We start from the raw sequence: 144,179 nt of genomic DNA on the forward strand, positions 1-144,179 counted from the left end.
TTATGTCAAGATAAAACCTGGTGTGTTATATGTTATTATTGTTGGTTTTATGTCAAGATAAAACCTAGTTTCACTTCAAGTTATAGCTGTTATGCTGCGTAAATGTTATGAAATTAGGAGTAAAGTTTAAAAGCATAGTCTAGTAACTTAGGGTTTTAGACACGAAAATGCTTTTGTTGTTAGAACTATAGAACATCGTCAAAGTCTACCGGAGCTACTGTATTCAACATCTTAGATTGGGGATATTAGTGCAAGTCCTCTGAACTGTAACCGTTAATCCATTGTGAGCGAGGAAGTCGTGTATAATTAGTATACGGGTTGACCACCCCACTTATGGCTGTTAGCTACACTAAACCAAAAGCGAGTGATGAACTATCCATTTATTTATTATTGTAACGGCGTCGATGAAATGTGCAGAAACTACCGTAAGGCGTGATCCTTGTACTACCGCAAGGTCTGATCCTTGTACTACCGCAAGGTGTGATCCTTGTACTACCGCCAGGTGTAATCCTTGTACTACCTCAAGGTGTAATCCTTGTACTACCGCAAGGTGTGATCCTTTTACTACCACGAGGTGTGATCCTTGTAATAATAACCAGAGGTATAAAAGTAATTCATAGAATCGTAGCCACAGACTCATGGTAGCTTAACCTTAGAAGCATTATACTTTTTCGATATACAAGTATGAATATTAATTATAAAGTTTCCCATAGACTTACACTCTAAGTATAAGAATCAAGTAGGTATGTTACTTGTATATTAAATAAACCACTATACCTATGCTACTTACTCGTATAGAATTGAAATAAGATTTATATGTAGCAACTTAGTTTGTATGGAATTATAAACATTTAAAATTATACTCTAGGTTCAAGGATTGTTTAGGTATAACACTTATTCAGTAAGTAAACCATTATACCTAGGATATATATACTAAATGTTTGAGAGTCAAAATGATACTTTCAAAACTATACTTTTTGAACTTGGAAAATGTATTATTTTTATATCGAGTCAAAACCTGTGAACTCACCAACTTTATGTTGATGTATTTTAAAATGAATGTATTTTCAGAAAGTTGATAACTATGATACGAAAAATGACGTTACACTGCCCGGTGTTTCCGCCGACGGCCGGGATGTGATAGATTTGTATCAGAGCTATTAAGTATAGTGAATTAGTACTTTCTTAGGAAATTACAAATATAGTTTAGGGCTTACTCTGTTAGGTTTAGGTGTATCCCTTAATCTAGAAATAAAAAGTATTATTAAATTATACTACTAAAGGACTACTTACGGGAGCGGTGACAGGATAGACACGTTGCTTGGGTTGCTGGATTTCAGAACGGCTATATACTAAAATGATCCTGCCCTCCGACTGTTCTGACTAGTCGGTGCCTTATCGGCTGAACCTGAATTAACAAACAATAATTAATAATACCCGTTAATACAACAAACACAAAGATATAGAGTTATGTATGAACTCAGTCATGCGATGAGAAAACATGTATATAACCCAAAAATATAGAAAACCCAAACCCTCGATAAGAATTCAACGCAAGGTTTTAGGTTAAACTACTTAGTCGAGTTTTGTTGTACATGGAACGAACAACAACTAAACGTAGACTGATCACCTATGTTTAATTACGGTTAGACCGATGCACAAGTAAAATTGGATATGGTGTTTGATAGACTAAAACACATGAAGATTCTAGAAGATTAACGATAGATCTCAGATCAGGATACCATTAACTTGAAGTACAAGAAGACGACGTTCCGAAGACAACATTTAGGACTCGGTATGGTCAATCTAAGTTCCTAGTTAAGCCTTTGGACTGACTAGCGTTCCAACAATGTTCATGGACCTCATGAATAGTGTTTGCAAACCGTACTTGGATAAATTTGTGATAGTAGTTATCGATGATATATTGATATATTCATAAACCAAGGAAGATTACGGTCAACACTTGCAAATAATCTTAGAACTACTAAGAAAGGAAAAGTTGTATGCCAAATTCTCCGAATGTCAATTTTGGATTAGAGAAGTACAAATTTTTAAGCCATGTAGTTACCAACAAAGAGATTCATGTCCAACCCTCTAAGATGAAGCAATTAAGAATTGGAAGCACCAAAGACGCCAATAGAAGTGCGTGAATTCTTAGGACTTTCTGGCTATTACTGTAAATTCCTAGAGAATTTCTCTAAAATAGCCAAGCCACTTACATCACTAACCCAGAAGGATATGAAGTTCAACTGGGAAGATAAACAAGAAGCAGCTTTTCAAAAACTGAAGCAAGTGTTGTGTAGTGCACCAATCCTATCCCTTCTAGAGGGGACAAAAGATATCATCGTATATTGCGACACATCAAATCAAGGATTGAAATGTGCGTTGATGCAAAGAGGAATGGTTATCGCCTACGCATCACGACAACTTAAGGTGCATGAGAATAAGTACACTACCCATGACCTTGAATTGGGAGCTATAGTTTTTGCACTAAGAAGTTGGAGATACACAATTGGGCAGAGAACATATAGGTGATACCTTATGTTCCGAGCTAAAAGAATCCACAAGACAAACCCAAAAGATCATGCAAATTAAGGATCGATTAAAGGCTGCATGTGATCGTCAAAAGAGCTATGTTGACATAATATGTAAGCTTTTAGAATTCCAAGTTGGAGATAAAGTAACGTTGAAAGTATCTCCTTGGAAAGCTGTAAATCGATTCAGGAAATGAAGCAAACTAAACCCATGGTATATAGGACCTTTTTCTAGCAAGAATTGGTTCTGTCGCATACCAACTCAAGTTACCTCAAGAGCTAAGCAATGTACACAATGTTTTTCACGTGTCAAATCTCAAAATATGTCTATCGGATGACACTCTTATTGTACTTCTCGATGAGATACAAGTCAATACCAAACTCAACTTTGTAGAAGAACCTGTCGAAATCATGGATCGATAAACCAAACGATTAAAACAAAGTCATGTTCCCATAGTGAAAGTTCGATGGAACTCTTTACGAGGACCTGAATATACTTAGGAATGTGAATATCAGATGAAAAAAAAATACCCCCAACTATTTAACAAAACCCCATCCACAAGATAAATTTCGGGATGAAATTATTCTAACGGGGGGAGAATGTAACACTCGTCAAAATTAGGTCAATAACAATCACATGTGATTATGCCAATCATGTAATGTGATTTTTGTTAAACTAGTAATGTGATAAACTTCCTATGTAATTCATGTTAAAGTATGAGCTTTCATGATACAACTCAAAGTATACGTTTATACGATTATAAAAATATAGAGAACATCTAAATCTGACTTCGCGTGAAGAAGTTATGATAAATTATAACGCTATAATGCCTTATAACAATAGGGATTAAAAATAGACTTAGAATTAGCTATTTGAGTCTAAAATAAAGTCTTAGTACTCGGAATTACATACGTGTGCATATAAAGAACGCTGAAAAAGGAGTTAGTATGCAAAAGTTATGGCCTTCCGAAGATGCACTTGTCAGAAAACTTAATTTGACTGAACTCACGACGTGAGCATCAAAAATTCACGATGTGAGGAGTCAACAGAAAATAATCAGAGCTCGAACACACGCGTTAAGGCTATGGTATGACTCATGGAAGTTCACGACGTGAACCTATCATGTTCACGACGTGAATGGCCCCAAAACACTCTATAAATAGCGATCACAACTAATTCAATCCTTACACCTTCTTCTTTCATTCTCTCTCGTTTCCGGAGGCTGTTTTCCTTTCCCGGGCTTGACTATGGCGAGCCTCTGACCTTTTAGATTCGATAGATCATGCTACTAAGTTGAGTTCTATGGCCCCACATTCTAATATTTTCGGGGGAAACACATGCTAAATATTGAATTAAAGTTAATATTATGTTTATATGATAGTATTTTCGTATCAACATATATAGTTATACTAACCGGGATATAGTCGTTTTTCCTCATATATACCTAAAGTATATATGATATTTTTGAAACATACAACAATCATAAACTTGTTAGCATGTTATTATACTAATGTAGAGCTTGAGTTATACTCGAGAGTTCTATATATACTATGTGTGATATAGCCTCGATGCTATACTAGAGAGTTATATATATATATATATATATATATATATATATATATATATATATATATATATATATATATATTGATTTCTAAGTATGTTATTATTGTTGGTTTTATGTCAAGATAAAACCTAGTTTCACTTCAAGTTATAGCTGTTATACTGCCTAAATGTTATGAAATTTGGAGTAAAGTTTAAATGCATAGTCTAGTAACTTAGGGTTTTAGCCAAGAAAATGATTTTGTTGTTAGAACTATAGAACGTCGTCAAAGTCTACCTGAGCTATTTTATTCATCATCTAAGATTGGGGATCTTAGTGAAAGTCCTCCGACTTGTATTCATTAATCCCGTGTGAGTGAGGAAATCGTGTATAATTAGTATACGGGTTGACCACCCCACTTATGACTGTTATCTATAGTAAACCAAAAGCGAGTGATGAACTATCATTTTATTTGATATTGTTCTGGCGTCGATGAAACGTGCGGAAACTACCGTAAGGCATGATCCTTGTACTACCGCAAGGTGTGATCCTTGTACTACAACAAGGTGTGATCCTTGTACTACTGCAAGGTGTGATCCTTGTACTACCGCATGGTGTAATCCTTGTACTATCTCAAGGTGTAATCCTTGTACTACTGCAAGGTATGATCCTTTTACTACCAGAAGGTGTGATCCTTGTAATAATAACTAGAGGTATAAAACTAATTCATACAGTCGTAGCCACAGACTCATGGTAGCTTAACCTTAGAAGCATTATACTTTGTCGATATACAAGTATGAGTGTTAAGTATAAAGTTTCCCATAGACTTATACTCTAAGTATAAGAATCTAGTAGGTATATTACTTGTATATTAAATACACCACTATACCTATCCTACTTACTCGTATAGAATTGAAATAAGATTTATACGTAGCAACTTAGTTTGTATGGAATTACAAACATATATACTTATACTCTATTACTCTAGGTTCAAGGATTGTTTAGGTGTAACACTTATTCAGTAAGTAAACCATTATACCTATGATATATATACTAAACATTTTAGAGTCAAAATGATACTTTCAAAACTATACATTTTGAACTAGGAAAATGTATTATTTTTATATGGAGTCAAAACCTGTGAACTTACTAACTTTATGTTGACATATTTTAAAATGCATGTGTTTTCAGGAAGTTGATAACTATGATACGAGAAATGACATTACACTGCCCGGTGTTTCCGCCGGCATTCGGGGTGTGACACAATGACACATATCCCGAGACATATCTAGTTAAAAACAACTAGTATCCAAGTTTGCAAAAATTTTGTGTTTATGATCTCTTGATCATTCTTTCCATGATCTTCATGAAACCCAACAACCATTTCCAAAAATGAATTGACAGTGAACATTTATGTTCTAGCATGAAACAAACGAATTGGCGGTTAAAATTCTTATATTTGGTAATGCCTTATTCTTTAATGTTCAAAGTCTCTGAATTTTCGTTTGCAAGGCCTTAATGAGACTAACTGATTCTAGTTTAATTTTTTCTCAAATAGGTCCAATATTTTTTTCCAAATTGTGAGATTTTCGTTTGAGAATTTTTCTTATCTCGATGATACCTACCATTAACTATAACATTTTTGCGAACTTGAACTTGAATACACTGGTCCGTCAAGTTTTTTCTTTCGTATCTCTACACTTATGTTAAGGTGCAATAGTGATCGGAAATGAGCCTTCCCCTGAAACCTATGAAAAGATGCTTTTTATAACTTCTTTACAATTCAACGCTCGTAATTCAATGGGAACATGCACAAGAACTTCGTAATCTCACTTAAATAATGAAGGAGGAGAATATGTGCTCGGGATCTAACTGCTTTCATATCAAAGATTCTTTAATATCATTGTTTATAAAAAAATTTCTTTAATTTGCTTCTATCTTTTCATTTGGCACTTATTAGCACTAAAATGTTTGATCTCAAAAATTTGGGTTCTAATTGCTTTTAAAATTTCAAACCACTTGCGAAAAATAATATTGGTCATAATTCCAAAGGATACTGTTTCAATTTGCAAAAATTGAAGAGTAGATAAGAGATTGTGAAACTGCTGCAATCCAAAATGGCATGTTGTATTTGAATTTAAAATTTGTGGCACGTATTCAAAGAAGCTGACATCATAATGATTGACAAATGGCACTTGAGGTTAATACAGAAAAATGGTGCACTTGCAATATTTTTTTGGATCATTATTTTTGGAATGATAGGCGTGATTTTGATTTCTTCATATATGAGTTGCAATGCATTTAATGCATGGTGGTGGTTTTTGTCACACCCCAAAACCTGAACAGCAGAAACGTTCGGGGTCGGAGGACGTCATGTATAGTATCATAAAAATGCATAATAGTAAACAAGCAACAACATCATCCATTGCATTAATAATATAATTTTAATACAAGTGTGGTCTGCATAGTTTATATGTGACAACCCGAAAAACTTCTCGCGTGCACTCTTCAATTCTTTCCAATATTAGACTTATTTTACTATATGGTAATACCCTTTAGAGTCTAATGAAGCGTTCTAAATGTAATATAATCAAGGTAGGAGTGTTAAGAAGGGTTAACTCGAAGTGTAGAAATCAAAACCGGGCCAAACACTCCAACACATGGAGTGTGCGGCCATACACTTGAGTGTGCGGCCACACACTCTTGTTTGCGGCCTCACACCTTCCCAACCGCACACTCCACCTATATATGCCACCCTTAGATCATTCTTGAACACTTCCTTCACTTCTTCAAGCATAGAACACAAAAATCCTCTCAAGTATCATCCATTCTCCTTGAAGATCTTCATAAAAGGTACCAAGAACACCAAGAACACCAAGATCTTCATCTGGCCGCACACATGGCAGCACACACCACCTGGCAGCACACATGGCCGCACACAGGGCCACACACATGTGCTAGCACACACTAGGCTGCACACCTGGCCGCACACACACATATAGTGTGTATTTTGGCCATACACCCTCTTGTATAGCCTTATAAACCCTCATACAATCATATATGATTATAACACTTCATTATAAGTGTTTACTAGTCCCTAATGTGGTCCCAAAATCATCAATTAGTTGTTCATAACACTAATTAAATCCATATATGTGCCAATATATGCTAAATAGGATTCGCGCGTGTACTCAAGTCACCACTTGGCACCTAGCGTCTAATCCAACATTGTCATCAGAACCACTCACTACAGGTGAGTTCATACCCCTTTAATTAACCTTGGAAATACTTTTAAAATGTTTTAAATACTTTTATAGGGGGGAATACAAGCTAAATACTTATAGTTATTACATCAATCACATGTGATTAATAACTAGAAAACCAATGATTTTATCACTGTTCAAACTGTTTATCAAACTGCTTTACTTCAAAATGTTTTACAAACTCTTTTACTTATCAAATACTTTTATTTAAACTTTATTATACTTCTTATAAATTGCATCTCCATATATGCATAGATATATAAGAAATGTTTAAAAGACTTAGGAAGGCCATCCGCCCTATTTCCTTTTCCTCGATTTGGATGTGGTCTGGTGGGATGTCGGGTAGCCTTCCGAGGGTCGTTTCAATATTAATTATATATCATATGTGCATATATAGACATAAAAGTACTTCCATATTCATGCGTATCAGTTACATCTTTAGTAAGTTACCATCGGGGTAACACAGGATCATACTACTACAAATTCTAGATCAGTGAGTCAGTTCATTCATGAGTTAATACTTATTAACTATGAGAGCATATACATAACATTACTATGAGAACATTTACAACTATACTAGAAAGGGAACATACATAACTATACTAGAGAAGAACATATACAACTATACTAGGAAGAGAACATATACAACGATACTAGAACAAGTAACATTACATTACCTATACATGAACACGTTTACAATTGTGATCCACTGTATCGGGCATGCCTTAAATGTCATGGCCCGAGTTGTAACCAGAATCTCTTGGAGGGAGAGCGTGAGTTTGCGTATAGATCTATCCTCGATTGACTATCCTACACCTTGCTGCTAGCTACAGCCGGACCTGCAGGTCTGCGGGTGCCAAACGTCATACCTTTTTACGACCTACATTTGTCGTTGTTACTCAGTCGATAGTATGGTACAATTAATCACATAATACCTTAATATAAATCCGGTTTAAGGTAGTTAGTACAACAGTAGTTCCTATAATACAACACTACAGTACTACATTAATTAACCCATTACATACATTTAGTGATTATTTCACTTAAACATTAATGTACAAACTATATTTTGTTAATGATAGTTACACTTGGGAAATTACACACGTTTACAACAAACGAACATACAAAACAGTTAAGCCTTGGAAGGAGGCTACTTTAATAGAAAATATAGGTTATTTCTAAGAGATTCAAACTTTTACAAACACTTACTAACATTTACATACATTTTACAAACTTACACTTGAGACATGTTCAAATGTTTTGATAACAAACACCGATACTAAAATACTTATGAGTTCACCAGCTTAATGCTGATACTCGCTTTCAAAATAACTTGTATCCTCAGGTCATCAGTAGACAGGTACCGAGACCAGCTTTTGAGAAGATGGAGCGCATTCAGGACTCATATCTTTATTTTGATTACATTATTTTTGGTGTCTATAACTGTACAGAACACACTTGTATTAAAATTTATATATTTAATGCAATGGATGATGTTGTTTCTTTTTTACTATTACTGTGTTGCGATACATTACATGATGTCCTCCGCCCCAGAACGTTTCTGTCGTTCTCGGTTTTGGGGTGTGACATTATAAGACACCAAAAATACGAATCAAAATAAAAGATGAGTCTTGAACGTGCTCCATCTTCTCAAAACCTGGCATCAGTACTTGTCTACTTATAACCTGAGAATAAAAGTTATTTAAAAAGCGTAAATGAACATTAAAGATGGTGAGTTCATAAGTATTTTAGTGTCGCTGCTTGTATGAAAGTGTTTATAAATGTTTGATGTAAATGTTTGTAAGAGTTTGTAGTAAATGTTTGTATCTCCTAGAGAATCCTATATTTTCTACTAAAAGTAACCTTCTACCAAGGCTCAAATGTTCTTTGTGTTGTGTTGTTTGTAAAAGCGTATCTTTCCCAACTATGACTATCATTACCAAAATATAGTTTACATTACCGTTTATGTGAGAAGATCGCAATGTGAACGCAATGGGAAAATAATAGTATACAGTAGTGTTGTATGTAAGTAACTACCAAATTACTAACTACGTTAAATCAATTTATTAATTAAGGTAAAATGTGATATGATTGTAACCATACTTGATAGACTTAGTATAACACGACGCTCTAAGGCATCGAAATGGTATGAAATTAGTCACCCGTAGACCTGTAGGTCCCATTGTAGGTAGTAGCAAGGCGTAGGATAGTCAATCCCATACAGATCTATACACCAACTCACGCTTTCCCCCCAAGAGTCTCTGGTTGAAAAATGTGACACATCAGTAGATTGCCTTGCCATGAAGTAGTGGATCACATTAATGTTATAAAGTTCTAGTGTTTGTATAGTATGTTCTAGTGTATTGTATGTTCTCTTTGTACTAGTGTAGTGTATGTTTTCTTTGTACTAGTGTAGTTTATGTTCTCTATGTTGCTCATCATAGTACGTTCTCTTGTATAATGTAATGTATTGTATGTTCTCTTATTTTCTCATCATAGTATGTTCGTTATGTTTCTTATAATAGTAAGTTTGTATTGCCTCATGAATGAATTGACTCTTGTATGCTTCATTGTAGTAGAAATAGTGAGTAGTGACTTCCTAAACTATACCTATTATAGTCTACTAGTAGATTTGTTTGTATAAATGAACATGTTTGTACACCTTTGCTACTCTAAGGTATTGAACTGAGTGTATAACTTTAATATACATATACATACACATAATATATAACTAAGATTCAAACGACCGTCGGACAAACAAATGAATACCCTAAGTCCACAACCAAACAAGGAACAAGAAGTAAGGCGATTTATCAGTCCAAAGTCCTTTCAATCCTACTTATATAACTATATCTATATATACATGATTTTGACAGTATATAAGTTTGAAAGATTTGAATTAGGAGTTTTGCAAGTAAAAAGTTTGTAAAACAATTTGAAGTAGTATGTATCCCCCCATAAAATCATTTAATATCATTTAAAAGATAAGTTAAGGGGTATGAAGTCCCTGTAGTGAGTGGTTTGGATGAACGAGTGATATAGGATGCTAAGTGTCAAGTGAAGACTTCAACACACACACACACATATCCTATTTAGCATATACTGAAACATATATGCATATAATTAGTGTTTAAACAAATAGTCATGTAATGAAATACACCCTAGGACTTAGGAAACATTTATATTGAATTGTTAGAAGTACAAAGGGTTGCATCTAAGCGGTGTATGGCCACACATTTGTGTTTACGGCTAAGGAGTCCATGGTCTAAGGAGTTCACAACCCTAGAGTTTAAGGCCTGATGAGTTTACGGTCGTAAACTTGTGAGGATTTGTGCTAAATGGTGTTTTAAGGTCTTACCAACAACAAGGAAGTGTTCTACCCTCATGTCCAAGCCTTACGAACAACAAGGAATTGTTCATCCCCCCGTTAGAGAGAATTTTGTCTCGAAATTAGTGTTTATGCCACTAAGCTATTACAAATAACTAAGCGAAAAGATGAGTATATTTCAATTTCATTTGATCGTCACACTCCCAAGTGAATTTAGGTTCTCTCTTGGCATTCCAGTGAACCTTCACTATCAGGATACGACTTTGCTTCGTTTGCGTGACCTCTCGGTCCATGATCTCTACATGTTCTTTCACGAAGTTGAAGCTCTCGTTAATCTCGATCTCGTCGAGTGGGATTACAAGAGTCTATCCGGACAGACACTTTTTCAAGTTCGAGACGTGGAAAGTAGAATGTAAGTTACTGAGTTCGTGAGGTAGTTATAGTTTGTAAGCTATAGGGCCGATTCTAGCGAGAATCTCAAAAGGCCCTACGTATCTTGGATTTAGCTTTCCACGCTTACCGAAGTGTGTCAAACCCTTCCATGTTGAGACTGTCAACACAAAACGGTCGCCAACCTGGAATTCCAAAGGTTTCCTTCTCTTATCTACAAAGCTTTTCTTTCGTTCTCTAGAGGCTTATAATCATTCACAAATTTGAATGATCTTCTCTATCGTTTCCCGAATAATTTCCTGACCTGTGAGAGTGTTGTCAGGAACTCCTCCTTTAGCTAACTGCATGTCGCCCACCTCATCCCATCGTAGAGGGGATCTGCACATACGGCCATATAGGGTTTCAAATGGAGAAACCTTTATGCTCGTGTGATAACTATTACTGTAGGAGAAATCAATAAAGGGTAGATGAATATGCCATGTCTTTCCAAAGTCTATCACACAGGCTCGCAACATATCTTCCGAAGTTTAAATAGTTCTCTCACTTTGTCCGTCGGTTTGCGGATGGTAGGCTGTACTCATGTCCAGCCTAGTTCTTAAGGAACTTTGTGGCGACTGCCAGAACCTTGAAGTGAATTTACTATCTCCGTCAGCAATAATGGATATGGGAACACCATGCAGTCGTACGATCTCCCTGATGTAGGTTCTAGTTAGCTTCTCCGTCTTGTTAGTTTCTTTGATAGGCAGGAAGTGTGCGGAATTGGTTAACCTAACTACGATTACCCAAATGGTATCACGACCACCCGTTGTCATGGGAAACTTGGTTATGAAGTCCATCGTGATCCGCTCCCACTTCCATTCAGGTATTTCCGGTTGCTGTAATAAACCTGAAGGTTTCTGATATTCGACCTTAACCTTGGCGCAAGTAAGGCATTTACTCACGAAGGTAGCAATCTCTGCTTTTATGTTAGGTCACCAGTATAACTTTTTAAGATCCATATACATATTATCTAAACCTGGGTAGACTGAATATCGAGTGTTGTGCGTTTCGGTCATGGCCAAGTCTCTAAAACCACCATGAAAGATAAGGCTCCACCACCCTTGACCTCTAAGTTCTTATCCATCTCTATCAGGGACTCACTCGCCACATTTTCAAGTTTCAAAGCTTCGAGCTGAGCCTCCTTAATTTGTGTGGACAAGTGTGAATGGATAGTCATAGTCAATGATTTGACCCTACGACCAAAGTATTTTTTCTAACTCAGGGCATCAGCTACTACATTGGCCTTGCTAGGATGATAACGAATTTCGCATTCGTAATCACTGAGTAGCTCGAACCACCGTCATTGTCTCATGCTGAGCTCCTTCTAGTCGAATATATGTTGTAGGGTCTTGTGGTCTATAAATATAGTGCTTTTTTAACCATTCAGGTAGTGTCTCTAGATCTTCAAAGCAAACACTACTGCTCCTAACTCAAGATCACGTGTGGTGTAGTTGACCTTACATGTCTTCACCTGTCTTAAGGCATAAGCGATGACCTTACCTCGTTTCATCAGAACACAGCCGAGCCCTTGATTTGATTCATCGCAATAGACCACAAAGTCTTCTATTCCTTATGGGAGGGATAGTATCAGTGCGGTGCATAAGGCTCGTTTATGTGTTTGGAATGCTTTCTCTTATTTCTCTTTCCAGTCAAAGGCCATGCCCTTCTGGGTCAATGTAGTAAGCGGTTTTGCGATCCTAGAGAGGTTCTGAATGAACCTACGATAATAGCGAGCGAGGCCTAGAAATTGGCGAATTTCGGTAAGCGTCTTTGGTGCTGACAAGTTCTCAATGGCTTTGATTTTGGAAGAGTCCACAGGAATTCCCTCTTGACTAACAACGTGACCCAGGAATTCGAATCTTCGCGTAGAGATTCTCTGTTCGTAATGTTTACAAGATCTGACGTAGATGCTTACTATGCTCTTCCTTAATATGAGAGTAGATAAGTATATCATCAATGAATACAATCACGAACTGATCCAAGTAAGGACGGCATACACTATTCATTAAATCGATGAATACTGCGGACGCATTAGTCAATCCGAATGGCATCACTACAAACTCGTAGTGTCCATAACGAGTTCGGAAGGCTGTCTTTGGGACATCCTCCTCTAACACTCGCAACTCGTGATAACCGGATCTCAATTCTATCTTCGAAAAGTAGTTCGCCCTTTGAAGTTGGTAGAACATATCGTCTATGCGAGGAAGAGGGTAACAATTCTTAACAGTAAGCTTGTTTAGTTCTGTGTAGTCGATGCACATACAAAATGATCCGTCTTTCTTTTTTACGAACAAGACCGGAGCTCCCCAGGGTGAGAAGCTGGATCTAACGAAGCCCTTGCTGAGCAGCTCGTTAAGTTGACCGGATAGTTCCTACATCTCGGCTGGTGCTAGACGATAGGACGATTTGGCTACTGGGGTAGCCCCTGGAACTAAGTCCATTCTGAACTCGACTTGACGTTGCAAAGGTAACCTTGGGAGTTCTTCTAGAAAGATGTCGGGAAAATCGCATACCAACCACTTGGATGTTCATTATGTTTTTCATCTCTTGGCTCACATCGAAAGCGTGAGCAAGGAATGCGCGAGATTCCTTTCACAAGTACTTTTGGGCTTGAATACTTGAGATGACATGAAGGTCCGTGTCGGGTTTGTCTCTATAGACTACTAGAGTTTCGCCAGATGGCAGATTATGAGCATGGTCCTTTTGGGTTGCCTTCACCATAGCAATATGTAGGATGAATTAAGGAGAGAGAGGTTTAAATATGATTTATTAATATATTATGAGAATAATATATTAAAGGAGAAATCATATTGTTTAATTAATATTAGTCAAGAATTAATTAAGAATTAATTAAGAATTAAACCCTAATTCAGTTTATAATATGTTAGATATATGTTTATTTGTCTTGGATTCAAAGCATGTACAATAGAGAAACCTAGATCCAAGCATTAGGGTTTGTATGAGCACATAGGATTGTTCTTATGCCTAAAACCCATCAGTGGTATCAGAGCCTTGATTGGTTTCAGTTGTATGTGATGCTTTGCTGTTTTGTTTGCTTAAAATTGAGTTTTTTGCCTCTGCCCCTTATTCAAAGTACATAACTATTTTCGTATGTACTTGACCCGATTATGATCATGGTCCTTTTGGGTTGCCTTCACCATAGCAATATGTAGGATGAATTAAGGAGAGAGAGGTTTAAATATGATTTATTAATATATTATGAGAATAATATATTAAAGGAGAAATCATATTGTTTAATTAATATTAGTCAAGAATTAATTAAGAATTAATTTTGTGGCTAAAAGAGATTAATTAAATTTAGGGGACTGGACTGCAATTATTGGATAATTGAGTTATTGGGCTAAGGAATGCTAAAGGAATAAGGGGTGAACGAAATTATGATGGGAGCCCATCATATTTTCGTCCATGGCCTTATCCAGAAGGTTCCATGGGCTGCTTAGAGTTTAAGCTGTCCATTAGGGTTTTGACTGAAACCCTAGCAACCCACACAAGTATATAAAGGACCCCTTAGGCCCCAAAAACGTGGACAACTGATTCTCTAGGGTTTCTAGTCGTTTTTGGCAGCCTCCTTTCTTCTCCTCTTCATCCAAGTTGCATAAGGTGTTTGTGACTCCATTAGAGGTGCAGCACTTGAGGCACTAAGCTTTCTAAGGTCAATCCAGGCAAGGATTTGATTGTTATTGCTATATAACAATCAAAGGTAATTCTCTAAACCCTAATTAAGTTTATAATATGTTAGATCTAAGTTTATTAGTCTTGGATTCAAAGCATGTACAATAGAGAAACCTAGATCCAAGCATTAGGGTTTGTATGAGCACATAGGATTGTTCTTACACCTAAAACCCATCAGTCGGCACGATGCAGGCTCAACAAATCCATGCTGATAATGACGTTGAAACTTTTAATTGAGACCGACATGAGGTCGATTGAAAATGAATGGCTATTTAGAGTTAGAGTACAACCTATGTATATACTTCTAATGCTCTCAGTCTTTCCGTTAGCCATTTCTACAGTGAACGGTTCTTTAGGCGCTCGTGATTTTTGCTTAAGTAAGTGAGCAAAATTTTGGTTCTCGAAACTCCACTCCACTCCAATATCAAACAGAATACATGCATAAGAGTTATCGAGGAGAAACGTACCAGTGACCACTGTGGGGTCAACAATAACTTCCTTGTGGCTTATAGCCAAAACTCTTCCTACTCCACCGGCATTCCCTACCTTCGGGCAGTTCATTTTGTATTGGGCCACCTCGCTAGAGATTTGAAGAAACGGGAAGTGTGCCTCTTCCTGTTGTAGTTAGAGCACTGCATTTCCCGGCAGGGTCCAATGTAGTGGAAGTTGCATATGTTGCACTTCGGCAAACTCCTCGTGTACTGCTTTACCAGCGCAGCAGCGGCAGGTACTATCGTAGCATGAACCACTACGACCTGCTGCTTTTTGGTAGCTTTATGCGCATTTTTCTTCTTCTTGTCATCCAAGAATTTTTTCTTGTTATCAGCATATTTGGAGGGTTCTAAGATGGCTAGGGTTGTTGTTGACGGGGTACGGACCGCATGGTTAATGAGCCGTTGTGCCAAGCGCATGGAACTAACTATCAAAGGTACCGCGGTTTGACACTAGTATAGTCCCCTAGAATGGAGGCACCAGCCACCAGATACACCTCTCTACCTTCTTTGCTTCAGAAGGGACAATTCCCAGGCATAGTGCTACCAGATCGCTGAATTTGGCAGTCTAGGAAACTATGTCGGAGCCCTTCATGGTTAGGCTCTAGAGCTCCTACACCAGTATTTGAACTTCACCTCTTTAGTAGTACTCTTCGATCATGAGCTCCTTCAGAGCTTCCCAGTCGATAGCATTTTCCGCTATAAGAGATAGTGACTTGACATGGCTATTCCACCATGTCAGTGCTCTGTCCGCGAAGGTGCATGAAGCAAATTTGACTTTGCTCCCTTCCAGGCAGGAGCAGATCTCAAAGATCGACTCTGTCTTCTCGAACCATTACGAGATGGTAATGATTCCGCCAGTTCCATTGAAGGCCCTGGGTTTATAGCCTGTGAAGTCCTTGTACGAGCACTCTCTAGAGTGCACTGGAGCTTCGACAACAGGGGGAGGCACTTAAGTCCCACTCCCACTAGTACCGGTAGTGGTGAATTATGCTAAAGCTGCCATAGCAGCTGCATTCACAGCAGCTTGGATAGCTGTAGGGTTATATTGAGGAGGAGGAGTTGGATTTTGATTCAGAGTTATTGGGGTAGTGCGTCTCGCTGATCAACGCGGAGGCATTTTGTAGCTATAGGATCACAATGATAAAGAGAGGGTTAAGAGTTTGATAGATAAAATGACGACAGTGACTCATGGACTAACACTCCATTTTCCAAAAACACAAACGAAAGTGTGATTGAATAGATATCTAGCACTAGAAAGATGAAAACATTTGGATATTAAAATTCCATGAGATTAGATATCTGTCACTAATACTACTGTTATAGATGTAACAAGCTTGGGAAAAATGACCTAGAAGTAGGTCTTACATCAAACCAAGATAGGAAAATTTGACAGAATTCAGATTACAAGCTTAAATTCTTATTATAGATAGGAAACTAAAAGTAGAGTTTTTACATACACCTAAGTTATATTCAAAAGAGAAAGTAGAGTAGGCTCTATCTACTAAGACAACCACTAGAATGAGTCCTTGATTCTGCCAAACGATGTTCCATATCCCTCATGCGTCTTTCATATGTTACTTGTCGAGGTCGAAGTTCCATGACTTCAGCTTGGGTTGTCATAAGATCTCTCTATAGGACTGCATTCTAGTTCTGAGTCCTTTCATAAGCAGACTCCAGATGGCGAATGTGAACGGTATTAACTCTCGCATCAGCATCAACTTCCACGACTCGGTCGATGGCCGCTCTACCCTGCTCATCATTACGAGCACTCATGCGGACCAGAATAGGCAGGACTATGTCCACTGAGCCTCCCTCGCTCAGATTATAGAAGCTTCGATCTCCATTGTAAGGTAAGGTTTGACCCTGTTTGTGGCTCCATCTATTCAATTTTGTTGTGCATAGGGGTGGGGGACCTTGAAATGCTGGACAAGGGTTGGGGTATGGGATTTGAGCAACTGGGGGTAGGTTCTTAACTTCGAGTTCTAAGTCAGAGTCCTCCGAGAAGTTCTCAGCGAAGTCGTCATCCAGAGGGATTGGATGATATTCTTTTGGCTCTGCATCGATCCATCCTCCATTACCTTAGTTAGGAAAGTACGGGTCGCTGTGGGGATGGAATCCAACCATGTTATATATGTGAGAATAGGGATAAAAGAGATAGTTAATAGACTTATTAATTATGATAATTATAAGATGATCTTTATCAGTTACTTCAATATTTTAATAGTGCATACCAGTTACTTGTAATTAAAATAGGATAGACTTTCGAATAAGTTACCCTAACTCCAAATCCATAACCAAACAAGGAACATGAAATAAAGCAAAGATCACATATTCTATGTCTATGACACCTTAGTTACATATAACCTTAGTGTATTCAACAACCAACTATCGACTTACTAATAAGGACCTTTAGTTCTCATATAAGAATTATAGTAACACAAAATACTCCTATAGTATTTTAAGCTTATGTTCTGTTCTAATGTTTTCGTTGTAGTAGTGTTGGTAAGATTTTAGACTTGCTGCAACTCCACAACCATTCCTAGGACCATGCTAATCACTCCTTGGAAAGATATAGTTTATCAGCCTATATCACTCCCAAATCTGATTATATGATCCAAAGCCTGATTGTGTTGTTCAACAGTCGTAATACTTTTGTTCTATCCTAGTGACACTGATTTAGTAAGAATGCAAGTATGTATGCTTAGTTAAATATATTATTATTTAAAAGTATAAACTCTTGGTCAGAGTATTTTAATCATGTTGTGTTTATAGTTTGTATATCTTTTATGGGTTGATAAACTTGATTCACTATAAACAAAGCTCTGATACCAATCTTTCACACCCCAAAAGCTGAACGGCGGAAACGTTCGAGGGCGGAGGACGTCATGTATAGTATCACAACAATGCATAATAGTAAACAAGCAACAACATCATCCATTGCATTAATAATATAATTTTGATACAAGTGTGTACTGCATAGTTTATAAGACACCAAAAATATGAATCAAAATAAGAGATTAGTCTTAAACGTGCTCAATCTTCTCAAAACCTAGCATCGGTACCTGTCTATTGATGACCTAAGAATACAAGTTATTTTGAAAGCGTTGATCAACATTAAAGTGGTGAGTTCATAAGTGTTTTAGTGTTGTTGCTTTTATGAAAGTGTTTATAAATGTTTGATGTAAATGTTTGTCAGAATTTTTAGTAAATGTTTGTATCTCCTAGAAAATCCTATATTTTCTACTAAAAATAACCTTCTACCAAGGCTCAAATGTTCTGTGTGTTCTGTTGTTCGTAAAAGCGTATCTTTCCCAAGTATGACTATCATTACCAAAATATAGTTTACATTACCGTTTATGTGAGAAGATCACAATGTGAATGCAATGGGAAGATAACAATGTATAGTAGTATTGTATGTAAGTAACTACCAATTTACTAACTACCTTAATTCAGTTTGTTAATTAAGGTAAAAAGTGATATGATTGTAACCATATTTGATAGACTTAGTATAACACGACGCTCTAAGGCATCGAAATGATATGAAATTAGTCACCCGTAGACCTGCAGGTCCCACTGTAGCTAGTAGCAAGGTGTTGGATAGTCAATCCCGTATAGATCTATACACCAACTCACGCTCTCCCTCCATGAGATTTTGGTTGTAAAACGTGACACAACAGTAGATTGCGTTGCCATGAAGTAGTAGCTCACATTAATGTTATAGTGTTATAGTGTTTGTATAGTATGTTCTAGTTTATTGTACGTTCTCTCTGTACTAGTGTAGTGTATGTTCTCTTTGTACTAGTCTAGTATATGTTCTCTTTGTTTCTCATCATAGTACGCTCTCTTGTATAATGTAGTGCATTGTATGTTCTTTTAGTTTGTCATCATAGTATGTTCGTTCTGTTTCTCATAATAGTAAGTTTGTATTGACTCATGAATGAACTGACTCTTGTATGTTTCATTGTACTAGAAATAGTGAGTAGTGACTTCCTAAAGTATACATATTATAGTTTACTAATAGAGTTTTTGTATAAATGAATATGTTTGTACACCTTTGCTACCCAAAGGTATTTAACTGAGTGTAGAACTTTAATATCCATATACATACACACAATATATAACTTTGATTCAAACGATCGTCATACAAACAACTGAATACCCTATGTCCACCACCAAACAAGGAACAAGAAGTAAGGCGAGTTATCGGTCCTAAGTCCTTTCAATCCTAATTATATAACTATATCTATATAGACATGATTTTGACAATATATAAGTTTGAAAGAGTTTAATAAGGAGTTTTTCATGTAAAAAGTTTGTAAAACGATTTGAAGTAGTTTGTTTGATAAAACAGTTAAAAGTATAGTAAATTCATTTGTTTGATAGTTATTAATCACATGTGATTGATATAATAACTATAATGTTTCAAATCGTATCCCCCCATAAAAGCATTTAAAATCATTTAAAGGATAATTTAAGGGGTATGAACTCACATGTAGTGAGTGGTTTTGATGAACGAGTGGTATAGGATGCTAAGTTTCAAGTGAAGGCTTGACTACACACACGGATCCTATTTAGCATATAATGACACATATATAAATATAATTAGTGTTTAAACAATGAATATAGTATGGAAAGACACCCTAGGACTTAGGAAACACTTATATTGAAGTGTTAGAACTACAAAGGGTTGCATCTAAGGGGTGTATGGCCACACATTGGTGTTTAAGGCCAAGGAGTCCATGGTCATAGGAGTTCACGGCGCTAGAGTTTACGGCCTTAAACTTGTGATGATTTGTGCCAAATGGTGTTTTAAGGTCTTACCAACTATAAGGAAGTGTTCTAGCCTCATGTCCAAGTCTTAGGAAGAAGTTATGGTCCATATGCACCTCTAACTAGGGTTTACGGCGAAGGGAGATGCTCTTGGCCGTAAACACCTCTTGTTCTTGGGAAATGGATGATTTCAACAGATTTAACATGGGTTACAACTAAATATCAAGTATAGGGAAGTAATACTGACGATATAGAAACTAAAAAGGTTTATTTTGGACCAAAACACTAGTGTGTGTGTTCTTGGTGAAATGAAGAGCACTTGAAGATCTAACCAAAAGAAGAGATTTCATGGATGAAATCATGTATCTTCACTAGATATAGAAGGATATGAACTTGAAAATGGAAATATTACTTACTAGATTGAAGATCAAGATGAAAGTTTGTAATGATACTTGAGAGAGAAGTCGGGTTCTTGAGGTATAAAGGTGAATAACGAAGAAAAGAGATGGAATATGATGTTTAAGGACATGAGTTTACGGCCACCTTGATTTTACGGTCGTAAACTCATATGGTGTAGCCGTAAACTCCACATAATGAAATTTACGGCTTGCTTGGTGAACAATGGACTCAAGCAGATACTTCATAACACCCGATCCTTGGTGGTACTAGGCTTAGGATGCTCAAACAGACTCTAAATAATGCTAAAAGTTAGCAGAAACAAGTCTGACTTAGACTGAATTTAATGGTTGTACATGATAGAAATTCCGGGTTGTCACAGTGTTTCTCTTTCCACTCGATTGAAAAACTTCTCTTCATACTTAAACCCCAAGATTTTCCCCTTTCACTCTTTACGCGCATAAACTCGATAAAGAACACATCGATCAACGATTTCTACTCTCATCAAATGGCTTCTTATGATCATATATGTTTCACAAAAAAATCATCTTCTTCTACAATGCCAAACATTAATATTAATCAAAATATGGTTGCAGTTCTAGATTCATCGAAGTATTATCAAATGGTTCAAACCTTGATCTTATGTTTCAATCATTTGGTGTTGAAGGAAGCTTTGATTTAGTTTGAGAATGTTCCTATTACTCAAATGTCGTTAGCATATTCCACTCCTATTTACAAAACAAATAAGAAGTTAATAAATTTTGAAATTCAAGGGCATAAGACTTCTATTTCGAAATCAAACTTCTGCAAGTATCTAGGGCTTCCGATTGTTGAGGATTCAATTGCCCCAAACTCAATTTTTGCAACAAATATCATTCAAGTCTATTAACAAATGGGCTACAATTCTTATTTTTCTATTCTATCAAACTTTAAGAGGTCTTCTTTCCTCCTATTTGGAATGCTCTTTTCACGATCATGCTGAAATCACATTTTTCACACTATATTATACAGACTATATTTTGTAGAAAATGTTGATTTTGGAACAGTTTTCTAGGAATTTTCTTTTTCAAAGTCCTACTTCAAAGACGAAGGATATTGAACTTTCATGTGGTCATTTTTGGTCCATTGTGGTAATAAATGCAATGCTCCATTATCATATTACAGAGATGAGAGATGTTGTTATTGCTAAAATTCCCAAGACGCAAACTACAATGTTTGTTACTTTTGATCCGAAGATTTTCTTAATGGTGGGATCTATTTCAAAAGTTATGCTATCTAGGTTCCTGCTGATAATCCCATTATTGTTGAATATATGAATTCTATTGTTCCTGGTAAGGGTGATGATTCTGGATCATTACAAGAAGAAGTTCTAAAGAAGAAACGAAAATGTTCCAAGTCCAAAGGGAAATCTGGTGGAGATGGTTCAAAGAAATTCAAAAAGCGTAAGAAGCAAAAGTTACCACAAGTTTTTGTTGAAGATGAATATAGTGAGCATACTCAAAGTCTTGTTCGCAATGAAAAAGTGTCTCCTATAAATAATGAAGAAGACACAAAAAAAGATTTGTAGAAAACACCAATCATTTCGGAGCTGATTCTGATATTTGTGTATAGTCTGTAACAGCCCGGAATTTCGGATATTGATATAATTATGTTTTTGGGGGTGATTTAAGAGGGGACTCGGCGAGTTGGAGCCTAGACTCGCCGAGTAGGATCGCAGACTTGGTCGCGGGTTCGCGACTGGACTCGACGAGTCCAGATATGGACTCGGCGAGTCGACGCTGTTCAGCAGAAACCCTAACCGTTGGGTTTTGGATCGTATATAACGCCCCTTAGGCCGTCATTGTCCGTCTTTTGGTCGATTGAGAAGAACCCTAATCGTTGTGGACGTCTAGAGCAAGGGAGAAAGCTATTGGAACTTGGAAGAACTTGTTAGGCAAGAAGAAGAAGAATTTGGCCAAAGGAATATCAAGGAGGATCGAGTACTGAGGTTTGGTGGACACAGAGAGTGCGTTTTCAGGTAACACTCGGACCATTTCTGTTATTTTGATGTGTATACGAATTTAGGGTTTATGAAACCCACTTAGTGATTAGATGGGTTATTATGTTATTACCCAGACGTTTATACCCCAGTAATAAGATGTTTAGAAGTCCAGAAAGTCCCATTATTGTATATCTCGGGACCATACGTAATTCAGGAAGCAGTTGCTCGTCTGCATGACATGGACTCGCCGAGTTGTTCTTCAGACTCAGCGAGTAGCTTGAAGATTAACTGGGACTCGTCGAGTCGTTCTTCAGACTCGGCGAGTTGAGTCGGGGTGGCCCCACGATTCTTCCAGGAGGAACTCGTCGAGTAAAAAGGGGATACTCGACGTGTAGAAAGGGAATCTTAAGGAATCGGTGAGTCAAGGGCGAGTGGACTCAGAGTCGTTGAACTCGGCGAGTCTTGGGGTGACTCGGCGAGTTAGGTCGCGGGTTAAGCGAAGTTCTGAGTATGGGGACTCGGCGAGTCATAGGGTTGACTCGGCGAGTAGGGTCAGTCAGGCGTTGACTTTGACCTTGTCTTTGACCAAGGATTTGACCAGTTGTCTTCCAGGGGTATTTTGGTAATCATGGGAGTTTATTGGGTTATTGTTGATGTTCAGTGGAGGAGTTGTGTCAGAGTTCGGAGCAGCGGGATCTTATCTTTTCAGCCGTCAGTTCGAGGTGAGTTATCCTCACTATATCAACAGGGTCTAAGGCACCAAGGCCGGCCCTTTATTGTATTGAGATTCAGTTACGTTTATCATGTTAGTGCTGGTTGTGTCTGCATCCTGGTAGTTAGGATGGTACATGCTAGGGGACCTTGTAAAGGTCAGTTCTCGATATGCTGAGTAATGCTATGCTAGTGATCGAATAGGGCGGTAGCCCGGTTAGGGTAATGATATGCTATGTGATCTGTTTACTCGGTTTGTTGATTATGACTGTTATATGACTGTATGTTTTGTGCACATGGTTGTTTGGACTAGAGATGGGTTGAGGCGGGTCCTGCTTTGTGCTGTAGGCCAAGATACCCAGGGCGGACCGGTTGTTCCGAAGGCCCAACGAGCGGTCCGGATAGGCTGTAGGCCCCACGAGGGCGGACCAGACGTGCCGAGGCTCGGAGAGTGGACCAGGATGACTGAAGGCCCGATGCGGGCGGACCAGTCACACTGTAGACTCGGAGAGTGGACCAGGCGGGTTGAAGGCCCAATGCGGGCGGACCAACCCCACTGTAGACTCGGAGGACATGACTAGACCCGGAGGATGGATCCGACGGACTGAAGGCCTGATAAGGCGGACCAGTCACGATAGACCCGATATGCATGACTGTTCTATGATCTGTTTTGTTATGTATGATTTACATGTTTTGGACCGGAAGGTCACGGCCTGGAAAGGCGTATGCGTGGTTGGTATTTTGGGGGTATCTCACTAAGCTTTCGGGCTTACAGTTGTGGTTTAATGTTTTTCAGGTTCTTCAGGAGACTGTGGCAAGGCGAAGGCGCGATCGTACCGTTCCTCATGATTTTGTAACAACGTGATTCTGGGAATACTTAAATGAATTATATTGAAAACCTTTTTGTGAACATTTTAATGAAAATCGGGTTGCTTTGAAAATTTTAAATTGGTTGTGTTTTTCGGATGTTACAAGTTGGTATCAGAGCCTTGGTTTGAGTGAATTGGAGGAACACTTGTGTGACTCCAGTCTCAAATCGAGGAGAGTTTTCAAAAAGAGAAATTAAAATGGTTTTCAAAACAAGTAAAGGAGGACGCGGAGGTACGATCAGCCGGAGCCAGTAAGTAACCCCAAAATATCATACATGGCAATTGTTTTATTGAGCTTTGATAGAACAGCATGCTAGAGTTAGGCTAGGGATCTTCAGGATTTATTGATGAGTTGCCTGATTTATGATGCCTGCTAGCCTAGGGTTCCTTGCGAGAGATTTCTAGTGTTCCTCTAGTGGTGAGGATAGAGCGTTGTTATATGTGTCGCTAGGGTGTTGTGGGAGTACTTCATACAAATATGGGTTGGTGCGGAAGGTAGTATGGGCCCGTACTACTGAAAGCACGGACTCATACGCATATCAGGGAAATCATGACCTCTAGGGTTGGGATGAGAGCTGGTTCCCGGTTAGTGGAATATGTCTAAGATTGGTGTTTTATTTTCAGTATGGAGATTCCAGGGCACGCTGGGGGTGGATCCGGGTCAGGATCAGGAGCAGGAGAGGGAGCTCCAAGTGGGTCTGCACAGCCAGAGGTTGTCAGTCAGATGAGTACGCACGAGTTGGATGCGAGGATTCGCGAGATTCTGCATGATGAGGTTGCCGCATTGATTCGGGCTGAGCTGCCAGAGTTGTTTGGGTCGATCAAGACCGCCATGGTGGAGTATTTTGATGAGCGTTATGCGGCTCTCACGGAGACGGCTGCCGCGGCGGCTACCGCAGCAGTAGCGGCGGCAGGAGGAGGAGCCAGTAGAGGTTTTCAGTATCGGGACTTCGATAATACGAAGCCTCCCACTTTTGATGGAGTTCAGGATCCGATCGTTGCTATGAGGTGGTTATCAGATGTGGAAGGATGTTTCTTCACTTGTTCATGCCCTGCTGATCAGAGGGTGAGGTGTGCTTTGAACCTGTTGAGGCTCGGAGCAAAGGATTGGTGGAGATTGACCACGGGATCGTATTCAGATGCGCAGAGGGCTGCGATTTCATGGGATCGGTTCAGGGAGATGTTCAGTACTCGCTATGTTCCACAGGTCGAGAGGGAGAGGTTGGCTCAGGAGTTCTTGGAGCTAAAGCAGGATTCGGAATCGGTGACGGAAATCACCAGGATGTTTACTGAGAGGGCGATGTTTTGTCCTGAGTTCGCTTCGGAGCAGGCTCAGATGTCCCGATATCTGAGTATGCTAAAGAGGGATATCAGACAGTTTGTGTCTGCGCAGAGGTGCGAGACTTTGCTGGAGTTGCAGGAGGCCGCCAGGCGGCGTGAGTTAGAGATTGAGTTACAAATGCGTGAGCTGAGGCAAGCTCCGGTTCAGTCGCAGCCGGCGACGAAACGGTCTAAGACCGTTGATTTCAGGATGGGAGATCAGGGTGGCCACGTCTGTGGTAAGTGTGGAAGGGGTCATGCCGGGGTTTGTCGGTCCGGTGGAGCATGCCGCAAGTGCGGGAAGGAGGGACACTATGCGAGGGATTGTCGGCAGTCGGTGCCGGTTCGGGATTTGAGGATATGCTATCATTGTCATCAGGTTGGACATTTGAAGGTCAACTGTCCACAGATTGCTGCAGGATCGGTGCAGGCTCCAGCACCGGCTACGTTGAGAATCACAGGTGGAGGTCAGGGTGAAGCGGAGCCCCCAAGGGCTTAGGGTCGTGTTTTTCAGCTTGCTGTTGCGGGTATGTTTCTTTCTGATGTTTTGATTATTTATGCTTGTTGTGGAGTATTGTTATCCGCTAGTTTCGTTGGTTGGCTATGGAAATTGCGTTTCGGGTTTCTTGTGGTATTCGTTGTTCCTTGAGGGATTGGCGAGTTGTGATCGGAATTTTGGTTTTAGTATCTTGTGTCCCTTGAGGGATCGTTATGGTTTTGGGATTGTACTTCGAGCCATCATTGATTATCTTTGAGAAGATTGGTGGCGGATGCGGTGTTAGTTTGGAGGCTAGTTGGATTCTGCAATCTGAGGAATGGAAAGATGAAGATTGAGTCGCTTTCGAGCGGGTTGTACGGCGTAGGAGCATGATTTGTATGAAAGTTGTCGGTACTGGTGAAACGCACTTGGAGTGCATGTGCTGATTCCTACGAGGTGCTTTGGGAGATCGGTGATGGCGACCGGTGATTATCTGTCAGCGTCTTAAGTGGGGGAGAATTGGAAATTCCCTGGATGGTCGTTGGGCATGGGAGGTTGTTTAGCCGCTTGGGAATTCAGCGGTATTTCTATCAGATGGGAGCAGGCTCGGATGGGTGAGCAGTAGGCGTACGGGGCGAAATACAGACCTAGAGCAGTTGATTGAGGAAGGCATGGGTGCAGGCCGGGATCGAGTATGTATGATGGAGGTAGAGTTCGGAACCCCTAGAGGGCTAGAACGGTATGCACGGGAGGATTTCCCGAAGAGATAGTTGGAATGATGAGTGATTGTGGAGCGGTCCGGATAGACTGAAGGCCGGTAGGCGTACCAGTCAGGCCGAAGGCTCGGAGGACGGTCCAGTCAGATTGGCTGAAGGTTCTGAGAGTGGTCCAGATTGGCTGAAGGCCCGGGGAGGCGGTCCAGTCATGCTGAAGACTCTGCGGGTAATATTGAATCGGTTAGAGGCTACGGGTTGCGTATGTCGCGATGGGATTACATTGGGAGGTCTGGCCCCGGCTAGCGATCTTGAGCAGTGAAGGTAGTGCATGGGCTTGAGAGTCCTTGTGCTAAGAGCCAGAGTAGCGGTAATGCATGGATATTAGGTACGCCCTAAAGTGGTAATGTGGCGTAGGATGAGCACCATGGTGCCTGTCATGGTGGCTGGGCAGACAAGTGGGGTTTCACGGAGGTGAAAGCGGCAGTGCAGAGTTGCGATCGCAGTGGTCCGTCGATGATCTTTGAGTAGTGTGTTGCGGCGGCGGAATATGAGTTTATTCGACTCGATATGTTGCTTTGGGCGTATAGGGAATATCGCGACGTGGAGTCAGGGAGAGGAGTTAGGAAGGGATGCAGAGCAAGAGTCTTGGACTCTCAGTGAGATCATGATCAGGGTTCTGGGTATGTATCAGTGGTTTATCCTGGAAGGATGTTGAGGATATCGTATATATATCAGGTTATCCGCACCTGAGGGTGCTAGAGCTAGATCGGCATGTAGGTGTGATTGCGATAGGAGAACTCGGGGGAGTTGCTCCGAAATGGAAGAATGAGTCTTTCGGTCGCTATGATAAGGGTAGAGTGGAATTTGGATCGGGAATCCGAGGGTGCGTGGCTTTATAGCCATGTGAGTCAAGTGGAAGATGAGAATAGGAGCAGTAAGGCATCATGGGTAATTCTCGGTTGTTGAGTGTGGTTATCGGAGGGTACAGTGGGTGCCGGTTTGAGTAGGTGGTGGGAACACCGTATGGGATGAGAAAGTGAGCTTCTGGTTCTATGGTTGTACTTTGAGGGGCTTGGTTCGGTCAAGGTCAAGTGGCGCAGAGTGGGAAGTAGATTGAAGATGAGATGCCGAAGGCTTCGAGGGCGAAGCCTAATTTAAGTGGGGGAGAGTTGTAACAGCCCGGAATTTCGGATATTGATATAATTATGTTTTTGGGGGTGATTTAAGAGGGGACTCGGCGAGTTGGAGCCTAGACTCGCCGAGTAGGATCGCAGACTTGGTCGCGGGTTCGCGACTGGACTCGACGAGTCCAGATATGGACTCGGCGAGTCGACGCTGTTCAGCAGAAACCCTAACCGTTGGGTTTTGGATCGTATATAACGCCCCTTAGGCCGTCATTGTCCGTCTTTTGGTCGATTGAGAAGAACCCTAATCGTTGTGGACGTCTAGAGCAAGGGAGAAAGCTATTGGAACTTGGAAGAACTTGTTAGGCAAGAAGAAGAAGAATTTGGCCAAAGGAATATCAAGGAGGATCGAGTACTGAGGTTTGGGGGACACAGAGAGTGCGTTTTCAGGTAACACTCGGACCATTTCTGTTATTTTGATGTGTATACGAATCTAGGGTTTATGAAACCCACTTAGTGATTAGATGGGTTATTATGTTATTACCCAGACGTTTATACCCCAGTAATAAGATGTTTAGAAGTCCAGAAAGTCCCATTATTGTATATCTCGGGACCATACGTAATTCAGGAAGCAGTTGCTCGTCTGCATGACATGGACTCGCCGAGTTGTTCTTCAGACTCGGCGAGTAGCTTGAAGATTAACTGGGACTCGTCGAGTCGTTCTTCAGACTCGGCGAGTTGAGTCGGGGTGGCCCCACGATTCTTCCAGGAGGAACTCGTCGAGTAAAAAGGGGATACTCGACGTGTAGAAAGGGAATCTTAAGGAATCGGTGAGTCAAGGGCGAGTGGACTCAGAGTCGTTGAACTCGGCGAGTCTTGGGGTGACTCGGCGAGTTAGGTCGCGGGTTAAGCGAAGTTCTGAGTATGGGGACTCGGCGAGTCATAGGGTTGATTCGGCGAGTAGGGTCAGTCAGGGGTTGACTTTGACCTTGTCTTTGACCAAGGATTTGACCAGTTGTCTTCCAGGGGTATTTTGGTAATCATGGGAGTTTATTGGGTTATTGTTGATGTTCAGTGGAGGAGTTGTGTCAGAGTTCGGAGCAGCGGGATCTTATCTTTTCAGCCGTCAGTTCGAGGTGAGTTATCCTCACTATATCAACAGGGTCTAAGGCACCAAGGCCGGCCCTTTATTGTATTGAGATTCAGTTACGTTTATCATGTTAGTGCTGGTTGTGTCTGCATCCTGGTAGTTAGGATGGTACATGCTAGGGGACCTTGTAAAGGTCAGTTCTCGATATGCTGAGTAATGCTATGCTAGTGATCGAATAGGGCGGTAGCCCGGTTAGGGTAATGATATGCTATGTGATCTGTTTACTCGGTTTGTTGATTATGACTGTTATATGACTGTATGTTTTGTGCACATGGTTGTTTGGACTAGAGATGGGTTGAGGCGGGTCCTGCTTTGTGCTGTAGGCCAAGATACCCAGGGCGGACCGGTTGTTCCGAAGGCCCAGCGAGCGGTCCGGATAGGCTGTAGGCCCCACGAGGGCGGACCAGACGTGCCGAGGCTCGGAGAGTGGACCAGGATGACTGAAGGCCCGATGCGGGCGGACCAGTCACACTGTAGACTCGGAGAGTGGACCAGGCGGGTTGAAGGCCCAATGCGGGCGGACCAACCCCACTGTAGACTCGGAGGACATGACTAGACCCGGAGGATGGATCCGACGGACTGAAGGCCTGATAAGGCGGACCAGTCACGATAGACCCGATATGCATGACTGTTCTATGATCTGTTTTGTTATGTATGATTTACATGTTTTGGACCGGAAGGTCACGGCCTGGAAAGGCGTATGCGTGGTTGGTATTTTGGGGGTATCTCACTAAGCTTTCGGGCTTACAGTTGTGGTTTAATGTTTTTCAGGTTCTTCAGGAGACTGTGGCAAGGCGAAGGCGCGATCGTACCGTTCCTCATGATTTTGTAACAACGTGATTCTGGGAATACTTAAATGAATTATATTGAAAACCTTTTTGTGAACATTTTAATGAAAATCGGGTTGCTTTGAAAATTTTAAATTGGTTGTGTTTTTCGGATGTTACATAGTCTAATTATCTCTTCGTTCATGGAGGATGAAGCTGTCATTTTTAAACATGTTATTGATGATTCTTTCTTAAATATTTCATAAACACCTCCTACACCACCTATTTATTCTAACATTTCTTATTCCACTCCAGTTCCAACAAGTACCATTTTTGATCCAACATCACATGTTTCAATGAAACATTTTGAGATTCATATTTTCAGTGAAGAAACAATCACTTATGTTTCAAAAACCACACCAACTATAGAATCTCCACCATAGGATTATACATTGAAATCGCATTAGGAGGAGATGAGAACCCCATACATGACTAGAAACACATCTGATGTGGGACCAAATGTCAATATTGAGGCGAACTTGTCTCAACCTAATGATTTTGCACCAAAATATACTCCTGTTCCACATGTTTGCAATGAGTTTTATGAAAAATCCTAATGAAAGAAGATTCAAAGTCAATTGATGATTTTGTTGCCTTATATTTTTCATTTCAAGTTGACAGTGATAATGATGATGATGCCTCAATGACTGAAGGAGATAATCGCAAATTGAATCAAAAGTTGGATGATATTCTTTATTAGACCTCTGCTTTCATGACTATGAAATGTGAAGAAGTGATCTCATCTCATCAAGAAACCATTCAAAAGCAAGTTTAAACCAATGTAGAAAATCTTGCTCAACACAAGCAACTACTTGATAACTATTCTCAAGTAATTGAGGCAACTAGTCTAAAAGTCTCCAAGATTGTTTCAGAGTTTAATGAAATGGTAACCCAACAAGTTACTTTCCTGAATTCCTTTAGAGTGTCTTTGAAAAAAAATGTTTCTGGAGTCAATAAAGTGATTCTCAGTTTTTGTACTTCATTGCGAAATGAAAGAGAATATTTGCCTGATCTTCATTACTACATGTAAGAGGATAATGTTTAACATCACACTTTAGTTTCCAACTCAATTCTCACTCTACATGCAAGTATTGCTAATGAAAATAGGATAATATATACCATAGTTGAATCAAATCAGAAAATCAAGGTTCGTAAGGAACAATTGAATCATGTTGTTCTGGATCTTGGTATAGTAAATGAAGAACTTTTGTTGGTGAAGGAGAAATTTTTTTCAATAAATCAAAGATTGATCCAAATTGTGGAAGCCAAAGATGCTCGTTATGCAGACTACATTTTGATACTTATTGATATGAAGTTGAAGCCAATTGTTGCTAAGCTGAATGTTATGTCAAATGTTACATGTAGCAGGGCTACACCGCAACAAGGGGACAAGGAAATCTATTTTTGTGATAAGGTTCGATCTATGATTTATCATTCATGGACGTTGATAAGATCCATCCATTTAGCAGCACCTTAGGATGGCATAGCCTTAAAATTAAGGGCGAGGTTCAAACGAGGAAAGGCTTACGGTGGATACCTAGGCACCCAGAGACGAGGAAGGGCGTAGTAAGCGACGAAATGCTTCGGGGAGTTGAAAATAAGCATAGATCTGGAGATTCCCGAATAGGTTAACCTTTCAAACTGCTGCTGAATCCATGGGCAGGCAAGAGACAACCTGGCGAACTGAATCATCTTAGTAGCCAGAGGAAAAGAAAGCAAAAGCGATTCCCGTAGTAGCGGCGAGCGAAATGGGAGCAGCCTAAACCGTGAAAACAGGGTTGTGGGAGAGCAATACAAGCGTCGTGCTGCTAGACGAAGCAATAGAATGTTGTAACCTAGATGGCGAAAGTCCAGTAGCTGAAATCATCATTAGCTTATGCTCTAACCCGAGTAGCATGGGGCACATGGAATCTCGTGTGAATCAGCAAGGACCACCTTGCAAGGCAAAATACTCCTGGGTGACCGATAGCAAAGTAGTACCGTGAGGGAAGGGTGAAAAGAACCCCCATCGGGGAGTGAAATAGGACATGAAACCGTAAGCTCCCAAGCAGTGGGAGTAGCCCGGGGCTCTGACCGCGTGCCTGTTGAAGAATGAGTTGGTGACTCATAGGCAGTGGTTTGGTTAAGGGAACCCATCGGAGCCGTTGCAAAAGCGAGTCGTCATAGGGAAATTGTCAATCCTTATGGACTCGAACCTGGGTCATCTATTCATGAGCAAGATGAAGCTTAGGTGAATCCAAGTGGAGTTCCGAACAGACTGATGTTGAAGAATCAGCGAATGAGTTGTGGTTAGGGGTGACCTTCAGTAAAAGCTTCTACAACCGGTTGACCAAAATGAGGATCCCAAATTGCATGAGCAATAGGTCTTACACGTAAAGGGTCCTGTACACATGACTTAATTTTTCCTAGCGAAGCTACATGAAAGAGATTTCCGGAAGTCCACAGAAAAATTATTGCTAATTGACCAAAGTGAGAAGCAAAATAATCTGATAAAGATGTTCCTCAGTAATATCATCATGACTCTCGAAGTCATGCACGGTAGCAATACCAAACGAAATACGAAGAGTAGTGGGGTCCTGAGCTAAGCCTTTGCTAAACCTTGGAAATCTTAATGCCATAACGCCTTTCAAATCCTCCTCGCCACTATCCTACTGCAATAGTTCATGCTAAGAAGAATGCCCATGTTGTTGCAATTCCACCCAGAAGGTAATGGGTTACTCCTACAGCACGTCCTTGTACAATGCTTAAAGCGATAGTTGGGTAGCAGGAGCAACTTTTAGTTTATTATGAGCCCAAATGATGGATTCAATCAGTTCTTCCCAATAACCACGTCCGCTGAATAAAAACATTGAACTAAAAGCCCATAGAAAATGAGCAGTAGAAAATTTTGAGTCAAACAAAGTCTAAAGGGTCTTGTGTATGGGTGTACCCACAAGGTATATATATATATATATATATATATATATATATATATATATATATATATATATTCATGTATACCTTGAGAATCATATTGTTAGTAAATTAGATTGGTACAAATAACGGATTTAAGAACACTACTTTGTAGTTGTGGCCTAGTACCCCACCAACCTTGGGATTTAGGTTGTGAGGAGGACGAAATCTCAACCTAGAACACCCCCAAAACTGAAATCACAATGCTTAGGAAACACTAAGACCGAAATCAACACAATACAAGCCCACTTAGGCCGAAAACTCCAAGAATGAGCCCACTAAGGTCAAAAACTCTTTAGAGGGTGGGGGGGGGGGTGTTAAGACCGAAGTCACCAAGGGAACAAGGGGATTTCGTTCATGTATGGCCGAAAACCCCAAATTGAATCTTCCTAAGTTGATTTCAGTTGGATACAAGGGATAAGGTTTGAATTTATGACATGATATCTCACCCATTTCCTTTAAGATTATAGTATCCCACACAATTACCCATCAAATATCCATGTATTAACCCCCAGTTAACCAATTAAACTTCACATCATTCCTTCCATATCTTAAGGCCGAAATCCCTTTTCCACAAACATCACCAATTTCACTTCACTTACTGTAAACCTCATTTGCTCTCAACAAATCATGTCTAAGCTTCAAAGGTGTTTAAATCTTCAAGCATTATTCTTTGATTCTTGGTAAGTATTCCTTCAAATCTAGTGTATTTATAAATTTTTATGCTAGTTTCATTATATTTACACAGATATTATTATGTGTTAAACCCTTAGGATAATAACAATTCCAAGAAGTTCATCAACTCAAATTCAAGGGTTTACGCTTGGAAACTTCTTAACATCTCTTCAAAACAACTCACATATCCACTCAAGGTGAGTTCATACCCCCACATTTTCAATAGTTTTCATGTTTTAGGGGGGGGGGGGGGGGGGATACAAGTAAAAAATTGTTCATCACATAAATACTTGCTTGTATTATCTTTATGTTAAAGTATAAGTTATTATTTGCATAAGATGTGATTAATACTAGTTTTGTACAAGTATTTGTGTATATTAGTTTTCAAGTGTAAAACTAACGAAAACAACACTAGATGTACGTTATAAAAATCTTGAGAAAAGTTATGATTTACACAACTTTTAGGTTTTTGGAGCCTTTTTACCAAACTATAATTTTCCAACAAAAAGGAGTGCATTCTATTTATTCCACTATTTTGTGGGTTTTAACACAAAAATATTATGTTTGATCTTACATATGAAAGTAAACAACATGATTACTATGTATTTATATAATCAATTATATAAATGTTCTAAGCAACCAAACATGATACATAATAATTGGTATAGTTTGGGTGTCACAAAACTTAACTATCATTTCAGAAGGGACAACTAACTATTTAAAGGTGTAATTATTTCATTTATAACAAAAAGGGAATTTCCAGTTCACGTAAATTGATTGATATTGGTTGTGAGGCCTTAGGCTTCACTGTACCCACTAGAGTACACATACTAAGACCTACATTATAACCCAAGTCTCTTGTATGGAGAGTGTGACACTTGTGTATAGATCTATATGGGACTGACAACCCCGCACATAAACTTTTAGCTACAGTTAGATCAGCATGTCTGGGGTGACAAATGTCGTAAACAGTTCCGACGTCTAAAGCGCGCTGTTCAGGCAACTAGTCGCATTAGTATGGTTGTAATAACTCACATAGAGTAGCGACAAAGATTTGATTTATGGGTCAACATATCTTTAAAAAGGTTTTATTTAGAAAAAACTACATATTACTATTTTAAGTATGGAAAATACTTCTCCATTTCAGTCTTGGAACGTTTAAGACTACAACTCATTTACAAAGAATATATTGGATTTTCTAGAAGTATACACTATCATTTTACCCGAAACAGTTACAAATCCTTTTCATATGAAAATGCTTATAAAATCACCAACTTAATTGTTGACATATTTTCAAAACCCTTTGTATTCTTAAAGAATCAGTAAACAGGTAACCACATGAGTTTGTGGTGGACGGGACGTCGTCGCATCTCGTTATTTACTTTTGTCATACATATTTGATAACATGTAAGTAGTGTTTTTTAGTACAATGAAAAATTGTTAACTATTCAATGCAATGGTTGTGATGCTTTGATCTCTATTATTCAATTGTTATGATATTGTACAAGAAGTCATCCGCCCCCAGACGTTTTCTGCCGTTCTGATTTGGGTGTGTGTCAAATTGGTACCAGAACATTGTTTATAGTCAACTAGGTATATCAAACCATGTATGATATACAAGTATAAATACAATAGGGCTAAATTCTCTAAATCAAAGTATATTTTCAAAATATAAGTATTTTTTTTATAAAAGTAAACATACATGCATACATACTAGGACAGTGTAGTACTAAGAAACATATAAAAGTATTTAGTTAAGTTGGACACTACGATTAAGCCTAAATTGTTATGTAATCATATTTGGGATAATTATAGCCTACTCAACTATATTTATACGAGATATTACCAACATGTGTTTAGGAATGGTCGCGGTAGGTAAAGAATCTAAGACTTACCAACCCTAAAAGCCTGGAATCAAACATAAAGAAATTAAAATACTGCAGGAGTATTTTAGAATACTATAACCCTTCAATATCTTTCTCACATCTCTATTCTTCCACATACATCATGGCAGGATTTCATGTGCCTGCAGACCCCTATTTCTCTTACCTGGGAAATGGTGGGTGGATCGAAGAGGATCCCGAAGAGAAGCCTAGGGAGCCAATGGAAGAAGAACTCGAAGAGGATCCAGAGGTGGAGGAAGAAAAAGACAAGGAAGAGGAAGGGGAAGAGAAAGAGGAGCACTCTGAAGTATAGTTCAAAGTCATAAAAACTCCTTAGGTCGCCTGAGTTCCCCCACACCGTTTTGGCTACAATGGACCCACACCCTGTTGAGCGGAAGATTTTGAGTGGTGGAGTCGGCAGCAACACCAGCGCCCACCCTATGACATGCATAGAGGTTTTTATAACCCCATCCATGGAGGATCGACAGACAAGGCCCTTCCTGTGATGGTTCAACAAATCTCACACCTCGGGGAACAGACTTAGGCATCGGCGAACGAAATCATGGAACTAGGAGCTTCTATGAGGCCACTGATGCCCGCACTCAATGGATGGAGAGGGTCTACCCTCAGACGTGTTACCTCACTAACATCCTCCATGAGGACCTTACCACCGCCCAAGCGGCAGTGCAAGAGTATCAAGAGAGGCATACGGCTCTCAAGGAGAGGGTGATCGTAGCCTAACATCGGATAGAAGAATTGTTGGGCACCTTGACTTCAACATCAGGCTCACGGGAGACTCCCCGCCATGAGTAGGGAATGAACTACTCCTATCTTGTTTTTTTTTGTTACAAGTAAACGTTAGTGCTACTATTTCATGTAGACCTTACCAATGGTCAAATTCTCAAAACTATGTTCAAGTGCTACAATATTAATGAAATGAGTATGCGTTTTTATTTCATTAAATGTTGTTATTTGTTATGCAATTGTTTACTTGTTGTAGTAAAATTCATTATGAATTGCTTGCAAATTTAAAAAAAAAAACAACAACAACTATACTTGATATACAATACAAGGCATTTCAATACGGAAATGTCTGATTCATAACTTTTCTTGGAAACTTATCGTCATTCCATGTTTAATCTTTAAGGCAGTATTATGCCACCAAGGAAGTGAAACAGGCGCCAGAAGAACACACAACCTCCCAACACATCAGCAGTACCACCACCACCACCACCTCCACAAATGGATTCTACAGTGTTTCAAGCAGTCGTAACTGCTACTGTGGCTGCTGCTGTAGGAAAAATCAGTAGTAAGACCAATGGAAACGGAAACGATAGCGGGAGCAGGACTGGTAGTACCAATCATAGTGACAACCATGGGCACCAATGGGCATGCTCCTACAAGGAGTTCATGAACTACAAGCCCCGAACCTACCATGGTGAGGGTGGATTCATCACTCTAACAAGATGGTTTGAATAGAGTGAAATCATCTTTGAAATTTGCGCTTGCCTGACGAATTTAAGTCAAATACGTTGCATGTACTTTTGCAGACTTAGCCTTGATGTGGTGGAACAACCACGTTAAAACTCTGACTTTAGCTGAGGCCAATGCCATGAGTTGGGATGACTTGAAAGTGATGATGCTCATTGAATACTGCCCAAGAAGCGAGATGCAGAAGCTAGAACAAGAGCTGTGGGAAGCCTCCATGAAGGGCTCCGACATTGCCACCTACACTTGTCGATTTAACGAACTAGCAACTTTGTGTCCAAGAATGTTCACCCCATAGGCCTAAAAGGTGGAACGGTACATTTGGGGGTTATCCCCTCAAATCCACAGAATGGTCATATCTGCCAACCCGAGCACCCTCGACAGTGCGAAGTCATTGGTGGAAACTCTTGTCGACCAGAGAGTTCGTCAAGGCATCATAACCCCCATGCCCGAGCAGCCAAAGGGAGGTGACAAAGAGAGGACGTTTTGGAATAAAAATAAATTCCAACCCGCTCAAGACCCAACCAAGATGCAACAAATTGTGGTTGTTCATGCTATCACTGCCCCTATCGCCGCTGCTGCCCCTGCACCAGCCAAGCAATACGTTGGAACTCTTCCGAAGTGCGACAAGTGAACCTACCACCACCATGGTGCCTTCCAAGATAGGAAATGTATCAACTGCAACTAGAAGGGACATACCACTCGTTACTGCATAGTACCGGAACAACAAACCACCCAAGTCGCAAATGTAAGGGGTGAAACTGGGCATTTCAAGAGGGACTGCCCAAAGGCACAAAACAAGAATGGTAGACGTGTGGAAAGGTTTCTAACAATGGGTCATAAGGAGGCAATGTGGGATCCCATTGTGGTTTCTAGTACGTTTCTCCTAAATAGCTCATACAAATACATACTATTTGATAGTGGTGCGGAGAAAAGCTTCGTGAGCCACTAGTTCAAACACATACTCAAACAAAAACCCCAGACACTAAATGAAACATTCACCGTAGAAATAGCCAATGGAAAGACAAAAAGCACTAAAGATGTATTCGTAGGATGCACAGTAAAGCTAAACAACCACTGTTTCCAAATCGACCCGATGTCGGTCATAATAAGTAGTTTTCATGTTATCATCGGCATGAATTGGTTGATCCCTCACCATGCCGATATTCTGTGTTACGAAAAGGTTGTTCGCCTTAACTTACCAAATAACGAAACTCTCGTCATTTATGCCAACAAATCCGATGCGAACCTACAAATCATCTCATGCATCAAGGATCAGATATATCTACGCAGAGACTACCACGCCTTCTTAGCCCACGTAGTGGATGAGAAACAAAAGTAAAGGACATCAAAGATATTCCCGAGGTGTGCAACTTCCCTGATATATTCCCAGAAGACCTTCCTGTAATTCCGCTTGTACGCTAAGTCGAGTTCAGGATAGTCTTAATCCGTGGAGCCACCTACATAGCCAAATCCCTATACCGCTTAACACCAACAGAAATGCAGGAACTATCTAGTCAATTGAACAAGCTACTGAGCAAAGGGTTTATCATACTGGGCTTCTCACCTTTGGGAGTACTGTTCTTATTCATGAAAAAGGACGGATCGTTCCGCATGTGCATAGGCTATCGAGAACTAAACAAGCTCACTATCAAGAATCGTTATCCCCTACCCTGAATCGACGACTTATTCGATCGACTGCAAGGCTCAAGCTAATTCTCAAAGATTGATCTGAGGTCGGGGTACCATCAACTGTAAATACAGGATGAAGACATTCAAAAGAAGGCATTCAAAAATCGCTATGGTGAATAAGAATTCGTAGTGATGCCCTTCGGTTTGATCAATGCATCGGCGATGTTCATGGACTTAATGAACCGTATGTGCCAACCTTATCTCGTTAAATTCGTAATCGTATTCAACGACGATATATAGATCTACTCACAAAGCAAGGTGGAACATTGTCAACACCTATCGCAGATTTTGGAGACACTAAGGGCAGAAAAGCTATATGCAAAGTTCTAAAAATGCGAGTTCTAGATCCGAAAAGTAGACTTCTTGGGGCACGTAGTCAGCAAGGAAGGAATACACGTGGACTCTTCTAAGGTCAATGGAATTGAAGACTGGGCAACACCATGAACACCGACTGAGATCAGCCAATTTCTAGGTCTTGCTGGCTACTACCAAAGACTTATCCAAAACTTCTCTAAAATCGTGAGGTCGCTCACTACCTTGACTCAGAAGGGAGTGAATTTCAGTGGGGAGAATAAACAAGAATCTGTCTTCTTAACGCTTAAGCAAGCTCTTTGCAGCGCTCTAATCTTGTCTCTCCGAGAAGGGATCAAAGACTTTATGGTCTATTGTGATGCATCCAAGCAGGGCCTGGGGTGTGTACTTATGCAAAGAGATAAGTGTTGGATAAGGTGTCTAAGTCGATAACTATTTCTAGTATGTACTTGACCCGGTTTGGCATAGACTATTTGGGTTGCATGGCATCATGCATTTGGATAGACTAAATGAGAGAAATAACACTTGTGGTTTATTAATATATTATAAGTTCTAATATATTAATAGAATTATTTAATTAGTATTGATCAAGAATTAATTTGGAATTAATTAAGGGATCGAAAGATGACTAATTAAATATATGGGTTGATTATGTAAATCATCCATAACTTGTATAGTAGGCTAAAGGCTTCATGGATTATCAAGATGGGCTAAGACCCATAGGATGCTCCATGGAGGTTTAAACCCACAGGTCAAGGAAATGAAGAGCCATGTTACATTAGCGTTTACATGGTGTAACCCTAAGTGTAACACACTATATAAAGAACATGACATTCACCAAAGTCGGCTAGATAATGTTTCAAGAGGGCTAGGCCGATTTTTTCAAGTGTTCTATGTAACGCCCGGGTTTCAGGGCTAAGCATTTTTAGACAATGTAATAGTCTAGGTCTACTATTGTAACTCTTTTTTAAGTAATAAAGAGGAAATATTTGAGTCTTATGTAAATTATGTGAATTTTTATGCTTATTATGTATTTATAAATATTTAAAAAATAAAAGATAAAAATACGCGTCAAAATTAAAGTGTGAAATAAGCCCGATATCTTTACATAAAGTTGTAGTGGTCGAAACAAGGATTCCGGGGATATAAAGAACGCCGAAATCCGAATTATAACGAAGAAGTTATGACCAGATGTAGTTTCGCGACAAAATCGGCACGATACCGGGAAGCGTAAATAGTGAATTTATGATAGAGCGGGAGTTAGCCTTAGCACTCTAAACGAAAGTCGTAGAATGTGCTAAACTAAGAACATCGATAAAAAGAACGCCCAAATCTGACTTCGTATGAAGAAGTTATGATTTTTCGAAGTTTCGGATTAGCAGTGTACAACCCGAAATTCGAATATTAGATCGAGCGGTTTTTAGCCGACACGACATGAACGAGAATCAAAGATCTCATTTAGAGTAGCGTAACGAGAAAAATATGGGTGAAAACGGACGTCGGATGAAGAAGTTATGAGGATTTAACGGACCAATCGTGTCCCGGCCTGTTAATAATATAAATTTTAAAATAGAGCCAAAAATAGCCGACGGAGCCTAACCGAATGTTGTAGAGTACGTTCCCACCTTCGCGTGGATATAAAGAACGTCAAAAACGGAGCTCATATGCGAGAGTTATAATTTTTAGAAGTCGGAGTTGAAAATCACGAATCTGGTGCGAAGTTGATGTCGTGGCAACATCTGGACCGTCGCTTGCTGATCACGCCTCGCTTCAGATGACTGACACATAGTCCTCACTTAAACCCAAAGTTCACATCGGACGCCCAGCGTACGAGGCTCAGAACGCGCAACGGTCTTGTTCCTCCCTCGGTCTACATTACGCCACGATGAACTAGCCCTTTTCACAACACGTGTTGTATGATGCGAGAGTACACCCAACGTAGGTCCGAGGTACGCCCAACGTACCGAGGCCTCGCAGGCTATAAAAGGGGGTCGAAGCAGCTTCATTTTTCACTCCAAAAATCATTCTCTCTCTAGTTTCTTTCTCTCTTTAGCCTACCCTAACCCCCTAAAACCCTAGGTAAACCCCCTAGCACCCAAAGGAAGCCCCGAGGCTCCCGGAGTCCCGAGAAAAAGTGTCTTTTGGTTTCGAAATGCTGCTCCAAATAAAGCCCGATTTTCTTTAAAATCCGATGTAAGTGAGCTACGCTTACGCAACTTTTAATATAACTTTCAAATAATTATAGTAATGTTATTAGGTCTTTAAAATAATTATTTGGGCTATTATTATGAGTTATATTCAGTGTTATTTAACACTTATATAATAATAATAATCGCTAGACTATTAATTAATCGCGGTTATCGTTAGACTAAACCCTAGTGGTATGGGTACTAGGTTCTATCAAAGGAAAATTGTTTTGAGAGTATCGAAGCGTTGTCCGAGTGCTGAGTCACCATCTTTCAAGTGAGTGCATAGTTACTTTCAGCTTACACATATATATGAAGTATTTTATATAAATTATGTGCTATGTGTGCATATTATCTGAATACTTGATTTCTATGTTGGATGAACATTTTTATACATTTTCTCATTGATTTAAACTGTATATGTATTTTATATCTACGAAAATGTTGGCGTAAACCATGGGTAGATGTATTAGTTGTTGTGTGATAAAATGAAATAATGATAAGCCTCATTATAGATGTTATTGATGATCCAGTCATCTAGCAGAGTATAGATGACGACCACGGACTATTCTAGACAGTCCAGTGGAACACTAGAAAGCTCGCAACCTGTAGGTGTTTATTTGAACTGTACGCTCATCGGGTGTACTCCATCCCCCACATGGTTTCCTTAAGGACATTTATTGCTGAGGAATCCCCTTAGCAGTAGTGTCCATCCCGATGATAGTCCTTAGACTAGGTCCCTTGTATTAGATGTTTTAGGGACGTAAAGTGAGGATAACGGGAACGGGTAATAGGTTTTGTTTGGTTTAATAAAGCTAATAACTTATTTATTGTGGGTTGAAAACCCTATGTGCTCACCAGGCTCCCAAGGCTGACCCACTCAGTTTCTTGTATTACAAGTAGTGGCGCATGAGCATAGATGTGATGTCTTGGGATGAGAGATTAATGGATTTTAGGCCTGTAAATACGGAATATTGTAGTAAGGCCTATGCTGTATTGTTTATGCTTATGATCTGTATCGAACATGACATCTCGAGTCGTTTTTAACGAAATACATTTCTATGGAAATGCTTTTGATAAATCTTTATCATATTTTGTTTTGGGACAAATTCCGCAACACTTTTTTTTAAAATATTACTCTGATTTTTAAACGAAGCATCAACAAAATCGGTCTTTTCTGGCCGTGAAAATGGGGATGCCACTGTTGGTATCAGAGCATTAGTTTAACCTAACTAAGAATTTGTAGGATTTCTAGACTAAAACTTAGAATGCTAAGAGATGATTATGAGGTGTGAGCACTAGCTTATTTTAGGATTTATGCCTAAAATGCTTTTATGTGCTAAATGCTTTGTGCCAGACATGCTATTATTTGTTCGGATCTATGGTCTGTTGCCGACCGGATCTGGAAAACTTATGTGTTTAGAATTCTAAACGTACGACTACGATATTAGAACTAGCATGTAAACGTTTCAGATAGATAAGGATGAATTGAACATCAGTCCTAAATAAAGATCTAAATTCACCTTATTCGGTGTATAGATCAAGATGGCAAGGACCTGTAGCGGAAACGTGAATGCAAATGGGAACATAAACCAAACCCCAGTGATTGAGCAAATACCGGTTGTGGAAGCCGTTGCTGAGCCAATAGCGATGGCCGGAGTGCAAGCGATGATCCAGGCAATGTTGGATCGTCAAATGGAGGAAACCAGACGTTTGCACCAACAAAATCGAGAGGAAGCGACTATTCAGATCGAATAGCCCAAGTTGAACAAAGGGCAGACTGAGAAGGGAGACTACAGTGGAACTGTTGGTCAAGTCAACCCACCAATAGCTCAACAAAACAACCAAGATGACGGAGTCGAGAGAAATGGATGCAAGTACAAGGATTTTCTGACTTGCAAGCCATCAAGTTTCACGGGAAAGGAAGATCCGATCGGGGTCATGGATTGGATCTCGGAGATGAAGTTAGCCTTCATGACGTGCGGTTGCAGAGGAAAACTACAGACCACGTTTGCAGTGTGTCAGTTTCGAGGAGGCACTGTATGTTGGTGGAATACCTTGGGGAAGACTTTAAGCCCCAACGAGCCCCTGCAACTGACATGGGCATAATTTCTGGTGCAATTCAAACGAAAGTACTGCTCAGCTCAAAACCTACTCGAGCTAGAGAACCAGTTTCTAACCCTGAAGAAGGGAAGCATGTCAATCGATGAATACACGAACAACTTCACAGAAAAGATGGATTTTGCCTTGCGCCTTGTTCCAGATGAGCTGACAAAGATCGAAAAGTACGCTAAGGGACTCCCATGGGAGTATGCATTGCCAGTGCATCAGGCACCTACTCTGGAGGCAGCTATCTGGGCTGACAAGTCTGTGGAGGATATGATTAAGGGAAGAGCTCCCAGCAAAGTTGAGGTTAGCGAGAAGAGGAAATTTGAAGGGTCTGCTAAACCCAACAAAAAGAAGAGCAAGTTTGGTTCAAAGAAGCTTATGGGAGGAGGAAATGAATAGAAATGGTGCGAGAAGTGCAAGAAGAAGCGCTCGGGAAAATGTAGTGAGGAAGTAACCTGCTACTAGTGTGGGAAAACGGGGCACTATGCCAATGAGTGCACCATCAACAAGAGGGTGTTCTACGAGTGCCGTGAAGAAGGTCATATTGTTAAGGATTTCCCAAAGAAGAAAGATGCGGGAAGGCCCAACATTCCACCGAAGCCGAAGGCGAGACCCTCCAGATGACGCTTGAGGCTGCGAAGGAGGCAGCAGACGTCGTTTCAGGTACCTTTCTTGTAAATGGTTTGCCTGCCAATACACTATTTGATTCCGGAGCCAACTAATCCTTTGTGTCGTGTATATTTGGTGGGAAATTAGCATTGCCAGTAGAAAAACTTGATAATGTCCTGATTGTAGAAGTTGCCAGTGGCAAGTTCGTACCTGTTAGTAATCATATTAAGAACGTAGTCATCGACCTAAACGGAAACGAATTCCACGAAGAGCTATTACCCATAGAGTTAAACGGTTTCGACATCGTTTTGGATATGGATTGGCTTAGCGCCAACGATATTAAGATTCAATGCCAAAAGAAGATAGTGTGACAACCCGATATTTCAACTCTTTGTAACGACCAAAATGGGTCAAGTATTGTAACCACTTCTGAGTAATAAAATTTACTTTCATAATAAAATGTACAAATAAGTTCTATTTAATTTCCTTCTATGATTAAATGTCTTTGAACCATGATCGTACGTGAAAAGAAAGCCCAAATCCGACTTCATATAGCGAAGTTATGATTTTTCCAAGTTCGGCTTAGCAACAGACAGCTAAAAACTCGAATCGGAAATCGAGCGATTTTGGCCGGAATGACCTAAACGAGAATCGAAGGTCTCGACATTAGTATACCAGCGGTAAAAAGTCTGGCAAAAACCGACATCAGATAAAGAAGTTATGAATTTTCAAAGAAATTCCTTAAACACGATGGGTTTTAATAAATAATAAAAAAATAATAATTTCGTAATTTGCCGACGGAGTCTAAACGAAAGTTGTAGAGCGTAGTCTCACCTACGCGAGGATATAAAGACCATCGAAAACGGAGTTCGTATGAAGAAGATATGAATTTTTGAAGTTTATTAAATAAATTAATTATTTATTTTAATCAAAATTCGGATATTATCCGAAGGGGAGTCAGCGTCCTCATCCGAGGTACGCGCTGCGTACCCCTGTATGCCCTGCGTAACCGAGAGGATTGGCCTCTGATCGTCCACGTCGCACTATCCGAGGAATCCGACCCGTCCGACCCGTCCGAAGCTCCGACCCGTCCGACCCGCCGTCCCATCCAACCCGCCGTGCCATCTGACCCGTGTACCCAGCAACGCGTCCCATCCGAAGCCGAGGCAGTCGAGGCTTCGGTCATGCATGACGTACGCGTACGCGCTGCGTACGAGCGTACGCCCCGCATACCGAGGCAGACCAGCCATACTATAAATAGGATGCGAGGGCTTCCAAGAAAAGGGCTCATTTCTCTCCTCTCTCTCACAACCTTGCCTCCTTTTCCGTGTCCGTTCAAACCCGAAGCTCTGGTCTTTTTGGCTCAAGTCCCGAAGGTCGATTTTACTCCCGAGATTCCCGAGAATCCCGAGGAAAATCCGTTTCCCGAGACGAAACTCTGCCCGGTCTTCCATCTCGCTATCTTCAAACTTTTAAGTGAGTTTCATACCCCTTAATCAACCTTTTTAAATATTCTAAATGCTTTTATATGCTTTGAAGGGGGGGATTACAAGTAAAACACACGAGTATTATCGTGTGTTACATAAAGAAACTCTTTTATATGCTGTTATATATTCAAATCACATGCGATTTATAAACCTTTAAAGGAACATATATATATATATATATATATATATATATATATATATATATATATAACATATGTTACAATAGCATATATCTTTTGAAATATAAATTTGTTGAAATGCATGTGTAAACTAAACTTTTCTTAGATTATTCTTGTCTATCTTAGACTTTACACCAAAAATCTATGCTTTCATAATCAAGTGATTTCTTTTCTATGTATTTCTAAACAAACAAGACACACTTTTAGAAAACTATAATAGGTATAGTTTTACGAACAGATTTCTAACTCTTATGTACTAGAAACATGAATTTCAAGAAGTTTACTTTCGTATACAAGAACAAACGTAACATTTTAACAAGTAGATCTGTTTTTATACCACGGTTTTGTGAGACACTAACTTCATGTACGTTCGAGTACACATTTCAAGTCCTGTATTATATACCAGAATCCCTTGGAGGGGGAGCATGGTGTTTGTGTACCAGAATACAGAATCCCTTGGAGGGGGGGCTTGACAACCCGCGCCCTGACTGTTAGCTGCAGTCCACCGTTTAGGGTGACAAACGTCATAACATTCCAACGCCTGAAGAACGTTGTGTATAGGCATTCTGAGTCAATAGTATGGTTATAAAACTCACAAGGGGTATTAAAAATGCATTGATTTACAAGGTTTTCAAACTCATTGGTTATTTTACATTTACATACATTTTGGAAACAAACATTGGTCTTGAGTGAAGGTTACTTTTATACTAGTAGAAAATATAGGATTTTCTAAACACAAACAAACAAAGATAAAACATTTCATTTCATTCAAACATTGTCACTTAAATACTTATGAAATTCACCAGCTTAAATGCTGATCTACTCTTTCAAAATTACTTGTATGTCCCAGGAAATCAGTAATTTCAGGTATTCATTTCGCTTTTGATGAAGGGATGCTGCGGCGCCAGTTTAATCTCGTATTTTGACATCGTATTGTAATTGAGTTTTGAGCATGTAACTTTTGACAAATGTAAACTTTCAATTATATATATGATGGTTGTATTGCTTTCTTTACTATGTATTCATTTGTTACGTTACCACATGAAGTCATCCGCCCCCGAACGTTTCCGCCGTTCAGGTTTAGGGGTGTGACAGATTGGTATCAGAGCAATGTTTATAGTGAACTAAGTATATTGAACCACATAAGATATACAAACTATAAATGCTTAAGGGACTAATACTCTCTGACAAAACAAATTTTCTTTTTACACTTAAGCAGCATTTCGTTCAACTTAAATTGATAGTTCATTTAAGTACAATTACATGCATACCACAAACTATTTTCATGTTATACAACTATACAAGTATTTAGACAAGTTGACACTACGATTGAGACTCGATATATGTAATCAGATTTTGGACAAATATAGCGTGATCAACTATATTTGCCCAAGATTGGACCAACGTATATCGAGGAATGATCGTAGTAAGCAACAAGTCAAACCTTACCAAACCATTACAAGAATCAAAGACAAGAATTTAAATACTATAGGAGTATTTGCTATCTAAACTAGTTTAACTTACATGTTTTACATGTTCCGACTTTATTCAATTCTTATAACCCTATTTCTCGTACAGTCAAATGGCTGGATTTCAGCACCCTGGCGACCCCTACTTTCCCAACCAAGGCAACGGAGGATGGATCGAAGATGATCCCGAAGAGGACGAGGAACCCATAGAAGTGGGTGATGACTCCGGTACCGACTCAGAGCCGGAAGTTATCGATCCACCACCCATTCAACCTCCCGTCTTCGTAAGGAACTTTCAAGGACTGACTCCCGTCTGGGGAAGTCACCTCCACCATTGGAGCCAACAGCAAAACCTACGCCCTCCCTACGGCATGTGCCGGGACTTCTATGATGTCCGCGGCGGAGGTTCAGCTGATCGAGCACTCCCGGTAATGGTGGGTAAGTTAGCCAATCAATCCTATCAGTCTGAAGTTCAAGCTAGTCGACTCCGGGATGTCAACGTGGAAGTGCAGGTTCACACTTCTGACATCCGTAGGCTGGACAAGATGCAAGACAATGCTCAACTTCAAACCGAAGCATTTCAAGCGCAAATGATTGCAGCCCTCGCTAAACTGAGGGAACAACAAGCCGCTTTTGATAGGCGTCTAATGGAGTCAAAGCAATCAGATGCGGAGTCAAGCTCCAAGCGCAACCTTCGACGCAAGTAGTGCTTGTCAAGGACTCAAATTTTGTTATAGCTTAGGACCTCGGCTAAAAGTCTTTAAATTTCTCGAACTTTGTAATCGGAGACCCTTATAGGGGTCAAATTTTCATGATCGTTGTAACAACTTTTATATTAATATAAGTGACACTAGTACTACTATGTTAAGTGTTTCGTACGAACCTTGAAGGGTCTTTCTGAAACCAAATACTTGTTTCATACCTATAGTCTTACAAATAACTTTCATTCTTCTATTTTAAGACTCATACTATCATCTGTTGTTGAACTATAGCGATTTAGTTCATGAGACACATACATTTTCTATTCTATGAAATTCTTATCCTTGTCTTTTCAACCTATAAGTTGAAGGATGCCTCCGCGTAGGAATCCAAGGTGAAACAACGGTGAGGAAGCACCTATACCACCACCACCTCCCCCACCCCAATTTGATGCTGTTATGTTTCAAGCAGCAGTCACCGCAGCGGTAGCAGCTGCCATGTCACAGATCAATAACTCGAGTACTAATGGCTCGGGATCTGGCACACACCTATCCAACCATGGCGAGAGTGATGGACCACCTCGAGAATGCACCTATAAGGATTTCACTAATGCCAAGCCCTGAATGTTTTATGGTACTGGTGGTGTGATGGCCCTGAGGCAATGGATTGAAAGGACGGAGGCAGTCTTTGAAATCTGCTCCTGTCCCGAGCACAGCAAGGTCAAATTTGCAACTTTCACCCTTCTCGATAAAGCTTTAACTTGGTGGAATGGCCACGTTAAAGTACTTACCCTAATCCTGGCAAACTCCATAAGCTGGGAGAGCTTGAAGGCCATGATGATGAGAGAATACTGCCCACGGGGAGAGATTCAAAAGCTTGAACACGAGCTATGGACTCTCGGAATGGTGGGTACCGACATCGCTACTTATACCAACAGATTCTGCGAGCTGGCAATCCTTTGTCCAGATATGATTGCTCCCGAGAGCAAGAAAATAGAAAGGTACATCTGGGGACTGACGCCCCAAATGTGGTCAAGCGTGTTAGCTTCTAAACCTGACACCTTTGAAAGTGCTAAGGAACTGGCACAATCTCTGATCGACTACGGAGGTCATCAGAACTCAACCACTTTTGCACCAGCACCACAGAAAGGAAACAACAACAACAACAACTACAACAACGACAACAACAACAACAACGACAATAACAACCATGGCAGGAAGAGAGCGTGGATTAAAGGGAAGGGTCGGTCTTCCCAAGAATCCGCAAAGAAACAACTGGTTTCGGTAAATGCGGCCACTGTACCTGCTACAGCCCCTACAAATACCTACCCAACAAAGCCTTATATAGGTAACCTCCCAAAATGCACCAAATGCAATTACCACCACCATGGACCTTGTCGAGAAATGCAGTGCGCCAACTGCAACAGGAAAGGACACACAGCCCGTTTCTGCAAGGAAACCGTGAAGCCGATCACTCAAGTTCCCAGTGCGGGTGTAGGGCAGGCTTGCTACGGTTGTGGCGAGGTGGGCCACTACAAGAGGAACTGTCCTAAGGCAGCAGGCACCGGAGGTGTGGGACGAGTTTTGGCAATAGGCCACGACGAAGCTGTAGCTGACCCAACTATAGTTGCTGGTACGTTCCTTCTCGATAATTCATACGCATGCATATTATTCGATAGTGGAGCGGAGAGAAGCTTCGTGAGTCAAAACTTTATTCATTTACTTAAACCTAAACCTAGCAAGTTAGAAAAATCATTCACTGTAGAAATGGCCAATGGAAAAACCGAAAACACAAATTGCATATACATGGGTTGTACGTTAACATTAGACGGCCATATTTTCCCAATCAACCACATGCCGGTTCAAATTAAAAGTTTCGACGTCATAGTCGGCATGGATTGGTTGAGTCTTCTTCGCGCCGACATCATGTGCTTTGAGAAAGCAGTCCGTCTTAACCTCCCTAACAACGAAACATTAGTTATCTACGACAACAAATCTAGTACAAACCTTCGCATCATTTCGTGCATCCAAGCTCGAAAGTGCTTGCGAAAGGACTGTCGAGCATTCCTAGCGCACATCGTCGATACAAGTCAAGAACTAAAGGACATCAAGAGCATCTCGGTAGTACGCGACTTTCCCGATATCTTTCCAGAAGAACTACCAGGATTACCACCGCAACGCCAAGTCGAGTTCAGAATCGACTTAATTCCAGGAGCTACCCCAGTAGCGAAGTCGCCTTATCGTCTTGCACCAGCAGAGATGCAGGAACTTTCCAGTCAACTTAATGAACTCCTTCACAAAGGATTCATAAGACCAAGTTTCTCACCTTGGGGAGCACCGGTCTTGTTTGTAAAGAAGAAAGATGGATCGTTACGTATGTGCATCGACTATAGAGAACTGAACAAACTTACTGTCAAGAACCGATATCCTCTACCCCGTATCGACGACCTATTCGATCAACTTCAAGGGGCAAACTACTTCTCCAAAATAGATCTACGATCCGGATATCACTAATTACGAGTTCTAGAGGGGGACATTCCAAAGACAGCTTTCCGAACTCGTTATGGACACTACGAATTCGTGGTGATGCCGTTTGGATTAACCAATGCACCAACAGTATTTATGGACCTAATGAATAGGGTATGCCGCCCTTACTTGGATCAGTTCGTCATCGTCTTTATCGATGATATACTTATCTACTCTCGAAGTGAGGAAGAGCATAGTCAACACCTACGAAAAGTCCTAGAAACACTACGAACGGAGAAACTCTATGCGAAGTTCTCTAAATGCGAATTTTGGATTCGAAGAGTCGAATTTTTAGGCCACGTTGTTAGCGAGAAAGGTATACACGTGGACCCCTCCAAAATTAAGGCTATTGAGAACTGGTCGGCACCAAAGACACCTACAGAAATTCGTCAATTTCTAGGTCTAGCTGGCTACTATCGCAGATTCATAAAGAACTTTTCGAGCATTGCAAAACCTCTTACTACATTAACCCAGAAAGGTGTGGCCTTTGACTGGGAAGCGAAACAAGAGAAGGCATTCCAGACACTAAAGCAGGCCTTGTGCACCGCACCGATACTATCCCTCCCCGAAGGGATAGAAGACTTCGTAGTGTATTGCGATGCTTCAAATCAAGGACTTGGTTGTGTTCTTATGCAGAGAGGGAAGGTTATCGCTTATGCCTCCCGACAGCTTAAGACACACGAAGTGAACTATACGACACACGATCTCGAATTAGGAGCAGTGGTATTTGCTCTGAAGATCTGGAGGCACTACTTATACGGAACAAAGAGTACTATTTTCACCGATCACAAGAGCCTTCAACACATTTTCGATCAGAAGGAACTCAACATGCGACAACGACGATGGGTTGAGTTACTGAATGACTACGAATGCGAAATTCGTTATCATCCTGGCAAGGCCAACGTAGTAGCCGACGCCCTCAGTCGAAAGGAATACACTGGCAGGAGGGTCAAATCTCTGACCATGACTATCCATTCCCACTTATCCACACAAATTAAGGAGGCACAAATGGAAGCTTTGCAACCTGAAAATGTGGCAGGTGAATCCCTGTGAGGAATGGAGAAGAATCTAGAAGTCAAGGGTGGCGGAGCCTACTATCTCATGGACCGAATCTGGAACCCAAAACATGGTGGTTTCAGAAACGTAGTCATGACTGAGGCCCACAACTCAAGATATTCCGTTCACCCGGGTTCAGATAAAATGTATCTAGATCTTAAGAAACTGTACTGGTGGCCTAACATGAAAGCAGAAATTGCTACCTTCGTGAGTAAATGTCTTACTTGCGCTAAGGTTATGGTCGAGTATCAGAAACCATCAGGATTACTACAACAACCAGAGATACCAAAATGGAAATGGGAGCGGATTACTATGGACTTCATAACCAAGTTACCCAAGACGACAAGTGGACTCGATACCATATGGGTCATTGTCGACAGACTAACCAAAGCCGCGCATTTCCTACCCATCAAAGAGACTGACAAAATGGAGAAGCTTACAAGAACTTACTTACGGGAAGTAGTGCGACTGCATTGTGTTCCGATATCCATTATCTCCGATCGAGATAGTAGATTCACTTCAAGGTTCTGGCAGTCACTACAAAGTTCCCTGAGAACTAGGCTGGACATGAGTACAGCCTACCACCCACAGACAGACGGACAAAGTGAGAGAACAATACAAACTTTAGAAGACATGCTGAGAGCCTGCGTAATTGACTTTGGAAAGGCATGGGATATGCATTTACCCCTTGTCGAATTTTCATACAACAATAGTTATCATACAAGCATAAAAGTTGCTCCGTTTGAAGCCCTCTATGGTCGAAAGTGCAGATCCCCTCTGTGCTGGACTGAAGTTGGCGATACCCAGTTAGCTAGAGGAAGAGTTCCTGAAAGCACTCTCACCGGTCCGGAGATCATACGTGAAACAACAAAGAAGATCGTTCAGATTCGTGAACGATTGAAAGCCTCAAGAGGCCGACAGAAAAGCTACGCTGACCAAAGGAGGAAACCTTTGGAATTCCAGGTAGGAGACCACGTCTTATTAAAGGTCTCACCGTGGAAGGGTTTAATACGATTTGGAAAGCGTGGGAAACTAAATCCAAGATACATAGGGCCTTTCGAGATTCTTGCCAGAATCGGCCCTGTGGCTTACAAGCTTAACCTACCGCGCGAACTTAGTAACATCCATCCAACCTTCCACGTCTCAAACTTGAAAAAGTGTCTGTCTGACGAGACTCTTGTTATTCCACCCGACGAGATCGAGATCAATGAGAGCCTCAACTTTGTGGAAGAACCAGTAGAAATCATGGACCGAGAGGTCAAACAAACAAAACAAAGTCGCATACCCATCGTGAAGGTTCGCTGGAACGCCAAGCGGGGACCCGAATTCACATGGGAACGCGAAGATCAGATGAAACAAAAGTACCCTCATCTCTTTCATTTTCACTAGTAACTTTACTACTTTAAATTTCAGGACGAAATTCTCTGTAACGGGGGGATGATGTGACAACCCGATATTTCAACTCTTTGTAACGACCAAAATGGGTCAAGTATTGTAACCACTTCTGAGTAATAAAATTTACTTTCATAATAAAATGTACAAATAAGTTATATTTAATTTCCTTCTATGATTAAATGTCTTTGAACCATGATCGTACGTGAAAAGAACGCCCAAATCCGACTTCATATAGCGAAGTTATGATTTTTCCAAGTTCGGCTTAGCAACAGACAGCTAAAAACTCGAATCGGAAATCGAGCGACTTTTGGCCGGAATGACCTAAACGAGAATCGAAGGTCTCGACATTAGTATACCAGCGGTAAAAAGTCTGGCAAAAACCGACATCAGATAAAGAAGTTATGAATTTTCAAAGAAATTTCTTAAACACGATGGGTTTTTAATAAATAATAAAAAAATAATAATTTCATAATTTGCCGACGGAGTCTAAACGAAAGTTGTAGAGCGTAGTCTCACCTACGCGAGGATATAAAGACCATCGAAAACGGAGTTCGTATGAAGAAGATATGAATTTTTGAAGTTTATTAAATAAATTAATTATTTATTTTAATCAAAATTCGGATATTATCCGAAGGGGAGTCAGCGTCCTCATCCGAGGTACGCGCTGCGTACCCCTGTACGCCCTGCGTAACCGAGAGGATTGGCCTCTGATCGTCCACGTCGCACTATCCGAGGAATCCGACCCGTCCGAAGCTCCGACCCGTCCAACCCGCTGTCCCATCCGACCCGCCGTCCCATCCGACCCGCGTACCCAGCAACCCGTCCCATCCGAAGCCGAGGCAGTCGAGGCTTCGGTCATGCATGACGTACGCGTACGCGCTGCGTACGAGCGTACGCCCCGCGTACTGAGGCAGACCAGCCTTACTATAAATAGGATGCGAGGGCTTCCAAGAAAAGGGCTCATTTCTCTCCTCTCTCTCACAACCTTGCCTCGTTTTCCGTGTCCGTTCAAACCCGAAGGTCTGGTCTTTTTGGCTCAAGTCCCGAAGGTCGATTTTACTCCTGAGATTCCCGAGAATCCCGAGGAAAATCCGTTTCCCGAGACGAAACTCTGCCCGGTCTTCCATCTCGCTATCTTCAAACTTTCAAGTGAGTTTCATACCCCTTAATCAACCTTTTCAAATATTCTAAATGCTTTTATATGCTTTCAAGGGGGGGATTACAAGTAAAACACACAAGTATTATCGTGTGTTACACAAAGAAACTCTTTTATATGCTGTTATATATTCAAATCACATGCGATTTATAAACCTTTAAAGGAACATATATATATATATATATATATATATATATATATATATATATATATATATATATATATATATATATATATATATATATATATATATAACATATGTTACAATAGCATATATCTTTTGAAATATAAATTTGTTGAAATGCATGTATAAACTAAACTTTTCTTAGATTATTCTTGTCTATCTTAGACTCTACACCAAAAATCTATGCTTTCATAATCAAGTGATTTCTTTTCTAGGTATTTCTAAACAAACAAGACACACTTTTAGAAAACTATAATAGGTATAGTTTTACGAACAGATTTCTAACTCTTATGTACTAGAAACATGAATTTCAAGAAGTTTACTTTCGTATACAAGAACAAACGTAACATTTTAACAAGTAGATCTGTTTTTATACCACGGTTTTGTGGGACACTAACTTCATGTACGTTCGAGTACACATTTCAAGTCCTGTATTATATACCAGAATCCCTTGGAGGGGGAGCATGGTGTTTGTGTATAGATCTATACGGGCTTGACAACCCGCGCCCTGACTGTTAGCTGCAGTCCACCGTTTGGGGTGACAAACGTCATAACATTCCAACGCCTGAAGAACATTGTGTATAGGCATTCCGAGTCAATAGTATGGTTATAAAACTCACAAGGGGTATTAAAAATGCATTGATTTACAAGGTTTTCAAACTCATTGGTTATTTTACATTTACATACATTTTGGAAACAAACATTGGTCTTGAGTGAAGGCTACTTTTATACTAGTAGAAAATATAGGATTTTCTAAACACAAACAAACAAAGATAAAACATTTCATTTCATTCAAACATTGTCACTTAAATACTTATGAAATTCACCAGCTTAAATGTTGATCTACTCTTTCAAAATTACTTGTATGTCCCAGGAAATCAGTAATTTCAGGTATTCATTTCGCTTTTGATGAAGGGATGCTGCGGCGCCAGTTTAATCTCGTATTTTGACATCATATTGTAATTGAGTTTTGAGCATGTAACTTTTGACAAATGTAAACTTTCAATTATATATATGATGGTTGTATTGCTTTCTTTACTATGTATTCATTTGTTACGTTACCACATGAAGTCATCCGCCCCCGAACGTTTCCGCCGTTCAGGTTTGGGGGTGTGACAGATAGTAAGGGTAAGCCTACCCGGAAAGGAATCATTTATGGTGTACGAGGACAAACGCATAGTGAATTCTTGAATCATCTCCCTAATGAAGCCATGAAATGTTTGTCCAAAGGATGTTCATCTTACTTGGCATTCGTAATCAATGCTAAGAAGGAGAAGAAAGAGGTGCAGAATATACCTGTTGTCTGTGATTATCCGGAAGTCTTTCCCGAAGATCTTCCAGGATTACCACCTGATATACAAGTGGAGTTTTGATAGATTTGTTACCAGGTACAACACCGATAGCAAAAGCACCTTACCGATTAGCACCGACGAAGACGAAGGAGCTTATGACGCAACTTCAGGAGGTGTTGGACAACGGTTTCATTTGACCTAGTTCATCACCCTGGGGAGCTCCGGTGTTATTCGTGAAGAAGAAGGACGGAAGCATGCGGATGTGAATAGACTACCGAGAACTGAATAAGGCAAAGGTGAAGAACAAGTATCCATTACCGAGGATTGATGACCTGTAGGGTTTCAAAGCACTCCATGGATGATGGCAATGGGCCCCTTTGATGAATTCTAGGTTAAAAGCCCAAGACTTGTCTTTTCCCTATAAATAGTCATGTATTATTCAATTAGGGTTAAGAGAGAGAGGCAAAATGTAGCCGCCACGTGAGGTTTCTTATGTAGTGTTAGATTCTTTAGTCTATGCTTTAAGTGTAATTTATTCCTCATATTTCAATAAATCGAGTGATCATTCGACATAATCTTCATTATTTGTGTTTGTTCTTATTTTCCGCATCTTGTTCATCAAATCACAATTAGGGTTTCAATCCCAACAAGTGGTATCAGAGCGGTTCTTTGAAGATCTATTGATTTTTGAAGTATCGGTTCTTGGTTTGGTGATTTTCTGCACATATATTGAAGATTATTGGTGTTTTGGCGGTATCGAATCAAAATTCTGTTCAAGTTACTGTTCATGGGATTGTGTTATCCACTGTTCATCTGGGTAATTCTCTATTAATCCTGTTCGTATTTTTTTTTGAATTCGAGCGATTGTTTGATCCAAAATCGATCAATAATATCTCTTTTGATTTAGCCCAAAGAATCATGTTCCTGTTCATTCGTTTCACTCAAAAACCCATGAATTTCGTTCAATGTTCATTGATTTTTCTTGTATTGCCGTTTGACATAACAAAATCACGTCAAGTCAAAATTCTTCTTTGATTTAAGAGTTTAACTTGATGGTGATTGAACACTTTTTTGTTCTGCTGTATCTTCTCGATTTCTATTTGATTTGCTCATCGCTTTGGTCTTGCTGTTGAGTTTTGGTCTTAAAATCGATTTCGTTTGACCTAATCGACTTTGTTCTCTAGTTTTAATTTGACCCTGTCAACGATTGATAATAATTTTAGTGAACGAGAATCACATCTTGGTATCTGTATGATCGAGTGTGATAATGGGTCTAGATTTTCCATTCGATGTTGATTAGGGATTATTATTTTGAGACCTGATGATGAACAGCTGAAGACTAATCGATAAGTGGATGTTTTGGAACAATGGGGTAATGAACAATTTGGTAGTCATAATGATGTCACTCGACTGGAACTTAAATCTAAACTGAAATTGGAAAATCAATCTAAATCGTGTTGCTCAATGAAAGAATCGGGGTGTTCGGGAATAGAAGCGATTGGAAGAAGATGTTTTTGGTGGTCAATGATAAAAGTCAAAATTGGAACAAATGGTCTCACCTGCAAGTACAATCGGATACGAAGGCTGTATGGGAAGGACTGTGAAGTTTGGAACAGAAACCTTATTCGCATTTGATGGTTGATTTTGGGAATTGAAGTGCAGGTCTCGGAATCGTCATTGGCGTAGCGATTGGGAAATTCACTCGAAATCGGAAGCGGTTGTGTGATCGATTGATTCGGAATCGGAATTGTGACTGGGCTTGTATTCGTAACTCACATCTACATCAGAAACGAACCTGTGCTCGGAACGTTGAGTGAAATCGGAGTTCGTACTTTTGTTTGATCTTGGAATCGATTGGCATTCTGAACTGGATGCTGGGAACCGATGCATTCGGAGTTCACTTTTGCTTAAAATTATTTGGATTCCTAACTTTGGATGTTTTCCGATTTTGTTTTCAGTCGATGTCTGGGAATTGGAGTTCATGTCTTCAAGTTACAAATTGTTTGGCTGTGTTCGTCAATCAGACAATAAATGAGGAAGATGACTTCGATTTTATACATTTGGCCCCTGTAACTTCACCAACATGGCAATTTTAATTTGATTTCCGGAATTTGTTACAAATCAAAGGGAAAATGATGCAGAGTTACTATTTAAGTCCCTGAATTTCAGCAAGTGACAGTTTCTGCCCCTATATTCAGAAAACTTTACAAATTCAAGGGCTGGTGAATAGTTTTGAATTCTTTAACGCACATATTTTTTCGTGAACAGAAAAGCAAAGATTCCATCAAGTCTTGGCGGTTCGGAAAGTCGTTTTTCGTGATAACGTCAATTTTTCACGACTTTTTCGGATTTTATACTTCATCGTGAATATCATTTTGTCACGGGGGAGCTTAGTAAATTTTTATCCATTCAAGATCATTCTCATGACCATTTGAAGGCTTTATAATCATGTTTTTGATTATAAATCGGGGGAGAATTTGGTATGGCCATTCGAAATTAGATTTGTGACTTTTCAAAGTTGAAGATTTTTGATAAATCTTGTGGTAGAATTATGAAGGTAGCTTTTATTGCAGAAGTTCTTCATCGAGCTCTACTAAAGCTTTTACAGAGAAGTATCCTTTACAGCAGAAGTTTTTCATCGAGCTCTGCTAAGGACTTGTTATATCTCCGACTTCTTGTATTTTCTCGATCAAGTGGCGTTACGAATCTTAAAGTTTGTGTTGTTACATGATATTTTTTGATGGCTTATATCATTAGCTTATTTGAAGATCATTGTGTCTTGGAGGGGGAGCTCTTCAAAGACAAGAAGTGATTCAATTTCTTTGTTCTGAAATGGGTTTTTATGGCGGGTTTGGTTTTCATGAAGATTCTTTGGGATTACATTCGAAAATGAAGTTTAAAGACATTACTTCAGTGCTTGATTTATATATCCTAGAGCCCGTGTTTGAAGACTATTGAAGAATCAAGATTCGTGGATTGCTTCATATATTCCTCGTTGCAGATCTTTTTATTTGCTAGATGCTTGTTTTGGAAGTTAAAGCATTGTCATCCATTCCATACTTTGAGGGGGAGGTTGTAGGGTTTCAAAGCACTCCATGGATGATGGCAATGGGCCCCTTTGATGAATTCTAGGTTAAAAGCCTAAGACTTGTCTTTTCCCTATAAATAGTCATGTATTATTCATTTAGGGTTAAGAGAGAGAGGCAAAATGTAGCCGCCACGTGAGGTTTCTTATGTAGTGTTAGATTCTTTAGTCTATGCTTTAAGTGTAATTTATTCCTCGTATTTCAATAAATCGAGTGATCATTCGACATAATCTTCATTATTTGTGTTTGTTCTTATTTTCCGCATCTTGTTCATCAAATCACAATTAGGGTTTCAATCCCAACATGACCTATTCGATCAGCTGCAAGGTTCGAGCTACTTCTCAAAGATCGATCTTAGGTCAGGATATCATCAGCTGAAGGTGATAGAGCAGGATATTCAAAAGACTGCATTCAAAACTCGATATGGACACTACGAGTTCTTGGTTATGTCATTTGGACTAACCAATGCTCATGCAGCATTCATGGATGTGATAAATAAGGTTTCTAAACCATTCCTCGATAAATCTGTGACAGTGTTCATCGACGACATTCTGATCTACTCAAACAACCAAGAGGACCATGGCAAGCATGTACGGGAAGTGTTAGAAGTGTTAAAGAAGGAGAAACTTTACGCTAAGTTCTCCAAGTGCGACTTTTGGATACGAGAAATCCAATTCTTGGGTCATGTGGTTAACCAAGAAGGGATAATGGTTGACCCAGCAAAAATCGAAGTTGTAATGAAGTGGGAACGTCCAAAGAGTCCCACGGAGATTCGAAGCTTTCTAGGATTAGCCGGATATTATCGACGATTTATCCAAGGCTTTTCTTCGATAGCTACTCCATTGACAGCTTTGACTCACAAAGGAGCTACGTATACGTGGAGTGAGAAACACGATGAGACATTCGAGAAGCTAAAGAAGAAATTATGTGAAGCACCGATACTTTCTCTACTAGATGGAGTTGAAGACTTCACGGTTTACAGTGACGCATCTGGAGTCGGGTTGGGTTGTGTTCTGACCCAAAGAGAAAATGTGATAGCATACGCCTCTCGACAATTGAAAGAGCATGAAAAGAACTACCCCACGCACGATTTGGAGTTGGCAGCGGTGGTTTTCGCCTTAAAGATATGGAGACATTACCTCTACGACACGAAGTGCAAGTTGTTCACAGATCATAAGATTCTCCAGTATCTCTTTAATCAGAAGGAGTTGAACATGAGGGAACAATGCTGGCTAGAGCTACTCAAGGACTACGACTGTCAGATACTTTACCACCTCGGTAAAGCAAATGTTGTTGCTGATGCTCTCAGTCGGAAAGTCAACCTTGAAAGGAAAAGGCCAAGAGGGTTGAGAATCAAAGTCGTCTCGACAATTGTGGAAAGTATCAGGAAAGCCCAAGAAGAACCTTTAGAGAAGAATGACCAAAAGGAAGAATGTTTGGGCAAAATGTTAGTGTTCGGTAGAAACAGTCGAGGACTGAAGGTATTCCAAGATCGGATTTGGGTACCTAAGACGGGAGGAATAAGAGACCTTTTGATGGAAGAAGCACACAAGACCATGTACTCAATTCATCCCGGTAGCACTAAAATGTACAGGGACCTAAAACCCTACTACTGGTGGCCGACGATGAAGCTCGATGTTGTAAATTATGTGCCCGAGTTGTAACTTGTGCAAGGGTTAAGGCACAACATTAGAAACCGTATGGTAGTTTAGAACCTTTACCTGTACCAATGGGTAAATGGGAAGTCATCACCATGGATTTTGTGACTAAACTGCCCAGGACAAAGAGTGGTCACGTCATGATTTGGGTGGTCGTAGATCGTTTCACCAACAGTGCACACTTCATAGCAGCCAACGAGAAGTGTTCGATGGATAAGCTCGCAAATGCTTACGTGAAGGAGATTGTAAGACTTCACGATGTTCCTCTTAGAATTGTATCTGATCGTGATAGTCGTTTCACATCACGATTTTGGAGGAGTCAACAAGAGCAGTTGGGTACAAAGTTATGTTTAACTACAACTTACCATCCACAAACTAATGGCCAGAGCGAAAGAACGATTCAAACACTGGAATATATGTTAAGAGCATGTACCCTTGAGTTCCAAGGGAACTGGGACGAGCACTTACCTCTGGTAGAATTCTCCTACAACAATAGTTTTCACTCGAGCATGAAGATGGCACCTTATCACGCCTTGTATGGATAGAAGTGTCATACGCCGTCTTGTTGGCTTGAAGCTGGAGAGAAGCAGTTTATGGGCCCCGAGATAGTCCATGAGACAACTGAGAAGTTGAAGGTGATTAGGGAAAGAATCTTAGCGGCTTATGATCGTTAGAAGAGATACGCTGACAAGAAAAGACGACCAGTGACTTTTGAACTTGGGGATTCCGTTTTGCTTAAAGTCTCACCATGGAAGGGATTTATAAAATTTAGCAAACAAGGGAAATTGAGTCCAAGGTTTATTGGACCGTCCAAAGTTCTTCAAAAGATTGGGAACCAGGCTTACAAGCTGGATTTGCCCAAAGAATGGATGGTATACATAACACCTTCCATGTGTGTTATCTGAGGAAATTCACGGGAGAAGTTCCCAATATAATTCCAATCTCAGAGTTAATGATGGATGAGAATAAAAGGGCCGAATCTAACTTGGGGCAATTGTTGACTGTAAGACTTAGAATTTACGACGCAAGATGGTCGACTTAGTGCTAGTCTGATGGAAACATTCGAATGGGCCGAATCTCACTTGGGAAACAGAGGATCACATGATGAGTCGCTATCCACGTCTGTTTGATGATGCATGATTCCGGGACGGAATCATCCTAAAGGGAGAGAATTGTAACACCTGGGTTTCAGGGTTAAGCATTATTAGACAATGTAATAGTCTACGTCAACTATTGTAACTCTTTTTGAAGTAATAAAGATGAAATATTTGATTACTATGTGAATTATGTGAATTTTTATGCTTATTATGTATTTATGAATATTTAATAAATAAAAGATAAAAATAAGCATCAAAATTAAAGTGTGAAATAAGCCCTATATCTTTACATAAAGTTGTAGTGTTCAAAACAAGGATTCCGGTGATATAAAGAACGCCGAAATCCGAGTTATAACGAAGAAGTTATGACCCGACAATTTTTCGCGACAGAACCGGCACGATACCGGAAAGCGTAAATAGTGAATTTACGATAGAGCGAGATTTAGCCTTAGCGCTTTAAACGAAAGTCGTAGAATATGTTAAACTAAGAACATCGATAAAAAGAACACCCAAATCTGACTTTGTATGAAGAAATTATGATTTTTCGAAGTTTCGGATTAGCAATGTATAGTCCGAAATTCGAATATTAGATCGAGTGGTTTTTAGCAAACACGACCTGAGTGAGAATCGAAGATCTCGTTAAGAGTAGCGTAACGAGAAAAAGATGGCCGAAAATGGACGTCGGATGAAGAAGTTATGAGGATTTAACGAACCAACACTGTCCCGGTCAGTTAATAATATAAATTTTAAAATAGAGCCAAAATTAGCGAACAGAGCCTAAACTAAAGTTGTAGAGTACGTTCCCACCTTCGTGTGGATATAAAGAACGTAAAAAACGGAGCTCGTATGCGAGAGTTATGATTTTTAGAAGTCAGAGTAGAAAATCACGAATTTGGTGCGAAGTTGATGGCATGGTAGCATCTGGACTGTCGCTTGCTGATCACGCCTCGCTTCAGATGGCTGACACGTAGTCCTCGCATACGCCCAGCGTTCACATCAGACGCCCAACATACGAGTAGGCCTCGCGTACAAGGCTCGGAACGCGCAGCGGTCTTGTTCCTCCCTCGGTCTACAGTACGCCACGATGACCCAGCCCTTCCACAACATGTGTTGTATGATGCGAGAGTACCCCCAACGTACCGAGGCCTCGCAGGCTATAAAAGGGGGCCGAGGCAGCTTCCTTTTTCACTCCAAAAATCATTCTCTCTCTAGTTTCTTTCTCTCTCTAGCCTACCCTAACCCCCTAAAACCATAGGTAAACCCCCTAGCACCCTAAGTAAGCCCCGAGGCTCCCGGAGTCCCGAGAAAAAGTGTCTTTCGGTTTCGAAACGCTGCTCCAAATAAAGCCCGGTTTTCATTAAAATTCGCTGTAAGTGAGCTACGCTTACACAACTTTTAATATAACTTTCAAATAATTATATTAATGTTATTAGGTCTTTAAAATAATTATTTGCGCTATTATTATGAGTTATATTGAGTGTTATTTAACACTTATATAATAATAATAATCGCTAGAATATTAATTAGTCGCAGTTATCGTTAGACTAAATCCTAGTGGTATTGGTACTTGGTTCTATCAGAGGAAAATTGTTTTGAGAGTATCGAAGCGCTGTCCGAGTGCTGAGTCACCACCTTTCAAGTGAGTGCATAGTTACTTTCAGCTTACACATAGATATGAAGTATTTTATATAAATTACGTGCTATGTGTGCATATTATCTAAATACTTGATATCTATGCTGGATGAACATTTTTATACATGTTCTCAATGATATAAACTGTATATGTATTTTATATCTACGAAAATGTTGGCATAAAACATGGGTAGATGTATTAGTTGTTGTGTGATAAAATGAAATATTGAGAGGGCACGTTATAGATGTTATTGATGATCCAGTCATCTAGCGGAGTATAGATGATGACCACAGATTATTCTAGACAGTCCAGTGGAACACTAGCAGGCTCGCAACCTGTAGGTGTTTATTTGAAGTGTGTGTTTATTTTAACTATATGCTCACCGGGTGTACTCCATCCCCCACAGGGTTGCCTTAAGGACATTTATTGATGAGGAATCCCCTTAGCAGTAGTGTCTATCCCGATGATAGTCCTTAGACTAGGTCCCTTGTATTAGATGTTTTAGGGACGTAAAGTGAGGATAACGGGAACGGGTAATCGAGTTTGTTTGGTTTGATAAAGCTAATAACTTATTTATTGTGGGTTGAAAATACTATGTGCTCACCAGGCTCCGAAGCCTGACCCACTCAATTTCTTGTATTACAGGTAGTGGTGCATGAGCATATATGTGATGTCTTGGGATGAGAGATTAATGGATTTTAGGCCTGTAAATACATAATAATGTAGTAAGGCCTATGCTGTATTGTTTATGCTTATGATCTTGTTGGGGTGCAAAGTTATTCATTCATGACTTTGTAAATGTTTGACTTTTGTAAAACCCACTTGCATGTGGTGCTTTAGCCTTTTGACCCATTTGTTACTTAGAGTGAGAAAGAGACATGTAAACACCTCTATAGATAGTGGGTTCATACCACTTGTAGAGGTGTGCTTGAGAGATGTAAAAGTGAGTGTGTAAGTGTGTGGTATTTATGTAGTCTAGATATAGATCCTTTTTTGTAAACACCGTATACATTCAATATATCTCTTAAACACCCAAATCACCATGTTTAATTGTGCAACCTTTAATTCTGCATGCCAAACCGTGTTCTGTGTCACTACAATTGGTATCAGAGCTTGGTTTTCACGATCATCGTGACTTTTGACGAATGATTCTCGGTTTGGCAATCTTTGTCGCAATTTGAAGAATTTTGGTGAGTCTCTCTCTATGATCTCTCATAATTTCATTTAAATCGTGCGTAACGTTTTTGAATTTTGATCAATTTTTTTCGTTGAATCTAATCTGTTTCTTACCCCATTGGTGATTCAACAAATTTTTTTAAGGATCAAGCACAAACCAATGTTTTAATTCATCCAGTTCATACAAATCTAAATGTTTTGATCGCTGTACTGTTCATCTTGATATTTCGAAGCCCAAACACATAATTCTTGTTAATTCTTTTTGTTTAAATTCATAATCCGATCTAGCCCATTTCAGATTCAATTTTGAGTTCAAAACTTCAATCAAATGATTGAGCCCAAATTAAAAGAACCCGTTACTGTTCATCAATATAAAAATTGAGCCCAATTACATGTTATTTGCTGTTCCTATCCAATCGGTGTTGAATCATATTTCATTGTGTTCGTTCATCATCTGACGCTTTGACGAGTTGTACATTCTGATGCAATTGTCTCGACTTCTATTCGTGATGTTCTTGTGTTTTCTTTTTCGTCTGTGTAATGTTTGACAATCGAGCAATGATTCATGATTTTAAACTTGTGAATCGGTTGTTTATGGCTTCTTCTATTTCAAACCGATAAGGATCAAGTGAGCCGATTGTTTATGATCAATTTTGATGAAATTGATCACGAAATTTGAAATTGTTGATCAAGAACACTTGATGAAGGTGAAGAACAGCTAATGGAACGTCTTTTGATCTGAAATTAGATCTTAGAATCATCAATTTCATGTTTATGGTTCGTTGACTCTAAAAAGTCTGTGAAAACGATGATGAACATTTCGAACTATTGTTGATGTTGTTGTTTGGTGTTGGTCGCTAGTTCGCTTGATAAGTGTTCTTGAAAAATCGAGCTTGAAGATGAAAGTTAAATTGGGTTTGGAATCAATGGTTTGTGTATCGATTTCTGTGTTTCAATGGTTATGAAGTTGAAGGTTTGAACGATTGATGAACAACAGTTGATGAAATATGATTTTGATTTCGATTCATAAAAGTCGATTTCTTGCATGTATTTGTTTGTGTGTTCATTCGCATCTACAGGAACGGGAAGAATTGGGTTATATAAAAACAAAATATGTGATTTGGATTGAAAAAAAAAGAGTCCATTTTGGAATGTTAGACTAGAGAGAGAAATTGTATACAAACCCATTTGTATAATCTTTCTAGATCTAATAAGAGCTTACAAAGATTTATTTACTCCATGTGTTCTTGATTTTACATGATGAATCACTAGATCTTTTCTAATTCCGCACATGCCATCATAATCAACACCACTAAAATTAAATGTTGGGGTGAAAAGTTATTCATTCATGACTTTGTAAATGTTTGACTTTTGTAAAACCCACTTGCATGTAGTGCTTTATAAATAGTGGGTTCATACCACTTGTAGAGGTGTGCTTGAGAGATATAAAAGTGAGTGTGTAAGTGTGTGTTAATTATGTAGTCTAGATCTAGATCTTTTTTGTAACACCGTATACATTCAATATATCTCTTAAACACCCAAATCACCATGTTCAATTATGCAAGCTTTAATTCTGCATGCCAAACCATGTTCTTACGTCATTACAATTGGTATCAGAGCTTGGTTTTCACGAACAACGTGATTTTTGTAGAACGATTCTCGGTTTGGCAACTTTTGTCGCAATTTGATCAATTATGGTGAGTCTCTCTCAATGATCTCTCTTAATTTCATTGAATCGTGCGTTATGTTTTTTGATTTGTGATCGTTTGACTCATTGGATCAAATTTTCTTTGAAAAACTCATTTGTTGTGATCCAATAATTTTTTTTTGATCAAAGCCCAATCCAATTTCATATTCATTTGCTCGATTTGATTCTCGAATTTTAATCGTTTCTTTGATTCGATTCTCAAAACTGCTAATGTTTATTTGAATCGATTGTTGGCCCAAAAACTATCCATTATTGTTAATTGATCATTAAATCAAATTTGTGAACAAATTGCTTGCATATGTTATCGCATTCTGATCTTGAGCCCAAAATGAAATCAATTACTGTTCATCAGGCATGAATTAGCCCACAGTTCATATGTTTAATCCAATTTTCGAATCTATACTTTTTACAAATAAATTTTGAGCCCGAACTTGTTTCGATCCAATAAATTGCAATTGTGAGCCAAATGGTTTGTACAATCCAGTGATTCCAGCCGATACTTTATTCTTTTTTTTTAGACATCATTCTTCATACGTATTCCAATCTGTACAAGATGTTCTCATCACTTTTGTTTCTGATTCTTGTATTTCATTTTCATCCCGTAACAATCGTTTGTTACTGATTGTTAATCTGAAACTGTGAATCGATTTCATATGATTGGTGTATGATGAAATCGATTTTAGAATTGGAAATCGGAAATTGACTCTTTGATCTTGATGAAATTAATCAAGAACTGTCAAATTTTTGTGAAGAACATGTGAAGAATAGTTGGATAATCATGTTTTGATCTGGATTTTGTCATTAGAGTCTTTGATTTCGTGTTTAGTGATCTTTGACTTTGAAAAGTCAAACTGAGAAAAAGTCAAGGTCGATGTTCAAGTGATGATTCCTTGAATTAAAGGCTGAAATCGATTATTACAAGTTGAATATGGGATATGGATAACGAAATCGAACTTAAATTTGAGTTTAATTTCGAATTTGGATGTGTTGTATTCTTGATGACGAACTCTGTAAGTTGATTGGAGTCGATGGTTAGAAGTTCATTTTTGGAATCAATGGGTTGATTTTTTGATTTCGAATGTTGATGGTTGATGTCGTTTTCGAAGAGTGATGCACTGGAAATCGAAAATTTGGTGTTGATACTGAGAAATCAATTTCGAATACATAATGGATTTTGGAGTCACGATCGTATTTACGAAAAGATGTTACTAAAGAACGAACAGATGATCGATGCGAAGTCAAGAAAAACGGAATTGGCAAATGATTGGATATATCTGGAAATCGATTTCGCATCTTGAATACATTTGGATAAAATTGAGTTCACAAGTTCGATTGATAAAATGCGAATAATAAATTTTTTTAGATTGATCTTTGTTATGTTCGCATTTGAGGTCAAGAAAGGATCGCATTTGATATTTTGGGTTCGCATATAAAATCAAATCCGCATCTGGGTTTCAAACATGAGTTCGCATTCTGTTCAATTTTGGAGTTAAGATGCGAAGTATTTTCTTATCCATGGTTCGCATATCTAGAAGTAGTTCATTCACATTTTGTTCATTTGGTTAATTGGGTCAAACATGCGAAGAATGGAACATGCAAAGAATGGAACACGCGAAGAAATAATGATAATGCGAAGTCTTTTACAGTAGAATGCGAATTGGGGAAGAACACAAAGAATTTCAGTTTGCACCCCTGATCTTTTCACGAAATGACAGTTTATACCCAACTTCGCAAATGGGTAATAAAAACTGAGAAATTGCAGAATTTTCAAATTTAGTCCCTGCAGCTTGTGCGAATTTACACATTCTACCTAGTTTCCCAAATGGGAGTGTGTTTCGCATATTTGGCTGTTTAGGCGCACCGGGTCATTGCAGAATTTTCAAATTGACAATTTCTACCCATTTTTGAGAAATTTTGTCAAAGGCGATCCGTGAACGACGATAAAAATTGGTTATTTTTTGGGTTTTCCGGATTGAAGCACAATGTTTATGCCACATGGTAAGGGGGAGTTTTGACATGAAAAATTCCTAATAGAGCACGTTCTTTTTCCATGGAGTTTTATAATCAAATTTCGATTATAAAAAGGGGGTGAAGTTTTATATGGAAATTCGAACTTGAATTTTTCATATTACGCATATTTGAAGGCCGAAGTGATCTTGAAGTTTTAAAGCTCACGAGATGATGCAATTGGAAGTTCGAAAGTGATGTATTCGAAATGGTTTTGGTTTATTGAAGATTTTCGGGGTGTGTTTTTATGCGCTACTTTTGGGTGATTATTTGGAGTTTGGAATACTCTTGATCATTCGTTGCTGCTCGGATGGTATGGTCTCACATCCTAGAGCCCAAATTGAAGAATCATGGAAGAATTGAAGATTGAAGTTCGTTTCGACATGTGTCACCTTTGAGGCTCGAACCGCGTAGTGCTTGATTCTGGAAGATTTGAAGCGGGTCATTCATTCCTAACTTTGAGGGGGAGAATGTTTGGGTCCAAAGTTATTCATTCATGACTTTGTAAATGTTTGACTTTTGTAAAACCCACTTGCATGTGGTGCTTTAGCCTTTTGACCTATTTGTTACTTAGAGTGAGAAAGAGACATGTAAACACCTCTATAAATAGTTGGTTCATACCACTTGTAGAGGTGTGCTTGAGAGATGTAAAAGTGAGTGTGTAAGTGTGTGTTATTTATGTAGTCTAGATCTAGATCCTTTTTCTAACACCATATACAATCAATTCATCTCTTGATCACCCAAATCACCATGTTCAATTGTGCAAGCTTTAATTCCACATGCCAAACCATGTTCTTTGTCACTACAGATCTGTATCGAACATGACATCCTAAATCATTTTAATGAAATACATTTCTATGGAAATGCTTTTGATAAATCTTTATCATATTTTGTTTTGGGACAAATTCCGCAACACTTTTATTTAAAATATTACTCTGATTTTTAAATGAAGCATAAACAAAATCGGTCTTTTCTGGCCGTGAAAATGGGGATGTCCCATTCTACATTCTCTCAAAGTCATTCCAAAGCATTTGGTGTTGTGTGAAACATTTGAGGGATCACAATTGGGGTGCTAGGCTCTCAAGGTTTCCAAGGAATCAAATCAACTACAATGTATGTAAATCTAGCCATCTTTTATGTTAAAAGTTCCCCATGTATGCTAGATAGGATTATCAACCTTAGAAATCAATTTTTGCATGTATTTTAGACAAACATAGATCTAAGGTTTTCTAGGGTTGCATGTACACTTAGGAGTGTTAGAATGTTCATAATCCATCGGAAAGGTCATTACCTATGCCTCAAGACAACTCAAGACTCATAAGGTCAATTACACCATACACGACCTCGAACTCGGAGCAATGGTGTTTGCCTTGAAAATAGGGAGGCACTACCTTTACGTAACCAAATGCACAATCTTCACAGACCATAAAAGTTTGTAGCACATTCTTAATTGAAAGTAGCTTAACATGAGACAACGACGATGGGTTGAACTGTTAAATGACTATGAATACGAAATTCGTTATCATCTGGGAAAGGCCAACGTAGTACCACACGCCTTCAGTCAAAAAGAGTACTTGGGCCGCCGAGTAAAATCATTGACCACGACCATCCATTCACACATGTCCACATAAATCAAGGAGGCACAGTTAGAAGCCTTTAAACCTGAGAACGTCGCAGGTGAGGCCTTATGGGGAATGGATATGAACTTTGAAGTTAAGGATGACGGAGCCTACTATTTCACGAACCACATCTGGACACTGAAGTTCGGCGGGTACAGAGACGTGGCCTTGAACAAGGCTCACAAGAAAAAAATACTTTGTTCATCCTAGTTCAAACAAAATGTATCTGGACCTCAAGCAACTGTATTGGTGGCCAAACATGAAGGGGAAAATTGCTACCTATGTGGGCAAGTGACTGACTTGTGCCTAGGTCAAGGTAGAGTATCAAAATCCTTCAGGACTGATTCAACAACAAGACATACCCGAGTGGAAATGGGAGAGGATAACCATGGACTTCGTAACTAAGCTGCCCAAGACGACAGGTGGACTTGACATTATCTAGGTAATCGTCGACAGGTTAACCAAATCTGCACACTTCCTACCAATAAAGGAGATAGAAAAAATAGAGAAGCTCACAAGGACATACATTAAAGAAATTGTGCGACTACATGGTTTGCCAATATCTATTATCTCTGACCGAGATAATAGGTTCACCTCCCGGTTCTGCAGTCACTACAAAAGCCCTGGCGAACCAAACTCTATATGAGTATAGCCTATAAGTCTCAAATAGATGGTCAAAGGGAAAGGACAATCCAGATGCAAGAAGACATGTTGTGGGCATGTATAATAGACTTTGGTAAGTAATGGGATACCCACTTACCACTCAGCGAATTCTCCTACAATAACAGCTATCACACGAGCATCAAAGTCGCTCCATTGGAAGCCCTCTACAGACGTAAGTGCAGATCACCTCTGCATTGGGCTGAGGTGGGCAGCACTCAGCTAGCCCGAGGACAAGTACCAAATAGCACCCTCACCGGCGTGGAGATCATACAGGAAACTAGAAAGAGGATCATTCAGATTTGCGAAAGATTAAATGCATCTCGGGATCAGCAAAAGAGCTATGCTGATAAGCGATGAAAACCATTAGAATTCGAGGTTGGTGACTGCGTTTTATTGAAGGTCTTTCCCTGGAAGGGAATGATACGTCTTGTGTATGGGTGTACCCACAAGGTGTGTGTGTGTATGTATATATGTACATACATATATATATATATATATATATATATATATATATATATATATATATATATATATATGTATTTATGCATACCTTGAGAATCATACTGGTAGTAAACACTTAAAGGTTTAGCAAGCCAATTAAATTGGTACAAATCATGGATTTAAGAACACTATGTTTTAGTTGTGGCCTAGTACCCCACCCACCTTGGGATTTCGGTTGTGAGGAGGCTGAAATCTCAAACTAGAGCACCCACAAAACCAAATTCACAGTGTTTAGGACCGAAATCACCAAGGGAACAAGGTAATTTCGATCATGTCTAGCCGAAACCCCATATTGAATCTTCCTAAGGTGATTTCAGTTGGATACAAGGGATAAGGTTTGACTTTATGACTTGATATCTCACCCATTTTCAATAAGATAACACTATCCCACATAATTACCCATCAAATATCCATGTATTAACCCCCAGTTAACCAAGTAAACTTCACATCATTCCTTCCCTATCTTAAGGCCAAAATCCCTTTTCCACAAACATCGCCAATTTCACTTCACTTACTTAAAACCTCATTTGCTCTCAATAAATCAAGTCTAACCTTCAAAGCGGTTTAAATCTTCAAGCACTATTTTTAGATTTTTGGTAAGTATTCCTTCAAATCTAGTGTATTTATAAACTTTTATGTTATTTTCATTATATTTACACACATATTATTATGTATTAAACCCTTAGGATAATAACATTTCCAAGAAGTTCATCAACTGAAATTGAAGGGTTTAGGCTTGGAAACTTCTCAAAATCTCTTTAATATTATTATGTATTTTTCAGAATGGTGATGCTACGCACTAGGCTAGTTGTCACTTCAGGCACTAGTGAGGGATCAGGCTCGGGCTCTACAACCAGGCAGCTTGATGAGCAGCCGAGGGAGTTCATCTTGTCTGAGATCAGGCGCAATATTCTGGATGAGACTCCTGGGATGTTCGGCACGGTAAAGGAGGGTATTATGGAGCTTTTGGATGAGAGGCTGAGTGCATTCCACACTGAGGTGGCGGCCATGATGGGGCCACACACACTAACTATCAGGTACTTCAGGGCTTGTGGGGCTGCCGACTATCATGGGGCTCGAGACCCCATTTCTAGTAGCAGATTGTTGGATGATGTCTCCAATGTGTTCCGTACGAGGAGATGTCTTCTGAAGGACACGACTCGTGATTGGTGGGGGGAGGTCGAGCGAGCCATTGGGGATTATAAAATTCTAGATTCTATGACCTGGAGTGATTTCTCAGCTAGGTTCAGGGTCGAGTTTGCACATGTGATTGAGGTGCAACAGCTTGCAAGGGAATTCCAGGATCTCAAGTAGATGATTGAGACAGTGGCGGAGATCAACGCCATGTCTAGGGAGAGGGCGCTTCTCGTTCTGAAGTACGTGGCGGACGAAGAGATGAAAAAGGCCCAATATCATGAGATGTTTTAGAGTGATATCCACCAGTTCGTGAGTAGCTCCAGCTGCAAGACGCTGGAGGACATGATTGCTAGGGCTCGAGAGAGGGAGTTTGATTTGGAGATGGAGATGAAGAGGAAACCTGATAGGGTTCAAACAGGTTGTTTGGGAATGAAGCCCAAGTTAGCCGACCACAGATCGAGGAGCCAGCTAGGCCACAGATGGTGTGGCAAGTGCGGCAAGATGCACGAGGGGGCGTGTAGGGTTGGGAGTTTGGGCTGCTTCAAGTTTGGTCGAACTGGTCTTTCCACGTTCGACAGCTACCACCATCACAATAGCAGTTTCAGATCTGAGTTGCTTTCATTGTAATCAGAGGGGCCACAAGAAGGCCTAGTGTCTGAGTCTAGCAACCGCAGGACAGGTGGCGACACTCGCTCCTACAACGTTGAGGATTACAGATTGTCGTCAGGGTCGGGCATAGGCGCCTACGACTAGGAGCAGGGTTTTCCAGCTTACTGCAGAGGAGGCACGTGCGGCTCCTTATGTTATGACAGGTATGTATTTTCTCCTTATCTCTTTATTTTTATTGATTATTGCTTATGTTTACTTTTTTTTATTGAATTGTTCTTAGTTAATGATATATCAACTTTGGTGTTGTTTGATTCGGGTGCAACCCGATCTTTTGTGTCGCTCGCGCTTAGCAAGAATTTCGTAAGAGCTCCGGGGGTGCTGGATTCTCCACTTGATGTGGAGATAGTAGATGATAGGACCGTCAGTGTTGCGAGGGTTCACAGAGGATGCACACTATAGTTATTCAATGAGCTGTTTCTAGTAGATCTAGTTGTTATTCCCCTACGAGGGAACAAGCTTATAGTGGGTATGGATTGGTTGAGCCCGAATGGGGTAGTAATCTACTACGAGCTGCCGCTAGTGAGGGTTCAGACTCCTAGTGGGGGACGGCTAGTGATCCAGGGAGAGAGGCCACAACGCAGGTTGGTTCTATATTTAGTTGCGAGGGCGAGGCGTCACCTTCAATAGGGTTGGGCAGGATATGCAGGATATGTTATGGATACAAGGGACAAGGGAAAGATGACGGTAGATGATGTACCGGTCATGTAAGAGTACACAAATATATCCTTAGAGAATTTTCCTGGCATACCTCCAGAGAGAAAGGTTGAGTTTAGGATTAACCTAGTCCCTCGTGTGGCTGTGATAGCCAAGGCACCATATCCGTTGGCTCCTCCCGAAATATAGGAGTTGTCTTCGCAGTAGCAAGAGCTGATAGAAAAAGGATTTATCAGTCTGAATAGTTCGCCATGGGGAGCCCCGATCCTATTTGTGAAGATGAAGCACGGGTAACATCACATGTGTATAGACTACCGGGATTTGAATAAGGTAACTGTGAACCCTATTTGCTCTAGCGGGTTATTATTGGAGATTCGTCTAGGATTTCATCAAGATCGCTGTTCCCTTGACCCGACTGACCAAGAAGTCGCTAACATTCCACTGAGGGCCTGAGCAGCATGTAGCCTTCCAGACCCTCAAACAGCTGTTATGCGAGGCACCAATTTCTGACTTTGCTAGAGGGAGTTGATGACTTTGTAGTTTACTATGATGCTTAAATTGTATTCATGGGAGCGATTTTGATGCAACGGGGTTATGTGATAGATTATACATCTAGGCAGCTGAAGCCTCACTAGGCGAACTATCAGACACACGATTTATAGTTGGGGGCATTGGTGTTCGCCCTCAAACTTTGGTGGCATTACCTCTATGGGGTCCATTGTACCATTTACAAGGACCACAAGAGTCTGAGGTACCTCATGGATCAGCCGAATCTGATCATGAGGCAGTGTCAGTGGTTATATATGGTGCAAGACAACGATTGAGAGATCCTTTAACACCCAGGAAAGGCCAACGTGGTGGCCAATGCCCTGAGCCGCAAGGCGGTAGCGGCTCCGATTCGAGACATATGTTTGTGGATTACAATGGTTAATCCACAACCGGAGTAAATCTGAGAGGCACAGGTTGAGGGCCTGAAGTAGGCGCATCAGAAGTGCAAGAGGATCGTAGGCCAGGTGGCCTCCTTTGATTACGATAGTCGGCGGCTGTTGACCCTGCATAGGAGGGTCTGGGTACCATATTGGGGTCGAGTACAACAAATTCTAATCGATGATACCTAGAAGTCTAGGTTCTCCATACGTCCTAGGGCGATTAAGATGTACGAAGATGTTCATCCTGACTACTAGTGGCCCTGCATGAAACCGTATGTAGCTTGGTACGTGGACAGATGCTTGACCTACATGAAGGTCAAGGGAGAGCAACAGAGGCCCCACAACAAGATGCAGCCGTTAGACATCCCCATGTGGAATTGGGAAGATATCACTATGGATTTCATCACTAAGCTTCCCATGACCGCACGTGGGGTTGATTCGATATGGGTCATCATGGATCGGTTGACCAAGAGTACTCATTTTATCCCGATCCAGGAGACTATATCGGCCGAGATTTATGTGCGAGAGATAGTGGCACGACATGGAGTGCCTCTCTCGATTTTGTCAGACCGAGATGTCCGTTTCACTTCCAGATTATGGAAGCGGTTTCATGATGAGATAGATACTCATCTCTATTGGATTTGATGTCTAAGTCTATAACTATAACTGGGATGTACTTGACCCGATTGTAGCATGGTCTTTTTGGGTTTTCTTCATCAGTACAATTTGATAGGATGGACTTTTGAGAATAAGGTTATTTATGATTTATTAATATTTTACAAGTATAATATATTAATATGACATCATATTATTTAATTAGTTTGGAATTAATTTTGTTGTCAAAAGAGACTAATTAAATATATGGGTATTGATTATGTAAATCAATAATTCTTATAGTGTGGCCCAATCATTCGTAATTATTTAGATGGGCTAAACCCAATGAGATAGCCGATGGAGAGTCCACGAACGTTAAACCCATGGAGCATAAGAATGTGAAGTGTCATGGAGCATTAGGGTTTACATGAATGTAACCCTAGCTTAACAACACTATAAAAGCACACCCCTAGAAGACAAAACCGGTTACACCATACATTCTTGGAGATTGATATTGATTTTGTGCAAGTAACCTATTCTCTCAAGCCTCCTCTTGAGTATTGGTGTTTGTGAACCATTAGACGGTTCACACTTGGGGTGCTCAAGCTTTCAAGGGTCATGAACTACAAGTCCTTCTAAGAGGTAAGTCATCTAACTAGTTGTATCATTCAATTGTTCAAATGTATGCTAGTTAGAAGAATGCTTCGGAAAAATGAAAATATGCATGTATAATTAGAGATAACATAGATCTAATGCATTTAGGGTTGCATGTACACCATAGGAGTGTTATAGTGCTCAAAACCCAACATGGTATCAGAGACTAGGATTGTTTTCTATTATACTTGATGCTTGTTATTTTCCAAAGTTGAAAAAATCGAATTTTTGGCCTCTGACTGATGAACTCGCCGAGTCCATTGACTGACTCGACGAGTTCACTCAGTAATAGAGTAACTCGGCGAGTCAGTTCATGCACTCGACGAGTTGCAGGCTCTATTTGCAGAAATTCAAGTTTCTTGGCCTGGTTTGGATTAGGAACACTACCACAAAGTATTTTGGATCATTAAAAATGTTTTTTCTCATTTGGTTGTGCTTGTACTCATCCAACCACAAGATAATTGTCAAAGTTTTGCGAAAATTCTTGATTTATATGATAAACAAAGTTTCTTGCAAATTGTTGACTTGTATTATATTGATTATGAGTTTAGCTAGAACATTCTTGAATTTTTTGATATTTTATTTGTGGATAAATTGATCTAAATGAATTTGAACGACCTCCATAATTTGTCCTTAAGTTATGGAAAATGAAAGGTCTCATCTTTAAAATTACATTAAACTCATAAGTTATGAATATGAACAGTTTTGACTGGTTTCAAAACTTGCCCTCAAGTTTTGGAATTTGTAAAGTCTCACTAATGAAACGTTAATTCCAAACCCTAGAGTTTTAAAAGTTAAAATTCAACCCTTATACTTTATAATATTATAAGTTTAATATATATATATATATATATATATATATATATATATATATATATATATATATATGTATATGTATATATATATATATATGTATATGTATATATATATATATATATATATATATATGTGTGTGTGTGTGTGTATATATAAAACAACTCGGTCTTATTGTTAGTAGGCCTCATTCACGAAGCCAACATATAAGGGGGGTATAAGGTTACTGCGTATAAAATGGTGGCTTTATGGGTATCCACTCTCACCCACAACTTACTTGACTGGTGGAGGATCGTTAGCCGAACGGGTAGGATATGACATTAATTCTCCCTCATTAAAAGTATATTGATTAATATAAAGTAACTAAAATTTAATTAAATTCCCAATCATTCATGAAATTACACTTTGCACAATGTTAAGTCGTTAGCGGAACGTGTGTGGTTAACCGTCATATTAATTTGGGACTCACAATGTATGGGAAAGGGTAACATGATGTTAATCATAGATCAATGGAGCGTGTATGGTTAACTGGCATATTGATTAAGTGATGTGTAACATTCGCTGTACCAAGCTAGTTTTCATGGTTATTCACACCTTCTTTGTGATCCTTGGCATCCCAGCCAGAAACGTGAAGGGAACAATCGAGATTTAAATTTGCCATTGAAAAGTTCAATGAATCTCAATGTATCAAGGAAATTCAATCCAATTAAAACATAATAATCTATTTCATTTTTCATGGTGGAAATTGGTAAATCGTCATTTACCTACCTTCAAATATTTTACAATCGGATTACGACATCCCTTTTCACAATTATAAAATGTTGTGTTGGGTCCTAGCCTTAATATTTCATTTGGGTGAAATATTAAGGATTATCATCTAACCTAAACTTTGTTCTTTTTCAGATCTCTATCCCAAACAATGCATACAACTCTTTGGGCTCTTTCTCCCTCATAAACCTAAGTGCGAGGGTCATCTCTGATGGTTCGAACTTCAATGACAGGATTCGAAACATCTGAATGGCCATTCACTATGAGGACAAATAATATGTCCTAGATAAAGAGATTAAGGATATTATAGTCATCACTGCTACTCCCGAACAAATCGTTGAACACACTACTCATTAGAGGGATGCAAAAAGGGTGTTGTGTCTAATGATTGCTACCATGACTGCTGAGCTGCAGAAGTCCTATGAGGACTACTATCCTTTTGATCTATATCAAGACTTTATGGATAGATACCATCAAAGCGCTCGGTAGGAGAGGTGCGAGATCATTGCCTCCATGATCACAACCAAGATGAAGGATGGTGAACCCATCGCGACCCACATGGAAAAGATGCAGAGATTGGTGGACTGCTTGCTTAAATTGAATGTAAATTTTGATGAAGAGTTAGCCATAGATATTATTCTACACTCTTTACCTTCAAGTTATAATCAGTTTCGTACAACCTAGCATATGAACAAGGAGGAGGTCACTCTTAGCAATCTTCAAGGACTTCTGAGAACTGTAGAAAGCAACTTGAAACGCAAGTCAGTTGTGTCTACCCCTACTTCTACTACTTCTGCCCCTGTTCTGGCAATCAGACTTGAGAAGGGAAAGAAGAGGAAGGCTCCCAACAAGAGTTGTAAAGGAAAGTCTCTTGATGGATCATCTTCCAGCGTGACCAAAGCTGGTTCTTCTAATCCCTCTTCCAATCCGAAGGATGAAAAGTGCTTCCACTGCCATGAAAAAGGGCACTAGAAACGAAGCTACCCCAAGTACTTACTGGACATAAAGGACGGCTAGATCAAGCCCTCCATTGCAGGTATTTACACTATTAAATCTAAAAAATCATCACATGCTAATTCTTGGTTCCTTGATACAGGTTGTGGATTTCAAATTGTTTTGATTTGCAGGGACTAAAGATAAGTAGGGATGTGGAGAACGGGAAGATAAACTTAATCATGGGAAATAGTAAAGGGTCGCCTGTGACTAAAATTGGAGTTTATTCTTTATTGATCAGTAATGATTTAAATTTAGATATGAATAATTGCTATTACTCGGTCGATATGGTGAGAAATATTATTTCCTTTCACAATTTGTATAAACAAGGTTTTACCTTTTCTTTTAATAATGAAATTGGTGGTATTAATGGTTATTACAATGTTGTATTTTATTTTGAAGCATTACCTTGCAATGATATATATTAAACTGTGACCATTGTAGATAACATAGGAAATAATGTGTTACACATTGATTCTTCCAATGATTTGGAAAAGACATGCTTGTGGTATTGTCGTCTTGGACATGTCAACAAGAAGCGCATAGCCCAAATCCAAAAGGATGGAGTTTTGGCGTCGTTCGACTTGAAGTCGGATGACACTTGCAAATCTTGTTTACTTGGAAAGATGACCAAGTCACCATTCACTGGTTCTTGTGAAAGGGGTGAAGGTCTGTTGGATCTGATAGAGACTGATGTGTGTGGACCACTCAGAACCACCATAAGGGATGCTAACCGCTTCTATGTGACTTCCACTGATGATTACAGTAGGTATGGCTATATCTGCTTAATCAAGCATAAGTCAAAAGCTTTTGAAAAGTTCAAGGAGTTTAAGCAAGAAGCGGAGAATCAATTGGGCAGGAAGATAAAGTTGTTGCGATCTGATCAAGGAGAGAGTATCTTAGTATTGAGTTCCTTGACTATCTTAAGGAATGTGGAATTGTTTCGCAATTGACACCACCTAGGACACCACAACTTAATGGTGTGGTTAAGAGGCGCAATAGAACCTTGCTAGCCATGGTTTTTTCATTGATGAGTCGAGCTTCGTTACCTGTAACACCTGGTTCCTGGTACGTATTTAAATTCAAGCATTTTGGTATTCTAATCTTAGACTCGGCGAGTTGGAGGCGCAACTCGTCGAGTAGACTTGACGAGTAGGAGCTATCTCGGTAAAGCCCTAATATTTAGGGTTTTCACCATAGTTAAAAACTTTATCTCATCCCAAACCAGCGTCCATCACCCCTCCCAACTCAGAAGAGCCCTAGATTGACACCCTAACCTTGTTTGAGTGATCTTGATCCATTTTTGGTTTTTTTTGTTTGTGGTAGTTTGTAGTTGAAGAGGAGAAGGAATCTTGGAAGATCAAGAGAAGACTAGTAGATCAAAATGTTTTGATTTATTTCCATCCCATTCTAGTTAAAAAGCTTCAACCTTGACTTCTCATTTCATAGATCTCCCCTAGGGCATAGATTTTATCATTTTGGGGCATTTCTGAGGCCATATTCAGATTGGGTGTGTATCATTGAGGTGCACTTCAGATCTTGAAACATTGAGGGTTCCCATTATTGGATTAGTGTCTAAGTCCATAACTATAATTGGTGAGACTTGACCTGAACCGGGACGGTCCATTTGGGTTGCATGGCATCATGCATTTGGATAGACTATAATGAGAGAAATAACACTTAAGGTTGGTTAATATATTATAAGTTTTAATATATTAATAATATGATTTAATTAGTATTGATCAATAATTAATCCTTGATAAATTAAGTGATCAAAAGAAGACTAATTAAATATATGGGTTGATTGTGTAAATCATCCATACTTATATAGTGGGCTAATGCTCCATGGATTATCTAGTTATGCTAAAACCCATATGATGCTTCATGGATGCTCCATGGTGTTTTGAACCCATGGATCATGGAAATGAAAGGCCATGTCAATTAGGGTTTACATGGTGTAACCCTAACTATATATGCATCTTATTCTTGAGCAAAATCGGCACTAGTATCATTCTAGAGAGTTCTAGCCGATTTTCATGAAGTGTAGAATTTTCTCAAGTCTTTCCAAGTGCATATGATGTTGTGTGAACCATTTGAGGTGCAACACTTGGGGCACTAGGCACTCAAGCTTCATGAAGACATTCTATATCAAAGATGTATGTATTTTATCTGGTTATATTCATTGTTTTTGTATTCTAGATTAGGATAATAACTTGGAAGTTCATATTTGTATGTATAATAGAGAAAACATAGATCCAAGGTATTTAGGGTTGCAAGTACACTTAGGAGTGTTAGAATGCTCAAAACCCGACAGTGGTATCAGAGCCTTGGCTTGTTTTCTTGTTATACTTGCAAAATTGGTAGAAAAATCGAGTTTTTATGTTGTCTGCACAGCAGACTCGCCGAGTCCAAGGCGAAATACATCCAACTCGCCGAGTTTGTTCGTGCACTCGACGAGTTGGACCCCCAGACAGCATATATTCGGTTGTCTTGGCTGGAATTGGACTAGGAACATTACCCTATGATTTTTTTGGACTTATAAACTTGTTTTTGATGTGGTAATGTTCATGCTAATCCAATTTCAAAGATAATTGTCAATAGATTCATGTTTTGTATTAGTTTAAGATTTAGACCGATTTCATGAAAAAGTTTGATTTGAATTATCTTGTTCTTATGAGTTGCTTAAATTAATAGGAAGTTATGTGTAATTGTTGTTTTCAATCCAAATTAATATAAGAGTTGATTCTAAAATGTGTTTTTGTAACTTGTCCTCAAGTTATATGAAAAGTCACATTTAATTTTCATAAAACTCATAAAAGTTGGCAATGGTTACAAAAAATGAAGAGTCTTGTCCACAAGTTATGGAGGTTCAAAATTCACTTCATTAAGTAATAAAATATGTAACCTTAATTAATTCCATAAGTTACAAAATAAAGGAAATGTTACATTCTTTAATAATTTAAAGTCTTCAATAACTTGTCCTCAAGTTATGGATCTTGAAGAGTTTTTTTTAATTAAAACTACTTTAAACACATATGTTATGGAATTAATTACTTTTGAATAGTTTCAAAACCTGCCCTCAAGTTTTGGAATTTGAAAAGTTTTCTCTAATGAATACTTTAATTCCAAGTTAGCCCTTATGTGATAACCCAAAATTTCCATTATGAGAAAACCATATCAAGCCAATAGAATTTATAACAGTCACAGTAAATTTTCAGACTTTTCCGTATAAGGTTGAGCATTTCGGGATTTACACTTAAGGAGGTATCAGGAGAGTGGATGCACTAGGGTTTTGTGCAACTCTGTTATTCTAAGACTCTATTACATTAGAGTTCATTGCGGGAATAAAATATTTTCTTCCAAAAATCTCAGGACTATATATAGAATTTTAAGCCATAATCATTCATTTGTTGCATTTCCAACTAGAGAAAATCCATTTTCTCTCTCATGGATCGTCGGGTTTTCATCCCAAATCATGAGTACCTTTCTCTAGTTGTATTATATGGCTTATAACATGTTTAATAACATAGATTACATAGCAAAACTGCAAGATTCGGGAGTTTACCTCCCAAGAACATCTTGGGGAGTAAACTCTTATATAAGGCTTATATGATGCCTAGTCCCTTCCTCTTGTTAAATAACGAACTTAGGCTTGTATATAGGTGTATTTAAGACAAGAAAACATCAAAGAAACACCAAAGTTTAGGTGTTCACAGCCCAAGAAGTTCTTGGACCGTGAACTCCAAAAACAAGGACCAAAGAGTGTTTTTAATGGTACATCGATTGAGGGGTAAACACTTAATGGTACCTAGTAATTTGCATGGTTACTTCACACTTTGTTTTGTGATCCTCAGCATCCTAGTCACAAAACCTGAAGGGCACACTAGAGATTGAAACATGTCATTAAATAGTTCAATGAATCTCAAAGATCTAGGAGTTTCAAAACCAATTAAAACCTAATAATACATTTCGTTTATCTTGGTGGAAATTGGTGAATCGTCATTCACCTACCTTCAAATATTTTATAGCTTGGATTACGGAATCCCAATAAAATAGTTTGTTGGGTCCTAACCTTAATATTTCATATTGGGTGTCATATTAAGGACTTTAAATCAACTATCTTGAATATCTCCCAAAAAGATGTCTGGTCTAGACATTTATGATCTTCCCAAATCTCTTGAAACAAGCTTTCCTATATTAAGATGATGTCCCATGGATCTTCCCAAATCTCTTGAAACAAGGACCAAAGAGTGTTTTTAACACTCCTAAAGCTTTGGAAAATTACCTAGATTTACTCCTAGTTATTTGAGGGACCTTAAAACATCATAAACCCCTCCCAAAAAGAGATTATGGCCGTAATATCTAAGGGAAAAGGCTTTTGGGCCATAAACATGAAAGAAGGGCACCAATGTGTGCCTAAGGCCTTCATTAGCCTTAGATAAATGTATAGAAACTATCCTACATGTGTTTAGGACTTGAAAGCACAATAATATCCACTTCCATATGAGTTTATGGCAGTAAACTCAAAAGGAAATGGCCTTTGGGCCGAAAACTCTTAAAAAGAGTGTTTTGATGCCCTAAACCCTTCCAAGGATTAAACCACCAAGTCAAATTGCTTCTAAATATCATTTATGACTTCAAAACACAAAATGACACTAAGTCTAGGAGTTCATGGCCGTAAACACAAGGGTTTACGACCATAAACTATTTGTGTGGAGTTTAATGAAGAGTAAACACATACCAAAGGTCTTTTGGAACCCTAAACCCCTTTAGCATTGTCCCACAACAACTTAGATGCAACCCTTAAGACTTATAACACTTATACAAAGTGTTTACATGTTCTAGAGTGTCCCAACTTAATTTGTTAGTTATTTTTGGCTAATTAGCATATATATGTTCATTATATGATAACTAGGCTCATGCGTGAGTACAAGTCTACGTTTGCCATCAAACATAGTATCCGACACTTCAATCCAATCCACTCACCACAGGTGAGTTCATACCCCTTAATCAATGTTTTAACTATTTTTAAATGTTTTATGGGGGGTATACAAGTAGAATTATGATAATTATTATATCAATCACAAGTGATTAATAAGCAGCATTCAAATGATTGGCTACTCATTAGCCGTTTTATCAAACAGTTTCATTCAAATGCTTTTCATAAACACTTTATGTGTTTAAAACTCCTTATTACACAGTACATTTTACTCTGTATCTTTTATTTCAAACTTATTTACAATTGTGTTTCAAACAAATGTTTCTTTATACGAAACTGTTTTACCAAACCCATGCCTTCAAACCGTTTTATAGATTGACATCAAGTCGATCTTTTCTTAGATGATAATTATGTTCAAAGGTTTTACAAAACCTATTTTATGCTTTTATATTATAAATTGCATGCCTCTATATGTATGGTTATATAAGAAATGTTTAAAAGACTTAGGAAGGCTATCCATCCTATTTCCTTTTCGCGCTTGAGATGTGGTCTTGTGGGATATCGGGTACCCGTCCGAAGGTCGTTTAAATATTAGTTATATATCATGTGTACATATATTGTCATAAAGGTCCTTCCAATTTATCCAATGCCCTTAGGTAGCAAGGGTATACATCCATGTCCATATGTACCATTTAGATTACTAGTAAACTACCATATGGGTAGTTTAGGAAGATACTAGGACTATTACTAGAATGCGATATCATACAATGAGTCAGTTCATTCATGAGTCAATACTTGCTAGATAGAGAGAACATACATTACTATGAGAACATATACATTACATTACTATGAGTACATATACAACTATACTAGGAGAAGAACATATACAACTATACTAGAGGAAGAACATATAAAACTATACTAGAGGAAGAACATATACAACTATACTAGAAAGAGAACATATACAACGATACTAGAACGAGTAAGAATACATTACATATACATATATACATTGACACAATTGTGATCCACTGTATCGGAGCATGCCTTAAATGTCAAAGCCCTAGTTGTAGCCAGAGTCTCTTGGAGGAAGAGCGTGAGTTTGCATATAGATCTATATTGGATTGACTATCATACACCTTGCTGCTAGCTACAGCCGGACCTGCAGGTCTGCGGGTGCCAAATGTCATTTCTTTTTACGACCATACCTTTGTCATTGTTACCAGTCAATAGTATGGTGCAATTAATCACATGATACCTTAAAATAAATCTGGTTTAAGGTAGTTAGTACAACAGTAGTTCCTATAATACAACACTACGGTACTACATTAATTTTCCCTTACATATATTAGCGATCTTTTCACTTAAACATTAAATGTAAAAACTATATTTTGTTAATGATAGTTACACATAGAAAATTACGCACTTTTACAAGAAACGAACATTCAGAGCAGTTAGGTCTTGGTAGAAGACTACACTTAGAGCAGTTAGGTCTTGGTAGAAGACACCCTTATATAATAGTAGGAATCATAGGGATTTCTATGGTTTTTCAAACATTTACAATTGATTTACAAAACATTGTTATATTTACAGTTCATATACATTTTCAATACTTACAGTTCATATGCATTTTCAATACTTACAATTCATATACATACAAATTCTTACATACAAATTAAGACACTAAAATACTTATGATCTCACCAGCTTCAAAGCTGATACTCGCTTTCAAAATTACTTGTATCCTCAGGTTATCATAGACAGGTACCAATGCAAGGATTAGGGAAGATGGAGCTCGTTCAAGACTTATCTTTCATTTTGATTTATGCTTTAGTGTTTATCAAAATTTGTCAGAACACACTTGTATAATAATTATTTTATTAATGCAATGGAAAATGTTGTTGCTTGTTTACTACGTTTCATTGTTGTGATACTGTACATGACGTCCTCCGCCCCAGAACGTTTCTCTCGTTCATGGTTTTGAGGTATGACACCTTAAAATTTTAAAAGTTAAAATTCAACCCTTATACTTTATAATATTATAAGTTAATAATATTTAAGAGCAAGTCAGTCTTACCGTTAGTAGGCCTCATTCACGAAGCCGGTCTATAAGGGGGTATAAGGTTACTGTCTATAAAATGGCAGTTTAATGGGTGTCCACTCTCACCCACCGCTTCCTTCATTAAAAGTATTAATGATAAATACTAAGTAACTAAACCTTATATTAATACCCAATCTTAGTTACTTAGGAAAATGTGAATAAGGTGCTCATCCATGAAATTACACTTTGCATTTTGTTTAAGTCGGTTAGTGGAGCGTGTGTGGTTAACCGGCACACTAACTCGTATTTAACAAGGTAGGCAAAGGGTAACTTAAATGTTTATCATAGTATCGATGGAGCGTGTATGGTTAACCGGCACATCGATTGAGGGGTAAACACTTAATGGTACCTAGTAATTTGCATGGTTACTTCACACTTTGTTTTGTGATCCTCGGCATCCTAGTCACAAAACCTGAAGGGCACACTAGAGATTGAAACATGTCATTAAACAGTTCAATGAATCTCAAAGATCTAGGAGTTTCAAAACCAATTAAAACCTAATAATACATTTCGTTTATCTTGGTGGAAATTGGTGAATCGTCATTCACCTACCTTCAAATATTTTATAGCTTAGATTACTGAATCCCACTTATAAGTTATAAAATAGTTTGTTGGGTCCTAACCTTAATATTTCATATTGGGTGTCATATTAAGGACTTTAAATCAACTATCTTGAATATCTCCCAAAAAGATGTCTGGTTTGGACATTTATGATCTTCCCAAATCTCTTGAAACAAGCTTTCCTATATTAAGATGATGTCCCATGGATATCATACTTCTTTCACCTCCTGCAATTATTCTCCCTAACCCACAAGTTGCTAAAAGGTTTAAGGTCACTGAAGCCCTATTGGCAAGGCAAGGTCTAGGTGTGATCACATATTGGAGATGTAGTCACATATTAAGAAGCCAGGAGAGTTGGGTGTCAAAGTCTTGAGAAAGTTGGTGGTTCAATCGCTTTCTAAGTCGTATAGTGAGCTCCTTTGGGACTCCTATGGAACAGACTATGACAAGACCCTTAATGATCTTATCCATTTTCTGAGATCAACTTCCTAAAACTTTATGGACATTGACAATAATGACATTGGATATCCAGTAAAGCTCTCTCTCTTCCCAATGGAAGGGGATCGGCCATAGTCAACTCGGTTGACCCAATGGTAAAGAGAAAGGCTAAGTCAGTGATAGTCACATGTTCCATTACCAAAGCGTCCATATATTAAATTGCCAAAGGAAGGGGCATTAGTTGCGAAGCTGCCAAATTTACCTAAGGATGTTAAAGTCAATAAGTTTGACTCTATTTCAGGTAAAGTTCACTATCTAACTCTGCTAAGTTTCTATTCTGAGATTCTTGATACATGATGTGACTGGGTCACATGTTGATGTTTAAGAATCAAAGAAAAGTGAAGGAACTTAAAGAAAGAATATGTTGAATCTGATCGCGTAGATGGATTTCTATCGCATAGTTTGAAGATCGGATTCTTGAGCTACTTCTTAGAATTTATGAAATTGCTTAGGAATAGATAACAAGAAGTTTTCATATGGATTGTAAGGATAAGTTTTTCCGCAAAGTTTTAAAAAACAAAAGGAAATTTTTGATTTTATTTAATTATGTATCCTTACAATGGCGTTTGTTAAAATATGTTGCTTATAAGATTCCACTGATAGTAGTATTGGAAAGTGAATTTGATTCTCTCATCTGTGGTAATGTCTAAATTTCCCAAATAAGGAAAGATTCTCGTCACCCAAGTTTCAGTTGGATAGAAACTTGGAATCATGCAAGTTGTATAGCATGATGAATGAGAACTTTCAAGCGTTGGAAAAGTTAAGACTAACTACTTCTTCACATGGATGTATGAGTCAAGTAACAGACTAAGGGATCTAGTACACATTCTTGTGCACTGATTAAGTCCACCACAAAAGATCCTTAAGACTATTCATCAGTGTTGGGATTAAAACCCTAATTGAGATTTGATGAACAAGATGCGAAAAATAAGATCAAACACAAATATGAAGATTAGGTCGAATGATCACTCGATTTATTCAAACAAGAGGAATAAATTACACTTTCAGCATAGACTAAAGAATCTAACACTACATAAGAAACCTCACATGGCAGCTACATTTTTCCTCACTCTTAACCCTAATTATGAATAATACTTGACTATTTATAGGGAAAAGACAATTATTGGGATTTTAACCTACACTTCATCAAGGGGCCCATTGTCATCATCTGTGGAGTGCTTTGAAACCCTAAAATCTCCCCCTCAAAGTATGGAATGGGTGACAATGCTTTAACATCCAAAACAAGCATCTAGAGAATAAAAAGATCTTGCAATGAGGAATAAATGAAGCAATCCACGAATCTTGATTCTTCAATACTCTTCAAACACAGGCTCTAGGATATATAAATCAAGCACTGAAGTAATGTCTTTAAACTTCATTTTTGAATGTAATCCCAAAAAATCTTCATGAAAACCGAACCCGCCATAAAAACCCATTTCAGAACAAAGAAACTGAATCACTTCTTGTCTTTGAAGAGCTCCCCCTCCAAGTCACAATGATCTTCAAATAAGCTAATGATATAAGCCATCAAAAAATATCATGTAACAACCCAAACATTAAGATTCGTAATGCCGCTTGATCGAGAAAATACTAGAAGTCAGACATATAACAAGTTCCTTAGCAGAGCTCGATAAAGAACTTCCGCTGTAAAGGATACGTCTCTGTAAAAGCTTTAGCAGAGCTCGATGAAGAACTTCCGCTCTAGAGGCAAACTAGGGCTTATAGAAAATATGAAGCATAAACAATGAAAGCGATAACTTCTAAGTCTGCATGCATGCAACTTATATAGTAAACCCTAATACAAAATAATGCACAGATGGACAGGCCCAATACCGACATTCAAACTGGACTAAGGACCGAGCCCATGATGCAATCTAATGGACTCAACAATCTCCCCTTTGCGTCAAATGAGGCGAGAGATCATTTCCTCTGAGTAGGCTTCACCATGTTTATAACTTAAAAAAAAACGAGGAATTATGGCGAGAAGAGTCTGTCTGAACTGTATGTACCACCTTAGCATGTCAGTGAATAATTTCTTGTCAGCTGCACTGTTCTGATCGCACCTCTAAATGATCTCCAAGATATGCTCAACACAAGACGTCGAGAAGAGGTGTTTTTCAACAAGAGCGAACATACATATTTGACCTTCGCCCCTGAGGAACGTAACTGTGTGATACTTTGAATCTATCTTCCGCTTGATCATGGTATTGACATTGCCAGCCCTACCCATAGTCTTGATTTTTGTTCGCTTGTGTGTTGCAGAGGAAATCTCCTGGTCCATCTTTGCTACCTCATGTATGTAGCAAACAAGCATACGTTTGACATGATCGATTATTGGCTGGTACTCCAGAGGATTTGACAAAAGAATATTAATGAGGAGTATCCAGTCATGAGGGTTAAGGTTTTGTAGATCAGCGAGGGTAAAATGGTAGACTGAGCCTTCGGTTCCTCGAGTCACCCTGAATTTGACATTGATAAATTTTCCTGCTGAATAGGGCTACATCACCTTGACTATGGTTATTTTCTTCAAGCTCCATGTCAGGTATTGGGGTTGTGCAAACTCCAAGTAAAATTCCAGAAGATCCCTATCTACCTTCGGGTCTGGAGATGGAATAGCAGCAGTTGAGTTGAAGCAGTGGAAGATAAATGCCTTTTGAGTGATTGGCATAGGTTCATCCAAAGGTGGTTTAGTTCCACTTATGCTCGGCACATCGTACTTTGTAGGCCAACCAGTAGAATTCATCACATCCCCCAACATTGTCTTCTTCTACCATAGCAGTTAACTCTGCAGTTTGTTGTGGAGTGACTCCCGGTACAGTGTAGACTTTGTTTGGGGTAGTTTGAACCTTTTGGTATACAACAACTTTAGCTTTGAGAACTTTGGTTTTGTCGATAGAGGAACGAGCAAACTCAACAGAGTTTTCAGAAATTAGGTTCTTATGGGACTTGGGTTCGTTTTTGGCTAATTCAAAACAGTCTACCAAATCTTCTACAGAAATTTCACTCATATCACCATCCTCATTAAGTTTAGATGTATTTCAACATCAATTTTATTTTCTGAACTTAAATTGGCATTCAAGGAGTCAGATTTTTGTATATTTTCGGCTCTCAATCTCAATCTATCATTTTCGTCTAACAGATTTTTGAGCATGTCCTTGTGGTCCTTGGACTTTATGTAGGATTCAATTTTGTCCAAACCTATTTTATATGTTGGAGAAACTTCATCAGAAGATACAACACTTTCACAGTTGTAGGCTTCAGCGTCGATTTCATCATCCTTTAATTCAAGGAAAGGTAAAATCATACGATGTATCTTCTTCCCTATTTCAGAATCAAGATGCAACTGAGTGATGTTAATGTAGAGTCTCTTAGCAATTCGACAAAAAACATTTCGTTGTTTAAGAAGTTTATGATTGTCTCTTTGCAAATAAATAGAATCATCCTTAGATCTAATTAACTCCTTTTCCTTCAGCTCGATCCACATCCTTCGTTCCTCACTCTTTGAAGAAATCCTGCTGATTTGATCAGTTAGGTTAGAATTTGTCACACGGGTTTGGGTGAGACTGCTACTTATGCTTGAGAATTTTGTCTTTAAATTATTTAATTCCTTTTCATAACTATTAGCAGGTATTTTTAAAGAACCAAGAATATTTTGTACCTTTTTGATCAACTCATCACATTCGTTGATCTGAGCACTAACAGGCTTGGCAGCAAAACATCTGTCCTCTCGCTCTCTTTCCTTTTCAACTCCCCCATCAGTTGTGTATCCTCTCATTTGGGACACACCCTCGGTCACTACAAAACATCTCCCCGTTGCATGTTCTGCTTTTGCCATCATAGCCTTCCCATGAGTAGGCTTCCTGACTTCATCATCCTCAGAATCTGTGGACCAGACATCTACACCACCAAACTCATCACTGTTGTTTGTACCCTGCACAATTAAAGCATTCATGATAGAGTTATTAACAACAGACTTTCTTTCTTTATTTCCTCCAATCTTCTCAGGAGGCTCGCTTCCTCGTCTTGTTCGTTTGTCTTTTCTTCTTTCTTTCTTAGCATACAGTCTTCAGCAAAATGATTTTTGCCTCCACAATTGTAACACCCAGATTTCCAAAAATAAAATTTTCATCTAATTAATCAATTTAACATTAAAAACACTTGTTTATAATCTTATTCACATTCAATTTACAAAACGTAGTTTCATTTTCGTTATAAAAGAAGACCAGGATCCTCCAAAACTCAACTCTTTCTTCGGTGTGTACAATCGAACCGTTGCCATCCCGCGTTACTGTAAGAACCTGAAACAACGTAACATAAACAACGTAAGCACGAAGCTTAGTGAGTTCCCCAATATACCTTACGCACATACGCCATCCGGCCCGGACCGTTCGGTCCACATAACATTGCCTTCCGGCCCGGATCTTTCGATCCACATAATATCGCCTTCCGGCCCGGATCTTTCGATCCACATAATATCGCCTTCCGGCCCGGATCTTTCGATCCACATAATATCGCCTTCCGGCCCGGATCTTTCGATCCACATGATAATCGCCTTCCGGCCCGTACACATATATAACACATAATACAAATACTCTAACACATAAAGCACATATATCACATATCATACCTGACCTTTCTGTCACATAATACCTTGCCTTCCGGCCCATATATAAGCATGTATATCACACGTAGCAGCTAACTTTCCATTCATAGCATATAAACATAAATCACAACATACTTGACCTTCCGGTCACACAATCAAACCCTTCCGGGTGAGGTATAGTGAGAAGACTCACCTCGCGGACACTAGAAGATAGCAACTCCTAAAATCCCTTGCACTTGATCCTCCGAGCTACAAGCTCCCTGTAACATCATATATCCCTTATTTAATACTTCTATCTTCCACGTTAACTGACCCTAAGAATCACACCAGTCAACTCTGGTCAACAGTCCAATGTCAGCTCGACTGGACTCGGCGAGTTCCCTGGCGACTCGGCGAGTCTGGTCGTCCTTCAATCCTCTGAGATTCCCCTTCTACTCGTCGAGTATCCTCTTTGACTCGACGAGTCACTCCTGGAAGAATCGCGGGGCCACCCCGACTCCACTCGCCGAGTCTGAAGAACAACTCGGCGAGTCCCAGTGAATCTTCAAGCTACTCGCCGAGTCTGATCATCCGACTCGGCGAGTCCATGCCATGCAGTCGATCGAACTGCTTCCTGAGATACATATTTTCCCGCAATACACACTCATGGGACTTCTGGACCTCTAATCATCCTATTACTTGGGTATAAACTTATGTATAACAACATAATAATCCACCAAATCACCAAATGGGTTTCATAAACCCTAATTCCATAACACATCAACATAGCAGAGGATAATTCGAAATATTACCTTAATAACACCCTCTCTGTGTCTCCAAACCTCAGAACTCAATCCTCTTGATATTCCTTTGGCCAAAACTCTTCTTCTTCTTGCTTAACAAATTCTTCAAGGTTCTAAAAGCTCCCTCTCCTGCCCTATACGTCCACAACGATTAAGGGTCCTTCTCAGTCGGCCAAAAGGCGAACAATGGAGGCATAAGATCCCTTAAATACTTCCCAAACCGAACGGCTAGGGTTTTCCACTGAACAGCGTCGACTCGCCGAGTCCATACCTGGACTCGTCGAGTCCAGTCGCGAACCCTCGACCAACTCTGCGACCCTACTCGGCGAGTCCGGCTCCAACTCGCCGAGTCCCCCCTTTAAAACACCCTAAAATGCAATTTAGCAATACTTGAGATTTTGGGCTGTTACAATTCTCCCCCACTAGAATTAGACTTCGCCCTCGAAGTCTCGCTCTGAAAATAATTCTGGATGCTGCTCCCGCATCACACGTTTCGGCTTCCCTAGACACTTCCGATCTCTTCCGAGGCCGCTACTGAACCCAATACCAGAGGTACCTCCTTGTTCCTCAGAACCTTGATCTTCCGATCTCCGACGGCCACTGGCCTCTCAACGTAACACAGGCTCGCATTCACCTAACCGTTCTCTAGTAGAACCACTGCTGACTCATCCGCTATACACCTATTCAACTGCGACACATACCAGTGTCATGGATCCGTCCCAGTTCCGTTGACAGCTCCAAACGATAGGCCACCCTTCCTACCTTCGCACCTTCACGAAAAGACCCAACATACCGGGGCCCCCCATTTACCCTTCTTCCTAAATCGAAGCACCCGTCAGAAATACGAAGTCGCTGACCTGAATCACATACTCGCAACGGCGTCTGCCTTCATAACTTTCCTGTTAACTCTAAACGATCACTAACTCTCCTTAACCTGCTGAGTCTGCTCTGTCGACTGAAGCTCAAACTCTGTACTGTCCATCTCTCTCTGTAACCGAGAACCACCCAAGATGCAACTCTGCTCTTAAACCCCAACAATCACTCGAACAATGAGGGTTAGGAAACCCTGAACCACCGGATCCCCGATCCAAAGCCCACTTTGTCCATCCCAGACCAACTGAGAGATCCATTCTCACTCCCAGAGTAACTCTCACAAATTCTCCTCTTGCCATCATATACACATGCTGAACTAGCCCCAACCCTCGCAGGTTGGAAGACCCGATACACTGATGATATCCTCGAACATCTCCCAAGATGAACCATCACATCCACCCTACACTCTGATCAGATTCACACTGAAAATTTAAAATTTTCTCTCTCCATGCATCCCTTCTGAGCCTCAACAGACATCCCAACCGGATGGGTTCCTACTCCACTGCCGCGAGCACGATGCTCAAAACCATACTCGAAATACTCTAACCATAACTTTGCTCTGCAGCTTTCACTTTCGTGAACTTGCACCCCCTTCGGAGTTACATACCCTCCTCTTTTCCTTCTCCACGGAACTCTCTTGAACATAATGCCACTTCAACCGGTGCCACGGTGCTCACCCCAAGCGACACCACCCTTTTTGCGTAACTGCTATTCACATACTCTGGTTCTCATTGCAGGGCTCTCAATCCCATGCACTCTCTCCACTCACCAAAATCACTGCCTCCGCTAAACAAGATCAACAACCCAGGGCCAGACCTTCCAATGCAATCACACTGCAACATACGTGATCCGCAAATCTCAAACTAATCCAGCAATACCAACAGAGTCTCTAGTATGACTGGACCGACCCTCATAACACATACTAGCCACTCGAAGCTATATCTCTGTGGGTCCGTACACCCAACTCTGCGAACCCTCAGGTTCTAACTCTGGGAACCTTCCGGTTCCAGCTCTAGAAACATGCACAACATAATCCCGTGGGATTAATGCAGTACCACCCATCACGTACCTCAAACGTACCAATACTCTGATCGCGACATTCCGATTACCTACTCAAGCTTGATCCCGACCTCCTTTCAGGCCTCCACAATCAAATGCCCTAGGTCTGTATCTCGCCCTGCATATCCAACACTCGCTCTCGTCGGCCTATACTTTGCGCTGACAAACACTGCTGAATCCCAACAGCTAAGCACCCTTACATACTCATCGATCTCCCGGAGAATTTTACAATTCTCCCCCACTAAAGCACTGACTAACTGCCACCGATCGTCATTAACGACCGTTCAGAACTATCCTGCACAAAGAGAACATTTACCCTCTGACTGCTTCCCACAAGCATAAGCAACCCTCAGCAAAACACCTCTCCTCCCTGCTCAATCCGCTCAAAGGAATCCGATCTTTCAATTATCCACTCCACAACTGCAGATGCTACCCATCATTCAACCCAGTGCCGCATCTCCACTAACAACCCCCACCAACGATAACCAACGAAATTCTCAACAATAATCCGTAACCAAAACCCGCAATCTGCCAAAGGATGGATACCACATCGAAAACCGCACAAAGCTATCGGCACTAAAACACCAGACTATAACCATACCAACCATCAGGGAACAACGAATGACAAAGCGAAACCTGAAGCACCAATCCATAACCATGCCAATCCCGCGGAACAACGAATACCGCATCGAATCCACACTACCAGCACAAACAATACGCCACAACCAACGCAAGCTAATCAAGACATCAAGACAGCATCATACCCGCAGCTGCCCCCCGGCACTGCTCCGTCTCCCTCTGCCGCAAGCCGATAAGCACAACCCTGAGCCCTTGGGCTCTACTCCATCCTGTCCTCCTCCTGAACTCCTCAAGGTGGCCGGTGCTAGAGCCTGCACCGATCCTGCAAAAGCTGTGGACAGTTGACCCTCAAATGTCCAACCTGCCGACACTGATAACAAATCTTGGAATCCCGAATTGGCACTGACTGCCGACAATCCCGCGCACAGTGCCCCTCCTTTCCGCACTTGCGGCATGTACCACCGGACCCGCAAGCTCCGATGTAACCCCTTTTTACTCGATCATCGACACCTATGATCTCATGCTCTCCTACTGCATCTCTATACTAAGCACCTGCACTGCTCGAGAACATATCTGGCTCGTAGATTGCACCGCAGCATCATCGTTCCTCTCATCTCAACTCATCAACCCGTATCCAACGCCGGATTTGTCCCAAGAACAGGGACTTACTCTCAATACAGACGATAACTCTCCGCACTGCAAAACTCGTCTGAACTCTTCACTGCTACCACTATAACCCAACCTGCTATTCAACGTCTACGGTCATGGACCGTTTCGGCGCCGACTGCGACTGCATCGGGGCCTGCCTCATCTCACGCTACTGCAACTCAACCTCTAACTCACGCCACATGGCGGCCTCCTGCGATACCAACACGGTCTCGCGTCTCTGCGCAGACACGAACTGTCTGATACTCCCCCTCTTGAGCATACTCGGATTTCGGGACATCTGAGCCTGCTCCGAAGCGAACTCAGGGCAAAACATCGCCCTCTCAATAAACACCCCGGTGCTCTCAGTCACCGACTCCAAATCCTGTCTCAGCTTAAAGAACTTCCGAGCCACTTTCTCCTTTTCATCCCGCGGAACATAGCGAGTACTGAACATCCCTCAGAATTGATCCCATGAAACCGCAGCCCTCTGCGTATCAGAAAATGACCTCGTGGTCAATCTCCACCAATCCTTCGCCCCAAGCCTCAACAGGTTCAGAGCACACCCCACCCTCTGATCAGCAGGGCATAAACTCGTGGATAAACACCCCTCCATGTCTGATAACCATCTCATAGCAACAATCGAGTCCTGAACTCCATCGAATGTGGGAGGCTTCGCATAATAGAAGTCCCGATACTGAAAACCCCGACTAGTCCCTTTCTTTGCCGTTGCTACAGCCGCTGTAACCGCCGCGGCAGCCGTCTCTGCGAAAGCCGCATATCGCTCATCAAACTACTTCAATCATAGTGGTCCTGATCGACCAAAACAATTTTGGCGACTCAACCCGCAACAATGCAGCAACCTCATCACGCCGGATCTCGCGAATCCTCGCATCCCGCTCGCTCGTGCTCGTCCGTCCGATAACCGGATAACAAGATAGCCACAAGCATCATCCACTACGAACCATGGTACTCATCCCATGACATCCTTCCTCAACATGCTTCGGTGTATGGTACCTGAACCATAGCACCATTCCTCAACCTGCTCCAATGTATAGCACTCGAACCACAACATCTATCTCAATCTGTTCCGATGTATGGTGCCCTGACCATAACATCACTCTGTATCCGCTCCGATGTATGGTATCCGAACCATAACATCACCCCTCCATCTGTTCCTTAGGACCTTCAGAATGCCCCCTGTATCAAGTATGGGTCCTCTGCTTTCAGTAGTACGGGCCCATACTACCTGCCACATCTACCCATACTTTCCACACGGACCATTCCAGAGTTCCTAAGTAGCTGATAAACCTGCTCTTTCACCAATCTCATCGCGCGTGCTCGCTTTCCAGCGAAATCCTCTACTCTACCAGCGCACTCATCTGGCTAGGTTTAATCTCTAGCCCATTCCGCCGTCCTCCCACTTCTTTGCTATCAGCTGCTGAAGAGCTCCTGATGATGCCAAACATCTACCTCCTGAGTATCGTCATACTCACTTAGTAGCTGTCTCCCATCATCGAGAACTCCACAAAGCACGAAGCAAGCAGCATTCGAGCATCGAAGCATACATAGGACTCCTTAGCTGTGATAGCTCCACCTTCTCGGCTCATCCTCGGAAGTACCACTGTACTCTGTAGCTCTACCCCTCGTGCGTTCTAACTATATACTCTCACTCATCACATACACACAAGAGCATAACGCACATATAACAGCAAACCCTAGACTAAGGCATCACAAATCAGGCCACTCTAGTCCTAAGATGTGAAATACCTAGCCTGTCTCTAGCATGCAATAATATCTCATAAAGTGCATAACAGATATTTCATAATACAAAAGTAAGAGTATTTTGGGAAATCACCGTTTGGCTCTGGCTGATTGTACACACTGCTCTTTCTTGCTTTCTCTTTGAACTCTTATTCACTTTTAGAAAACCATTTATTTGGAAAACTTTTTCTTACTTCCTCAGTTTGAGTCCAGATTTACCCGTAGGCGCGTCTGAATCCCTCAAACCAAGGCTCTGATACCAATTTGTAACACCCAGATTTCCAAAAATAAAATTTTCATCTAATTAATCAATTTAACATTAAAAACACTTGTTTATAATCTTATTCACATTCAATTTACAAAACGTAGTTTCATTTTCGTTATAAAAGAAGACCAGGATCCTCCAAAACTCAACTCTTTCTTCGGTGTGTACAATCGAACCGTTGCCATCCCGCGTTACTGTAAGAACCTGAAACAACGTAACATAAACAACGTAAGCACGAAGCTTAGTGAGTTCCCCAATATACCTTACGCACATACGCCATCCGGCCCGGACCGTTCGGTCCACATAACATTGCCTTCCGGCCCGGATCTTTCGATCCACATAATATCGCCTTCCGGCCCGGATCTTTCGATCCACATAATATCGCCTTCCGGCCCGGATCTTTCGATCCACATAATATCGCCTTCCGGCCCGGATCTTTCGATCCACATGATAATCGCCTTCCGGCTCGTACACATATATAACACATAATACAAATACTCTAACACATAAAGCACATATATCACATATCATACCTGACCTTTCTGTCACATAATACCTTGCCTTCCGGCCCATATATAAGCATGTATATCACACGTAGCAGCTAACTTTCCATTCATAGCATATAAACATAAATCACAACATACTTGACCTTCCGGTCACACAATCAAACCCTTCCGGGTGAGGTATAGTGAGAAGACTCACCTCGCGGACACTAGAAGATAGCAACTCCTAAAATCCCTTGCACTTGATCCTCCGAGCTACAAGCTCCCTGTAACATCATATATCCCTTATTTAATACTTCTATCTTCCACGTTAACTGACCCTAAGAATCACACCAGTCAACTCTGGTCAACAGTCCAATGTCAGCTCGACTGGACTCGGCGAGTTCCCTGGCGACTCGGCGAGTCTGGTCGTCCTTCAATCCTCTGAGATTCCCCTTCTACTCGTCGAGTATCCTCTTTGACTCGACGAGTCACTCCTGGAAGAATCGCGGGGCCACCCCGACTCCACTCGCCGAGTCTGAAGAACAACTCGGCGAGTCCCAGTGAATCTTCAAGCTACTCGCCGAGTCTGATCATCCGACTCGGCGAGTCCATGCCATGCAGTCGATCGAACTGCTTCCTGAGATACATATTTTCCCGCAATACACACTCATGGGACTTCTGGACCTCTAATCATCCTATTACTTGGGTATAAACTTATGTATAACAACATAATAATCCACCAAATCACCAAATGGGTTTCATAAACCCTAATTCCATAACACATCAACATAGCAGAGGATAATTCGAAATATTACCTTAATAACACCCTCTCTGTGTCTCCAAACCTCAGAACTCAATCCTCTTGATATTCCTTTGGCCAAAACTCTTCTTCTTCTTGCTTAACAAATTCTTCAAGGTTCTAAAAGCTCCCTCTCCTGCCCTATACGTCCACAACGATTAAGGGTCCTTCTCAGTCGGCCAAAAGGCGAACAATGGAGGCATAAGATCCCTTAAATACTTCCCAAACCGAACGGCTAGGGTTTTCCACTGAACAGCGTCGACTCGCCGAGTCCATACCTGGACTCGTCGAGTCCAGTCGCGAACCCTCGACCAACTCTGCGACCCTACTCGGCGAGTCCGGCTCCAACTCGCCGAGTCCCCCCTTTAAAACACCCTAAAATGCAATTTAGCAATACTTGAGATTTTGGGCTGTTACAATTCTCCCCCACTAGAATTAGACTTCGCCCTCGAAGTCTCGCTCTGAAAATAATTCTGGATGCTGCTCCCGCATCACACGTTTCGGCTTCCCTAGACACTTCCGATCTCTTCCGAGGCCGCTACTGAACCCAATACCAGAGGTACCTCCTTGTTCCTCAGAACCTTGATCTTCCGATCTCCGACGGCCACTGGCCTCTCAACGTAACACAGGCTCGCATTCACCTAACCGTTCTCTAGTAGAACCACTGCTGACTCATCCGCTATACACCTATTCAACTGCGACACATACCAGTGTCATGGATCCGTCCCAGTTCCGTTGACAGCTCCAAACGATAGGCCACCCTTCCTACCTTCGCACCTTCACGAAAAGACCCAACATACCGGGGCCCCCCATTTACCCTTCTTCCTAAATCGAAGCACCCGTCAGAAATACGAAGTCGCTGACCTGAATCACATACTCGCAACGGCGTCTGCCTTCATAACTTTCCTGTTAACTCTAAACGATCACTAACTCTCCTTAACCTGCTGAGTCTGCTCTGTCGACTGAAGCTCAAACTCTGTACTGTCCATCTCTCTCTGTAACCGAGAACCACCCAAGATGCAACTCTGCTCTTAAACCCCAACAATCACTCGAACAATGAGGGTTAGGAAACCCTGAACCACCGGATCCCCGATCCAAAGCCCACTTTGTCCATCCCAGACCAACTGAGAGATCCATTCTCACTCCCAGAGTAACTCTCACAAATTCTCCTCTTGCCATCATATACACATGCTGAACTAGCCCCAACCCTCGCAGGTTGGAAGACCCGATACACTGATGATATCCTCGAACATCTCCCAAGATGAACCATCACATCCACCCTACACTCTGATCAGATTCACACTGAAAATTTAAAATTTTCTCTCTCCATGCATCCCTTCTGAGCCTCAACAGACATCCCAACCGGATGGGTTCCTACTCCACTGCCGCGAGCACGATGCTCAAAACCATACTCGAAATACTCTAACCATAACTTTGCTCTGCAGCTTTCACTTTCGTGAACTTGCACCCCCTTCGGAGTTACATACCCTCCTCTTTTCCTTCTCCACGGAACTCTCTTGAACATAATGCCACTTCAACCGGTGCCACGGTGCTCACCCCAAGCGACACCACCCTTTTTGCGTAACTGCTATTCACATACTCTGGTTCTCATTGCAGGGCTCTCAATCCCATGCACTCTCTCCACTCACCAAAATCACTGCCTCCGCTAAACAAGATCAACAACCCAGGGCCAGACCTTCCAATGCAATCACACTGCAACATACGTGATCCGCAAATCTCAAACTAATCCAGCAATACCAACAGAGTCTCTAGTATGACTGGACCGACCCTCATAACACATACTAGCCACTCGAAGCTATATCTCTGTGGGTCCGTACACCCAACTCTGCGAACCCTCAGGTTCTAACTCTGGGAACCTTCCGGTTCCAGCTCTAGAAACATGCACAACATAATCCCGTGGGATTAATGCAGTACCACCCATCACGTACCTCAAACGTACCAATACTCTGATCGCGACATTCCGATTACCTACTCAAGCTTGATCCCGACCTCCTTTCAGGCCTCCACAATCAAATGCCCTAGGTCTGTATCTCGCCCTGCATATCCAACACTCGCTCTCGTCGGCCTATACTTTGCGCTGACAAACACTGCTGAATCCCAACAGCTAAGCACCCTTACATACTCATCGATCTCCCGGAGAATTTTACAATTCTCCCCCACTAAAGCACTGACTAACTGCCACCGATCGTCATTAACGACCGTTCAGAACTATCCTGCACAAAGAGAACATTTACCCTCTGACTGCTTCCCACAAGCATAAGCAACCCTCAGCAAAACACCTCTCCTCCCTGCTCAATCCGCTCAAAGGAATCCGATCTTTCAATTATCCACTCCACAACTGCAGATGCTACCCATCATTCAACCCAGTGCCGCATCTCCACTAACAACCCCCACCAACGATAACCAACGAAATTCTCAACAATAATCCGTAACCAAAACCCGCAATCTGCCAAAGGATGGATACCACATCGAAAACCGCACAAAGCTATCGGCACTAAAACACCAGACTATAACCATACCAACCATCAGGGAACAACGAATGACAAAGCGAAACCTGAAGCACCAATCCATAACCATGCCAATCCCGCGGAACAACGAATACCGCATCGAATCCACACTACCAGCACAAACAATACGCCACAACCAACGCAAGCTAATCAAGACATCAAGACAGCATCATACCCGCAGCTGCCCCCCGGCACTGCTCCGTCTCCCTCTGCCGCAAGCCGATAAGCACAACCCTGAGCCCTTGGGCTCTACTCCATCCTGTCCTCCTCCTGAACTCCTCAAGGTGGCCGGTGCTAGAGCCTGCACCGATCCTGCAAAAGCTGTGGACAGTTGACCCTCAAATGTCCAACCTGCCGACACTGATAACAAATCTTGGAATCCCGAATTGGCACTGACTGCCGACAATCCCGCGCACAGTGCCCCTCCTTTCCGCACTTGCGGCATGTACCACCGGACCCGCAAGCTCCGATGTAACCCCTTTTTACTCGATCATCGACACCTATGATCTCATGCTCTCCTACTGCATCTCTATACTAAGCACCTGCACTGCTCGAGAACATATCTGGCTCGTAGATTGCACCGCAGCATCATCGTTCCTCTCATCTCAACTCATCAACCCGTATCCAACGCCGGATTTGTCCCAAGAACAGGGACTTACTCTCAATACAGACGATAACTCTCCGCACTGCAAAACTCGTCTGAACTCTTCACTGCTACCACTATAACCCAACCTGCTATTCAACGTCTACGGTCATGGACCGTTTCGGCGCCGACTGCGACTGCATCGGGGCCTGCCTCATCTCACGCTACTGCAACTCAACCTCTAACTCACGCCACATGGCGGCCTCCTGCGATACCAACACGGTCTCGCGTCTCTGCGCAGACACGAACTGTCTGATACTCCCCCTCTTGAGCATACTCGGATTTCGGGACATCTGAGCCTGCTCCGAAGCGAACTCAGGGCAAAACATCGCCCTCTCAATAAACACCCCGGTGCTCTCAGTCACCGACTCCAAATCCTGCCTCAGCTTAAAGAACTTCCGAGCCACTTTCTCCTTTTCATCCCGCGGAACATAGCGAGTACTGAACATCCCTCAGAATTGATCCCATGAAACCGCAGCCCTCTGCGTATCAGAAAATGACCTCGTGGTCAATCTCCACCAATCCTTCGCCCCAAGCCTCAACAGGTTCAGAGCACACCCCACCCTCTGATCAGCAGGGCATAAACTCGTGGATAAACACCCCTCCATGTCTGATAACCATCTCATAGCAACAATCGAGTCCTGAACTCCATCGAATGTGGGAGGCTTCGCATAATAGAAGTCCCGATACTGAAAACCCCGACTAGTCCCTTTCTTTGCCGTTGCTACAGCCGCTGTAACCGCCGCGGCAGCCGTCTCTGCGAAAGCCGCATATCGCTCATCAAACTACTTCAATCATAGTGGTCCTGATCGACCAAAACAATTTTGGCGACTCAACCCGCAACAATGCAGCAACCTCATCACGCCGGATCTCGCGAATCCTCGCATCCCGCTCGCTCGTGCTCGTCCGTCCGATAACCGGATAACAAGATAGCCACAAGCATCATCCACTACGAACCATGGTACTCATCCCATGACATCCTTCCTCAACATGCTTCGGTGTATGGTACCTGAACCATAGCACCATTCCTCAACCTGCTCCAATGTATAGCACTCGAACCACAACATCTATCTCAATCTGTTCCGATGTATGGTGCCCTGACCATAACATCACTCTGTATCCGCTCCGATGTATGGTATCCGAACCATAACATCACCCCTCCATCTGTTCCTTAGGACCTTCAGAATGCCCCCTGTATCAAGTATGGGTCCTCTGCTTTCAGTAGTACGGGCCCATACTACCTGCCACATCTACCCATACTTTCCACACGGACCATTCCAGAGTTCCTAAGTAGCTGATAAACCTGCTCTTTCACCAATCTCATCGCGCGTGCTCGCTTTCCAGCGAAATCCTCTACTCTACCAGCGCACTCATCTGGCTAGGTTTAATCTCTAGCCCATTCCGCCGTCCTCCCACTTCTTTGCTATCAGCTGCTGAAGAGCTCCTGATGATGCCAAACATCTACCTCCTGAGTATCGTCATACTCACTTAGTAGCTGTCTCCCATCATCGAGAACTCCACAAAGCACGAAGCAAGCAGCATTCGAGCATCGAAGCATACATAGGACTCCTTAGCTGTGATAGCTCCACCTTCTCGGCTCATCCTCGGAAGTACCACTGTACTCTGTAGCTCTACCCCTCGTGCGTTCTAACTATATACTCTCACTCATCACATACACACAAGAGCATAACGCACATATAACAGCAAACCCTAGACTAAGGCATCACAAATCAGGCCACTCTAGTCCTAAGATGTGAAATACCTAGCCTGTCTCTAGCATGCAATAATATCTCATAAAGTGCATAACAGATATTTCATAATACAAAAGTAAGAGTATTTTGGGAAATCACCGTTTGGCTCTGGCTGATTGTACACACTGCTCTTTCTTGCTTTCTCTTTGAACTCTTATTCACTTTTAGAAAACCATTTATTTGGAAAACTTTTTCTTACTTCCTCAGTTTGAGTCCAGATTTACCCGTAGGCGCGTCTGAATCCCTCAAACCAAGGCTCTGATACCAATTTGTAACACCCAGATTTCCAAAAATAAAATTTTCATCTAATTAATCAATTTAACATTAAAAACACTTGTTTATAATCTTATTCACATTCAATTTACAAAACGTAGTTTCATTTTCGTTATAAAAGAAGACCAGGATCCTCCAAAACTCAACTCTTTCTTCGGTGTGTACAATCGAACCGTTGCCATCCCGCGTTACTGTAAGAACCTGAAACAACGTAACATAAACAACGTAAGCACGAAGCTTAGTGAGTTCCCCAATATACCTTACGCACATACGCCATCCGGCCCGGACCGTTCGGTCCACATAACATTGCCTTCCGGCCCGGATCTTTCGATCCACATAATATCGCCTTCCGGCCCGGATCTTTCGATCCACATAATATCGCCTTCCGGCCCGGATCTTTCGATCCACATAATATCGCCTTCCGGCCCGGATCTTTCGATCCACATGATAATCGCCTTCCGGCCCGTACACATATATAACACATAATACAAATACTCTAACACATAAAGCACATATATCACATATCATACCTGACCTTTCTGTCACATAATACCTTGCCTTCCGGCCCATATATAAGCATGTATATCACACGTAGCAGCTAACTTTCCATTCATAGCATATAAACATAAATCACAACATACTTGACCTTCCGGTCACACAATCAAACCCTTCCGGGTGAGGTATAGTGAGAAGACTCACCTCGCGGACACTAGAAGATAGCAACTCCTAAAATCCCTTGCACTTGATCCTCCGAGCTACAAGCTCCCTGTAACATCATATATCCCTTATTTAATACTTCTATCTTCCACGTTAACTGACCCTAAGAATCACACCAGTCAACTCTGGTCAACAGTCCAATGTCAGCTCGACTGGACTCGGCGAGTTCCCTGGCGACTCGGCGAGTCTGGTCGTCCTTCAATCCTCTGAGATTCCCCTTCTACTCGTCGAGTATCCTCTTTGACTCGACGAGTCACTCCTGGAAGAATCGCGGGGCCACCCCGACTCCACTTGCCGAGTCTGAAGAACAACTCGGCGAGTCCCAGTGAATCTTCAAGCTACTCGCCGAGTCTGATCATCCGACTCGGCGAGTCCATGCCATGCAGTCGATCGAACTGCTTCCTGAGATACATATTTTCCCGCAATACACACTCATGGGACTTCTGGACCTCTAATCATCCTATTACTTGGGTATAAACTTATGTATAACAACATAATAATCCACCAAATCACCAAATGGGTTTCATAAACCCTAATTCCATAACACATCAACATAGCAGAGGATAATTCGAAATATTACCTGAATAACACCCTCTCTGTGTCTCCAAACCTCAGAACTCAATCCTCTTGATATTCCTTTGGCCAAAACTCTTCTTCTTCTTGCTTAACAAATTCTTCAAGGTTCTAAAAGCTCCCTCTCCTGCCCTATACGTCCACAACGATTAAGGGTCCTTCTCAGTCGGCCAAAAGGCGAACAATGGAGGCATAAGATCCCTTAAATACTTCCCAAACCGAACGGCTAGGGTTTTCCACTGAACAGCGTCGACTCGCCGAGTCCATACCTGGACTCGTCGAGTCCAGTCGCGAACCCTCGACCAACTCTGCGACCCTACTCGGCGAGTCCGGCTCCAACTCGCCGAGTCCCCCCTTTAAAACACCCTAAAATGCAATTTAGCAATACTTGAGATTTTGGGCTGTTACAACAATAATGGAAGTCGAATCCTGAGTCTCCTCCAACTTTAGCTTCCTTCTTTGACTCTTTAGACTATGACCCCATCTTCGAGTCCTCCTTGATCCTTTCGGCGTTGTAACTACCCTGCCAGTTTCGGTTCTTGTTCACTGGGAATTTCTTCTTAATGAATTTTCTGGGATTGGACACCATCATGGCGTATTCTTCGCCGGTTATATCAAAATCTGCAAGATCTAATTCCTCTTCTTCTTTAACCAAACTTTTTCCTTTGGAGACAAGTGCTAAAGAACCCAGACCAGAAACCACATTCGTTTCCTTTGATAGAGCATTCTCATGGGATTTCAAAATACCCACTAATTTTGCGAGCGAGTAAGACTTGAACTGTTCATGAGCTTTGACAGTTGACAAAACAGCCATCCATTCAGTTCTGAGACCATTCATGAAAGTAACCTTTTGTTCAATAACTTTCCTCTCAACCCCATGCTTTATCATCTTACTTAAAAGATGATTGAGGCGATCAAAAGTGTGAAAAACTTTTTCTTCAGGCTTCTGCTTAAAGTCACCAAACTCAAATAGCAAGAGGGTTTGGATAGAATGTTCCAAGTCTTTATCTGTGGAATATAATTCCTTCAGTCTATCCCAAATTTCCTTAGCTGTTGCACAAGAACTCACTAAAGTAAACGTATCCGATTGCAGTGCAAACCTTATCATCCTCAGAGCCTTGATGTTGCATTGAAACCTCTCTTTTTCATCCTGAGGAATACTGTTGACATTATTAACAAGTTGATTGTATTCTTTCTGTGTTTTAAAAATCTTTGATGTGCTTGAGTGAGAGAATGGGCCTGCGGTAATTGCTTCCTAGATTAAATACCCATTGTCCTCCGATCCAATGACGTAGTCTTCAAAGTGATGTGCCTAAACTTCATAGTCTTGTGTATACAATAATGGTATTTTTGTTGTAGACCCTATGTTGTTGCAGATATTGATCAGATTGGTTTGTGAATCATCCATGGACATTGTAAATACTTTGATCGATAACCTGTAAAAGATCAGAGTAATAATATATAGTTAGGGTTAGACCAAAAATTAAGGAGATACATCAATAAAGAGTGACGGCTCAATAAATATCAATCAATGCGGAATTAAAACCCTAAGTACTTCTTCGACAAAAGAGGTGTGTATGAATTACACAGTCTCCTGCTCTGATACCAATTGATGAGTTCAAAACTTTTAGATCGATTAGATCTTTCACAAGTACGATAAAAGAAATCAAACAGTTTACGAACAATATCAGAATGAACACAGAGCAGAATCCAATATGTGCTTATGATTCAAAACTGAGTCACGCCTCAGCAGAGCTCGATGAAGAACTTCCACTGTAAAAGCTACCTTCATAATTCTACCACAAGCTTTATAAAAAATCTACAAATTTTAAAAGTTACAAATCCAATTTCGAATGACCATATCAAATTCTCCCCCGGTTTATAATCAAAAACATGATTATAAAGCCTTCAAATGGTCATGAGAATGATCTTGAATGGATAAAAATTTACTAAGCTCCCCCACGACAGAATGATATACACAATGAAGTATAAAATCCGAAAAAGTCGTGAAAAATTTGACGTTATTACGACAAAGGATTTTCCGAACAGCCAAGACTTGATGGAATCTTTAATTTTATGTTCATGAAAAAATATGTGGGTTAAAAAATCCAAAACTGTTCATCGGCCCTCAAAGTTGTAAACTTTTCTAAATATTGGGCTGAAACTGTTGCATTGCTGAAATTCTTGGACTAAGAAGACAATTGTCCATCAGTTACCCCTTTAATTGTAACAGTTTCTGGAAGTGGATCAAAACTGCAAAGTCACAAAAATATCGGGACAAGAAACATCAAATCATTGAAGTTGGAGGGGCTAAAAACGAAAATTTATGTCATCTTCCTCAATTGTTGACGGAGAAATTAATAGAGGCTACCACACTGAACCAATTGTGAAATCCAACAACTATGAGACCCATTAAAATTGTGAGTTATGAATCCGAGCCGACGGTTTCGTTTTTCTGACATTTAGAGCTTTCGTAGGTGAATTTACAAATCTTAATTTTGACTTTCAACATTGACATCCAATTGCGAACGGGTACACATCCTTATTCGCAACGAATCAGTTCATCTCAAATTTTGACTTTTTTGGTTTGACTCGCAAGAACATCTGCTCAAACATTTCGATAAAATCCAATCCTGATTTCTTTTCCGATTTCGAATGATTCTTCCAACGATATGCCAATATGGATTCTATGACCACGTGAATAGTAGAGGAATATCATAAATTTTTATCAACCGTGGCTTGAACAGAATTTTGATTCCAAGACCCCAAAACACCAATAATCTTCAATACCTTGTGTTGAAAATCATCAAACCAAGAACCGATACTTCAAAAATCAATAGATCTTCAAAGACCCGCTCTGATACCACTTGTTGGGATTAAAACCCTAATTGAGATTTGATGAAAAAGATGCGGAAAATAAGAACAAACAAAAATATGAAGATTAGGTCGAATGATCACTCGATTTATTCAAACAAGAGGAATAAATTACACTTTCAGCAATGACTAAAGAATCAAACACTACATAAGAAACCTCACGTGGCGGCTACATTTTCCCTCAGTCTTAACCCTAATTATGAATAATACATGACTATTTGTAGGGAAAAGACAAGTCTTGGGCTTTTAACCAACACTTTATCAAGGGGCCCATTGTCATCATCCATGAAGTTCTTTGAAACCCTACAGTCAGGATTTACGTAAGTTCAGTAAATATGGTTATACTTTCAAGCTTAAGTATAATTCTGAAACATTGGAAAAGTTTCTATATAAGGCATAATGAATAAGAAGAGTCAAATTAGGCAGAAAGATAAAAGTTTCTCAGATCTGAAAAGATGGGAGAGTGACATGTCTTAAAGAAGGTTTAAAACACTTGTCAAATGTAAGAGTAAAAGTTTTCTACTCTTGTACATTTGAAATTGGTAAGTTGTGATGTTTTGGATAAAACAAAGACCAACTAAGGCCAATTGTGTGAAGTGTTTGTCTTGATTAGAATCCACACTATCTTTTGAATATCTGACAAGAAAGTCTTAAATGTCAAGAGGACAGTGGGAGTCTTAAAGGTCTTGCAAGTCTCAAGATCTAATCAAGAATAAAACCTGAAGTTCTTCACTAGCACACGAGTTGAGGTTTATAACCTATCGTGTTGACATATTCTGTGCCCATTCCAATTAAAGTTGGCTTTGCATATGACTTCTTAGAGTTCTCAATTGGTTGCACAACAACTTGGAAGCTATGGCAGGACCTTTGAGCTGCCAGGTGGCATGAAATTAAGATTGAGTTCAGTCCATATGAGTTTGGAGTTGTCATCATCCTTGTCTTCTGACTATGGTTTTGACAATTCACATGGATAAGAACACATACACCATTAAATCTAAGTGTCATAAGGTTTCTCTCCGATGCATGAAAAAGATGGTGAAGAAACACTTTCACTAAGTAGATTTTAGCTAGATAGCACTTGTAATATTTTCATTCTCAAAGTCATTAATGGAGCGTGTGTGGTTTACCGGCACACTAACATGGACTTGTGAGAAGTGGCAAAGGTCTAAACAATCAAGACTATGATTACGACATCCCATTTCATAGTTCTAAAATTGTTTAGACACACCTGTGAACTATTTAAAAGAGGTGTATGATTTCAATAAAGTTTGATCAAAAGAATATAGTATCAGAAATATGAACTTTGGTAAGAAAGTCAGCTAATTTCTAAGTACATGTCAAAGCTAGTGGGAGCATAAGTGTTATGCTAATAATCATCATGTTAGTGGGAGCATGATAATTATGATAAGTACTACAAGTTAGCAATGTTAATTATAGAAAACAAAAAGTTTCAATTGGGAAAGAGTTGTTTTGCTATAATTAAGGGAGAGGAAATTATACTTCATCTCAAGTCTAAAAGCATAGATTAAGGTTTTAATCATATTTAGTCAAGGATATATATATGAATTTCATGTTGGAATGGCACAACATAAGGAAATTCTATATATGGCTCCATTATTTGCGTTCTAAAATTCGATTATGATTACGACACCCTTTTTCATAATCTGAATTATGAGAACTTGTCAAATAGAAAAGGAAATGTTATAGCAAAAGGTTGTTTTAGTCTTTATATGAGACATCATGAATCATGTCCCATATGCTTCGGATATAGGATCGATTACATGTTCCATATTCATCCTTTCTAAATTTTCCAAATGCCTGGCGCATTAAGAAGGGAAAAGGTCTAGAATTGGATATGACTAAAAGGATTAAAGAATTGTCGAGGACAATCTAAGGTTTACCAAAGATTGGTTGCTCCAGGACAGTTGAAAGTATAGTGATAATTCAAGAAGGACCATATTGAAATAATCTGTAAGGAGGCAACTCTTGTTCAGAAGTGATAGTCAAAATGGAATATGGAAATGTTTCATAGTTAGAAATTAGTCAATATGTGTAATATTAGGAAACTTAATGCAAGAAGGATGTTTCCAAGGAGTTGATCTCCTTTGGAATGCTCTGTAATGGTTGGTGTCAAGTCTCTCTGACTTTGTGCATAATCATTACAAGGGGATCAATGCATATAAGTTTAGAATCTAACATATTTCAGTAAATGGCATGAATTTGGAATTCTTGCATTTGCTGTAAGGATTTGGGACTGTGAAAAGAGGATCATTGGAGTTATGTTCAATTGATCTAATTCACAAAGCAAAGATCATAGACAAACATAGTATGCATACTTGGTGTACGGCATGACTAGTGTTTAGAAAACATAGTGTACATGCTTGGAGCGTGGGACAAATATTGTTTTAAATTCAAGAATAAAGTTGATAGCTGAAATAGTATATATTGAATAATGTGTAATCATATGGTGATAAATAAAAGGTGTTTTGCTTATGTTCATAGGTTTTGATACCATATTGGATTCAATTATTCTTGTGTTTCATTTTGCATGTTTTGACTTCCAGAATAAACTAGGTTATTCTTCCGGAATGACGAAGTTATTCAAACCATCCACAGTCGGTGATATGTTGGAAGTAGATATGAATCCAGACTGTCATGGGTTGGCTTGTAGAGGTCTAAGATGTTGGACAAAGGGCTACAACACTCATGACTGCTCATAAGTTCTGAGTATTGGATTCAACCAACACTCATTGGAATTACTTCATGGATTTTATCATGAGTTATCATGAGACGATAATATCTTATATTCTTCAAACCTAGAGATATGATTTGTTACTATGAGTTGGTTGTACATCGATTGCACGAAAACGCATTTCGGTAACTCGGTGTTATAAAACGTGCCTTTGTGTATGATTCACAAGTAGTAGAACAAGCCATATGAGTCGAAGTTTATCCATTCCTTTTAACCTCAGGATAAAAGCGATATCTATGGGCCCCTCGATGACTTGATGATGACAAATGGAAAAGCTTGGCCGTGCCAGGAATGATTTGATTTGTTCAATTAGTCAGTCGTCTTAAATCGGAAATTGGGAAACAACAAATGGACAGATAGAATGATTATAATCCATGTCTCAGTCCATATGATATCTAGAATTGAGGAATATATGATCCCTTATCTAATGGACAAGTCATTGACAAAGGTAAGAGTTCATCGACAAGGTCAGAGTTCGACAGAAGCTTTTGAGAGCTACGATTGCCAGTCGGTTCTTGAAGTCACACGCAATAACAGTTTTAGACTTATCCAAGTGGGAGACTGTTGGATTAATGTCTAAGTCCATAACTATAATTGGTGAGACTTGACCCGACCTGGCATGGTCCATTTGGGTTGCATGGCATCATGCATTTGGATAGACTATAATGAGAGAAATAACACTTAAGGTTGGTTAATATATTATATGTTTTAATATATTAATAAGATTATTTAATTAGTATTGATCAAGAAGTAATCTAGGATTAATTAAGTGATCAAAAGAAGACTAATTAAATATATGTGTTGATCATGTAAATCATCCATACTTATATACTGGGCTAATGCTCCATGGATTATCTAGTTGGGCTAAAACCCATAGGATGCTTCATGGATGCTCCATGGTGTTTTGTACCCACGGATCATGGAAATGAAAGGCCATGTCAATTAGGGTTTACATAGTGTAACCCTAACTATATATGCATCTTATTCTTGACCAAAATCGACTCTAATATCATTCTAGAGAGGGCTAGCCGATTTTCATGAAGTGTAGAATTCTCTCTAGTCATTCCAAGTGCATATGATGTGGTGTGAACCATTTGAGGTGTCACACTTGGGGCACTAGGCAGTCGAGCTTCATGAAGACATTCTACGTATTCTATCTTGTTATATTCATTGTTTTTGTATGCTAGATTAGCATAATACCTTGGAAGTTCATATTTGTAGGTATAATAGAGAAAACATAGATCCAAGGTATTTATGATTGCATGTACACTTATGAGTGTTAGAATGCTCAAAACCCAACACCCATGACATAAATGTTGGATTAATGTCTAAGTCCATAACTATATTTGGTAAGACTTGACCCGACCCGGCATGGTCCATTTGGGTTGCATGGCATCATGCACTTGGATAGACTAGATGAGAGAAATAAGACACTTATGGTTATTAATATATTATAAGTTCTAGTATATTAATAATAAGAATAATGAGATTATTTAATTAGTATTGATCAAGAATTAATCTAGGATTAATTAAGTGATCAAAAGAAGACTAATTAAATATATGGGTTGATTGTGTAAATCATCCATACTTGTATAGTGGGCTAATGCTCCATGGATAATCAAGTTGGGCTAAAACCCATAGGATGGTCCATGGATGCTCCATGGTGTATTTGTACCCATGGATCCAAGGAAATGGAAAGTCATGACAATTAGGGTTTGCCCTAATTGTAACACTATATAAGCATCATATTATTCACCAAAATCGGCACTAGTGAGTGTACTAGAAGGGCTAGCCGATTTCATGAAGTGTGGGTTTTCTCTCAAGTCATTCCATGTGTATTTGGTGTTGTGTGAACCATTTGAGGTGTCACACTTGGGGCACTAGGCACTCTAGCTTCATGAAGACTTTCTTCTCCAAAGAGGTATGTATTCTATCTTGCTATAGTCATTGTTTTGTATGCTAGATTAGGATAATACCTTGGAAGTTCTTATTTGCATGTATAATAGAGAAAACATAGATCCAAGGTATTTAGGGTTGCATGTACACTTAGGAAGTGTTAGAATGCTCAAAACCCAACAGTGGTATCAGAGCCTAGGCTTGTTTTCTTGTTATACTTGCAAAAGAAGCTGGAAAATCGAGTTTTGATGCTGTCTGCCCAGCAGACTCGCCGAGTCCATGAATGGACTCGCCGAGTCCAACGCAAAATGCATCCAACTCGCCGAGTTGGTTCGTGCACTCGACGAGTTGGACCCCCAGACAGCATAAACTCGACTGTTTTGGCTAGAAATGGACTAGGAACATTACCCTAAGTTGTTTTTGAGCTTATAAACTTGTTTTTGATATGGTAATGTTCATGCTAATCCATTTTCAAAGATAATTGTCAATAGATTCATGTTTTGTATTAGTTTAAGGTTTAGACTAATTACATGAAAAAGTTTGATTTGAATTATCTTGTTCTTATGAGTTGCTTAGATTAATAGAAATGTTGAGTGAAATAGTTGTTTTCAATCCAAATTAATCTAAGAGTTGATTCTAAAAATGTGTTTGTGTAACTTGTCCTCAAGTTATATGAAAAGTCACATTTAAGTTTCATAAAATTCATAAGAGTTGGCAATGGTTACAAAATGAAGAGTCTTGTGTCATTGAATAATTTTTATGACTCCATAACTTGTCCTCAAGTTATGAAAGTTCAAGAGTCACTTCATTAAAGAAAAATATGTAACCATAATTAAATCCATAAGTTATAAAATAAAGGAAAAGTTAATTCTTTTATTAGTTTAAAGTCTTCCATAACTTGTCCTCAAGTTATGGAACTTGAAGAGTTTTTGGATTAAAACTACTTTAAACACATAAGTTATGGAATTAATTAGTTTTGAATAGTTTCAAAACTTGCCCTCAAGTTTTGGAATTTGTAAAGTTTTCACTTATGAATACTTTAATTCCAAGTTAGCCCTTAGAATTTTAAAAGTTAAAATTCAACCCTTATACTTTATAATATTATAAGTTAATAATATATATATGTATAAGAGTAAAGTCAGTCTTACCGCTAGTACGCCTCATTCACGAAGCCGGTCTATAAGGTGGGTATAAGGTTGTTGCCTATAAAATGGCAACTTAATGGGTGTCCACTCTCACCCACCGCTTGCTTGACTGGTGGAGGGTCGTTAGCCGAACGGGTTTGACAGGACTAGAATTCTCCCTTCATTAAAAGTATTAATGAAAAATACTAAGTAACTAAACTTTTAATAATACCCAATCTTAGTTACTTAGGAAAAATGTGAATAAGGTGCTAATCCATGAAATTACACTTTACACTTTGTCTAAGTCGTTAGTGGAGCGTGTGTGGTTAACCGGCACACTAACTTGGACTTAACAAGGTAGGTAAAGGGTGACTTAATATTTATCATAGTATCGATGGAGCGTGTGTGGTTAACCGGCACATCGATTGAGGGGTAATTTATTAAGGGTACCAAGTGATTTGCATGGTTACTTCACACCTTGTTTTGTGATCCTCGGCATCCCAGTCACAAAACCTGAAGGGCACACTCGAGATTGAAACATGCCATTGAACAGTTCAATGAATCTCAAAGATCTAGGAGTTTCAAAACCAATTAAAACCTAATAATTCATTTCATTTATCTTGGTGGAAATTGGTGAATCGTCATTCACCTACCTTCAAATATTTTATAGCTTGGATTACGGCATACCTCTTCTAAGTTATAAAATAGTTTGTTGGGTCCTAGCCTTAATATTTCATATTGGGTGTCATATTAAGGACTTAAGATCAACTATCTTGAATATCTCCCAAAAGATGTCTGGTTTAGACACTTATGATCTTCCCAAATCTCTTGAAACAAGGTTTCCCATGAAGATGATGTCCCATGGATATCATACTTCTTTCTCCTCCTCCAATTATTCTCCCTAACCCACAAGTTCTTGAAAAGTTTAAGGTCACTCAAGCCCTATTGGCAAGGCAAGGTCTAGGTGTGGTCACATCTTGGAGATGTAGTCACATATTGACAAGCCGGGAGAGTTGGGTGTCAAAGTCTTGAGAAAGTTGGTGGTTCAATCACTTTCTAAGTCACATAGTGAGTTCCTTTGGGACACCTATGAAACAGACTATGACAAGACCCTTAATGATCTTATCTATTTGTTAAGATCAACTTCCTTAATACTTGATGGACATTGACAATAGTGACACAGGAAATCCAGTAAAGCATTCTCTTCCCAATGGAAAGGGATCGGCCATAGTCAATTCGGTTGACCAAATGGTAAAGAGAAAAGCTAAGTCTGTGATAGTCCTGTGTGTCTTTATCAAAGGGTCCATATGTTTATATTGCCAAAGAAAGGGGCATTGGTTGCGAAGCTGCCCAATTTACCTAAGGATGTTAAAGTCAATTAGTTTGACTCTACTTCAGGTAAATTCCACTATCTAACTCTGTTAAGTTTCTATTCTGAGATTCTTGATACATGATGTGACTGGGTCACATGGTGATGTTTTAAGAATGAAAGAAAGGTGACGAAACTTAAAGAAAGAATATGCTGAATCTGAAGGCGTAGATGGATTTCTATCGCATAGTTTGAAGATCGGATTCTTGAGCTACTTCTTAGGAGTTATGAGATATTGCTTAGGAATAGATAACAACAAGTTTTCATATGGATTGTAAGGATAGTTTTTCCGCAAAGTTTTAAAATAAAAGAAAATTTTTGATTTTATTTATTTTAAAATATCCTTACAATGGCATTTGAGGAAAATTTGTTGCTTATATAATTCCATTAAGAGCAAGAGTGGAAATATGAAATTGATTCTTTCATTTGTGGTAATGTTTAAATTTACCAAATAAGGAAAGATTCTCATCACCCAAGTTTCAATTGGACCGGAACTTGGAATCATGCAAGTTGTATAGCATGATGGATGAGAACTTTCAAGTTTTGGAAAATTAAGACTAATTACTTGTTCACATGGATGTGTGAATCAAGTAAAGGACTAAGGGATCGAGTACACAGTCTTGTGCACTGGTCAAGTCCACCACAAAAAGTTTGATAAGACTATTCGTCATGATTTACTTAAGTTCAGTAAATATGATTATACTTACAAGCTTAAGTGTAACTCTGAGACATTGGAAAAGGTACCAATGTAAGGCAGAGCGAATAAGAAGAATCAATTTAGGCAGAAGGATAAAAGTTTCTCAAATCTGAAAAGATGGGAGAGTACTTTAGTATCAGCTTTTGTGATCATCTTAATGATTAAGAAACCATAACACAATTAGTTCTCTAAGGAAATCTTAGTGCATTCTTATGACTAAGAAGAGGGATCTTGAATTGTTGAAGTGGTTAAATCAAGAAGATGAGTCATACTTCGTTCCAATACAAGTCTTAGAGTCATACTCCAAGATTGTCATTTGAGTGACATGTCTTAAAGAAGGTTTAAAACACTTGTCAAATGTAAGAGTAAAAGTTTTCTACTCTTGTACATTTGAAATTGGTAAGTTGTGATGTTTTGGATAAAACAAAGACCAACTTAGGCCAATTGTGTGAAGTGTTTGTCTTGATTAGAATCCACACTATCTCTTGGATATTTGACAAGGGAGTCTTATAGGTCAAGAGGACAGTGGGAGTCTTAAAAGTCTTGAAAGCCTCAAGAACTAATCAAGAATAAAACCTAAAGTTCTTCTCTAGCACACAATTTGAGGTTTATAATCTATTGTGTTGACATATACTGTGCCCATTCCAGTTGAAGTTGACTTTGCATATGAGTTCTTAGAGTTCTCAATGTGTTGCATAACAACTTGGAAGCAATGGCAGGCCCTTGAGCTGCCAGGTGGCAAGAAATTAAGATTGAGTTCAGTCCATATGAGTTTGGATTTGTCATTATCCTTGTCTTGTGACTATGATTTTGACAATTCACATGGATAAGAACACATACACCAGTAAATCTAAGTGTCATAAGGTTTCTCTCCGATTCATGAAAATGATGGTGAGGAAACACTTTCACTAAGTAGATTTTAGCTAGATAGCAATTGTGATATTTGCATTCTCAAAGTCGTTAGTGGAGCGCGTGTGGTTAACCGGCACACTAACATGGACTTGTGAGAAGTGGCAAAAAGGTCTAAACATTATGATTACGGCATCCCTCTTCATAATTGTTTAGATACACAAGTGTGCTATCTAAGGGAAGGTGTATGATTTTGATAAAGTCTTATCAAAACAATCTAGTATCAGAAATCTGAACTTTGGTAAGAAAGTCAATGAAGTATTGATTTCTAGAAGTCCAGCTGATTTCTGAGTACATGTCAAAGCTAGTGGGAGCATAAGTGTTATGCTGATAATCATCATGTTAGTGGGAGCATGATAATTATGTTAAGTATTGCAAGCTAGCAATGTTAATTATAGAAAACAAAAGTTTCAATTGGGAAAAAGTTGTTTTGCTATAATTAAGGGAGAGGAAATTATACTTCATCTCAAATCTATAAGCTTAGATCGTGAGGTTTTAATCATTTAGTCAAGGATATATATATGAATTTCATGTTGGAATGGCTCAACATAAGGAAATTCTGTATATGGGTTCATTATTTGCTTTCTAAAATTCGATTATGATTACGGCATCCCTTTTCATAATCTGAATTATGAGAACTTGGCAAATTGAAATGGACATATTATAGCAAAAGACTAGTTTAGTCTTTATGTGAGACATCATGAATCGTGTCCCATATGCTTCGGATATAGGATCGATTACATGTGCTATAATCATCCGTTCTAAAATTTTCCAAATGCCTGGGGCATTAAGAAGGGAAAAGGTTTAGAACTGGATATGACTAAAAGGATTAAACAATTGTCGAGGACAATCTAAGGTTTACCAAAGATTGGTTACTCAAGGACAATTGGAAGTATAGTGATAATTCTGGAAGGACCATATTGACATAATCTGTAAGGAGGCAACTCTTGTTCAGAAGTGATAGTCAAAATGGAATCTGGAAATGTTTCAAAGTTAGAATTTTCAATCTGTGTAAGATTAAGGAAACTTAATGCAAGAAGGATATTTCCAAGGAGTTGATCTCCTTTGGAATACTCTGTAATGATTGTTGCCAAGTCTTTATGACTTTGTGCATAATCATTACGAGAGGATCAATGCATATAAGTTTAGAATCTAACAGATTTCAGTAAATGGCATGAATTTGGAATTCCTGCATTTGCGGAAAGGATTTGGGAGTGTGAAAAGAGAATCATTAAAGTTATGTTCAATGGATCTAGTTCACAAAGTAAAGATCATAGACAAACATAGTATGCATACTTGGTGTGTGGCATGACTAGTGTTTAAGAAAACATAGTGTACATGCTTGGAGCATGGGACAACTATTGTTTTAAATTCAACAATAAAGTTGATAGCTGAAACAGTATACAATGAATAATGTGTAATCATATGGTGATAAATAAAAGGTGTTTTATTTATATTCATAAGTTCTGAGACCATATTGGATTCGATTATTATTGTGTTTCATTTTGCATGTTTTGACTTCCCGAATAAACTGCGTTATTCTTCCGGAATGACTAAGTTATTCAAACTATCCACAGTCGGTCATATGTTGGAAGTAGATATGAATTAAGACTGTCATGATGGGTTGTAGAGGTCTAAGGTGTTGGACAAGGCTACAACAATCATGAGTGCTCATAAGTTCTGAGTATTGGATTCAACCCGCGCTCATTGGAATCACTTCATGGATTTTATCACAAGTGATCATGAGACGATAATATCTTATATTCTTCAAACCTAGAGATATGAGTTGTTACTATGAGTTGATAGTACATTGATTGCACGAAACCGCATTTGGTAACTCTGTGCTATAAAACGTGCCTTTGTGTATGATTCAACAAGTAGTAGAACAAGCCATATGAGTCGAAGTTTATCCGTTCCTTTTACCTTCGGGATAAAAGCGATATCTGTGGGCCCCTCGATGATTTGATGATGACAAGTGGAAGTGCTCGGCCGGGCCAGGACTGATTTGATTTGTTCAATTAGTCAGTCGTCATAAATCGGAAATCGGGAAACAAAAAATGGACAGAGAGAATGATTATAATCCATGTCTCAGTCCATATGATATCTAGAATGGAGGAATATATGATCCCTTATCTAATGGACAAGTCACTGACAAAGGTCAGAGTTCATCTACAAGGTCAGAGTTCGACAGAAGCTTTTGAGAGCTACGATTGCCAGTTGGTTCCTGAAGTCATACGCAATAATAGTTTTAGACTTATCCAAGTGGGAGACTGTTGGATTAATGTCTAAGTCCATAACTATATTTGGTAAGACTTGACCCGACCCGGCATGGTCCATTTGGGTTGCATGGCATCATGCACTTGGATAGACTAGATGAGAGAAATAAGACACTTATGGTTATTAATATATTATAAGTTCTAGTATATTAATAATAAGAATAATGAGATTATTTAATTAGTATTGATCAAGAATTAATCTAGGATTAATTAAGTGATCAAAAGAAGACTAATTAAATATATGGGTTGATTGTGTAAATCATCCATACTTGTATAGTGGGCTAATGCTCCATGGATAATCAAGTTGGGCTAAAACCCATAGGATGGTCCATGGATGCTCCATGGTGTATTTGTACCCATGGATCCAAGGAAATGGAAAGTCATGACAATTAGGGTTTGCCCTAATTGTAACACTATATAAGCATCATATTATTCACCAAAATCGGCACTAGTGAGTGTACTAGAAGGGCTAGCCGATTTCATGAAGTGTGGGTTTTCTCTCAAGTCATTCCATGTGTATTTGGTGTTGTGTGAACCATTTGAGGTGTCACACTTGGGGCACTAGGCACTCTAGCTTCATGAAGACTTTCTTCTCCAAAGAGGTATGTATTCTATCTTGCTATAGTCATTGTTTTGTATGCTAGATTAGGATAATACCTTGGAAGTTCTTATTTGCATGTATAATAGAGAAAACATAGATCCAAGGTATTTAGGGTTGCATGTACACTTAGGAAGTGTTAGAATGCTCAAAACCCAACAATAAAGGTGCCAACTTTATGGCCATGAAAAGCCCATGCATCTTATAAACCCCCTGTTCATCGATTTTGTAGCCAAAAACCCCATGCATGGACATCAAGTTCGTCGCTCTTCATATAAATTGGACCATACAAAGGCAGATCTATGGGTTTGATGCATGAAGACCCATTATAATCAACTATATAGTTTTGGACTAGGAAGGACTCGGCGAGTCGCTTGTGTGACTCGGTGAGTCGGAACGCATTTTCCCCCAAACGTGTGACAACCCGATATTTCGAGTCAATGTAATGTAAAACCAATCAAATTTAGGTCAAAATGCAACCTTCCTAAAATCTTATTCAGGTTAAATAAAGTAGTAGAAATCACATCAAGGTTTGCGTACATAAAAAGAACGTCCAAATCTGACTTCGGATGAGGAAGTTATGAATTTTTGAAGAAATTCCTTAATCACGTCATTTTAATAAATAAATAATAAAAATAATTTCGGAATTTGCCAACGGAATCTAAACGAAAGTTGTAGATCATGGTCTCACCTTCGCGTGGATATAAAGAACGTCAAAAACGGAGTTCGTGTGAGGGAGATATGAATTTTTGAAGTTTATTTAAAATAAATATAAATTTAATTATAAACTCCCGGTATTATCCGAAGGGGAGTCATCGGATAGGACCGAAGTACGCCCTGCGTACCTTCGTACGCCCCGTGTACTGAGATCAAGGGCCTCAGAACGTCCACGTCGCCCTATCCGAGGTATCCGACCCGTCCGACCCGTCCGACTCGCCGTCCCATCCGACCCGCTGTCCCGTCCGACCCGCGTACCCAGCAACCCGTCCCATCCGAAGCCGAGGCAGTCGAGGCTTCGGTCATGCATGACGTACGCGTACGCGCTGCGTACGAGCGTACGCCCCGCGTACGGAGGCGGTTCAGCCTTCCTATAAATAGAATGCGAGGCTTTCCGAAAATTTTGCTCACTTCTCTCTTTTCTCTTACAATCTTGCCTCGTTTTCCGTGCCCGTTCAAACCCGAAGCTCTGGTCTTTTTGCTCAAGTCCCGAGGGTCGATTTTACTCCCAAGATTCCCGAGAATCCCGAGAAAAATTCGTTTTCCAAGACGAAACTCTGCCCGGTTTTTCATCTCGCTTTCTTCAATCAATCAAGTGAGTTTCATACCCCTTAATTTACCTTTTAAATACTTTATAAATTCTTTTATATGCTTTCAAGGGGGGGGGGGGATACAAGTTAAATACTTATAGTTATTGCTTCAATCACATGTGATTTCATTAATCACATGTGATTAATAACTAGGGAAAACAGTGACTTTATCACTGTTCAAACTGTCTAACAAACCGTTTTACTTCAAAATGTTTTACAAACCCATTTACTTTTCAAGTTATATTACAACTGTGATTTAAACCAATGTTCCTTATACTTAAACTGTTTTAACCAACCCTACGCCTTCAATTTGTTCTATAGATTGACATCAAGTCGATCTTTCTTTAAAAATAATACTTATGTTTCGAATGTCTTATAAAAACTTATTTATGCTTTTATATTATAAATTGCATGCCCATATATGTATAGATGTATAAATAATGTTTAAAGGGCTTAGGAAGGCCATCCACCCTATTTCCTTTTCCTCGATTTGGATGTGGTCTGGTGGGATTTCGGGTGACCATCCGAAGGTCGTTTCCATATTAATTGTATATCAAATATACATATATAGACATAAAAGTACTCCATAATCATACGTACTAGACGCACAGTTAGCAAGTTACCATCGGGGTAACACAGAATCATACGATTACAACTGCTAGATCAATGAGTCAGTTCATTCATGAGTCCATACTAGGAAGAGAATATATACAACTATACTATGACAACATATACAACTATACTAGAACGAGAAACATTTCATCACATATGCAAGAACACGATAACAAATGTGATCCACTGTATCGGAGCATGCCTTAAATGTCATGGCCCGAGATGTAGCCAGAATTCTCTTGGAGGGAGAGCGTTGAGTTTGCGTATAGATCTATACTGGATTGACTATCCTACACCTTGCTGCTAGCTACAGCCGGACCTGCATGTCGATTTTCCCCGAACTTATTACATCAGTAATACCAGTATTTTTGAGATCTATCTATCTGTGGGAAAAATTGATACACTTGTGCTTCCTACTAATATTTCTTATTATGGTTCCAAGCACCTTTTCAACTGTTGGACTATGTTTAGTTAGTCCATGTGTCACTCTCACGTTGCTTAAAAATTAATTCTGACCGTTTTCTTATCTTTATAAACTTATAGCTGAAAGATGCCTCCTCGCAAATCTCCCAGGAATAATCCTGCACCACCACCTCCTCCGCCTCCGGTCATCGATACCATAGCCCTGAATGCTGCCGTAGCTGCAGCAGTGGCAACTGCCATGGCTCAGTATCACTCTTCTGATGCCAGCAGAGGTGGAACCCCTGTGCGCTCGAGAGAGTGCTCATACAAGGATTTCACAAATTGCAAACCGAAGCCTTTTTACGGCACCAGTGGAGTCATTGCCCTCTCGCAATGGCTCGAGAAGACTGAATCAGTCTTCGAAATCTGTTCATGCCCTGCGGCGAGTAAAGTCAAGTACGCCGCATGCACCTTTGAAGGAAAGGCCCTGACATGGTGGAACGGCCATGTTAAGGCACTAACTCTCGTCGTAGCCAACGACATGGGCTGGGAAACAATGAAAGACCTCATGACTGAGGAATACTGCCCGAGGGGCGAGATCCAGAAACTGGAGCAGGAACTCTGGAACCTGACGATGAAGGGCACCAATGTGGTCGCTTATACTGCCCGATTCAGCAAGCTGGTGGCCCTCTGCCCCAATATGGTTCCCACCGAGGGGAAGAAGATCGAGAGGTACATATGGGGGCTAGTGCCTCCGTATCAGGGGAATGTGCTAGCGTCAAACCCCGCTACCTTCGACAATGCCAAACGATTGGCACAACGACTCATTGACCATGTAGTCAAAACCCCTGCAACTACAACCACCCTAGCCATCCCGGAACCCTCCAAACCCGCCGATACTAAGCGGAAATTCTGGGATGAAAAGAAGAAGCAGCAAGCTGCCAAAAAGCAGCAAATGATAGCAATTCATGCCGCAATAACCCCTACTGCTGCTACTACTGCTCCGGTGAGTCGGTATGCTGGAAGTTCGCCCAAGTGCAACAAATACAACTACCACCACAACGGCCCCTGCCGTGAAATGCATTGCTCTAACTGCAACAGGAAAGGACACACCGTCCGATTCTGTAAATTCCCGGCACAACCTATCAACCAAGTCCCTGGCTCTGGCGCGAGCCCAACTTGCTATGGATGTGGCGAAGCGGGCCACTTTAAGAGGGACTGCCCCAAAGCGAGGAATGCGGGAGGAACATGGAGGGTACTAGCTATAGGCCACAGGGAAGTAGTTGCTGACCCGACAGTGGTGACCGGTACGTTCCTCCTCGATAACTCCTATGCATGCATTCTGTTCGATAGTGGAGCGGAGCGAAGCTTCGTAAACCATAAATTTACTCGCATGCTTAATCAACCACCGCACGCACTCAAAGAACTATTCATAGTAGAAATGGCTAATGGAAAAACTAAAAATACGAGTAGCATATACTTAGGTTGTACCCTAACTCTAGATAACCATTCATTTCCAATCGACCTCATGCCAGTCTCAATAAAAAGTTTCGACATTATTGTTGGCATGGACTGGTTAAGCCTTCATCGTGCCGACATCATGTGCTTCGAGAAAGCAGTCCGTCTAAACCTTCCGTCTAACGAAACTCTTATAGTCTATGGCGACAAACCCGGTGCAAGTCTTCGCATCATATCAAGTATTCAAGCACAGAAATACCTGCGTAAGGAATACCATACATTCCTTGCTCACGTCGTCGACACGAGCCTCGAAAAGAAAGAACTAAAGAACATCCCTGTAGTGAGCGACTTCCCCGACATTTTCCCAGAAGAACTACCCGGGTTACCTCCGCAACGAGAAGTCGAGTTCAGAATCGACTTAGTCCCAGGAGCTAGCCCAGTAGCCAAGTCGCCCTACCGCTTAGCACCAGCTGAGATGCAGGAACTCTCTGGTCAACTTAACGAACTGCTCAGCAAGGGCTTTATAAGACCAAGTTTCTCACCTTGGGGAGCACCGGTCTTGTTCGTTAAGAAGAAGGATGGATCCTTCCGTATGTGTATTGACTACAGAGAACTCAACAAACTGACGGTCAAGAATCTTTACCCTCTGCCTCGCATAGATGACCTATTCGACCAACTGCAAGGGGCGAACTATTTTTCTAAGATTGATCTTAGATCCGGATATCACCAGTTACGAGTGCTTGAGGAGGATGTGCCGAAGACCGCCTTCCGAACTCGTTACAGACATTACGAGTTCGTGGTGATGCCATTCGGATTGACCAATGCGCCCGCAGTCTTCATGGATCTGATGAATAGAGTATGCCAACCCTACTTGGATCGGTTCGTCATCGTTTTCATTGACGACATCCTGATCTACTCCCGAAGTAAGAAAGAACATGGCGATCATCTGCGACAAATTCTAGAGACTTTACGAAAAGAGAAGCTTTATGCAAAGTTCTCGAAATGTGAATTTTGGATCCGGAGAGTTGAATTCTTAGGACACGTAGTAAGCGAAGAGGGAATCCACGTGGACCCATCCAAAATTAAAACCATTGAGAACTGGTCAGCACCGAAGACGCCTACAGAAATTCGTCAATTTCTAGGTCTCGCTGGCTACTACCGCAGATTCATTCGGAACTTCTCTCGAATAGCAAAACCTCTTACAACCCTAACCCAGAAAGGCGTGGCCTTTGACTGGGAAGAGAAACAAGAAAGAGCGTTCCAAACGCTCAAACGAGCCTTGTGCACCGCACCAATACTATCCCTTCCCGAAGGAATAGAAGACTTCGTAGTTTATTGCGATGCATCGAATCAAGGGCTCGGATATGTTCTGATGCAGCGAGGTAAGGTCATCGCCTACGCCTCGAGACAATTGAAGACACACGAGGTTAACTAGACGACCCACGATCTTGAACTAGGAGCAGTGGTGTTTGCTCTGAAGATCTGGAGACATTACTTGTATGGAACGAAGAGCACTATCTTTACCGACCACAAGATTTTACAACACATTTTCGATCAAAAGGAGCTCAACATGAGACAACGACGGTGGGTCGAGCTACTCAGTTATTACGAATGCGATATTCGTTATCATCCGGGTAAAGCCAACGTAGTAGCAGATGCCCTAAGTCGGAAGGAATATTCTGGTCGCACAGTCAAGTCATTATCGATAACCATCCATTCACGCTTGTCTAAGCAAATTCAGGAGGCTCAACTTGAGGCCATGAAACCTGAAAATGTGTCAAGTGAGTCCCTTAGAGGAATGGACAACAATTTAGAAGCCAAGGGTGACGGAGCTTTATATTTCATGAACCGGATCTGGACACCAAAACACGGTGGTTTCCGAGACTTGGTCATGACCGAGGCGCACAACACTCGGTATTCCGTCCACCGAGGTTCAGATAAGATGTATCTGGATCTTAAGAAGCTATACTGGTGGCCTAATATGAAAACAGAAATTGCTACCTTCGTAAGTAAATGCCTTACTTGCGCAAAGGTTAAGGTCGAGTACCAGAAGCCCTCTGGCTTACTGCAACAACCAGAGATCCCGGAATGGAAGTGGGAGCGGATCACTATGGATTTCATAACCAAGTTGCCCAAGACAACGGGTGGACTTGACACCATATGGGTCATCGTTGATAGATTGACCAAGTCTGCACACTTCCTGCCTATCAAAGAAACCGACAAGATGGAGAAACTTACGAGAACATACATTAGGGAAATCGTACGGCTGCATGGTGTACCTATGTCCATTATCTCCGATAGAGATAGTAGGTCCACCTCAAGATTTTGGCAATCACTACAACATTCCCTAGGAACGAGGTTGGACATGAGCACAACCTACCATCCTCAGACCGACGGACAGAGTGAGAGGACCGTCCAAACTCTGGAAGATATGTTGCGAGCCTGCGTGATTGACTTTGGGAAGGCATGGGATACTCATTTACCCCTTGTCGAGTTTTCCTATAACAACAGTTATCACACGAGCATCAAGGCTGCTCCATTTGAAGCTCTCTACGGCCGTAAGTGCAGATCCCCTCTGTGCTGGGCTGAGGTGGGTGATACCCAATTAGCCAGGGGGCAAACTTCCGACAGTACTCTCACCGGTCCGGAGATCATTCGGGAAACAACAGAGAAAATCGTTCAGATCCGTGAACGATTGTAACACCCAGATTTCCAAAAATAAAATTTTCATTTAATTAATCAATTTAATATTAAAAACACTCGTTTGAAATCTTATTCACATTCAAATTACAAAACGTAGTTTCATTTTCGTTATAAAAGAAGACCAGGATCCTCCAAAACTCAACTCTTTCTTCGGTGTGTACAATCGAACCGTTGCCATCCCGCGTTACTGTAAGAACCTGAAACAACGTAACATAAACAACGTAAGCACGAAGCTTAGTGAGTTCCCCAATATACCTTACGCACATACGCCATCCGGCCCGGACCCTTCGGTCCACAAACATTGCCTTCCGGCCCGGATCTTTCGATCCACATAACATTGCCTTCCGGCCCGGACCTTTCGGTCCACAATATATATCGCCTTCCGGCCCATAAGATAAATGCCTCCCGGCCCATACACATACATAGCACATAATACAAATACTCTAACACACAAAGCACATATATCATATATCATACCTGCCCTTTCTGTCACATAATACATTGCCTTCCGGCCCATATATAAGCATGTATATCACGCGTAGCAACTAACTTTCCATGCATAGCATATAACCATAACACACAACATACTTGACCTTCCGGTCACACAATCAAACCCTTCCGGGTGAGGTATAGTGAGAAGACTCACCTCGTAGTACGCAGGCTATAACCTCTTCGAGCTACTCGCACACAATCCGCTAGTTCCGCAGGTTCCCTATAATACCACAGCCTTAGTTAATGATCTTATCAAACAAGGCAACTGACCCCTCAAATATATATACAGGTCAACGGTCTATCCTGACTGGACTCGTCGAGTGCAAAGGGTAACTCGACGAGTATAAGCATCCTGACACCACTCGCCGAGTCTGAAGAACGACTCGACGAGTTCCAGTAGATCTTCAAGTTACTCGCCGAGTCTGAAGAACAACTCGGCGAGTCCTAGTGAATCTTCAAGCTACTCGCCGAGTCTGATCATCCGACTCGGCGAGTCCACGCCATGCAGTCAATCGAACTGCTTCCTGAGATACGTATATTCCCGAAAAACGCACTAATGGGACTTCTGGACCTCTAATCATCCTATTACCAGGGTATAAACTTTTGTATAACAACATAATAATCCATTAAATCACCAAATGGGTTTCACAAACCCTAAATCCATGCACACATTCACATAACAGGAAATAATCCGAAAGATTACCTGAATCATGCACTCTCAGTGTCCCCAAGCCTCAAAACGTGATTCCCTTGCTGTCCCATTAGCCATAACCTTCTCCTTCTTGGACCATAACTTCCTCAAATCACCAATGATCTTCAAACCTTGTTCTGGATGCCCACAACCGATTTAGGATCCTTCTCAGTCGGCCAAAAGGCGTGAAATGACGACATACAACCCTTAAATACAACCCAATACGAAACGGCTAGGGTTTCTGCTGAACAGCGTCGACTCGCCGAGTCCATACCTGGACTCGTCGAGTCCAGTCGCGAACCCGCGACCAACTCTGCGACCCTACTCGGCGAGTCTGACTCCAACTCGCCGAGTCTCCCCTTTAAAACACCCCAAAATGCAATTTAACAATACTTGTGATTTTGGGCTGTTACAACTCTCCCCCACTAGAATTAGACTTCGCCCTCGAAGTCTCACCCTGAAAATAGTTCTGGATGCTGCTCCCGCATCACACGTTTCGGCTTCCCTAAACACTTCCGATATCTTCCAAGGTCGCTACTAAATCAATACCAGAGGTACCTCCTTGTTCCTCAGAACCTTGATCTTCCGGTCTCCGACGGCCACTGGTCTCCCGACGTAACACAGGCTCGCATCCACCTAATCGTTCTCTAGTAGAACCACTGCTGACTCATCCGCTATGCACCTCTTCAACTGCGACACATACCAGTGTCATGGATCCGTCCCAATTCCGTTGACAACTCCAAACGATAGGCCACCCTTCCTACCTTCGCACCTTCACGAAAAGCCCCAACATCGTAGGTTGGAAGACCCGATACACTGATGGTATCCTCGAACATCTCCCAAGATGAACCACTACATCCACCCTACACTCTGACCGGATTCACACTGAAAATTTAAAATTTTCTCTCTCCATGCATCCCTTCTGAGCCTCAACAGACATCCCAACCGGATGGGTTCCCATTCCACTGCCGCGAACACGATACTCAGAACCATACTCGAAGTACCCTAACCATAACTCTGCTCTGCAGCTTTCACCTTCGTGAACTTGCACCCCTTCGGAGTTACACACCTTCCTCTTTTCCTTTTCCAAGGAACCCTCCTGGCCATAATGCCACTCCAACCAGTGCCACGGTGCTCGCCCCAAGCGACACCACCCTTTTTGCGTAACCACTATCCACATGCTCTGGTTCTCTTTGCAGGAGTTCTCAATCCCATGCGCTCTCTCCACTCATCAGAATCACTGCCTCAGCTAAACAAGATCGCTAACCCGGGGCCAGACCTTCCAATGCAATCACACCGCAACGTACACAATCCACAATCTCAAACTGATCCCGCAATACCAACAGAGTCTCCAGCATGACTGGACCGACTCTCATAACACATACTAGCCACTCGAGGCTATATCTCTGTGGGTCCGTACACCCAACTCTGCGAACCCTCAGGTTCTAACTCTGGAACCTTCCGGTTCCAGCTCTGGAAACATGCACAACATAATCCCGTGGGATTAATGCAGTACAACCCATCACGTACCTCAAACGTACCAATACTTTGTTCGCAAAAATTAAGCAACCCTCAGCAAAACACATCTCCTCCCTGATCAATCCGCTCAAAAGAATCCTATCTTTCAATTATCCACTCCACCACTGCAGATACTACCCGTCATTCAACCCAGTGCCGCACCTCCACTATCAACCCTCACAACGATGACCAACGGAATTCCCAAGCAATAACCCATGACCAAACCCACAACCTGCCAAAGGTTGAATACCACATCGAAAACCGCACAAAGCTATCGACACCAAAACCCCATACTATAACCATACCAACCATCAGGGAACAACGAATGCCAAAGCGAAAACCTGAAGCACTAATCCATAACCCTGCCCGACCCGCGAAACAACGAATACCGCATCGAAATCCATACAAGATACCAGCACAAACAATACGCCACATCCATGCAAGACAATTAAGACATCCCGAAAGCATCATACCGGCCGCTGCCTCCGGCACTGCTCCGTCTCCCTCTGTCGCACGCAGATAAACACGACCCTGAGCCCTCTGGGGCTCCGCTTCATTCTGTCCTCCTCAAATCCCGAATTGGCACTGACTGCCAACAATCCCGCGTACAGTGCCCCTCCTTTCCGCACTTGCGGCATGTACCACCGGACCCGCAAGCTCCGATGTAACCCCCTTTTTACTCGATCATCGACACCCATGATCTCATGCTCTCCTACTGCATCTCTATACTCCACTTATTACTACTCCTGACAATTCTTGCTTTCTTACATACTGCACCCGGTTCTCCCCCACTAGAGTTCGAACCAACACCAATTGGTATACAATCAACCCACGACTATCTTTCACCAGCGAAGTCGTACCTGCTCCAGAAAAGTGTTGTGCAACACCCGATAGTCCCTCCCCTTATGAAGTCGATCAATCCCCTATACTCTGATCCTCTAGGTAACTCTCCAAGAACTTCTCATCACAGCTGCCTCTAATCGTTCCAAATCCCATACTGATCTAATACTAAGCACCTGCACTGCTCGAGAACATATCTGGCTCGTAGACTGCACCGCAGCATCATCGTTCCTCTCATCTCAACTCATCAACCCGTATCCAACGCCGGATTTGTCCCAAGAGCAGGGACTTACTCTCAATACAGACGATAACTCTCCGCACTGCAAAACTCGTCTGAACTCTTCACTGCTACCACTATAACCCAACCTGCTATTCCACGTCTACGGTCATGGACCGTTTCGGCGCCGACTACGACTGCATCGGGGCCTGCCTCATCTCACGCTACTGCAACTCAACCTCTAACTCACGCCACATGGCGGCCTCCTGCGATACCAACACGGTCTCGCGTCTCTGCGCAGACACGAACTGTCTGATACTCCCCCTCTTGAGCATACTTGGATTCCGGAACATCTGAGCCTGCTCCGAAGCGATCTCAGGGCAAAACATCGCCCTCTCAATAAACATCCCGGTGCTATCAGTCACCGACTCCAAATCCTGTCTCAGCTCAAGGAATTCCCGAGCCAATCTCTCCTTTCCATCTCGCGGAACATAGCGAGTACTGAACATCCCTCTGAATTGATCCCATGAAACCGCAGCCCTCTGCGCATCGGAAAATGACCTCGTGGTCAATCTCCACCAATCCTTCGCCCCGAGCCTCAACAGGTTCAGAGCACACCCCACCCTCTGATCAGCAGGGCATAAACTCGTGGAGAAACACCCCTCCATGTCTGATAACCATCTCATAGCAACAATCGAGTCCTGAACTCCATCGGATGTGGGAGGCTTCGCATAATAGAAGTCCCGATACTGAAAATCCCGACTAGTCCCTTTCTTTGCCGTTGCTACAGCCGCTGTAACCGCCGCGGCAGCCGTCTCTGCGAAAACCGCATATCGCTCGTCAAACTACTTCAATCATAGTGGTCCTGATCGACCCAAACAATTCTGGCGATTCAGCCCGCAACAATGCAGCAACCTCATCACGCCGGATCTCGCGAATCCTCGCATCTCGCTCGCTCGTGCTCGTCCGATCGATAACCGGATAACAAGATAGCCACAAGCATCATCCACCACGAACCATGGTACTCATCCCATGACATCCTTCCTCAACATGCTTCGGTGTATGGTACCTGAACCATAGCACCATTTCTCAACCTGCTCCAATGTATAGCACTCGAACCACAACATCTATCTCAATCTGTTCCGATGTATGGTGCCCTGACCATAACATCACTCTGTATCCGATCCGATGCATGGTATCCGAACCATAACATCACCCCTCAATCTGTTCCTTAGGACCTTTAGAATGCCCCCTGTATTAAGTATGGGTCCTCTGCTTTCAGTAGTACGGGCCCATACTACCTGCCACATCTACCCATACTTTCCACACGGACCATCCCAGAGTTCCTAAGTAGCTGATAAACCTGCTCTTTCACCCATCTCATCGCGCGTGCTCGCTTTCCAGCGAAATCCTCTACTCTACCAGCGCACTCATTTGGCTAGGTTTATTCCCTAGTCCCTTCCGCCGTCCTCCCACTTCTTTGCTATCAGCTGCTGAAGAGTTCCTAATGATGCCAGCCCTCTACCTCCTGAGTATCGTCATACTCACTTAGTAGCTGACTCCCATCATCGACAACTCCACAAAGCACAAAGCAAGCAGCATTCGAGCATTGAAGCATACATAGGACTCCCCATCTGTGGTAGCTCCACCTTCTCGGCTCATCCTCGGAAGTACCTCGGTACCCCGTAGCTTTACCCCTTGAGCGTTCTAACTAGATACTCTCACTCATCACATACACATAAAAGTATAACGCACATATAACAGCAAACCCTAGACTAAGGCATCACAAATCAGGCCACTCTAGTCCTAAGATGTGAAATACCTAGCCTGTCTCTAGCATGCAATAATATCTCATAAAGTGCATAATAGATATTTCATAATACAAAAGTAAGAGTATTTTGGGAAATCACCGTTTGGCTCTGGCTGATTGTACACACTGCTCTTTCTTGCTTTCTCTTTGAACCCTTATTCACTTTTAGAAAACCATTTATTTGGAAAACTTTTTCTTACTTCCTCAGTTTGAGTCCAGATTTACCCGTAGGCGCGTCCGAATCCCTCAAACCAAGGCTCTGATACCAATTTGTAACACCCAGATTTCCAAAAATAAAATTTTCATTTAATTAATCAATTTAATATTAAAAACACTCGTTTGAAATCTTATTCACATTCAAATTACAAAACGTAGTTTCATTTTCGTTATAAAAGAAGACCAGGATCCTCCAAAACTCAACTCTTTCTTCGGTGTGTACAATCGAACCGTTGCCATCCCGCGTTACTGTAAGAACCTGAAACAACGTAACATAAACAACGTAAGCACGAAGCTTAGTGAGTTCCCCAATATACCTTACGCACATACGCCATCCGGCCCGGACCCTTCGGTCCACAAACATTGCCTTCCGGCCCGGATCTTTCGATCCACATAACATTGCCTTCCGGCCCGGACCTTTCGGTCCACAATATATATCGCCTTCCGGCCCATAAGATAAATGCCTCCCGGCCCATACACATACATAGCACATAATACAAATACTCTAACACACAAAGCACATATATCATATATCATACCTGCCCTTTCTGTCACATAATACATTGCCTTCCGGCCCATATATAAGCATGTATATCACGCGTAGCAACTAACTTTCCATGCATAGCATATAACCATAACACACAACATACTTGACCTTCCGGTCACACAATCAAACCCTTCCGGGTGAGGTATAGTGAGAAGACTCACCTCGTAGTACGCAGGCTATAACCTCTTCGAGCTACTCGCACACAATCCGCTAGTTCCGCAGGTTCCCTATAATACCACAGCCTTAGTTAATGATCTTATCAAACAAGGCAACTGACCCCTCAAATATATATACAGGTCAACGGTCTATCCTGACTGGACTCGTCGAGTGCAAAGGGTAACTCGACGAGTATAAGCATCCTGACACCACTCGCCGAGTCTGAAGAACGACTCGACGAGTTCCAGTAGATCTTCAAGTTACTCGCCGAGTCTGAAGAACAACTCGGCGAGTCCTAGTGAATCTTCAAGCTACTCGCCGAGTCTGATCATCCGACTCGGCGAGTCCACGCCATGCAGTCAATCGAACTGCTTCCTGAGATACGTATATTCCCGAAAAACGCACTAATGGGACTTCTGGACCTCTAATCATCCTATTACCAGGGTATAAACTTTTGTATAACAACATAATAATCCATTAAATCACCAAATGGGTTTCACAAACCCTAAATCCATGCACACATTCACATAACAGGAAATAATCCGAAAGATTACCTGAATCATGCACTCTCAGTGTCCCCAAGCCTCAAAACGTGATTCCCTTGCTGTCCCATTAGCCATAACCTTCTCCTTCTTGGACCATAACTTCCTCAAATCACCAATGATCTTCAAACCTTGTTCTGGATGCCCACAACCGATTTAGGATCCTTCTCAGTCGGCCAAAAGGCGTGAAATGACGACATACAACCCTTAAATACAACCCAATACGAAACGGCTAGGGTTTCTGCTGAACAGCGTCGACTCGCCGAGTCCATACCTGGACTCGTCGAGTCCAGTCGCGAACCCGCGACCAACTCTGCGACCCTACTCGGCGAGTCTGACTCCAACTCGCCGAGTCTCCCCTTTAAAACACCCCAAAATGCAATTTAACAATACTTGTGATTTTGGGCTGTTACAACGATTGAAAGCCTCTAGAGACCGACAGAAGAGCTACGCTGATAAACGAAGGAAACCTTTGGAATTTCAGGTGGGAGACCGAGTCCTCCTCAAAGTCTCACCCTGGAAGGGCTTGATACGCTTCGGCAAGCGTGGAAAGCTTAATCCGAGGTACATAGGGCCTTTCGAGATTCTTGCAAGAGTCGGCCCCGTAGCTTACAAACTCAAACTACCAGACGCACTTCGTAACGTACATTCTACATTCCACGTATCTAATTTGAAAATGTGTCTATGCGATGAGACTCTTGTAATCCCACTCGACGAGATCGAAATCAACAAGAGCCTCAACTTCGTGGAAAACCTGTAGAGATCATGGACCGTGAAGTCAAGCAGACCAAGCAAAGCCGTATCCCTATCGTGAAGGTTCGCTGGAATGCCAAGCGAGGACCAGAATTCACTTGGGAACGTGAGGATCAGATGAAACTGAAATACCCTCACCTTTTTGCTTAGTTATTTGTAATTTCTAACTTGCTTAAAATTCTAATTTCGGGACGAAATTCCTTGGACAACCCGATATTTCGAGTCAATGTAATGTAAAACCAATCAAATTTAGGTCAAAATGTAACCTTCCTAAAATCTTATTCGGGTTAAATCAACTAGTAGAAATCACATCAAGGTTTGCGTACATAAAAAGAACGTCCAAATCTGACTTCGGATGAGGAAGTTATGAATTTTTGAAGAAATTCTTTAATCACGTCATTTTAATAAATAAATAATAAAAATAATTTCGGAATTTGCCAACGAAATCTAAACGAAAGTTTTAGATCATGGTCTCACCTTCGCGTGGATATAAAGAACGTCGAAAACGGAGTTCGTATGAGGGAGATATGAATTTTTGAAGTTTATTTAAAATAAATATAAATTTAATTATAAACTCCCGGTATTATCCGAAGGGGAGTCATCGGATAGGACCGAAGTACGCCCTGCGTACCTTCGTACGCCCCGCGTACTGAGATCAAGGGCCTCGGATCGTCCACGTCGACCTATCCGAGGTATCCGACCCGTCCGAAGTGTCCGACCCGTCCGACCCGCCGTCCCATCCGACCCGTTGTCCCGTCCGACCCGCGTACCCAGCAACCCGTCCCATCCGAAGCCGAGGCAGTCGAGGCTTCGGTCATGCATGACGTACGCGTACGCGCTGTGTACGAGCGTACGCCCCGCGTACGGAGGCGGTTCAGCCTTCCTATAAATAGAATGCGAGGCTTTCCGAAAATTTTGCTCACTTCTCTCTTTTCTCTCACAATCTTGCCTCGTTTTCCGTGCCCGTTCAAACCCGAAGCTCTGGTCTTTTTGCTCAAGTCCCGAGGGTCGATTTTACTCCCAAGATTCCCGAGAATCCCGAGAAAAATCCGTTTTCCAAGACGAAACTCTGCCCGGTTTTCCATCTCGCTTTCTTCAATTAATCAAGTGAGTTTCATACCCCTTAATTTACCTTTTAAATACTTTATAAATTCTTTTATATGCTTTCAAGGGGGGGGGGGGATACAAGTTAAATACTTATAGTTATTGCTTCAATCACATGTGATTGCATTAATCACATGTGATTAATAACTAGGGAAAACAGGGACTTTATCACTGTTCAAACTGTCTAACAAACCGTTTTACTTCAAAATGTTTTACAAACCCATTTACTTTTCAAGTTATATTACAACTGTGATTTAAACCAATGTTCCTTATACTTAAACTGTTTTAACCAACCCTACGCCTTCAATTTGTTCTATAGATTGACATCAAGTCGATCTTTCTTTAAAAATAATACTTATGTTTCGAATGTCTTATAAAAACTTATTTATGCTTTTATATTATAAATTGCATGCCCATATATGTATAGATGTATAATAATGTTTAAAGGGCTTAGGAAGGCCATCCACCCTATTTCCTTTTCCTCGATTTGGATGTGGTCTGGTGGGATTTCGGGTGACCATCCGAAGGTCGTTTCCATATTAATTATATATCAAATATACATATATAGACATAAAAGTACTCCATAATCATACGTACTAGACGCACAGTTAGCAAGTTACCATCGGGGTAACACATAATCATACGATTACAACTGCTAGATCAATGAGTCAGTTCATTCATGAGTCTATACTAGGAAGAGAATATATACAACTATACTATGAGAACATATACAACTATACTAGAACGAGAAACATTTCATCACATATGCAAGAACACGATAACAAATGTGATCCACTGTATCGGAGCATGCCTTAAATGTCATGGCCCAAGTTGTAGCCAGAATTCTCTTGGAGGGAGAGCATTGAGTTTGCGTATAGATCTATACTGGATTGACTATCCTACACCTTGCTGCTAGCTACAGCCGGACCTGCAGGTCTGCGGGTGCCAAACGTCATTCCGTTATTACGACCGTTCTTTATGTCGTTGTTACCAGTCGATAGCATGGTGCAATTTATCACATTATACCTTAATATAAATCCGGTTTAAGGTAGTAGTATTTAGTACAGCAGTAGTCTTATTATACCAAGCTACAGTGCTACAATGATTTACCCCTTTACATATTTTAGTGAAAACCTCACTTAAGCATTAATGTACAAACTGTATTTTAACAAATGATAGTTATACTTGGGTAATTACACACTTTTACAACAGACGAGTTTACAAAACAGTTTAGCCTTGGTAGAAGGTTACTTTTATAGAAAATATAGGATTTTCTGAGAGATTCAAACTTTTACAAACTTATACATCGAGACAGGTTCAAACGTTTTTGACTACAAACATTGACACTGAAATACTTATGAACTCACCAGCTTAATGCTGATAAACTCTTTCAAAATAACTTGTATTCTCAGGTCATCAGTAGTCAGGTACCGATGCCAGCTTTTGAGATGATGGAGCGCACTCAAGACTCATCAATTTATTATTTTGATTTACGTTATATTTTGGTGTCTAAAACTGTACAGAACACGCATGTATTAAATTTATATATCTAATGCAATGGATGATGTTGTTTGCTTATTTACATTTACTGTGTTGTGATTACCTTACATGACGTCCTCCGCCCTAGAACGTTTCCGCCGTTCTTGGTTTTGGGGTGTGACAGATTGGTATCAGAGCATTGTTTATAGTGAATTGAGTATATCAACCCATAAAAGATATACTAAACTATAAACCCATTAGGGATTAAACTCTGACCAAGAGCCTATACTTTAAATATTAAAATATTTAATTAAGTATACTAGTCTGCATTCATACTAAAACCAGTGTCACAATGACAAGAACAAAAGTATTACGATTATTAAAAATCACAAGTGAGCTCGGGGATGTATGGTCAGTCTTGGGAATGGCATAGCCTGATCAACTATGCTGGTCCTAGGAGTGATTAGCACATGCCCTGGAACGGTTGTGATAGGTTAACAAGTCTAAAAACTTACCAACAATACCACAAGAAGATCAGAAAAACTTAAACTTAAAATACTATAGGTGTATTTTGTACTACTAGTTACACGTATACTATATTCGTATACCTATCTTCTCGCGTAGATCTAATGGCTAGATTCCATCACGGCGACCAGTACTTTCCCGATGAAGGCAATGCCGGGTGGATCAATGAAGAGCCCGAAGATGAGCATCCAATCCCTTTGGATGATCACCTCGCAGAAGGCTTTTCGGATGGATCCGACTCCGAGCCTGAAGTCAACAACCTACCGATTGTAGGTCAAGCCTCGAACAACAACCCTCGACCAGCGTTTCCAGGTCCTACTCCCATATGGGCAAAAAACCTGAACCACTGGAGTGATGAACAAGGTCAACCCTTACCATACATTGGGGACCGAACCTTTTACAACGTCAGCGATGGTGGCTCTACTGACCGAGCTCTGCCTGTCATTATCCGCAGAATAGCTCGTATTGTTGAGCAAGGTGGAGCAACCGTCGACCGGGTCATAGAGATTGATGCCGACTCGGGTGTCAACACAGTCCGCATCCGCCGTCTTGAAGAAGACATGGAACGGACCCGGGGGACAAATAAAACCCTGCAGTAGCAGTTGGCTGCCTCACGAGCTGAAATCTTGGAACTTCGAGCTCGCCAGAGGACTCAGGATCGACACCTTCAGGAGGTGTTTCGTCAAGTGTCCGACCGCAGTATTCGCCCGAGATTTTCCCATCGCCGTTGGTTGCTGTCTAGTACATCCCCGTCTTTTAATTAAAGGATAGCCTTTAACATATGTGCTCCAAGTAGCACTTGTGTGTAAAATATTTCTAACTTTCCGTACTTAAATTTGAAATCTAAGAACTGTCAAACTTTGCTATATGGTATGATGTATGACCTATTGTTAGGTCGATTTTCCCCGAACTTATTACATCAGTAATACCAGTATTTTTGAGATCTATCTATCTGTGGGAAAAATTGATACACTTGTGCTTCTTACTAATATTTCTTATTGTGGTTCCAAGCACTTTTTCAACTGTTGGACTATGTTTAGTTAGTCCATGTGTCACTCTCACGTTGCTTACAAATTGATTCTGACCGTTTTCTTATCTTTATAAACTTATAGCTGAAAGATGCCTCCTCGCAAATCTCCCAGGAATAATCCTACACCACCACCTCCTCCGCCTCCGGTCATCGATACTATAGCCCTGAATGCTGTCGTAGCTGCAGCAGTGGCAACTGCCATGGCTTAGTATCACTCTTCTGATGCCAGCAGAGGTGGAACCCCTGTGGAGTCAACACCGGTTGAAACCCCTGTGCGCTCGAGAGAGTGCTCATACAAGGATTTCACAAATTGCAAACCGAAGCCTTTTTACGGCACCAGTGGAGTCATTGCCCTCTCGCAATGGCTCGAGAAGACTGAATCAGTCTTCGAAATCTGTTCATGCCCTGCGGCGAGTAAAGTCAAGTACGCCGCATGCACCTTTGAAGGAAAGGCCCTGACATGGTAGAACGGCCATGTTAAGGCACTAACTGTCGTCGTAGCCAACGACATGGGCTGGGAAACCTATCAACCAAGTCCCTGTTTCCTTTTCCTCGATTTGGATGTGGTCTGATGGGATTTCGGGTGACCATCCGAAGGTTGTTTCCATATTAATTATATATCAAATATACATATATAGACATAAAAGTACTCCATAATCATACGTACTAGACGCACAGTTAGCAAGTTACCATCGGGGTAACACATAATCATACGATTACAACTGCTAGATCAATGAGTCAGTTCATTCATGAGTCTATACTAGGAAGAGAATATATACAACTATACTATGAGAACATATACAACTATACTAGAACGAGAAACATTTCATCACATATGCAAGAACACGATAACAAATGTGATCCACTATATCGGAGCATGCCTTAAATGTCATGGCCCGAGTTGTAGCCAGAATTCTCTTGGAGGGAGAGCGTTGAGTTTGTGTATATATCTATACTGGATTAACTATCCTACACCTTGCTGCTAGCTACAGCCGGACCTGCAGGTCTGCGGGTGCCAAACGTCATTTCGTTATTACGACCGTTCTTTATGTCGTTGTTACCAGTCGATAGCATGGTGCAATTTATCACATTATACCTTAATATAAATCCGGTTTAAGGTAGTAGTATTTAGTACAGCAGTAGTCTTATTATACCAAGCTACAGTGCTACAATGATTTACCCCTTTACATATTTTAGTGAAAACCTCACTTAAGCATTAATGTACAAACTATATTTTAACAAATGATAGTTATACTTGGGTAATTACACACTTTTACAACAGACGAGTTTACAAAATAGTTTAGCCTTGGTAGAAGGTTACTTTTATAGAAAATATAGGATTTTCTGAGAGATTCAAACCTTTACAAACTTATACATCGAGACAGGTTCAAACGTTTTTGACTACAAACATTGACACTAAAATACTTATGAACTCACCAGCTTAATGCTGATAAACTCTTTCAAAATAACTTGTATTCTCAGGTCATCAGTAGTCAAGTAACGATGCCAGCTTTTGAGATGATGGAGCGCACTCAAGACTCATCAATTTATTATTTTGATTTACGTTATATTTTGGTGTCTAAAACTGTACAGAACACGCATGTATTAAATTTATATATTTAATGCAATGGATGATGTTGTTTGCTTATTTACATTTACTGTGTTGTGATTACCTTACATGACGTCCTCCGCCCCAGAACGTTTCCACCGTTCTTGGTTTTGGGGTGTGACAAAACGCCTTCTGGAAATGGTTTTGTTTGAGTGGAAGGAACACTCATCCTGCTAGGGGTTTGTTTTGGACATGGAAATCATAGGACTCGATGAGTGGATAAACAGACTCAATGAATTGAAGGTAATGTCCCAACGACTTGAAGACGGACTCAATGGGTTCAAGGATGAACTTTACGAGTCATAGACTGAACTTCTTCATATGGATGAAGATGAACTCGACGAGTTCAAGGACGAACTCGGCGAATCGGTTGAAGATAGTCAGATGGTTTGTTGAAGGTGAACCTGTCAAGTTGTTGCTAGACTAGACGAGTAAGGACAAGATTACGGCAGTAGGTGAACATAGGGACTCGGCGAGTCGGTGGACCAACTCATCGAGTCGAGTCAACCAAATGTTGACTTTGACTAGATGATTGACCATTGATCAAGGTGTTAACCTTGACCATGTGTTGGACTTGAGTTGACCCTTGTAAGGGTTACGAGGATGAATTGATAAGTTAGAAAAGTTGTTGTGTAGGGATTGAGGATTCGAGGAGAGTTGGTTTCATACCGAGGTCAATGCAGACACTATAGGACTTTGAGGTGAGTTTTCTCCTAGTAGGAGTGGGTCTATGGCCACAATGCCAGCCCACAAGTAATAGTGTTGGATAGACGATTGTCTTTGTGATAATTATCTAGTGTTGATATGAGATATTTTATTGTTCCGGATATGATTATTGTGTCAGATATGATTATTGTGCTTGATATATTTATTGTGCTTGATTTGTGTTGGCAGTAGTTGAGGGCGAAATAGTTTCCAGTTATCGGTTGAATGATACACAAGGGGAGGGTAGTTCCCAGTTACTTGTTGAAAGATACCGAAGGGGAGGTTAGTTCCTGGTTACTGGTTGAAAGATACCAAGGAGGATCCCAACTCCTGGCTATCCCTGATAGTTACCAGTTGAAAGATACTGAAGATTATGCATTTTTTGGTATGGGTATGATGGGGGAACTCACTAAGCTTTGTGCTTTTGGTTTTTAGTTTTGGTTTAAGGTACCTATTCATCTAAGGGGAAGGAGACGGCGGGGTAGCATCGCGTTTCAGGTACCTCTTCATCTAAGGAGAATGAGACGGTGGGATAGCAGCGCATCACACATTCATACATGATATTCCACATTTGAGAAACCTGGGATTGTACTCTGATGTTATACTATGTGCTAATATGGTTTTGAGACTTTTGCTTTGTGACTTCATGTTTGAAAGGATTTCAATGCTGTTTTCCGTTATCTATTTTTTTACAAGTAATATACTTTTAAAAAAAATTGGGTCTCAATTTTGGGAGGTTACAAGTTGGTATCAGAGCCTTGTTTTGAGGGATTCGGGCACACCATCGGGGGTGTCTGGACTCAAACCGAGGGCTTGATGGATTTTTACAAGAAAAATAGTTTTCTAAAATTTAAAAATATCGAGTTTGGGAAAGATCAATGTGTGTGATGCGTGCGACCGGCCGAGTTCAAGTAAGTTTTCCCCAAGATACCCATACATGCTTTGTTATGCTATATGATATGATTATGAGAACTTCTTGATAGACTAGTGTCACACCCCAAAACCATGAACGACGGAAATGTTCTGGGGCACAGGACGTCATGTATAGTATCACAACAATGAATAGTAGTAAACAAGCAACCATATCATCCATTGCATTAATAATATAATTTTAATACAAGTGTTCTGATATGTCTAATAGACACTAAAGCATAAATCAAAATGAAGGATGAGTCTTGAATGAGCTCTATCTTCTTTAAACCTTGCATGGGTACCTGTCTACTGTTGACCTGAGGATACAAGTTATTTTGAAAGAGAGTATCAGCTTTAAAGACGGTGAGATCATAAGTATTTTAGTGTCTTAATTTGTAAGAATGTATTTGTAAGTATGAGTATGTAAAAGTTTTGAATGTCCTAGAAAACCCTATGCTTCCTGTGACAACCCGAAATTTCCATTTTACGAACATCATCTATTCAATAGAAGCTAGTTCAGTTTCAGTGATTTTCAAGCTTTTCCAAACAAGTTTGTGTACATTAGGGTTTAGGTTTTAGATGATATCAGGAGAATGGATACTCCTGGTTTTGTGAAACTTGGGCATTTCAAGTTTCATAATGTTACAGTCCAACTTCAGGAATAAAAATATTTTCTACCAAAATATTCCAGGACTATAAATAGTTTTCTGAATTAAATTAATTCATTATTCGCAATTCCAAATAGAGAAAAGCCATATTCTCTCTGACGGATCTTCGGGTTTTCATCCCAGATTGTGAGTCTACTTTACTAAATGTGTTTCAATACTTGTTTGGTGCTTATTAACAATAATAACATGTTTAGATTTCAAGATCCGGGAGTTTACCGCCCAAGAACGTTCTTGGGGAGTAAACTCCAAAATGGAACTTTAATACTTTCTAGACCCATTCCTATGTTAGAGGACTTAACAAGGACTTAGTATATGATCTTTGTAGCCTAGAAAGCAACCAAGAAACACAAGTTCTTGGAGTTTACGGCCAAGGAACTACCTTGGGCCGTAAACCCCTTTTTAAGGGGCATAAGTGCCCTAAACTTCCCCAAATGCTTAAGGACTTAACTACTAGTACTTGTGCTTATTTAGAACATCAAAAGCTCATCAAAATCACAAGTTAGTAGGAGTTTATGGCCAAGAACTCCTCTTGGGCCGTAAACCCCTTTTTGAAGGGTAAAAATCATTCCAAGCACACCTTAAGCCTTAAGACAATTTTACCTTGCACCCTTGGGACTAGAATGGAGAGTAGAACACATAAAAACCACTCCTTGAAAGGAGTTTACGGCCAAGGAACATATCTTGGGCCGTAAACTCCAAGTAAAGGACAAAAGTGTGCCTCTTGTCCCCATTAGCCTTAGATAAATTCGTGGAAGCCATCCTTGATGATTAAGTGCCTCAAAACAATTAAAATCCAAGATTTTACGGCCGTAAACTCTAGGGTGAATGACTTTAGGCCGTAAACTCCCATATGGAGTGTTCTAAAGCCTTAAACTACATCATGTGTTATTCCAATAAAGCTAGGAGTGTTCTAGGATCAAGATAGCACCACAAAACACCCAAAACCACCGTTTGAGGAGTTCACAACCATAAACCCATGAGTTTACGGCCGTAAACTCCAAGGTGTGGGGTTTGTTGGGTGGTGAACTCCTATACAAGGCCATTTGATGTTTCAAACCCTTTTCCCTTGTCCCGTAGCAACTTAGATGCAACCATTTGAACCTTAAACACTCATAAAAGTGTTTAAATGTTTTCTAAGTGTCTTAACTTATTTATTTAAGTTATTATACGTCTAATTAGTTATATATATGCTTATTATATGATAACTAGGCTCGTGCGTGTAAACCAGTCTCCGTTTGCCACCTAGCACGGTAGCCGACACTACAATTCAAACGACTCACCACAAGTGAGTTCATACCCCTTGAAGCAAACTTTGAAATGATTTTAAGTGTTTTAAATACTTTATGGGGGGGGGAATACAAGTCAAATACTTATAAGTTATTGCTTCAATCACATGTGATTGCATTTAATCACATGTGATTAATAACTAGGAAAACAACGATTTTTACCACTGTTCAAACTGTTTTTCGAACTACTTCACTTTGAAATGTTTTACAAACTGTTTTACTATCCAAACTTATTTATAGACTGTGATTCAAACAAATGATTCTTATACTTAAATTGTTTTATCAACTTATGCCTTCAAATTGTTTTATAGATCGACATCAAGTCGATCTTCTCTTGAAATTATATTATGCTTCAAATGTTTTATGAAAACTTATTTATGCTTTTATATATACAATTGCATGCCCATATATGTATAGATATATAAATAATGTTCAAAGGGCTTAGGAAGGCCATCTGCCCTATTTCCTTTTCCTCGATTTGGATGTGGTCTGGTGGGATTTCGGGTGACCATCCGAAGGTCGTTTCCATATTACTTATATATCATATATACATGTATAGACATAAAAGTACTTCCATATTCATACTCATCAGTACATCATTAGCTGGTTACCATCGGGGTAACGCAGGATCAATACATACACAGATATACTAGAAACAATACATATACAGATATGCTAGAAACAATACATATACAGATATACTAGAAACAATACATATACAGATATACTAGAAACAATACATATACAGATATACGAGAAACAATACATATACAGATATACGAGAAACAATACATATACAGATATACGAGAAACAATACATATATAGATATACGAGAAACAATACATATACAAATATACGAGAAACAATACATATACAGACATACGAGAAACAATACATATACGTAAATACGTAATAATTGTGATCCACTGTATCGGGCATGCCTTAAATGTCATGGCCCGAGTTGTAGCTAGAATTCTCTTGGAGGGAGAGCGTGAGTTTGCGTATAGATCTATACTGGATTGACTATCCTACACCTTGCTGCTAGCTACAGCCGGACCTGCAGGTCTGCGGGTGCCAAACGTCATTTCTTTTATTACGACCATTCATTATGTCGTTGTTACCAGTCGATAGCATGGTGCAATTTATCACATTATGCCTTAATATAAATCCGGTTTAAGGTAGTAGTATTTAGTACAGCAGTAGTCTTATTATACAAAGCTACAGTACTACAATGATTTGCCCATTACATATTTTAGTGATAACCTCACTTGAGCATTAATGTACAAACTATATTTTGACAAATGATAGTTATATTTGGGTAATCACACACTTTTACAACTGAAAAGTTTACAAAACAGTCTAGCCTTGGTAGAAGGTTACTTTTATAGAAAATATAAGATTTTCTGAGTGATTCAAACTTTTACAAACACTTTCAAACATTTACTTACATTTTTACAACTTATACATTGAGACAGGTTCAAACGTTTTTGACAAGAAACATTGACACTAAAATACTTATGAACTCACCAGCTTTATGCTGATAAACTCTTTCAAAATAACTTGTATTCTCAGGTCATCAGTAGACAGGTACCGAGGCCAGCTTTTGAGAAGATGGAGTGCATTCAAGACTCATCTCATATTATTTTGTTATACATTATTTTTGGTGTCTATAACTGTACAGAACACACTTGTATTAAAATTATATATTTAATGCAATGGATGATGTTGTTTGCTTATTTACATTTACTGTGTTGTGATACTATACATGACGTCCTTCGCCCCAAAACGTTTCCGCCGCTCTTGGTTTTGGGGTGTGACACTTCCTACTGGAAGTAGCATTCTACCAAGGCATCTAGTATTTGACTGTTTCTTTTGTAAAGTGTGTATTTTCTCAAATCTGACTATCAATAACCGAAAATATAGCTTCTACATTACCGTGCATCGTGTAAATGTTCACGAAGTGAATGTAATGCGAAAATGAAGTAGTACTATGGTGTAGTATCAAATAACTACAACCGTACTAACTACCTTAAATCTATTGTAATTTAAACTAATATGTGATCGACGTGTATCCTGCTACCGAATCTAGTAAAATGAAGATGTAAAACGCCGTAAGAAATGACATTTGGCACCCGTAGACTTGCAAGTCCCACTATAGCAAGCAAGAAGGTGCAGGATAGCCAATCTAGTATAGATCTATACGCAAACTCATACGCTCCCCAATTAAGGAAATTCTGGATACAAAAACGGTCATCGCAGAAAGTGCCATGACCCGTTTAATTGTTCACATAACTTCATGAATGTACATGTAATGAATGTGCCAACTGTA

Source organism: Lactuca sativa, chromosome 3 (assembly GCF_002870075.4).
Source record: "Lactuca sativa cultivar Salinas chromosome 3, Lsat_Salinas_v11, whole genome shotgun sequence".
Classification (NCBI taxonomy): Eukaryota; Viridiplantae; Streptophyta; class Magnoliopsida; order Asterales; family Asteraceae; genus Lactuca; species Lactuca sativa.